The 108,789-nt window shown below is 36.1% G+C and overlaps 15 protein-coding genes, 2 long non-coding RNA genes, 1 other non-coding gene and 10 pseudogenes across 32 annotated transcripts; 11 read left to right on the forward strand and 17 right to left on the reverse strand.

The window, feature by feature from the left end:
- Positions 1 to 892: 892 nt before the first annotated feature.
- Positions 893 to 4,335, forward strand: LOC104767488 (uncharacterized; annotated as a pseudogene).
- Positions 4,336 to 4,635: 300 nt separating this feature from the next.
- Positions 4,636 to 7,155, reverse strand: LOC109125418 (uncharacterized). Its single transcript, XM_087500496.1, has 3 exons — positions 6,160 to 7,155; positions 5,180 to 6,052; positions 4,636 to 5,097 (listed from the first exon to the last, which is right to left on the reverse strand). Exons 1-3 carry the CDS (start codon positions 7,153 to 7,155, stop codon positions 4,636 to 4,638), a joined length of 2,331 nt encoding a protein of 776 aa, XP_087356622.1.
- A 1,503-nt stretch (positions 7,156 to 8,658) lies between these two features.
- LOC104765142 (large ribosomal subunit protein uL30w-like) lies at positions 8,659 to 10,809 on the forward strand. 2 transcript variants are annotated; one of them, XM_087500606.1, is made up of 7 exons: positions 8,659 to 8,769; positions 9,340 to 9,521; positions 9,607 to 9,704; positions 9,786 to 9,843; positions 9,951 to 10,030; positions 10,117 to 10,218; positions 10,386 to 10,809. In XM_087500606.1, the coding sequence occupies exons 2-6, from the start codon at positions 9,342 to 9,344 to the stop codon at positions 10,193 to 10,195; spliced, it is 495 nt and encodes a 164-aa protein (XP_087356732.1). In that variant the 5' UTR covers positions 8,659 to 8,769; positions 9,340 to 9,341; the 3' UTR covers positions 10,196 to 10,218; positions 10,386 to 10,809. The 2 variants fall into 2 exon arrangements, with proteins under 2 accessions (XP_087356732.1, XP_087356731.1); XM_087500605.1 differs by lacking the exons at positions 8,659 to 8,769; positions 9,340 to 9,521; positions 9,607 to 9,704; positions 9,786 to 9,843; positions 9,951 to 10,030.
- Positions 10,810 to 11,210: 401 nt separating this feature from the next.
- LOC104765143 (uncharacterized) lies at positions 11,211 to 12,976 on the reverse strand. The gene has a single exon (XM_019241019.2). The coding sequence runs from the start codon at positions 12,757 to 12,759 to the stop codon at positions 11,302 to 11,304; it is 1,458 nt and encodes a 485-aa protein (XP_019096564.2). The 5' UTR covers positions 12,760 to 12,976; the 3' UTR covers positions 11,211 to 11,301.
- A 10,027-nt stretch (positions 12,977 to 23,003) lies between these two features.
- On the forward strand, positions 23,004 to 26,036 carry LOC104765144 (IQ domain-containing protein IQM2-like; annotated as a pseudogene). The gene is made up of 7 exons (XR_015590940.1): positions 23,004 to 23,220; positions 23,495 to 23,939; positions 24,034 to 24,214; positions 24,317 to 24,405; positions 24,507 to 24,597; positions 24,681 to 25,025; positions 25,120 to 26,036. The product of XR_015590940.1 is annotated as an IQ domain-containing protein IQM2-like (transcript).
- Positions 26,037 to 29,572: 3,536 nt separating this feature from the next.
- LOC104765146 (feruloyl CoA ortho-hydroxylase 1-like) lies at positions 29,573 to 31,132 on the forward strand. The gene is made up of 2 exons (XM_010488819.3): positions 29,573 to 30,284; positions 30,387 to 31,132. Exons 1-2 carry the CDS (start codon positions 29,773 to 29,775, stop codon positions 30,958 to 30,960), a joined length of 1,086 nt encoding a protein of 361 aa, XP_010487121.1. The 5' UTR covers positions 29,573 to 29,772; the 3' UTR covers positions 30,961 to 31,132.
- On the reverse strand, positions 31,096 to 32,998 carry LOC147920236 (putative polyamine transporter At3g13620 pseudogene; annotated as a pseudogene). The gene is made up of 3 exons (XR_015590788.1): positions 32,970 to 32,998; positions 32,558 to 32,793; positions 31,096 to 32,383 (listed from the first exon to the last, which is right to left on the reverse strand). The product of XR_015590788.1 is annotated as a putative polyamine transporter At3g13620 pseudogene (transcript).
- Positions 32,999 to 34,168: 1,170 nt separating this feature from the next.
- Positions 34,169 to 36,069, reverse strand: LOC104767489 (uncharacterized). The gene is given in 7 exon segments (XM_087501694.1): positions 34,169 to 34,327; positions 34,419 to 34,517; positions 34,519 to 34,613; positions 34,650 to 34,824; positions 34,908 to 35,393; positions 35,395 to 35,566; positions 35,654 to 36,069. Coding segments are annotated over 7 exon segments (1,602 nt in total).
- A 4,528-nt stretch (positions 36,070 to 40,597) lies between these two features.
- LOC104765147 (ABC transporter E family member 1-like) lies at positions 40,598 to 44,036 on the reverse strand. 2 transcript variants are annotated; one of them, XM_010488820.3, is made up of 11 exons: positions 43,745 to 44,036; positions 43,340 to 43,457; positions 43,157 to 43,242; positions 42,953 to 43,050; positions 42,742 to 42,859; positions 42,550 to 42,639; positions 42,163 to 42,467; positions 41,868 to 42,063; positions 41,604 to 41,789; positions 41,017 to 41,526; positions 40,598 to 40,932 (listed from the first exon to the last, which is right to left on the reverse strand). In XM_010488820.3, the coding sequence occupies exons 2-11, from the start codon at positions 43,440 to 43,442 to the stop codon at positions 40,813 to 40,815; spliced, it is 1,812 nt and encodes a 603-aa protein (XP_010487122.1). In that variant the 5' UTR covers positions 43,443 to 43,457; positions 43,745 to 44,036; the 3' UTR covers positions 40,598 to 40,812. The 2 variants fall into 2 exon arrangements, with proteins under 2 accessions (XP_010487122.1, XP_087357821.1); XM_087501695.1 differs by having other exon boundaries at positions 43,553 to 43,773.
- Positions 44,037 to 44,111: 75 nt separating this feature from the next.
- Positions 44,112 to 44,971, reverse strand: LOC104765148 (uncharacterized). The gene is made up of 2 exons (XR_763835.3): positions 44,844 to 44,971; positions 44,112 to 44,732 (listed from the first exon to the last, which is right to left on the reverse strand). It is a non-coding gene; the product is annotated as an uncharacterized LOC104765148 (long non-coding RNA).
- A 796-nt stretch (positions 44,972 to 45,767) lies between these two features.
- Positions 45,768 to 47,201, forward strand: LOC147920237 (uncharacterized). Its single transcript, XR_015590941.1, has 2 exons — positions 45,768 to 45,910; positions 46,410 to 47,201. It is a non-coding gene; the product is annotated as an uncharacterized LOC147920237 (long non-coding RNA).
- Positions 47,202 to 52,334: 5,133 nt separating this feature from the next.
- On the forward strand, positions 52,335 to 53,252 carry LOC104765150 (dirigent protein 7). Its single transcript, XM_010488823.3, has one exon. It carries the CDS (start codon positions 52,562 to 52,564, stop codon positions 53,120 to 53,122), a length of 561 nt encoding a protein of 186 aa, XP_010487125.1. The 5' UTR covers positions 52,335 to 52,561; the 3' UTR covers positions 53,123 to 53,252.
- A 1,939-nt stretch (positions 53,253 to 55,191) lies between these two features.
- Positions 55,192 to 56,032, forward strand: LOC104765151 (dirigent protein 8 pseudogene; annotated as a pseudogene).
- Positions 56,033 to 57,176: 1,144 nt separating this feature from the next.
- On the forward strand, positions 57,177 to 61,690 carry LOC104765154 (casein kinase 1-like protein HD16). The gene is made up of 16 exons (XM_087501696.1): positions 57,177 to 57,918; positions 58,005 to 58,133; positions 58,259 to 58,332; positions 58,453 to 58,522; positions 58,625 to 58,680; positions 58,888 to 58,959; positions 59,122 to 59,216; positions 59,293 to 59,359; positions 59,448 to 59,577; positions 59,697 to 59,915; positions 60,018 to 60,160; positions 60,338 to 60,512; positions 60,602 to 60,692; positions 60,811 to 60,968; positions 61,070 to 61,258; positions 61,376 to 61,690. The coding sequence occupies exons 1-16, from the start codon at positions 57,493 to 57,495 to the stop codon at positions 61,433 to 61,435; spliced, it is 2,154 nt and encodes a 717-aa protein (XP_087357822.1). The 5' UTR covers positions 57,177 to 57,492; the 3' UTR covers positions 61,436 to 61,690.
- Positions 61,691 to 61,993: 303 nt separating this feature from the next.
- LOC104765152 (putative F-box protein At3g24580 pseudogene) lies at positions 61,994 to 62,612 on the reverse strand (annotated as a pseudogene).
- Positions 62,533 to 63,364, reverse strand: LOC109131036 (putative F-box protein At3g23420 pseudogene; annotated as a pseudogene).
- Positions 63,365 to 63,472: 108 nt separating this feature from the next.
- LOC104765155 (putative inactive E3 ubiquitin-protein ligase SINAT6) lies at positions 63,473 to 64,527 on the reverse strand. Its single transcript, XM_010488826.3, has 3 exons — positions 64,267 to 64,527; positions 63,970 to 64,194; positions 63,473 to 63,893 (listed from the first exon to the last, which is right to left on the reverse strand). The coding sequence occupies exons 1-3, from the start codon at positions 64,384 to 64,386 to the stop codon at positions 63,567 to 63,569; spliced, it is 672 nt and encodes a 223-aa protein (XP_010487128.1). The 5' UTR covers positions 64,387 to 64,527; the 3' UTR covers positions 63,473 to 63,566.
- Positions 64,528 to 64,913: 386 nt separating this feature from the next.
- On the reverse strand, positions 64,914 to 66,064 carry LOC104765158 (uncharacterized). Its single transcript, XR_015590942.1, has 3 exons — positions 65,784 to 66,064; positions 65,499 to 65,607; positions 64,914 to 65,114 (listed from the first exon to the last, which is right to left on the reverse strand). It is a non-coding gene; the product is annotated as an uncharacterized LOC104765158 (transcript).
- A 52-nt stretch (positions 66,065 to 66,116) lies between these two features.
- On the forward strand, positions 66,117 to 66,922 carry LOC104765156 (uncharacterized). The gene is made up of 3 exons (XM_010488828.3): positions 66,117 to 66,248; positions 66,362 to 66,596; positions 66,692 to 66,922. The coding sequence occupies exons 2-3, from the start codon at positions 66,420 to 66,422 to the stop codon at positions 66,746 to 66,748; spliced, it is 234 nt and encodes a 77-aa protein (XP_010487130.1). The 5' UTR covers positions 66,117 to 66,248; positions 66,362 to 66,419; the 3' UTR covers positions 66,749 to 66,922.
- Positions 66,923 to 69,248: 2,326 nt separating this feature from the next.
- On the reverse strand, positions 69,249 to 69,698 carry LOC147920238 (uncharacterized). Its single transcript, XM_087500971.1, has one exon. The coding sequence runs from the start codon at positions 69,696 to 69,698 to the stop codon at positions 69,249 to 69,251; it is 450 nt and encodes a 149-aa protein (XP_087357097.1).
- Positions 69,699 to 69,769: 71 nt separating this feature from the next.
- On the reverse strand, positions 69,770 to 73,871 carry LOC147920239 (uncharacterized). Its single transcript, XM_087500972.1, has 7 exons — positions 73,252 to 73,871; positions 72,870 to 72,924; positions 71,768 to 72,275; positions 71,551 to 71,663; positions 71,168 to 71,274; positions 70,643 to 70,963; positions 69,770 to 70,409 (listed from the first exon to the last, which is right to left on the reverse strand). Exons 1-7 carry the CDS (start codon positions 73,869 to 73,871, stop codon positions 69,770 to 69,772), a joined length of 2,364 nt encoding a protein of 787 aa, XP_087357098.1.
- An 8,001-nt stretch (positions 73,872 to 81,872) lies between these two features.
- LOC104767490 (F-box/kelch-repeat protein At3g13680 pseudogene) lies at positions 81,873 to 82,994 on the reverse strand (annotated as a pseudogene).
- A 262-nt stretch (positions 82,995 to 83,256) lies between these two features.
- Positions 83,257 to 86,089, reverse strand: LOC104767491 (lysine-specific histone demethylase 1 homolog 2-like). Of its 4 annotated transcripts, XM_087501700.1 has the most exons (4): positions 85,275 to 86,084; positions 85,123 to 85,181; positions 84,312 to 85,023; positions 83,257 to 84,235 (listed from the first exon to the last, which is right to left on the reverse strand). In XM_087501700.1, exons 1-4 carry the CDS (start codon positions 85,843 to 85,845, stop codon positions 83,562 to 83,564), a joined length of 2,016 nt encoding a protein of 671 aa, XP_087357826.1. In that variant the 5' UTR covers positions 85,846 to 86,084; the 3' UTR covers positions 83,257 to 83,561. The 4 variants fall into 4 exon arrangements, with proteins under 4 accessions (XP_087357826.1, XP_087357825.1, XP_087357824.1 ...); XM_087501699.1 differs by having other exon boundaries at positions 85,123 to 86,047; XM_087501698.1 differs by having other exon boundaries at positions 84,312 to 85,181; positions 85,275 to 86,036.
- A 205-nt stretch (positions 86,090 to 86,294) lies between these two features.
- Positions 86,295 to 87,732, reverse strand: LOC109130787 (F-box/kelch-repeat protein At3g13680-like; annotated as a pseudogene).
- Positions 87,733 to 91,405: 3,673 nt separating this feature from the next.
- Positions 91,406 to 92,308, forward strand: LOC109130788 (uncharacterized; annotated as a pseudogene).
- Positions 92,309 to 95,163: 2,855 nt separating this feature from the next.
- On the forward strand, positions 95,164 to 99,810 carry LOC147920240 (inactive protein kinase SELMODRAFT_444075-like). Of its 5 annotated transcripts, none has more exons than XM_087501701.1 (10): positions 95,164 to 95,495; positions 96,043 to 96,818; positions 96,910 to 97,076; positions 97,177 to 97,271; positions 97,382 to 98,394; positions 98,472 to 98,632; positions 98,740 to 98,816; positions 98,904 to 99,051; positions 99,122 to 99,271; positions 99,372 to 99,810. In XM_087501701.1, the coding sequence occupies exons 2-10, from the start codon at positions 96,632 to 96,634 to the stop codon at positions 99,606 to 99,608; spliced, it is 2,235 nt and encodes a 744-aa protein (XP_087357827.1). In that variant the 5' UTR covers positions 95,164 to 95,495; positions 96,043 to 96,631; the 3' UTR covers positions 99,609 to 99,810. The 5 variants fall into 5 exon arrangements, with proteins under 5 accessions (XP_087357827.1, XP_087357828.1, XP_087357831.1 ...); XM_087501702.1 differs by having other exon boundaries at positions 95,228 to 95,598; XM_087501705.1 differs by having other exon boundaries at positions 95,333 to 95,679.
- A 482-nt stretch (positions 99,811 to 100,292) lies between these two features.
- LOC104765160 (uncharacterized) lies at positions 100,293 to 102,377 on the reverse strand. 4 transcript variants are annotated; one of them, XR_015590943.1, is made up of 11 exons: positions 102,084 to 102,373; positions 101,908 to 101,970; positions 101,731 to 101,812; positions 101,581 to 101,655; positions 101,427 to 101,496; positions 101,288 to 101,330; positions 101,021 to 101,136; positions 100,825 to 100,894; positions 100,674 to 100,756; positions 100,420 to 100,554; positions 100,293 to 100,326 (listed from the first exon to the last, which is right to left on the reverse strand). XR_015590943.1 is itself a non-coding variant. In XM_010488836.3 (10 exons), exons 1-10 carry the CDS (start codon positions 102,300 to 102,302, stop codon positions 100,524 to 100,526), a joined length of 855 nt encoding a protein of 284 aa, XP_010487138.1. In that variant the 5' UTR covers positions 102,303 to 102,377; the 3' UTR covers positions 100,297 to 100,523. The 4 variants fall into 4 exon arrangements, 2 of the variants coding, with proteins under 2 accessions (XP_010487138.1, XP_010487139.1); XR_763838.3 differs by having other exon boundaries at positions 101,427 to 101,499; XM_010488836.3 differs by having other exon boundaries at positions 100,297 to 100,554; positions 101,427 to 101,499; positions 102,084 to 102,377.
- Positions 102,378 to 102,648: 271 nt separating this feature from the next.
- LOC104765161 (PRA1 family protein F3 pseudogene) lies at positions 102,649 to 103,493 on the reverse strand (annotated as a pseudogene).
- Between the last annotated feature and the right edge of the window lie 5,296 nt (positions 103,494 to 108,789).

The raw sequence follows: 108,789 nt of genomic DNA on the forward strand, positions 1-108,789 counted from the left end.
AGATTTTCGGATTCGGTGGTTGTTGATATTCGGATTCGGTGGGTGGTTGTGTTTTTTCCTTTATAGAATCGATTACTCAGTTGATTGAAATTGTATTAACCTTGATTTTGTTTTGGGTCTTGTTATTCAATAGTTTTGGTTTCCACTTCAAGCTCGTTTTTTGAAGTCTGATTTGATTTTGTCGTGGAACCAATAGCTTTGGTCGGTGGTTCTTCATAAATCCGGTATGTTTTCAGTTCTCTCCCTCCTCCCCCTGTTTCATTCATCATAGCTATTTATTCAAAACTTAGAGCGCCCATAAGAGGCGCCAATTCTTTCGGTTAAATCCGCTTAGACCCACACTGATTCTTTTCTATTGTTGGATTGAATACGGATGAGTCCATCAACCCGACTTATTTTACCTAGTAGTACTAAAATTTTGAATTGTTTGGTTTTCTAGTAATCTTGAAGTCAACAGTTCGAATAGTTTGCTTTTCGTCAAATCTATTTTCAAAAACATAACAGAGACATGATAGGCTAGGTCCAGTGAACATGATAAGTGTTTATCTTCACTGTTTAATTTCTCTATTGTATTTTTGATGATTCAGATCTTCAGTTCCAAGCACAATTTAAAGGAAACCCAGTTTAGCATTCGTCCAGCTTCTTTTAGGTTCATTTAGCTTTTTATTTGGTATGCTGTTCTTTTCTGATTGTTTTCATCGGTAATATATAATAAGAGCTCACATTGTGGATGATGCATTGTACTTTTTTGGGTCCCCTTTCGTTACTTCCTCTTATGTTTTAGCTTCTTTCATATTATATAAGTATTGTGTGTGTGTGTGTCTTTTTAAAACTGCCAACTTGTGAACGATTTAGTTTTATCCTAACTGTTTTTTTTTTTGTATGTTTAGGAATGGCATCATCAAGCAATATCATCAAATATCCTCCTCTACTTTATGAAGAAGGGAAATCGCCTCTCCAACATAGGAGCATGAACCACAATTGTTTTGTGTCCAAAATTGGAATCTTGAGAGAAGGATTAGGGGTGGACGTGTGGGATAAACTCAAGGACTCATCTCTTGGAGTGTTTATAAAGTTTGCTGAATTAGAATACACCTGGGCTGCGCAGAGAGTTCACTTTCTACTCACACATCAGCTGAGAATCAACAACATTCATGAGGTTTGGTCTTTGATCGATAATAGGCCAATTAGATTTTCTTTAAATGAGTTTGCAGAGATAACAAGGTTAAATTGTGATGCATTTGACCTTTTAGAGAACTTTGATGTTGATCACCATGATTTCTGGAAAGAAATGAAAATACCAACAACCCTTGATGGTCCTATGTGGAGTGAGTTGGTAAAGGTTATTGATTCTAGCAAAACATGGCATCTTGATAAGAGGATGATGGTTGGTAGGTTATGTTTGTTGTCAGTATGCGTACATGGAATTCATCATACATCTAGAATCCTGTTGGCAACCGCTAAGAGAGTTTTAGATCCAGTTGCTTTTGAAAAACATCCATGGGGTCGGGTTGCTTTTAGTAGTCTAGTGAATTCTGTGAAGATGGTTGACTATGACAGAGATTCATACACCATACACGGGTGTGTCATGCTTTGTTAATTTGGTTTTATGAGAGTGTTACTGGAATAGGAGAAAGTTATGGGTTTAGAAGGATAGAAACCACTAGTGTTCCACTTCTTGATTGGCGATCATCTCGAAAACGTATCAACTTCACAAACTTCATCCAAAACGAGAAGAAGTTGCATGGACAGGTTAGTAGTGGTGCTAGTTTGTTACTATCTTTAAAAAAAAAATACTTTTGACATCAACAAATAATTTGTGTGAATTTAAAGTTATTACCAGTGTTAATCACTTTATTCATGGCTTGTAGGTTCGTGTTAGGCATATGGTTCATGTTTCAGAGGAAAACATGTATCCTCTATGGTCTGACACAGATGAGCATACGGATCTACACCTAGACGAGCTACTTAAAGATCTCATTCATAACCGTTTGTCTCTAGATGCTTGGAGTTGTGTCAAAACAGTTGGTATAAGTTCAAAAAAGAAGAAAAGAAGTACTGAAGCTGATAAGGTGAATGACAACAGAGGGTGCAATCCTAAGAAAAAAAGATTGACAGATAGTGATCCTAAATGTGAACAAGGAGAAAATGTAACCAACATGGAGGTAAGGTTTTGTTTTCCTTTACCGTAATTGATTAACATTTTTTGTCTTCTCTATTATGATATTAATGAATATGTTATTGTAGGATGGTAAGGATGACAAGTCAATTTCTTTGGATATTTGGAGGGCGATTGAGAAAATGAATGAGACTATTTCTGACTTGGGCAAAACACTCAACAGTCGAATAGATGCTTTGGAGAGTAAATTTGAAACATTCGTTGAAAAAAAATGACGGTGTTCAAAGAGGAGATGGGTGAGAGGATTAAAGCATTGGAGAAAGAAAGAAAAGAGCCAAAAGACGCTGATGTACGGAATGATGCCAGTTCGCACACCATTAACGATGATGAGGGAACAAGTAAAGCACCTGTAAGTTACATTTTCCTTTACTTCTCATGTTCTGTTGTTGTCTAAAACTTCTCATGTTCTGTTTTTAAAAAACTCGATCACGTCGTTTTATTTTTTTATTTCTCATGTTCTGTTTTTTTTTTTTACTTCTCATGTTCTGTTTTTTTAAAACTTCTCATGTTCTGAATTTATAAAACTTCTCATGTTCTGTTTTTTTTAAACTTCTCATGTTCTGTTTTTTTTAAACTTCTCATGTTCTGTTTTTTTTAAACTTCTCATGTTCTGTTTGTTTTTTTCTTAAACATATCATGAATTGTTTTTCTTCTCATGTTCGATTTTCTTACCTCCTTGGAATGTTTTGTTTGGTTGCAGTCATGGATTGTTGAAATGAAGCAGACATCATAAGATGAATTTCCAGTTCAAAGGGTGGTGAGGAAGGAATCTGTGAAGGTTGGGAAGAAGGAAACTTCCAAGAAAAAGAAGATTACTGGTCTTGCTTCTGACGATGTTGAGGATATTACTACCCAAGTTCAGAAAGCTAAATTGAAAATAGCTTCCAGTTCTGAAGATACATGGTCTAACAAGGAGGATCAGTTGGTACATAAAAAACTTAAGGTGACATTAAACCGCCTTTGAGAGGCTTTGACGAAGTTGGATGGACCTGGACCTTCGAAGACTTATAGACGCGTGCCCCAGTTGGCAAAATCGCAGAAGTATCCTTACCTTGGTAACTCGACAGTCAAGCGGATCATTACAGAGGGTGATAATGTGTTAGGCGATCATCTTAAGCCTGTAGATGATGAGAAACATCAGAGACTTCTGGATTTTCTCAGCCTTGATAAGTATACATCAACAACTCTGAATAGTTTATAAAAGTTATTATCATTATCTATATATGTACTAACTCTTTCTTATATTCACAGGGAAGAGCCACTTAGCACCAGCAACGCAGCTGTGAGATTCTATTGGAAAATTATGACTCCAAGGAAACATTGGCCAAGCTATGACTATGGATGGTTGACAGAACATGTAAGTTTATTTTTGATAATTTAGTATAGGCGTTTATTCAATACTATATTTTCGCTTATTCTAGTTTTTATTTTTTTGAATGTAGCACATGGGTTGTGCAATGGCTATGTTCCGGCGAAGATATATGCGTGAGCCTTGTCTGTATCCTAAAGAGCGCATAGCTTTCTTAGACCAAGATCTGATGACTACATTGAAGAATGACTACATGCAGTTTGATATGGGGCCTAAGAATTTTGTGTTTCGGGATTCCTATGTGAAACACGTTTTTGGTGAATATCCTGAGGAGTCAGCTACGAACAAGAAGTGGTGGATTGATGTGGATAACTTATACGCTTGTCTTTTTGTCAATGGGAACCATTGGGTGGCTTTGGATATTGACTTGCGAGGTAAGAAGATTCACATCTATGATAGCATACCAACCTTGGTGAATGACGAACAAATGACCATTGCATGTTTGCCTTTAAGGCGAATGATTCCAGCGATTTTAAGTGACATGATTCCTGAGACAAACCGTAAAAAGAGCAGAGCAATGTTGGAATTGAGAAGGGTGAAGAAAAATGTTCCTCGGAATGAAAATCCAGGTGATTGTGTTGTGTATGCTCTTAAGTACATTGAATGTTTAGCTCTTCGGAAAACATTTGATGGGCTTTGCGATGAGAACATGTTGGCTCTTCGGATTAAGCTTGCAACGGAATTATACGACGAAGTCAGAGAATTAGCCATACCAGCTAATATGACTGATTCACCTCCTCGAGCTAAAGCTATTATCATCCCTTCCCTAGTTGATGAGTCCTTGTAGACTATTTTGTTTCATTGCCTTACGTTTTCTAATAACATTATAATTGTAGAATATTCTTCTTTTGCATGTGAATTTGAACGTGAATGATGATAATATAACTTGAAGACTATTCTTCTTTTGCATGTGAATTTGAACGTGAATGATGATAATATACTCATTTTAAATTTTAAATTGTTAGTAACAAAAGAAGTGGAGAATATAAAAGAACTTTGAACTAAAAAGAGTTCTATGTCAATGAAAGCATCGTCATTTTCAACAAAAAAATAAAGAGAACTTGGGAAGATAACAAAAATTAGGAAATTATAGAGTACATGTCTTGCGATTATGTCCTACTTGGTTGCAATTACCACATGTGTATTGTTTTCTTGGCTTCTTCTTTTCCATTGCAATTTCCAATGCTGATTTGATTCTTGAATTCTTTGGTCTACCTGGTTGTTGTTTTGGAATCGATGGTCTACATACCTTCGTTATCACATGTCCAGGAACAGATTTATCAAGCTCCCTTGGCATGATGGCATTCTCGTAGGAAGTGTAAACGTAGTGTTTCCGATAATAAGGATGACTCATTGAAATGCGAAAAATGTTTCTGAATTCACCGGCCGCAATTGCATGTACACAAGGGAGTTTCTCCAAGTCAAACCTGCGACACGTACACTTTTTATCTTTCAAATTGACAACATGCAGAGATGTTCCACTTGTTACTTGTACTTGGTGTGCATCGATATCTTGGACAGTAAGTAACTTAGCATGTTCCACACTGCCCTATAAAATAATAGCGACATTATATTAGAAACTTAGTTGTATAACATACACACTTGCTAAGAAAGGATGAAAACGAACAGACCTGGAGAATTTTCTCTACACCACGAGTCAAGTCTGTTGTCATCTTCAATGCATCAGTCCTTCTATCTGAAAACCACCTAGTCATCATGGACCTTATTTCTTCCAATAGTTGTACAATAGGAAAGCTCCTAGCATGTGACATGACCTTATTCATTGATTCTGCAATGTTGCTTGTAAGCAAGTTGTACCTATCACCTGGGAAATGTACACGAGTCCACATACGCACATCAGCCCTTACGAGGTACTCATGTAGTGCTGGATTCATGGCTTCTATCTGATCAAATGTGGTTTGAAAGCCGATAAGTCTAAAAGCATTTGCCGCCTTTTTAACCAAAGCAAATTCTGCTCGACCTTTAAACCGAACCAAAATATTCTTGTACATATGGTATGTGCATATTCCCCTACTAGACTTCGGATAAACCTTTTTAATAGCTTTCCCAATTGATTTGTGCCTATCAGAAATAATGGAAAGGCTTTCATCATCAGGTATCACACAGCTGAGTTGCTTGAGAAACCATTCCCATGATTCATCATTCTCTGTATCAACCACGGCGAAAGCAATTGGAAAAATCTGAAAATTGCCATCTTGAGCTGTTGCTGTCAGTAGTGTCCCTAAGTATTTTCCCTGTAAAAAAGTACCATCCACAACAACCACTTTCCTCAAAAACGGAAATCCCTGTATGCTTGCACCAAATGCTAGAAAACAGTACTTAAATCTTTGAGCTTCATCAACATCAAGCTGTGTAAAAGTTCCAGGATTTGCCCTTTTTATCATATACAAATATGTAGGAAGCTGCTCATAACCACTCTCTGGACTACCCTTGACCAACTCGCAAGCATGCCTTAACGTTCGATATGCTTTCCAATAATCCATCTATCATCAACAAATATTTTTTTTTCACTGTTGTGAAAAAAAAACGGAATAATGCTAAAGCTAAACAAAATAATCAAAATAATGCTAAATAAATGGAAAAATTATACCTTGATTTGAAAGCGTTTATTTAACGCTTCAGCAACATGCATTGGCAGTACCTTGGGACCAACTCCACCAACAAAATCTTTGTACAACTCTCCTAGAATATGATGATCTGCTTGTCGGGCACGTGTAGAGCGCTCTATTACAGAACATGTATGTGCTGAAATAAACACTCGGACCTCAAACTTTGGAAAGTGATTTATTGTTGCAGCTCTTACCCTCCACTTGCATCCTTTAACCCAACACTTGACAATCAATAGTGTTGGTCTCGATTTGTAAACAAAATAATCAAACCTTTGTACCAAGGTTAGTATCTTCAACCGTGTTTCTAGGTGCTCCTTTGTATCATACATTTGCCCAACAACCAAATTCACAGAAGACAAGTCTACCTTTGAGACATCAACAGGTTCCTTATTTTCTTCAATATAAAAAGATGAACTCCTGTTCTTCATTGGCAATTTATGATCCTCTTCTTCTGGTGGAATTCCATACATGGTAAAATTCTCATCATCAGAATCTGTTCCGTCAGAATCATCACAATAATCAAATCTACTATCATCTTCATCGATCTCTTCTTCATTTGTGTCGATGGCCATATCAAGATACTCTTCTCCAACCTGATCATTTTCATCTCTTCCTCGTTTCTTACCTTTGTGATTCAAATCAGTCTGTATTTTCTTCTTCACTTCAACACAAGGTCGACCTGTAACCCTTTCCAATTGTCCCAGAAAAGTGTGCAACTGACGAGAATTATCGATAATAACTGGTCGTGTATCACTGGGTAAATCCTGCAATAACCTCTTCGAGATCTTGTAACTCAAGACAACATCAAATACCTTGTTATCCAGCCTGTAATCCTCATATACCATTTCAATGCAATCATCAAATCTGCTTTGATCGTTACATTGTAGAATTCGTGAGCCCCTTTCATTATCAACAACAAACAACCATTTGTTATTGTCAAAGATCCAATTACCACAAACGAGAATCACATGCTTCATATTCTCTTGGTTGTGTAACAATCACTCTAAAACGTGAAGGAATGGATTAAAAAAAAACCACCTTAAAAGGAAAATAATAGAGAAGTCGATTATGAACCCCAAAAGGAAAGAAAGCATGATTAAATCCACATTGGAGAGGAGGAAGAAGGAATTTATGGAAAAAATAAGATGAACCCAAAAGAGAAAAAAAATTTCAGTCGATATAGGGGGAGGGGAGGCACGATACAAAAGAGAAAAAATAAGGTAAATCCTAGATTCTCGCCATATATGGCAACTGCTACAAAAGTCTGTCGCTTAACTTTAAAAAAATCTGTCACAAAAGGCACTTATAAATCTGTCATTACCCTGAAAAAAATTTGTTGTCACTATATCAACATAAAACAAATCTGTTATCATTGTATTCATATATAATAAATTTGTTATCAAGCAGCAAATTTTTTAGTAGGAAAAAACAACTGTCATAACATAAGAAAATCTGCCATAACGTATATTGTGCATGTGGGTCAATATAGCAATTTTAAAAAGACTTTCGAAAATTTTTTATCAAACAACAGATTTTTCCTTCAATCCAAAAATCAGTCATAACTTACAAAAAATCTGTCACCACTATATGTCAAACTAGCAATTAATTTTACGTTTATAAATCTGTCGCAATGTGACAGATTTTTTAAGTGAAAAATAAAACTGTTACAACAATCATAAAAAATCTGCCACAAAATTCCTAGAAATTTGACTAAAACAATGAAAATCTGTCATGACTTTATAAATAAGTCTGTCGCGTTAAGAAAATCTGTTGTTCACAAAAAAACTGTCGTTACACACTTCAAATAAATCTGCCATAGAAAACAAATCTGCCGTCAAACTCTGCAAATTAATATGCCATCTAAAATAAGTCTACCAAAGAAAAACTGCCATGGACAATAAATCTGCTACTTACAAATTAATCTGTCATTACTTGTATGGCAGACTTTTATAAAAAAAAAAAAAAAACGAAATTGCAGGAATTTTTAATCAAGGGTAATATTGATTTTTTTTTCCTAATAAAGCAAAAAAAGATATTTTCGGTATGAAACTAACCAAACTGACCCTCAAATTTTAGGAGCTAATCTAGCAATTAACTGCTCAGTTTGGATCAAACTAGTGATTTTCTCTTTTTTTTTCTTCTTTCTCAACTTTTGCCTCTAAATTCTTCCAAAAAGTTAGTTTTCCGCTTATACTTTCTCTATATTACATGTAGACCCAAAATTTCTCGTCAAATCGACTTATTATCATTAAATGACATCTTTGAATTTTTTTGACATATAATAATGAAATTTAAGAAGAAAAAAAAAATTGACATTTGACACTAATATAAGCTTTTTTAAATATATATTTATAGAAGAGGGTAGAAATATAATTTAGGGTCTGTTTTGAGAAACCAAATCATCTAAGTCAAAAAACAATAGATATCGTGATTCTAAAGGGTTAAAAGCGCAAATCTTAAGAAAAAAATAAAAACATAAACAAAGCCCCTACTATACTATAAAAAAAGAATTTATTTTTCCTCTTTCTCACTCCCGTAACGGCCCCCGCCTCCACTCTGTGTTCAACCGCCGACGACGTTCGTGATCGCCGGTTAGTCTTTCTTCTTTCTCTTCTCCGTCTCAAACTCATTGGAGAATTCAATCGTGTTTCCAGCTATGTTTGAATTGTTCATTGTTAGGAATTTAAGGAAAGCTATTTGTGTTTAATTTTGGTAGTGTTGCGGCTTTATTTGGCCTAAACAGATCTTAGCTATTCCGAATGTGGAGTCCTTATTAAGCTCCCTAAAAAAACCCCTGTGATCTTGCCTATTGGATTGGTTTTGAAATTTAAGAGTCTTGAAGCTCATAACCACTGTGGTAGAATGTAATTGGCTTATAGACCCATTTCTTAGGCTTGTATGACAATAGAGATGGATGAGGATGATGCTAGTAACGAGGTGAAACCACTTATGTAACGCATTTCCAGTTAATTCTTTATTATGCTAAAAATTACACTTATTAGGTTTCTCTTTAGTTATTTAAAAGGGCTGTAGCGTTTGGTTTTGTTTATGTTTTTCAGTTTCCCTCTCCAGGACAAGTGTAGCCAAACCAACACGAATTGGTTATACCACTAAGACGATTATGTAATACAAGTTTGTTCTTTGGCTATGTCATTTTACAGAAATGACTGAGGCAGAATCCAAGACTGTTGTTCCTGAATCAGAGTTGAAGAAGAGAAAGAGGGAGGAAGAATGGGCACTCGCCAAGAAACAGGAGCTTGAGGCTGCCAAAAAGCATAATGCTGACAAGAGGAAACTCATTTTTAACCGGGCCAAGCAGTACTCCAAGGAGTACCAGGAAAAAGTATATTTTTTCTTTTTCTAATTCAAGTTTAATTTGCAATTTTGTCTAATGTGCGAAATGCAAATTCATGGAGAGTTTTCTACAGGAAATGGAGTTAATCCAGCTGAAGCGTGAGGCAAAGTTGAAAGGAGGCTTTTATGTTGACCCGGAAGCAAAATTGCTTTTCATTATCCGTATCCGGGGGTAATGTGATCTTCAATCTCCCAAATGTGAGGGATGTTTCACTTCTAGAACTGTTTTCTCATTTTGTTTTTCATTCATCAGTATCAATGCCATTGACCCAAAGACAAAGAAGATTTTGCAGCTTTTGCGTCTAAGACAGGTAACCATCTTATGATGAGAGATTTGTACATTTAAACCAAATTTAAAAAGAAAAAAAAAAAAGAAAAAAAAAGGGATCGTATCTGACACTATGATACTTTATTGCAGATTTTCAATGGTGTATTCTTGAAGGTCAACAAGGCAACTATTAACATGCTTCGCCGTGTTGAACCCTATGTGACCTATGGGTACATCTATTCTCACTTACAACATTTTAAAACTTTTCCATTTAAGTCTGTTAGTCTTACCCATGGGAAACTCTTGTTTTCCTCAGGTACCCAAACTTAAAAAGTGTGAAGGAATTGGTTACAAACGAGGTTTTGGAAAGCTTAACCACCAGAGGATTGCCTTGACAGACAACTCCATTGTAGACCAGGTGAATACCTTCGTCATGTCTGGTTCTATTCATATTAGGATGCCTTTTCTCCCACCCTTTAATATTGATGCTTTATCAACAGTGTTGGATCAAATTGGTCTCAAAGATTTGGATTGATGTTAATCATCAAAAGTCTATATTTATATTCTCCTATGTCGTTGAATCAGGGGCTAGGGAAGCATGGCATAATCTGTGTGGAAGATCTGATCCATGAGATCATGACGGTTGGGCCACATTTCAAGGAGGCCAACAACTTTTTGTGGCCATTCCAGTTGAAGGCGCCATTGGGAGGGATGAAGAAGAAGAGGAACCATTATGTGGAAGGTGGAGACGCTGGAAACCGCGAGAACTTCATCAGTGAGCTCATTAGGAGAATGAACTGAATGGTAAGAGTTTCTGCTCTAAAACTACCTAGGAAAAGTTTTGCTATAAAGTTGAAATTATGATTGCTTGTGTTGCCATTGAGACGGAGACTTCAAATTTTCCATGTTTTAAATTGTAGACTAATTTCATAATTGTCCCATATAAATTTGTACTTTACACCACATCATGAAGAAAGTGTACAGGGTGAAGCCTGGTGTTGATCTCATCCATTTCGTTTTTCTTGTTAGTTTTTGGACACTTGAAACTTTTTTATATAGACTGATATGTATGCACATATTATATTTGCTTAGATTAGAGAAAACCCTTCAACACAAATTTTGGAATGAAGGTATCTTTAGCTTTTCCGTTGCTTTGCTTGTGACAAACCAGCAAAGTAATTCACCACCATGAATACTTATCTTGTATTGATTGGTGGAACATTATTATCTCTGTTCGGATGGAAAGTTTTATTACTAAAAACTGATGCTGCCGTGCAGGTAGAGTAACCAATTCTACTCTGCTACAAAGTTTCTGTTAGACCCCAAAGATTCCAAATTAAACGTTTTGCCTTGAAATTAAAACTCCTAGGAAACATTAGCGTAACGGCGGAAACTTAAATTTTGATATTCTTTAAGTTTGAAATGGTAAGGACTCGTCATTTATTTCCGTTCACGACATGATGACTACATCGACAGACTTGCATTGCATATAGTACATGACTCATTTGATACAATTGATAGAACAGAAACATACATTATCTTTTGCGTTGAAAACTTGTTTGTATTGGCAAATACGGTGACATGTATGACAAATCGGCCGAGAAACACCATTGTTTGAAGCACCTTCGACCTCCAAACCACTCACTTTGATCGTATGGCCAGATTTAAAATAAGGATATTTCCCTAAGATGCAGTCGACATGTACAGTGGTGCAGCAATCAAGGCAGGAGTAGCAAAAATTCGCTATGTCTATGTTTTCTTCACAAATCTCACACCACCACTTAAGCTGCTCCTCCGATCTTTTCGAGTAATAGTTCTTACCGTATAGAGTGAGTGAATGAGTGTCACACTTGTATTTTACCAATTGTGGTAAATTCAAGCATTTGAACTCCAAGGGGTACCAGCAATTTTCGTAACATTGTGCTGCAAACCATGAAGATTGAGTGCAACCTGCACAGCTATAAATAAATTCATCAAAATATACTGCGAGATAAAGAGGATGTTTGTGCGTACAATGGTGGAATGGTTCCGCAAAAGAAGCACACTTGACATCTATTTTAAATCCACAATCTTCTTCGCTACACTTGTACATGAATCCGCAAGAGCGTTGGTTACATACAGTGCAAGTGAAGAACCCATTTTCGTAGTTCATCGTGTCAACATGTATGGTTAGCGGATGAATATGTATCGCATGTTCCATCTTCCGAGGAAGACTCGCACACACGTCGTGGAGAGCAAAGTCGCATTGCTTGCAACCTAAGTAACTACCAAATTCAATTGGAAGGCTACATGCTTGACATACTTGTTCACTTTCCTCGTTGTCGTCCATATCGAGTCTCAGTAGGTCATGTTCATGGCTAAAATGGCGTTTTGATTTTGCATCTATTTCCACCAACGCCGCAAAATCAACTTCAGAGTCAATCTCTTCTGGTTCAGGTTCTTCTTCAAGATCTTTTCCATCCCACACACTGAAAGTAATTATACATGTTGAATGGACAACATAATTGCATGTTTTATCAATACAAGAATATCCTCCATATCTAGCTTCAACATATTCCCGACAAACTCCACAAATGTTATCGCCATGATCATTGATACGAAGATTGTGAGAGAGACGATGTGAATGACGTGTGATCTTTATAACCTTTGGTAAGTATATACAGTGTCTATGTACAAAGAAATCGCATTGCAAACATCCGTAATATATACCTTTATCTTCCCTCCCACAAACCTCACAAGGAACAAAAATCTCTCTACGAATGAAAGTTAGAGTATGCTCATAAATCTTTGGATAAGTTATTGTGAGACAATCCTTGTGAAAATGGGATCTACATCCACGGCAATAATATACTAAAGATTCAAAAGAAACCTTACTTTTACACAAATTGCAGATTGCTTCTCTAGATTCGCATGGAGATTCTTCAAATATGTGTCTAGGGTGGTTAGATTTGTAATACATTAGGACGATGTGATTTTGTAAGAGATGGGATTTCTAACTTGATGTATTTATTATAGACTATAATCGAGTCATGTCGTGTATATAGATAAACTGTTACTCTCCTTCTATATAGGGTACGTACAACAAAGAAGAGGATATCGATGGATGCTTGGGGAACAAGCTAAGTCCATAACAATACTTTGTACATGGACTTACGCCATTGCAATTTTTTTTTTTTGGTCGAATGTGCTCTATTACATTCTAGACAATTCGTTCGAGATATGTCTGTTAGGTCTTGTCGTCTTGATTCGGTTAGTAAAGAACAATAATGTTACTTTATTATAGTCGTATCTGATTACTTTCTTTGTTTGTAAAACTTGCAAGGTCTGAAGTCGGAACCAGATGCTAATCTAAAAAATTAGGGTTCCAAATTGTCGTAGGCCCATTTTGCGCCAAGGTTTTCATTGGGCCAAAATTAAAAAAGATAGTCCATGATCAGTTCCTTGTTCGTCTGCTTGACCGGTCTCTCCCCTGTTGGATTCCCTTGAAATTAGTAAAAACTGCTGATATCGAACAGGTAGATTATATCCAAACACATTTACTAAATGTTCGTTTCTAGATTCGAAGACCAAACAAAGCTAGTCATTGTCTCAGAAGATCACTGACATATAGAGTCATCATGTTTCTAGTGCATAACAGATTCATGCACGCGAGAATGGTTATTGAAACTGAATCGTTAAAGAGATTATTGTGTCAAAAAGGAGTAGTGTTAATAAACTTATAATCCAGCTAATATTCTGCCTAGTTAAGCCATATCATACAAACTTTGTCTCCAAAACTAATCACAATGCCCATGTGGCTTCAATAGTGGCTCTCATTTATTAACTAAAAATAATTCCCCAGATCTTATTTTCCGTAGTACCTTGTTGCTGCATAAGTGCATTTTAGTCTCCGAACCTGTTCACATTTATGACATTCATCTTTTTTAATGACCTTTAGTCCAAGTACAGCTAGTTGTACTTGTCTCTGGTACATTCACGATAAGGAGGAATCAGAAAAAAGAGATGTTATTATATTCAAAAGTTCAGTTTACTATTTTACTTCCTTGATTTATTTGGTTGAGTTGTAATCATGAAGATATATTCATCTCCAAAGCGCAGAGTAATCTTGATTTTTTAGGTTCTAAATCAAGAATTTAAGATATATAGTATGGTAGGTGAGGATGAGATATCAATGCATCTGCCTTGCTTGATTTCGTTTGGGTGACAGGTAAGTGTTGACGATGACAGCTGAGCTATGCAATACCAGAAATGGCTTGTGATTTTCGAAACTTGTTCGAACATCCCATGAACCAATGAAAACTCTTCTCATAGAGACTCATCAAACACACGAATCACATATAATAAAGGAAAAATGAATAATAAAGATCATAAAGGAAAGAGACAGAGGATCAGATTTTTTGTCAATGGAAGGTATTCATTGCATTGAATCTATACATGGCTCTCTTTGTTTATATCTTGAGGGGGTTGTTGTTGTGCAAGCCAGCTTTGTATCATTATGATATATGTGTCTCTTAATTGTTGTTTTTATAAGGGATTATACTTAACACTGTTCGTTTCATGCCATTTTTGAAATTTCTATATGGTGAAATTACAAATACAGCACATGGTCTGGATTTAGCATGCTAATCAATTCTCATGAATATGATTGCCTTCCTTCTCCTTTGTATATGGATACTTATTGGCCACAAATGATAATTTATGTAATTAGCGAGATAATGACGGCATGCTAATACGATCAGATATGTCTATATTTGCATCTATTTTGTTTATTGTGAAACGCATTTTACAGTTCACCTTACGAAGGAAAATGTGACTTCTCTATAATGTTAAAACATGTGCATGATACTAATATATTGGTGTTTAGTAACCAAATGTGATAGAGAGTGCTTACAAATAACAAAATCGTGAGCCCCTAGTTCGCCCTAATTTTTCTCTCTCACACACTATTACCGAGGCGCCGCTACCAACTCTTCTCCCCGACGTCGGTAGGGTTCCAGCTCGCCGGCGTCGGATTCTATCAGTTCTGTCAAGCTCTACATTCCTCTACTGCATCCTTTGTTCCTTTGTTCCTTTGTTTCATGGTCTCTTGATTTTCCCGGAGTCCCCTGAGGTTTTGGATCTCAACTCCGAGCATGCTTCAGCTTCTTTCTCCCCTTCCCTTGCCTCAGTTTCTAGTGAATCGTCTCGATGTGCATTCTCCTTCGTGGTCCCAGCCACGAGATGTTTCCCTCTGAGTCCCCTGAACGCCCCAATTGCCTTGGTTTCCGCCGGTCTTACCGTCTCTTCAAACTGTCAACCGCAACAACTCTCCGCTCCTTGGAATATTTTCCCTCACCAAGTGGTTTGCTTGGCTGCAGCTGGACGGGAGCTCTGTTTTGACACTGGAGCCGACAAAGACTTTGACGGTGAAACCTACATCCTTGGCGCTCCCTAGCACACCATTGATACCGCTCTGGTCTAGGTTCGATTTTCACTCTTTACCAAAATTCCTGACTTTTAGGATATATTGGTCAATTGCGTTGCCCCTGAACTGGAAGATGCTTAGATTTGCTAAAGCTGTTTTGAACCCAACCTGTTTAGACCTCTGTGTCACCTGGTTGTTTGGTTGTACTCGACAAGAAGTTTCTGAGTGTAGAGTCTGCATCCTATCGGGTTTCTCTACTTGGTCAAGTCGGGTTCCCCTCGGTAGTAGAGTCTCGGTTTCTTCTGATAGGCTTGACATCTATTTGTGTCGAGGAAAGTTGATTACTTTGGTATGGAGAACTGCATTGCAGAGATATATTCTTAACCCTGACCCGCCTCTCTGGCGATTTATGCTGCTTGCATCCGTTGATCATATTTGCCGCATATCACCAAACCCTCAACTCCTTCAGCCTCAACGTATAACCAGGTTTAAACTCGACATTATGATTCCACCTCTGCAGAGGGGGGATTACAGATGTTTAGCTAGTTTGTTTTCTTCATTACTTCCTTGTTCCAAGCTCTCCAAAATGCATATCATCTACTTGTTGAAATTCCCTCATTTAGGCTTGAAGAATAGGGGCAGTATGATCACCATTCCAAGGAGTAGTGGTTACCCCAACCTTTTCAAGCTTCCCCTTTTCAACCTTAAAACCGCAACCACCCTTGCAGTGATCGGTAATCAGAGAATTCTCAACCCTGCTCACACCTTTGGCAAAGCACTACTTCATGTAGACCTTCTCATTTCGATGAGATCCTCAGCTTTGACTGTTTCATTGCCACCCAGTCTTCGAATCAAGACAGTGGCCACCTTCCTTTCCAATGACTTGCTCATGGAAGCTGCATTGATATGTCTTGATCTCACAGGCTCCAGTTTGCTATTCAGCACTTGGTCCATAGCTCTCAAGATCCTTATATCTTTTGCTACTATCTATCCCAGTACTCTTGTTGTCTTTGATTTTGGGGTATGTCCTTTTCTTTTGTTTAAGCTATTCTACATGTTATGTATGTTACTTTCTAGTTAACGGAATGGAAGCATATGTTTGTTCCAAAAAAAAAAAAGTAACCAAATGTGATATATTTGCCCAAAAGAAAAGAAAAGGAAAAATTCATGGACCCATGTAATTATATGCCCAAAAGGCTAAAACCTGACCAAAATTTGAATATTAAATTGACACAACTACTGAACATGTTTTACATAATCTGCATGATTAATATCGGTTAGCTGTAGTACATGTTTATTTGTGTGGTCTTTAAACAAATCAAGTCTCTTAATTGATTTTTGGATGTATATGATTTTCTTCTAGATCTGATCACCTTGTGGTTTTTGAATTGCAAGGCATGGATTGTGCATGGTCGTCATACCTATCCTAACTAAGATGTTTCATATTAATTTATAATCATGATTATCTAATAATTACGTGATTATGTGTACAATTTGGATTTTAATAGTATAAATAGCTAAACACGTGGTTGGTCTGGACCGTCTGGTGATCATCACCATATTTTCGTTAGTTGAAAAAGAAAAAATGATTTGACCATGTAAAAAGGTAAAGATTACAAAATTTAGCTTTTTACTTTGAAATTTCGTTTTCCCGTTTCCAAAACCATCTTTATAGTTGACTTGACCGTAATTTTCGTGGGAAACACTCGAATGTTTTGACTTCATCTACTAGGCTTAGTTTATGAGTATTTTTCGTAGACCAACTTGCCGTACAAGTTCTATAAATACTGTGATCAAGATATTGACCTCATCAAAATGTTAAAAGTCTTTGATTTTGACATTTTTGGGCCAAGAGAGAGACATGAAAATCCCATGATTTTGAGAACAATTAAGGAATTATCTTAGCTTCATGTAGAATAACTTGTATTTGAGTAATAACTTGTATTTTGAGTAATAGATCTGTATAATTCTCTTTTGCCCAAAAAAAAAAAAAAAGGTCTGTATGATCAGATAATTGACTAGGTAAATTATGTATTAGGTGGCTAGACCAAGCTTTCAAACAAATATTGCAAAGGAAAACTAGCCTTCTAAAGCTGGGGCCTCCAGATGATATAAATTCACATTTTAAAACCATATATATATATATATATATATATATATATGTGTGTGGCAAAAAAAAACTATAATATGAGATATATATTCCAAAGTAGATGAACTAGCTATTAATAGCTTAAAATACTATTTGACCTAATGGAAACATCTCATTAATTTAAAATATAACCATAAGTTTTGTCCCCATGTTGAAATGGACGGCCATGATGTGTAACTGATGATGGCGATAGATGATGACAATTGTTTTTATATTGTTTTATTATGTGTTACCTCAACACAATAATAGATAGTTTGAAACTTCCATTTAACTCAACTTTTAGGTTCAGTCACATATTAATTTCCTTAAGAACAAAGATTTGAACCAGTAAATGAATAATATCGTGTAATTTGGTTGAGATGTATGAACTGAATCTTTCAAACTAGCTGACCAACTTTTTATCTGTACTTAGACCTTAGCTTTTAAAATTTTATGTTTTGAGAAAATAACAAGATTGACATTTACGCCATCGGTAATTACTAGCTACTGAGATAGTATTTTTGTATGGACAATATGAATAAATAAGTCAACAAGCAAACAAAAAACTATGATATCCTTTGGAAATGCTAGAGACGTTAGAATATCAATATACCAAGTCAATCGTTGCAAGTAAAACCGTGTGATAAAAGGTCAACGGGAATTATTTTTTTTTATATGGGAATTAATATTTACAAACTATTTATCGATCAATTCGTATCGTTAACACATAAGATATAACTAGTTGAAAGAAAAGAAAAGAAAAAAAAAAGACTTGAAAGGTAAGCCATTTCAAAATTAGAATAAAATTGTCGAGTGAAATTTCGAATGCATAATATGTTTCTAAAATTATTATACATGTGCTCAACATTTTGTTAAGTTGCATGTCTTTACAATAAGACAACTAACGAATTGATTTATGTCTATTATGTCTATTGTGTAATAATATGAGATTTTAATTAACACGTTCTTATGAAATTATGAGATTTTAATCTACTATATGATCAGAGACATCATTTGAATCAAAATCCAGACTCCAATACACATGTTAAATATCGTGGATTTTCATTTCATAATCAATCGGCGATTAATAAAATGACACATGTCTTGTACATTACTTTTGATTTGTGATAGCTTCTGCTATAAAATCTTAACACATTTATATGTCATAAATATATTTTTCCTATTAATAAGAACATAAATCATGAACATAAAACATTGTCACGTGTAAAATAATTAAAATAGTGAAACCATAGATATCTGTGATTAATATATGTAAGAGGTAGATGGATCATGAGTAATGAAGTATTAAATGAGATCCATAGTCTACAACTAATTCCCTTTTTGGGTTTACTACTTGTCCTTGGTCTTTTCTTCTACCGTCCAATAAATGAAGCAAAGGGAACAAGTTTTACTTTTTGCCTTTTGGACTCAAAAGATTAGTACTACTAGTAGTTGTTATATCCATTCCACACGTTGAGACAGAAGAGCGGCAGAGACTAGTACTGTAGATGAGTTTTGAACGAGAGAGAGCCAGTCAACAAGAGACTAAAAATCCAGCAAAGGTCAACAAAGCAAAAGTGGCCGTACTCTCTTGGGAAAAGATAAAACAACAAACAATAATAGAGTAGTAGTGTACGAGACGGTGCACCGCACACACAGGTGGTTCGCTTCACTCCTACTTGTCGTCGCGTCGGTGCACTTTTTTCTCTTTCTCTCTCTTTTTACTGAACCAACCCCGCGTCTTCTCCTTTTGGAATCTTGCGGCTTCGTTCTTTTGGTCTCTCTCATGCACATTTTTATTTAATACTAGTATTTGTAATCTCAAATGGTCTCTTCATTGGACGATTCTATCCTTATCAAAAATCCTCTCTGGCTTTATTTAATTCGTCCTTGTGCTTCTTAGCTGGCTTTAGGCTGTTGTTATGCTATCACTCTCTCATCCATTGACTTTTATCTTTCGCTACCTACGCAAAACATTTACTACTAACTTAGTACATCTTATTCATCTTTAAATATATCTTTTGATCATTAACGGTAATTACCTTTTAAAATTTAGGCCGTGTTACTCAAAGTAGAGTTCCAAAAGTTTTACTTAGGCAATAGATTCAATAAGAGAAACTCTATCTAACCAACTTGTCCATATTCTTATTTTTCGTATTCAAGTTGGGTATTATAATTACTACTACTACTAAAATAATCATTGAATCAGGGACCAATGAACTTTACAGAAGCCATTACTAATAGTTAATTATAATTAGATCAGATCAATCATACTTAAGCGGGTATATATATATAGTAGGACTAGGAGTATTAGTATGTATGATTGTTGATGTCAAATTAATACTTCTTCTGTCCCACAAAAATTGATATTTTGAAATATTTTTTTGTTCTAAAAAAATTGATGTTTTGTAAACTTCTGATTTCAGAAGTAATCATTGAAAATATTTAAAATTTTAAATTATTATTGGTTTAAAATTAAATAATATCTCTTTAATCAAAAAAAATATATTTAAACTTAGTAATTATTGTTTTTTTAAAATGTGTATAAACTTCAAAACATTTATCCATGTGAGACAAAAGGAGTATATATGGTTGGTCGGTCGTAATTTTTTTTTACAAAAGTGCCTCTGATTACCATTCCACAGATCAATGTTTCTCGAGGACACAAAAAAGTGTCATAAATTCGAGTGCCGCCAAAAAAGATACGGTTGTCTCCACGTTAGGTACGGTGTGGTACTTGAAGCGACATAAGCCTCGTGGAACGATATGAACTCTACACGTGGCGAGCTTACCGATGTCTTCTGTACGGTCCGAAGTTTGTTTACGTCAAACTATGCCATTTTTCTAATAGGGAGTATTGCGTATATTATTCAATTAATTTAAAATCGTTTCATTATATGCTAAGAACAAAATCTAAGATGCTTGGTTTTTAATTCTTTGGTGAACAATTATGGTCTAAATAAAGAGAACGAAATCCAAGTTCACGATTTTGTGATTTGGAAACCATGTTTTAGTGAAATTGTATTATTTCTTGAACGTTTTTCAAACGATTTTCATATGGATAATGGATCATATTTATAAATATAGTATAAACACAATAATTAGTTACTTACGGTTTTGTACAGGTACTATTGTTTCTTTTAGTGTATGGAACCTGTCGTCTCCCGTTATTAAATCTATCACAAGTTCGAAACTTTTTCTCAAATTGCAATCACACAAGATAAATAAAATTATGAATGATAATGAAGCAATGCAGTTAGCCAATTACTTTGACATTGTGAATGAAATTGTGCATTTAATGATCCGTACATACCGAGCCAAAGTACTTATTAGTTACTCCGCATTCACTCAGCATTCACTCATTGAGATCTGAGCTGACAGTTGTATTCACTCATTAGTATAATTTGAAAATAATAGTGAATGTTAGTGTTCGACGAAGGGAATAAAATCGATGAGATCTAAGCTTAGTCTAACTATTTGATTTTATGATTCTTGTTATTCGGACACATATATCAAATCTTTTTGGTTCATTGTTTTCTAGGATTCTATAAACTACTACTACCAGTTTACACCATCTTTTTTTTCGTTAAATTATAATACTAGAGAACCTTCATTTCTTTCTACGTAGACGTCGATGTTAAAGATCGATTCACTTGTTTTTATACTACTACTTAGTTACGAGCATTTATATCTAGCTGGTATAAGACATGACTACACTACATTATAAATGTTCTTATATAGACAACAAATTGACCACTTAATTACAGTACATATAAAGATGTGTTTGGTTGAATTAGGACCAGTTCGTTTGGTACTGTACTATCACAAGCTTCAAACTCTAATGTCTAATCCTCTTAATTCGCATCAAATTGTGCTACCAACCAGACTTGGAATGCATGAAACTAGTAAGTACATTAGGGAATTGCAAGAGTATAGAAATACCTTTTGAAATCATTTAGTTAGCCTTTCCAATACGCGGGCATGTGCACGGTGGCTTTATCCTATGTCTCGACCGATGGTTAATTAGCATTAAGTATTAATTTCTTGCGGGGGTGGTGAGTTTATTGGTATTCTTAGTATTACGCGTACGTAGCAACTTTAAATTAATTTAATAATAATAAACTAAATACGCATGTACTTATATAACTTTATCCATGTATATACTATATAGTATATACTTACGTATCTCAGTACGTACGTATGATGTGTAAAGTTACGCGTATATGACCTCTTGTTCAAACTCACTTTTCTTCATCGTATTATTTTTTTGTAGTACATGTCAAAACTTAAAATACGTACATAAGGATACGCAAAATTTTCGTATAGCCTGTAAAAAAATGCAAGTATGTAACCGTGTTCTTTTTGATACATATCGGTTTATTAATAATAGTAGTACAGATTGTAGTTTGGGTTTAATATTAAATACTAAATGACGTACGAAAGAAATTTATTTTGTCTATAAATGTTGCTGAATAAAGGTGCATTTTGATTATAGGGTTTTTGATATGTTTAGAGTTTGTTGAAGGGACATATACGGAAACAAGTCGCTATCGACCTAATTTTTTAAGAGAAAGTGTGTATATGCATGTATTATGTTATGTGGCACTTACCTTTTAAATACTATTAACATTTTTTCGGTTGATATTTACAAAAGAAATACAAACTGTAGCAATTGGAATGATATACTGCGTACTTACATTAACGCAGTTACCGTGTTAGTGTCGATCTTTGTTAATTACTGTTATTGATACAACCAAGTAACAGAGTAAACCGTAGCAATTGCAATGATATATGCTAATACGTATACCATATCGATACGACAAAATTTTGAAATAAACTATTTAGAAGAACATATGTATATGATTATAAATGATGCAATAAAGTGTCGCTATATGCAAAGCTTGAATGTTCCATTGCCTCGTTACATTCTGAATTAAAAAAACGTAAACCGAAACACTCTAATTGTATATATATATATATATATATGCTTATTTAATTCCATAATTTTTGTTGTTATTAACCAACCAAAACACTTTTGATTGAATAGATTAGTAATCTGTGGGTCGCCACGAAAGGAAGAAGGAAATTTCATTAAATCTTAGTATATGACTGAAAAAAATTTAATATTGAATTGTGTTTTTGTTCTTTAAGAGATATGGATAAAATGCAAAACTTTCAACGAAACTAGTATTCACCTAATTAAAATTCCACGTATGCAACTACGTCACACTATTATACTGGCTTTAAATTTCTACTAACGAATTCCCTAGAAAATGGAATGAGTCAAATCTTTTTTATATAACTTGTAAGTCACGCGTTACAGTAAATAATCATAACAAAGTTAACTCAATGAACTTTCAAAAAAAAAGAGAGAGAGACTAGTATATGTCAAACTGTGTATATTATCAAGTACGAATTATAAACTTTTATTATTACTTTGAGTAAATATATTAGTAATTTAATGTTGATGTACACTGTAGTATTAAAATTTTAGTATAATAATAGGGTAAAGTGAAAATTTTGAATATGGAACTTTTGGCCTCGTATGAATATTCCGCAGCTACAAACACGTGGTTTGAAATATCGACGCTTCTCTCTCTCTCTTCTCTTGTCGCTCTGGAGTTGAACGAACGGTAGTATTATATATATAAACTCCATTGCTGAAGAGTTTGTAAAATATAACTTGCGATTTCTGAGCTTCCTTCTCTCCCTAACTCAAACCAAAAAAAAAAAAAAAAACAAAGAAACCTTTTAGAATCTTTGTTTTCAAGAACCGAAGAAAATATCAAAAAGAAGATTCAAGAGAACAACTAATAGAAAGAAAGATTCCTTAAAAAGAGCTTCTCTTCTTGTGGAAATAACTCAATAAAAAAAAAAGTATATTCGAGGTACGCATTTCATCTTCTTCATCCTCCTCTGTTTTTCATTCTTCTCTGCTTTCTAAAGATTTGTCTCTGTTTCCACCAAAATGGGGTTTATCAAATCTTTCTGATATTAACTATTATATCATTAGTAAAGCTTAAAAAAAGCACTATTTAGTTCTCCGTATAAAATGTGTTTCGGTTACGAATTAGTTCTCGGCTCTGTTACAAATCCCGAAGAATGCTCTGTTTTTTTTTTGTTCAGATCCGAAAAGTTCTGATTTTTATTTTTTTACTTCAGGTAAGAATTGGGGGATCTGTTGAATGGGGGTATCATTCTCCTGTTCGTTCGCAGAGCAAGACGAAGTGGAGGCTGCTGCTCTTGACTCAGTCACGGTAAAGTCCATAAGCTTTGGTGATGACGACGAGTGTAGAACTCCAAAGAGATCTGTCAATTTCAATGACGGGACTCTAGAGCCTAGGATTTTGAAATCTCTGGGATCTGGTAAAATGGTTGTTGAGAAATCTGTTAGCTTCAAAGGGATGCACCTCGAGAGGATGATCTCGCTTAACAGGTCTGTCTTCAAAGAAGATTACAACAATAAAGAAGAGATTGCTAAAGAGTTCTCAGTTCTTGATCCGAGTAATCCCAAACACGAAGCTGCTATTAAGCTCCAGAAGGTTTACAAGAGCTTCCGTACTAGACGAAAGCTCGCTGATTGCGCTGTGCTCGTCGAGCAAAGCTGGTTAGTTTTTTTTCTAACTCAATACTCTCAAAACGTTCCATTTGAAGACACTTGTTGTTGCTGTGATCTAATAATGTTTGTTTTCTATTCACAGGTGGAAACTTTTGGATTTTGCTGAGTTAAAGAGAAGTTCTATATCTTTCTTTGATATTGAGAAACACGAAACCGCGATTTCAAGGTGGTCTAGGGCGAGGACTAGAGCAGCTAAGGTTGGTAAAGGTTTGTCAAAGAATGGAAAAGCTCAAAAGCTTGCTTTACAACATTGGCTTGAAGCGGTAAGTTAGAGATTCATCTCTGTCTTTTTTTTTTTAGTTGTTTTGCTTTTTCGGTTGAACGTAATCTGATCTTGTTTTTATGCATTTTGGTTTTATTAACAGATTGACCCGAGACATCGGTATGGACACAACTTGCACTTTTACTACAACAAATGGCTCCACTGTCAGAGTAGAGAACCTTTCTTCTACTGGTAATTACTTTTCACCTACTCATTATCCCATTCCTGCTTAACATTTATTGTCCTAGATCAAGAAACTAAACTTAGATATGGGTTTGATTTAAATGTTACAGGCTTGATATCGGCGAGGGGAAAGAAGTAAATCTTGTGGAGAAATGTCCGAGGTTGAAACTTCAACAACAGTGCATCAAGTACCTTGGTCCGGTAAATATCTCTGCTTAACAAGTAATAACACTAAAAAAATTAGAACTTGTTTCTTATTGTTGTCATGTATATGTTTTGTGTAGATGGAAAGAAAAGCTTATGAGGTGGTTGTGGAAGACGGCAGATTCTTCTACAAGCATAGCGGAGAGATTCTTCAAACTTCTGATATGGAAGATAGTGAATCCAAATGGATTTTTGTGCTCAGCACATCTAAAGTGTTATATGTTGGGAAGAAGAAGAAGGGTACGTTTCAACATTCAAGCTTCTTAGCTGGAGGAGCTACTGTCGCTGCAGGAAGATTAGTTGTTGAGAATGGTGTTCTCAAGGCTGTTTGGCCACACAGTGGACATTATCAACCTACAGCTGAGAATTTCATGGACTTTCTCTCTTTTCTAGGAGAGAACAATGTCGATATCACTGATGTTAAGGTAAGAGAAAGAGATTTAATTAATTGAATGACTCGTTCATTGTTTTAGCTGTTGAGGGTTATGTTCTTATAAGTGGTTTATTGCTGTGTTTCAGATGAGTCCTACAGATGAAGATGAGTTCTCTTTATACAAACAGAGAAGCACTCATATGAGAAACCATTCTTTGGAAGAGGATTTGGAGGCTGAGAAGACCATTGTCTTTCAAGATAAGGCTGATCCAATTGGAGAAGAACAAACTCTTGTAAGAATTGAGTCCATGTCAAGAAAACAAAGTGATCTCGAGACACCGGAAAAGATGGAATCTTTTAGCACATTAGGCGATGAAGTCCAATCCGCGGGATCGAAGTCAACAAAAGTATCAGAAGACTACGATTCGGGTGACGATGAAGAGGAAGAGGAAGAGATGTTTGACTTAGAACAAGAGTCAGTGCCTTCAGAGCAGAGCTCACCCAGAGGAGAGGAGGTAGACACCAAGGAGAGTGAAGTAGTGAAGGTCACAGAAGAATCAATCCTAAAAAGGATCAATTCAAAAAAGGAAACCAGATCTTTCCAACTCGGGAAACAACTATCATGCAAATGGACAACAGGTGCAGGACCAAGGATCGGTTGTGTAAGAGATTATCCATCAGAGCTTCAGTTTCAAGCACTAGAACAAGTGAACTTATCTCCGAGAAGTGCTTCTGTTTCAAGGCTATGTTTCTCATCGTCATCACAAATGCAAACGCCCCAAATGTCACCGTTATGGCGAGGAATGTCACTACCGGCAGATTTATTACACTCACAAATTCTTAACTGATGCACATTCATAAGTTTTTTTCTTCTCGATCTGATCTATTCTTTTTGTGTGAATAGAGAAGATGATGTGACTTAAATTCTTTTGTATTCTTTTTTCCCTTTTGTACTGTAACAGAGTAGCATTTCATTTGTTTATTTGGTTTCTTGTTTAACAAGAAATTACAAAAGAAAAAAAAAAGGTATTAAGATTCTTTAGGCCTTTTGGTTTTGACTAAAGCCCACACAGTCGCACACTACAGCTTAATAATATTCTTCTAAATTCTAGACTGTTTGTGGTGGCACGTTAGTTATTTTGTTAATGGCCTAATGCAAACGAAATATTTGGGCTTTTAAAAGGCCCATATTAAGTAGGTGAAGAGAAAAAGCCCTTTATAGTGCTGGCCGCAACAAAAACCATGCCTAGTCCCACACGCACCTCCACCTACCACAAAGATAACCAAATTGCTTATATTCATTATGCAAGTATCTTCTGTCATGCTATTATATAAGTCACGATAAAAAATGAAAAAGAGATGGCTAGCTACACGAAGTATCATATCAGAAAATACATGGTCACACATGCCAAATATACTATTGTATACTCAACTATACGAAGTATATGTATTAGATGACCACATGCATAAACTACATGATGTTATGCGGTCAACATCATAGACATATAATCCAGTACACCGGTCAACTGACTCCAGCGAGGACGACGTTGACTCCGGCGTTGACCAACACTAAAAAAAAATATTCTAAATTAAAATAATAAAAAAATAATAAATTATTATACTAAATCATTTATGAGTTTTCATAATTAAAAGACATATTCTATTCAATATCGAAATATTTTTTATATATCTCTAATATATTCATTCTTATAATTAGTTACTTTTTATTTTTCAAGCTAAAGTAAATAGTTTAATAAAAATCATTTATAATTATTTTCAAGATAGAAAAATTCATTTATAATTATCTTCAAGATATAAAATCATTTAGATATTGAATAGTTAAAAGATATTAGATATTACAATATTGAATAGATATTAGATATGAAAAACAAATTTAATTCAATATCTAAATATTTTTTATTTATTTCCTAAATATATCCTAAATGTAAAATAGAGAACCCAAACCTTTAAAAAAAATTCTAAAAATTAATTTAACATATTGTAATTGTGTAAAAGAGAGTAAAAATGAAAATGCTTATATGTTAAAAGTAAATATTGTGAATATTTTTTTGTTGTTTTTATATGTTATTTGAGTATGTAAATTTTAAAGTAAAGAGTAGAAAATTTTGATAACATTTACCATGCAAAATTTAGAGTAAAGAGTCATATACTCAATATTTTGCATATGATTTTCTAATGAAAGTAGTTGAATTTGACTTTATTGATTTTGTAGTATTTAAATAATCTGATTATGAGATATATATATATATATATATATATATTGAAAATGGTTTATAATTATAAATGGTTTATCTTGAAAACTAATTATATATATATATATCTTGAAAATGAGATATATATATATATATATATAAGTAAATTCATTTATAATTATAAATGGTTTTTATATCTTGAAAATAATTATAAATGTTTTATATCTTGAAAATAATTATAAATGAATTTTTATATCTTGAAAATAATTATAAATGATTTTTATTAAACTATTTACTTTAGCTTGAAAAATAAAAAGTAACTAATTATAAGAATGAATATATTAGAGATATATAAAAAATATTTTCATATTGAATAGAATATTTCTTTTAATCTTGAAAACCTATAAATGATTTAGTATAATAATTTACTATTTTTTAATTTTAATTTAGAATATATATTTTTTTGTTAGTGTTGGTCAACACCGGAATCAACGTCGGTCTTCGCCGGAGTCAGTTAACCGGTGTATTGGCATATATGTCTATGATGTTGACCGCATAACATCATATAATTTATGCATGTGGTCATGTAATACATATACTTCATGTAGTTGAGTATACAATATTATATTTGGCATGTGTGACCATGTATTCATCAATACTTCGTATAGCTAGCCATCTTTTTTCTAGTCTCGGTGTAATTAACGTAGTCGTACACATTACAATTGTAGGCAAAAGATCAATTATTATTATTATTTTTTTTTTGTACTCTGTTGTCAAAAAAAATAAAAATAAAATAATTGATCTTTTGCCTACGATTGTAATGTGTACGACTACGTTAATTACACAGAGACTAGTACTTTTTTTTTGAAGTAAAAGAAAAATATACTTATTTAAGGGATAGCCATTGAAGTCCTTACACATAATCATATACTCCTTCCGTTTCATAATATAGGATGTTTTAAAGGTTTTTCTTTGTTTTATAATATAAAATATTTTCAACTTTTTAAGTAACTTTTAGATTAGTTTTATATTTTCTTATTATTTATTTTATATAGTTTTGTTTATGATTGGTTAAAGTGGTTATTTTTTAATCTACGTGCTTTCACTCAAAACATATTATATTTTGAAACGGAGGGAGTAATAGTTACTTTCTTTTTGTTGACAATCATCATAAAATACTTAGTTATGACGTCGAAATATGACAAAATTTGATTCTGCAATTATCATTGCTAAATAACAATAAGTTCATACTAACTACTTTTTTTTTTGACAAAAAGTCAATATATACGTGATGTATGATGACTATTGGATTTCTAAAGTACTTGATTCATGATACTCTAATTAGTATATACAAAAAAAAATAAAAAATAATAATAATTAGAAAGGCTAACAAGTAGTATTGTTATATGAACTCACCAACCTAACCAATCCAAAAATAACCTAACATATCAATCGACGACCGTTGGTATTTCACTCCTTTCGAGTCATGACTCATGAATACTACTATTATATTGCATAGTTAGAATCAATTATCGCAATACTATGCTTTTTTAATCAATTTAATTAGTGTTCACTTGCTTAAATTACCAAATATTAATGTTTGGTTGTTGAATGCATTAAAGTATCTGCACATGCACATTTTGGCCAATGATTTAATACAAATGGCACTTACAAAAATATTGGAATCACTAAAACACATAGTGTATATGTGTTCACTGAGTAGACATACAGTATGCAATACTAATATACATACTCAAATCGAGTTAATTATTGTCAAAGTAGAAATTTAGTAATAGTTAGCTTTTTCAACTTTATATTTGTAGTTTTATTTCCTTTTCCAAATTGTTTTTGATTGGATCGAGTTACTCATCCAAAAACAAGTAATTGAAACTAAAACAATTAGCATCCCTAGATGTCTTTTGAATTTCATTTCTAAGATCATCTCTAATTTGAATATACCAGTCACGACGAGCTAATGTACTTTTTATGCAATAATTGGAAACACAATTTCACCAACAAATAATGTTAATTATACCACATATACAACACACATGTTTATCGTGTCATCACGTCAAACTGATTTACCTCTATTATATTGAAATTTTCTGGTAGGTTTTGCATTCATTTATTTGTATAAGTTGCACTCTAAAAGATACATTAAAAATACAGTTGATCAGCCAATAAGCTTGGAGCCTTGGCTAATAACGAGAAATTAGTCATTTGTTGTTGTTGTTGTATACGTTAACAACATGTACTATTTTTAAATGTATTTAACATAGTTTAGTAATAATCCTACAATAATAACCCAAATCAAATATTCCAAAGCCAAAGTATTAATTAATACAAATAGGTATATTTAAATAGAGGAATAAACGCGGGAAGAAAAGTAAAAATAAAAATAAACGGCAGAAGCATGGTGAGAGCCATAGAGGTTGTTCGGTCATCAGCTGATTGCATTCTCTTCTTTCAATCTTTTCTTTTAAATACCCTCTCCTCTCTCTGGTAACTTAATCTTCACAACACAAACAAAATCCGACAAGTCTCAGTCTTTTAAAGCAAAACAAAACCAAAAAAAAAAGCTCTAATATGGCTCCAACACTTTCCACATCCCAATTCTCTAACCCGGCTGAAGTGACCGACTTCGTAGTCCACAAAGGAAATGGTGTAAAGGGTTTATCAGAAACAGGAATCAAAGCTCTTCCAGACCAATACATTCAGCCACTTGAAGAACGACTCATCAACAAATTCGTCAACGAGACAGACGAAGCCATCCCCGTGATCGACATGTCCAACCCTGATGAGAGCAAAGTCGCTGAAGCTGTCTGTGATGCTGCTGAGAACTGGGGTTTCTTTCAGGTGGTCAACCATGGAGTTCCTTTGGAAGTTCTTGATGAAGTCAAGGCTGCGACTCACAGGTTCTTTAATCTCCCTGTCGAGGAGAAGAGCAAGTTCACAAAGGAGAATTCTTTGTCGTCGACTGTTAGGTTTGGGACGAGTTTTAGTCCTCTTGCAGAGAAAGCTCTCGAGTGGAAAGACTATCTTAGTCTCTTCTACGTCTCTGAAGCTGAAGCTGAACAGTTCTGGCCTGATGTTTGCAGGTGAGTTTCACAATTTTTCAATCTTTTCTTAGGTTTGTAATCAATCATTGATTTGATTTCTATATATATATATAATTCTTGATTTGTTGTTTTTGTTTGCAGGAATGAAACTTTGGAGTACATGAACAAGTCAAAGAAGATGGTGAGGAAGCTTTTAGAGTATTTGGGTAAGAATCTCAATGTTAAAGAGCTAGACGAGACGAAAGAGTCACTCTTCATGGGTTCCGTTCGGATCAACCTCAACTACTATCCCATCTGCCCTAACCCTGACCTAACCGTAGGTGTTGGTCGCCACTCAGACGTCTCTTCTCTCACCATTCTTTTACAAGACCAGATCGGTGGTCTACACGTTCGTTCTCTGGCTTCAGGGAACTGGGTTCACGTGCCACCGGTTCCTAATTCTTTTGTGATCAACATCGGAGATGCGATGCAGATCTTGAGCAATGGTCGGTACAAGAGCGTGGAGCATCGTGTCTTAGCCAATGGTAACAATAACAGAATCTCTGTTCCTATCTTTGTGAATCCAAAACCAGAGTCCGTGATTGGTCCTCTACCTGAGGTGATTGCAAACGGAGAGGAACCGATCTACAGAGACGTCGTCTACTCTGATTACGTCAAGTACTTCTTCAGAAAGGCACACGACGGGAAGAAAACCGTCGATTACGCCAAGATCTGATCATAGTCAAACTTTCTTGTTATGTTTTGTTTACTGTTTGTGTTTTTGTGTGTGAGTGAATAAAGAACAAAGCAAGAGGGACATATCTGATGTCTTCTTGAGCCTCTGTTCAGTAGTGTCTTGTATAACTATAACTGATCAAAATACAATTTCTCTTTTATCAAACTAAAAATGTTACAAAAGCAAGAACTTACATTTAATTGAAAAACCCATCTCAAGTTGATATATAAGATCCTCTGTTTTAACTCTTATCATGATTCGTGATCATCTACTTTGGGATGTTCTTCTCCGTTGACATTGTAGTCAAGATCATCATTAACTTCGTTGAATTCGAAGATCTTCTTCTTCCTGAAGTAATTGATCAAAAAGTACCAACCGATTGCTCCTACGGTCATTAAACCGCAAATAAGGTAGACGATCTTAGTAGCAAACACTATGATCAGTACTAGAAACCCTGAAGGTATCAAGCACATAATCACTAGCCCTGGTATTTTCAGCGGAACTCGGTAAGGTCTCTTTAGCTCAGGTAGTTTTTTTCTTAACCAAATGAAAGATGCAAACTCTAGAAACATCCCTAAAGTGTACAAGAAATTTGCTGCGGATATGATATCGGTGAAGTCCAAGTAGGATAACCCGAGAGACATGAGAGCTGAGAGTAGAATCCCGAGCCAAGGAGTGTTGAACCATTTCGATCGTACACCAAAGAATTTAGGCAAGAACCCTAGTTCTGCCATACCCTCCAGCTGATAAGCACTACTGCTTAACTGAGCTTCAAAAAGTCCTATACTTGATAAGACAGCGCCAATCTCAATCCATATTTTAAGCCATTTTCCTGCAATCATCTCAGCTGCTTCAGCGTGGAACCCTGTCTCCCATCTGCTCTGGTCTACTGAGACCGCACCCGTGACAGCGAAAAGAGGAATCAAGTAAGCTATACAAGTGAAGATCACAGCGATAAGAAGCGCCAACGGGAATGTCTTTTGAGGCTTATCCACTTCCCCTGCAAGAGTACTAACATTGTCCCAAAAATTCAAGTTCCAAAAGAGTGTGTTGAAGTAGAGATTCCAATCCTTTTTCTTGTCTCCTAAGCTACCCCAACGGTGAGGTTTGATCTTAGGGATTGCCATAGCTGACATGACAAGGAAAGGCGAGAGAGACACTAAACCAAGAACAACAGCTGTGTAACCCACAATGGCTAAACCAGTATAGTTAAGGAAAGATAAGACCACCGTTGAAGCGAATATGCAAACGTTCCGAGGCCATCCGGATTCAAGAACAGGGAATAGCTTATCCAAGTAAGTGACACAGAGGACTGGAAACGAAGCAACGTTGATCACACCACTCAGGAACTTCAACGAACCCATCATAGAGCCAACGAAAGAGCCAAAAGCCCGATGTGCCCATATCACAAACCCTCCGTTGCCTGAATACAAAGTTTCAAACTTTAGATCCCAATTACAAATTTTACAACCCTAGTTCTTGAATAAAGTGTTAACCTTTAAACTCAGATTGGATAAGAGTAGTGTTCTTAGAGATAAAAAAAAAAAAAAAAAAAAGTGAAGATCTTTGTAGGGTTTGGGATTAGATTTGTGAATACCTGGGAAGGCAGTGGAGAGTTCAGCGGTGATAAGAGCCTCAGGGACACTCCAAATGAAAGGGAAGATGAGGAAACCGAGAATAGCTAGAAGTGGTCCAGCCGCTTGAACAGCCGGTTCTTCACCAAAAGGACCACCAGCGACCTCAAAGTAAATAAGGAAAATCAAAGGGACCAAAGTAAGTTTCTTAGCAGCAGTGGTTGCTTTGTTGCTGCTTGAATCATAAATATATGATTCCCTTTCATTTTTATTAAATTATCTTGAATTATTCTATAATATATTTAATTAATAAAAGGGGGATTTTCAAAGGGTTTTGTGCAAAAAAACCCTCTAACTAATTTTTTTTTGCAATAAAACCCTCCATGTCAAGAAAATGCAAGTCAATACCTCCAACTCAAAAGTCACCCGCAATACAGCCCTCCCCCGTATTGATGACGTGGCATCCGTCTATACCGTTTTTAAACGTAATAGAAGTCAAAACGACACCGTTTTTTTACCTGATGTAAACGACACAAAGTTTAACAACTTTGTCTTTGTCGTTTTAAAGTCTCAAAAACCAGATCGTGAAACATAATTTCGATTTGGGGATTAGGGTTCATCATTGGGTTACATTTGGGGAAAAGAGAGATTTCTGTTATAGATTTCAGTTAGGGTTGAGGATTCTATTATATTTAGGAGTTTAAAGTTCAGTCTTTTGTTTTCCCCTTGATTTCTTCTTGTTCACAATGTCTGATTCATACTCTTTACCCAACACAAGTCAAGTTGAATATGATGAACCTGAGTATGGGATTCCAACTATTTGTTATTGTGGTGGAAGGCCAAAGCTTAAACCTTCTTTTACAAGGACAAACCCATGAAGGCTCTTCTATACATGTCAAAATAGAGATGTAAGTTTTTCTATAATTTGGTTATATTTTGTGACTATGGTTGAATTATTGTGATATTGATGTTGAATTGCTGGTAAATATTATTTGAATTATGGTTTAAATAAAAATATGTATGTATAGGATGGAGAATGTCATATTTGGAAATGGTGGGATGAAGCTATGATGGAAGAACTAAGGTCATTGAAGCAAGAAACTCATAGCTATCCTAGTTTGAATCAAATGCGTGAAATGCTTCAAGTCCAAAGAGACAAGATTGCTCACCTCTATGATCTCCAATCGGAAAATCAGATAGATTTGGATAGCCTTAAGGTGTTGATTGCAAATAAAAGTGATGGAATAGCTAAAGAGTTGAAGAATGTGTTTGTTGCGGCTTTTGTTTTGCTTGCAATGATAATCTATGTGTTTTAGTAGAATAATAAGTAATTGCGGATGGAGGTCTTTCATTTTTGATTGTTTTTGAAAGACTCTTCAACTAGTTTAAGTGTATGGTTTTGTATTTTGATTGTTGGTGTAGACAAATATGTTAGTTTTTGAAATTTGGTCTAGAAATCTATTTTGTTCGTTGACAATGACAAACACAATGTTTTACGAGACAACTTAAACAACAAACACAATGCATTAATAAGAAATAAACTCTAGTTTAAAACACACAATGCTTAAAACACACAAAAATAAGGTTTGTCAAACACAACTCGACTGAAATTTCAAAACACATGATGCTTTAACTCATTTTTTCTTTCCACGTGAAATCTCCATTTTCTTGCGTTCTCTAGCTTGATACAGACTGTTTGGTAATATAGTGTTGTCTCGTGCATCAGTCACAGACCTCCCTACCTGAATATAGTCGTCACCAGTTACAGGACTGGTGAATAGACCATAACCTTCCTGCACAATCACAACACAACATCAGTTTTTCCAAAGAAAATAGACCAACATTAATAAGAATCAGCAAACAAAAAGGCTTGGAAGGTCTCACTATTGGTAGATACATGGGCCCTGTGTCATACATAGGAAGTCTCTTAGGAGTTGGTTGTCAAGATGATGCATCATCATGCTGACTTTTTCGAGGTCTTCCTGGACGTTTTTTTTTGGAGAGCAGATGAAAGGCTTGGAAGGTCTTCTTGGGCTGGTCTTTCTAAGCCAAGTTTTGTAGTTGAAGCCGATTCAAATGGTGTGTTAGTAGGTGGTTGTGATGATGATGTACCATAAGGCTGACTTTTCCGAGATCTTCTTGGACGCTCAGAAGTAGAGGTTGATGCAAATGGTGTTTTTGCAGTAGATGTCTTTCTTGGTCTACCTGGTGCTTTCTTTGGCAGCTTAGGCATTGGTCCATTCTTGCATTTCAACTTGTTGTGGCCTTCTTGTCCACACAAGCTACAATGCTGCACATAAAATGGGAACGATAAGGTCATAAATCATAAATGCAAATACAAAAAAAAAACCTTAGACAATAAGAGAGTCTTACAATTTTGGTTCCTTTTTTAGAAAGCTTGGTCCCTTCCCTTGGTTCACCCTTCTCCCTCTTTCTCTTCTTCTCTGGAGGTCTTCCACCAGGCATCTTGTAAGGAGGTGGCAAGACCCTGACTGTTGTAGTCACCTCCCATAGATTCATTCCATTCACACCACAAAGTCCATCAGCATAACAAGTCTTCAACTTCTGAGCGGTGAACCATGGAGAAATCATCTTCTTAGGATCTTGGTCAGTATTCTTCTCATGTCTAAGACAAGAAACAATGTGGCTACATGGGATCCCACTGACCATATACATTCTATAGCTGCATTTGATCTCACCTTGCATATGCACCACAAAACCTTCAATTCGCATATTAGTTTTGTAGTTAAAATAGCCAACCTCATAATTCCCCAATCCACAGCTCAAAGGTCTACAATTCTTTGTCAAATCAATCTGCTGGTCTAGTAAAGCTATTGCTTTAGGAGTGTACTCTCCTTTTTGTTTTCTCAGCCTCGGCTCTTTTCTTTTCATTGCTCACCATAACCCTTTTTCTTATTTCTTCCAGCATCTCAACAACCGGTTTAGTTCTTGCTATATGGATTGCTGCATTGAATGACTCTCCAAGATTATTTTCTACAGCAGCGCACTTTGAGAACTCTGTAAAATAAGCCCTACAAGAGACACACCAAGTTAGCAATCAAATAAAACAAAGTCATATCAGAAAAAAAAAAAAAAACAGAACAAGTAAGAGAGAATACCTTGACCATGGAAAAAAAAGAGAAATCTTCAAGTCTTTAAAGGCAGCAGGATCATACTCTTTCAGCTCTTGCATCTTTCTATCAAATTGTTGTGGATAGTAAGAGTCTGCAGCAGGCCAGAACATGTCCTCGTATTCTGCTCCACCATATTTCTCTTTCCAGTTGGCATAAACATGTCTTGCACACATCCTGTGTTCAGCATAAGGCAATACTACCTTCACTGCTGCAATCAATCCTTTCTGCTGGTCACTACCTAGTATTAATCCATTTTCTCACTCTAAACTCAAGTCATCAACCAAATGTTCAAGGAACCACAACCAATTTGGCGTATTCTCACAATCCACAATCGTCCAAGCTATAGGAAACATCTGATCATTGGGATCTCTTCCACATGTAACTAATAACATTCCTGTCATTCTCCACTTCAGAAATGTTCCATCTAGATGGAGAATTTTTCGACATGCTCTCTTCCACCCATTTTTTAAAGCAGCAAAGCACACATAAAATCTATGAAACCTACTTTCTCTTACCTCACATTCAACTGTGGATCCAATATTGCTTCTCTTCAACTCAACAACATAATCGAATAACCTAGCAAAAGACTCTTCTTGCTCTTCATCAAATGTCTTAAGACATTTCAGTCATGTCCTCTCACAAATTGTCCAAGGCACATTGATATTGCGTCTAAGAAGCTTCTGTTGTAGTTAATTTGCTGAGAACTCTGGATTTAGTCTGAATTCTTCTATGTAGAGATCAGCAATCCGAGAGTTAGTCAGCAAGGACACGACCCCTTGCCAAGTGCAATTATGCTCCTCATTGAACGATCTGATTACTACTCTATTAGAACTGCTGTTGATGGTTGCTGAAAGCCTCCACGGGCATTTCTTTCCAGAGCAAATAGCAACTACACGTTTGCCATCTGACTTCTCATATTTGATGTCCCTCCTCTTCTTCACAGCATATCTAGTAACAGCTCTTTTAAAGGAATCGATTGTATTGTACTCATCACCAATACTAAACTTTCGATACTTGCTCTCATCTACCTCAACATGTGGACTGTCATCATCACTATCGCTGTAAACAATGTCTTCAAACTGAACTTCATCATCTGACTCAGAACCACTACCACCACTAACTTCACTATCAACCAATGTTTCATCGTATGACAAGTACCTCAACGCATTAGTATCATTGTGCCTACCTATATAAGGATCATCTACCCGAACAATAAATAAGGTTAATGCACCAGATCCGACTGCATAATGAACCGCTTTCTACAAGGCTTCATCATTATCAATATCTTCTTTCTTACCAGGCGTTTCAAGTGGAAACCAAGACACTTTCTTCATGTTGTCTTCATACCCAAGGAATTCCGAAAGAAGCACCAGTATCGAATGTAAGCTGAATGATTCAGCTGATACCAGACCCGTTGTATGTCTCTCTCCTCCAAGATATTGGTCCTTAGCTGACCAATATCCTCCAGCATGCATAAACAAATCGAAACTGAACCATAAAAAAATATTAGAAATCTCAGAAATTATTGGATAAAACAACTCATAATCTCAAGATCATCAATTCTCACCTCATCGTTGCCCTCCGTAGCGGTATGTAAAGAATCCAAGTTTATCCTAACCAATTCCAAGAAATAAGAATGTGGAGTCCAATTGAAAGACAAAAATACAATAGCTGCTCGCTTATATTCACAGTATATTCACCAAAATGAGAACCAGATGTGGTACCATGCCTAACAATATTGCTGTTAACCGAATTTGCACAGTGTGGAGGCAAATAATTAAACTTGCTAGCAGATTTATAGGTTCTAGTTTAATCCTAACATGAACAATGCTACCTAAAAAAACAGTGCTACCGTAAAAGAGCTAGTAGATTACATGTAAACCCAATTGCATATAACATTAAATATTTAGAATGAAAAGATAAAAAGATGAACAAAAAAAAAACAAATAAAGAGACGAAGAACAGCTCACCTCAACGTTGCCCTCTTTTGATTCCCCAACACTCGAATTTTCTCCCTGAATTGTTTCACTTAAACTCAAACCCAACCCGATTAATTGCCCTTCACCTCATCGCTCTAACAGATCCCTAATCGCAATAAAACAAAACCCTAATCGAACCCAACAATGAACCCAACGATGAACCGTAATCAAAATCGAACAGATTCCTAATTATGTAAAAGATCTCAAGAAACCATCTCTCTCTTTTCCCCAAATCGAGCCCAACGATGAACCCTAATCGAAATCGAACATTTCTCAAATTCTACAAGAGATCTCGTGAAACCTAACTCTCTATCTCTTCTACCCAAATCAAATCCAAGGATGAACCCTAATCCCCAAACTGAACCTTCTTTCACGATATCGAGTTTTGTTAAAAAGGTGACTAAATGTTTTGTGTCGTTTTTGAGACTTTAAAACGACAAAGTTTATTAAACTTTGTGTCGTTTACATCAGGTAAAAAAACGGTGTCGTTTTGACTTCTGTTACGTTTAAAAACGATATAGACAGATGCCACATCATCAATACGGGGGAGGGCTGTATTGCGGATGACTTTTGAGTTGGAGGTATTGACTTACATTTTCTTGACATGGAGGATTTTATCGCAAAAAAAAAATTAGTTGGAGGGTTTTTTTGTACAAAACCCATTTTCAAAAATACCTCTTTTCCTATGTCACTTTTTAAAAATACCCTTTCATGTTGGTCATTTTCAAATACCCATTTTCTATGAATAAAATCACTAAATTCTAAACCCTAAACTCCAAATACTAAACCCTAACCCCTCAAAACTATATCCTAAATGTAAAATAAGAACCCAAACCTAAAAAAAATTCTAAAGATTAATTTAACACATTGAAATTATGTAAAAGAGAGTAAAAATGAAAATGTTCAAAAAAGAGGATATTTTTGAAAAGGGGTATCCCAAAAAGGGTATTTTTAACAAATTCTCTTAATAAAAATTGTGATTTTTTCTTCCATATGATGTAATACAAAAAAAAAAAAACAGACATACAGTATATTACTCAATAGATGAATAAAAAAATACAAGTACAATATACCACATCGCCTAAAAAATTGGACAATGGTTCACAATCATGGTCTGAAAGAGACCAAAATGATTCATAATACAAATGAATAGAAAGTTTGATTTATCAGATATTCAAACTTAAAAAAAAATTATTTGGTTTATTCCGATTTTTTATTTCAAAGATTTTTAAAAATTTAAATATTAAAAATTTAAAACCTTTAGAAAATTAAATATTATAAATATATATATATTTAGAAAGTTAAACTTTATAAAATGTTAAAAATATTAAAAATATTTAAACATTTATGAAGTTTCAAATATTATAAATATTTAAACTTTATAAGAAGTTTAAATATTATAAATATTTTTAACTTTTAAAAAGTTAGAAGACCTTTAAAATATTAATAATATATTGAAACTTTTACAAAACTTCAAATATAAGAAATACTCAACCGTTTTTGTGACAAAAAAAAAGAGAAATACTCAATCGTTTTAAGAATTCTAAGTATTATAAATATTTAAACTTTATAAAATGCGTCAATCTTATAAAATATAAATGGTTACAATCTTAATAAATAATATATCAACTCAATCTAATATTTATAATACAAAACAATAAATATTAAAAATTAAGATGATATAGTGAAGTTAAAATATCTCGGGACAGAGTTATATATCGTGACGGGTTTTATTAATATTTATGTAAATTTAAAATATCATTAATTTGATGTTATACGGGTAAAACATCATTTCATTATTTTATTAATACTATCGGTATCAGAGAATAGATATATATAATTAAATTAATTAAATAAATATTATGTAAAAAATAAATTATATTGCGGTATTATATGGTTTAAACTTTAAACCATAAAATTAACAATTATTATGTAATTATAATATATTTAACCAATAAATATAACTTATAATTTAAATGTTATAGTTATAATTTGGCACGCGGTGTATGGCGGGTGCTAGTAGTCACCTAATCTACCAACCCAATAAAATGCTGAAGTCATCAATCAAACATGTTCAAACTTCACAAGCTTTTTTAAAAGAGAAGTCCAAAATTCTTATACAGTATTATATATATTTTTCTTTTATTTGGGTCGTATTGGACTTTCTGTAGTATACACTAAGAGAACCCATCAAGCCAATTCGGTACGGTTTATTGGTTAAGTGAGTCAGAATCTGATTTGTAAAGCTTTCCCTTGTGTTTATGACTTTATGTACTTCACATGTGTATTTTTACTATCCTTTTTGTTCAACTGGTCCACAAGTCAGTAAAAAAAGAAAAATCAGTCAGGCCCTGCAAGTTCGTCGTTGGCTGGTTTCATAAAACCAGATCCAAAGGAAGAAGACGATTGATTCTCTCCTCCACGTGCGTTTTAAGTTTTATTTTTTTAATGTTTTTCTTTTGGGCTTAATTATATTTGGTCATCCTGGCCCAATTGCATTATGTTTTTTTTTTTTTTCTTTTTCTTCCACGTTAGTCCAAATACTGATTGTTTTGTGTTTTTCCATAAAAGATACAATTCTTTTAAACAACTAAATTTCATACTACATACACTTGATTCCGAATACAAAATATAAAATTTTAACTTATTCTTTTTTAAGTCATAAGACTTTTTTTCTTATCATAATTGTGAACATGTTCTCACTTCTACACATTTTGGCAATGAAACAGCTATCCTCTTTTGTGTGGAGGAAACCCGAAATCCTCACCCTTTCTCAACCCATTTTTACACCATTCTCAGCATTTTCTCTCTCTCTCTCACACATCAGCATAAAGAGGGGTGTTTTGTTCTATGCATAGCAAATCATCAATACAGAGAAAACAGAGCTCCCTTTCACGAGTTGACTAAAACAAAAGAAAATTAGAACCATACGGCAAAGATATCACTTGAATAAGACAATCGCAATCAAATCTATTTTAAGTATTTAACGCTTAAAGTCAACTTCAGACGGCAGACAAGGAGTCTCGAAACTAACAGTAACAGAATAGTCAAAGGGGCTGTTTCAGTCTTGAACTTCTAGTAGTCTACTTCCCGAAGAAGGGTAAATTTAAGTATTCATGCATATGCATAAGCTACATCTCTCTCTCTCTCTCTCACCGGATCAAATCAATCGTCTAAGTAGTAGTATGAGCCCGCAGCCTTTTGCTCCTTGTCCTTGGTAGACTCTAATTTGTTGATCCTTGGCCTGAAGTTTGTTGGATCTCGTCTGAATGTGATGTTCAGGTGCTGCAAAGGACAACAAGTTAATTCGCTTTTTATAAAGAGACTGATTCATAACAACACAATAATTCTTGAAGAGTGTTAGATTACCGATAAGAAGAGGTTCATTCCGCTGAGCAGCGACTGTGGCGAATGAGCGACACACCTGACGGCTGGCTGTCCTTCGTACACAATGACTCTGTCCGCCAGATAGGTCGCCATAATAAAGTCATGCTCTACGATAAACGCTGTTTTCTTTGCATGCAGGATAAACCGTTTTATCACCTTTGAAGCTGTGATCCGCTGCTCTGAGTCCAAATGCGCACTTGGCTCATCAATCAGATAGATATCAGCGGGCTTCCCAAGGCATAGAGTAATGGCAACCCTCTGCTTCTCTCCACCCGACAGAGTTTTTACCACTTGATCCAACAACGGCTCAATCTGAAGCGGTCTTATTACATCTGACACAAACTGAGGATGCGTATATGCATCACGGATCTTATCATGTAGCAACTGTCTTACTGTACACTCGCGCTTCGAATCATTGCCTTGCGGTTTGTACGACACATTAAACTCCGGCATCCCCGAGTCAACACCCTCTTCACGTGGGAATGCGCCTGCCTGCATTAGGATACAAATATCATTTCCTTTAACGTCTAACCACAACGAGCAGAGAAAGCAAAGGAGAGGAATTTTACCAGCATGCGGATGAAGGTCGTTTTCCCTGTACCATTCTCTCCGAGCATTACAATAATCTGAGAGTCTGTGAACTCCCCTTCCATAACTTGCAGCTTGAAACCCCCAAGTTGCTTACTCATGTTTGGGTATTTGTATCTTGCATAGGACTTCACTTCCCCATCAGTCTCTTGTGGAGTATCAGAAACCTTGGAAAGAGAAGCAAAAAAACTATATCAGTCAAAAATGACAACCACTTCTCTTGGAGGTTATTGGAAAAGCTTTACCCTGAAGGTCAGAGATTCATCCCTGAAACGCAAGTTTTCTGTGGGGATAAACCCGGCCAAGAACACATTGATTCCTTCTCTGACAGAAAAGGGGAGAGTCACGACACCATATGCTCCTGGTTTCCCATACAAACAGCAAACGAAATCGGAGAGATAGTCAAGGACGCTTAGGTCGTGCTCCACAACAATTACGTAGCTACAACAACGAAATGGCGAAGCCGATGTAAGCAAAATTTATCCTATTCAGGAAGATAAACTCAAACTAAAGGAGTTTCAGAAGATGAGAAAATCAAACCTGTCATGTCTGAGGAGTGAGCGTATAACTTGAGCAGCTTTGAGTCTCTGCCTCACATCGAGGTAACTAGATGGTTCATCAAACATGTATATATCAGCCTTCTTTACGAAAACTGCGGCAATCGCAAACCGCTGCAGCTCCCCGCCAGATACTTGTCTTGCTTCACGCTCCAGGATCTGGTTCAACTCCATATCAGCACAAATCTCTTCCACCATTCCTCTCTCGTCCAGCTTCTCAAGCACCTTGCCAAGATTATCTCGAACAACTTCTTTGATGTGGTCGACATGTTGTGGCTTTATAGCAGTCTGTCATACATAGAAGGGGCATCAGAGTCGCTTAGTGAGCATCTTCCTTAAGAATAAATATCAAGAATAGTTTCCACCCTACCTTTAGATTCTCTTCTACAACTCGGATGAAGTAGCTTTGAAGTTCTGACCCGCGAAAGCGAGTTAAAATCTCTTCCCAGTCAGGAGGATTCTGCCCAAAAGGTAGGAGAATAAATCAATCATACATAAATTACAGAGTACACACACTCTATGCGTAAGGGGTAGAGAAACTTGCGAGAGAGCCAATAGTTACATTAAATTTGCCAAGATTTGGTTTGAGTTTTCCAGCCAAAATTTTGAGAGCTGTAGATTTTCCAATACCGTTTGTTCCAACCAAACCAAGGACTTGCCCCGGCCTTGGAACTGGAAGCCTGCAAGACGAGATATATACCTCAGATTTCTAAAGACAGATAATCAAACAGATTCCACAAAGCAAAAAAAAAAACAAAAGTTGATTAGCTAACCTGTGCAGTTTAAAACCATTAGCATTATAACGATGGGTTGTATCTTTCTCCAAGTCCTTAGGAAGATTGATAATCTGAATAGCTTCAAACGGGCATTTCTGCAAAATGGTGCACCAACAAAATCTCACTCAATGTCCAACATTAAACTACAGGGAGACACAATCATTCAATGTAGAAAAAAGATATAGCCTTTGGCATAAGTACCTTAACACAGATACCACATCCTATACACAGCTCCTCGGATAAGAAAGCAGTCTTGGAAGTAGGAGCAACCTCGATACAAAGTTTCCCTAGAGAAAACATAAAACAAGGCCTATTAAAAAAACCGTTCTTTTATGTGATTCAAGTTCCATGCTCTAAGCCGAGGATAAAATTGAGGAAAAGTACCAGTCTTGACAACAGGACAACTCTTCTTACACTCCTGGCGACATTTCTTTGGCTTACACCTGTCTTCACTTATGATAGCGATTCGAGTCAATCGGTCTGCCATCTCTCAACAAGGATCCTACATTCACAAGATACAAAGAGAATCTACGTTTACGTGTCTGACGAGGTAATCAAAAAAAAAAAAAAAAAGGGAAGCCTTTATTGGATGCATACAATAACAGATCTAAATCGACAAAGTAAAACCAGGATATGCAATTAAGGGTACCAACAGGAACAGCTCATAAACTAAAACCGAACAATCTCGGAAAGAGTATAGCAGTATCAAGCAAAACAAAAAAAAAAAATACTAGTAATCGATCTCAAAAGAAGAAGAAGGGATAAGAAGAAGAAGAAAAGATCTCGTACAAGGTGGCGATGAAAGCGCGAAGCTGGGCAAGGGCACACTTTAGCAGGTTAGGGCTAGATTTGTAACCCTTTTACAATGGATTGGTTTTTTTTTTTTTTTTAATAGTATAGGATTCTCAAAACTGATTAAATTAATATTATATGAATCTGTGAACCTGTTGGTTATATAATTAATAATTAAAGAAAGAAAAAAAAGAACATTTAAAATTTGTGGACTCCAAAAAAAAACATAGTTAAAAGGAAACCTTTTGGATTTTCTGACTTATTTATAGACTTTTCAGCCAATGAGAATAGAGAATAATATCCCACATCGCAATTCGTGCTATAAGAGGGACCATTCCTTGATATTATAAACATACAATTATCCTTTTCTTTTAGTTACCACAAATTTAACTTTATTTATGGGGGGTACTTTATGTTGATTTTAGTTTTCCTTCCACTTTTCTTTATGAAGTCGGAAATACAAAGTTAAAACAACATATCAACATATCAAAGAAGATGCAAGAAGCTACGTTAATCATCGCTTTCTATCCTTGTGCCTGGTTGGTTGATCTGGAGTTGCACCAAGCTTGGAACATATGATGAGCACACAAGTGGGCGACAATATATACGTGGAGTATATCCAAATTCGTCTGGCTTCCCGAGATTCCGAGCCTCTCCGATATTCACAGATTTGAAGTAAAAGTTTTCTCCAATCATGTAGGCAGTTTGGTCGCGACATGTCTTGGTTCCTTTATCTTCGTCTAGATCGAAGACCACAGCAACTTTAATCTCCTCGTCAATGAAGAAACTCCCAGCCTTAGGATTATATGCCACACCACACATAAAAGAAAAAAAAATTAAAGAACCATAAGTCATGAACCAAAATTTTTAACTACATAATATAATAAATAAAAATCATAGCAAAGTGATTATAGATTATGGCGTTCAGTTCAGCATCCAGTTTGGGTGTATTCTTTCCATCTGCAGAATTTAGAAAATTCTGGATCTATAGCACAAGAGCAAGGAGAAGGAAAAAAAGAAGAAGCAATTAGCATATTAATTTTCAAGAGAAAATTCTAATAAAAAAATAACAAAAAAGAAAAAAAAAAATTATGACCTCTTCATGCCTAGCAGCTGCAGCCATTTTTCTTTCTTGCAAGTGTTGTATTACAGAACGAACACCACCAACTATCGTTTTATACTACTACAGGTTTTACCTAGGTTACAGAAAAAAGTAAAAAAAAGAGTTACTACTTACCATGGTAGGTAACACGTGATAACTAATATTGAGAGCTTTAGTACGTAGTTGTAACCACTTTGAATGCTCAAATTAGAAAGTTTCAGTTTTGGACATATATGTTGAGCTCTAACATGCATTTCAGGAAAACAAAAGTGGTCCAAAAAGATTCTTTGATGCATCCATTTTTCTTGAACTTAAAAGTTTTAAAAGAAATCGATAGAATATTCTAGACTCTCGCTGAATTTTTTTTCTTTGTGTGTAGAGTGGGGAAAATGCAGACTAAAATTATGCACGTAGAAAAGAAAAAAAGAGTGGAAAAAAAAAAGAAAAGAAGAAGAAGGAAAAAACAAATAAAAAAATGCAATTATGCACGTAGTACGAAAAGCTGATGATATATATGTAAGAGCAACAATCTCATAACGGAGCCATGCACAAATCGTAATTATTGTTTAGTCGCTCTTTTTAATACGATCGAGGAGAACATACATAGTTCTATAACTAGATTTAATTAATGTGTTTTCTTGGTCGTTGATGAAGACTTTGTATTAGATAATTACCGAGTAGTGTATAACAAGAGAGATAGAGAGAGTATGATGAGTGTTTGTTCGGTAAGAGCATCAGGAGATTCTCTGTGGGTTACTTTTGTAATTGGGCCCCAGTTACAGAATAAAAAACCCATTAATGATCCAAATAAGAGAGAATCGTTGCTGTGGGAAGCATTTGAAGCAACCCTTAAGAACGCTACGTGGCGTTTTATCATTGGGTGGATGGTAAATATAAAAGCGATTTTTTTTCTTCGCCATTTTCTTCTTCTTTCTTCCCGACGACGTTCTCTCTCTCTTCTCTGTCGAATGAAGCGGCGATTGTTCTGAAATCGGAAAAAATCAATGGATTCACGTCGAATCCTTTGATTTTTTCGAATTAAATCTTATGGGTTACACAAGGCAAGTAAAGTATCTCTTCTCCTTTCCCGATTCAGTTTTCTCCTTCTGGGTCATTTTAAGATTCTCTGAAAATTAAGCCAAAGTTCGTATCTTTCTTGGTCTCTCCTCGATGAGCGATTTAAATATAGCTATCTTCATTTCTGAAATTCCTCAGTCTGTTGTCGAATCAAAAATCGAAATTACTGTTTCTGTTGTATTTTGAATTATTCGTTTTTGTTTTCACCCTATTCGATTTGTTTGGATGCTGACACAATTAGGGGAAAGCTATGAATTTTATTGCTTCTTAGATGTTCTTCGGTTGATGGTAAATCCAGATGGGTCATATATTGTTAGCAATTGGGGAATCAAATTTGCAAAGTTTGAATCTTTTTGACTTTCAACGGTGTGTCTATAAGCTGTTCGACTAAATGACTCAATGAGAATAATTGCCAGTAAATAACTCAAGGTTTTTGTTGTTTAGACAGATATTAAGTTTGATTCGTCCCCTTTCTTGCTTCAGGTGAAACCATGCTGAGGAAAACGTTTCTTTCTACACATCTTGTTTCAAGGGTGTTGTTTCTCATCAGTTACTTTAAAGACACTACTTAAAGTGGGAGATGCTTTAGGATAAACAAGAGTATTCTCAAGTGAAGATGTTAAAGCATATGGTTGAGAATCTGCACGTAAATCCAGATTTGAGAATCATCTTGTCCACAGGATGCTTGTTTCTTCCATGTAAGCTATTCTAAACCCACTGGAATACAAAGAAAGGCTAAGCCATCCTTCAGGGCTTAAGAAGTCGAACAAACAGCAAAGGAACACAGAGATGGTTGCTAGAATCGTGCCTTACTTAACATATGGCGAGCCTGCAGCTATGGAAGCACTCATAGAGCATTTTAGCCCTTACCTGCAAAACTGGTCTGAACTTGATCAGCTTCAGCAACGTCGTGAGGAGAACCCCAAGGACGACAGCATTGCTCAGCAAGCGGCGAAGCAGAGGTTTACTGTGGAGAATTTTGTAAGAGTGTCAGAATCTCTCAAGACAAGTTCATGTGGAGAGAGGTTAAAAGACATAGTTTTGGAGAATGGTATCATAGCTGTTGCTGCCAAACACATGAAGGAAATGATCTGATTCTTTGCAAATAGCTTGAAATGATCTGTTTTCTTTTGTTTTACAGTCTTCCTCTACAAATAGCTTGTTGTTGTGCAATGAGAGAATGTTTGAGAGTTAAATGGAAAATGGTTTTGGTTTGTTTGATTGTTGCTTGTAAAACAAGTTCACTGATTTTTTAAAATAAATTTGGCTTAGAAACTTGGTTAGATATTTCATATTTGCCATTAGATAATTGATCGGAAACTCTTCTTTACTCTTTTGTTAGAATTATGGCCATCAAGCTATCGCTACAATCAACAAAATAAATTGAAGTTACAATTCAACTTCTCTATTATGAATGTTCTTGATTGTGTTCTGTTAATCCATCCATCATGCAATGCAATGTTTGTTTTAAATTTTTATTTAAGAAACTTAAAACATAGATAAATGAATCCAAACATAAAATTAATACATGTTATACAGTATTTCTAATCTTATATGAAACTTAATCTGAATTTTGTAAAATATATTTAATATTCCGAATTTTGTAAAATATGTTTAATATTTCAAAGTTTGTAAAATATGTTTAATATTCCAAAGTTTTATGTAATATAAAAAATTTAAATAATTGTTTTGTTATTTTAGATAATTAAAGTTTGATAATTAATTATTATTTAAATGCTTGAGCAATCTTCTTTGGGATTCTCTAATAATGGAGTGATTTTGCTTAATTTCTCTTAGAGTTGCTTTAATTAATTTAGTGTTAATTATATAATTAATTAATATAAGAGTAACTTAAGAGGGTTGTTCCACTAATGATGGTCTAAGAAACCTCCAAAAACTTTAGATTTTTAACTTATTTGTGGACTTCTCAGCCAATGAGAATACATGATAACATTAATATTCCACACTGCAATTCGTGCTATAAGAGGGGCCATTCCTTGATGTAAACAGTTATCCCTTTTCTTTCAATTATTACAGCTGGTGTTTTCCATCAAACAAATGTATCTAAAGAAAAATTGTAAAACTGTCTAATTCTCTATATTTATTTCCCTTACATTGATAACTAACTAAATCAGTACTTAAGCAAAATGAATCATTTTGTTGCATAGACAATATAAACTATTAACGTAGAAAATAAAATGAAATGTACTTTCCAGCTTTTACAAATATGAAAGTGTGGTGTGGTACTAAACATAAACCTTATATAGGATAATCTAGCTTTTCAAAATTTGATGTCAAATTTAGCTTCTGCATAAAATTAAACTTGAACATTTTAGCGCATAAACAAATACAAATATAATTTAATATCAAAATAAATTAGTGATTTGTGTAGTAATATTATCTCAAAATTCAATGTATTGTAGTGGGCAAGGCCCAAGAGATGAATGAGAATGTAGTCCAAAAGATGGTGGGAGTGTTGATGCCAATGAACTTCCCTGTTTGTCCGGACGAGGTGGGGAAGCACGGTCACGATTGTTGGTCCGGACTCCGGACGAGGTGGTCGAAGGAAGGTGGCGTTTGAATTCGCTAGATGTTATGCGTAGGCTCGGACCATGTGGATTTGATTTCATGAGCTTACAAGCCACCGTTGAATAAATTATAACTATTTATGGATTATATTACTAATGTTTCATTCATCTATGATGATTATATGTTCTGTTCTTTTTTTTTTTTTTTGTTTTTTTTTAAATCTAATTTTCACGTTTTCAAATTGTTGTCTAATTTGAATATGCCTTTTATCTGGCTATAGTTTTCCAAAGGTTATAGAGTTGTATATATATTTTCGAATAAGATGAGTTCTTCTACGTCAGACTAAGTAAAAACCTAAGAAAATCATTGGAGCTAATTGACGTATTCCACATGAAATTACATTAACCACCTAGTATGATCCAAACAAAGTAATTAACAGCTGAAAAATAAAATTATTTGTTCATGCAGTTATTAAACGAAGAAGAATTGTTGGTATATATATATATACACCTATATTTTGCTACTGCACCAAGTTGACGTGAACAGTTGAAACGAAGCTAAAACATGTATATGAAAAAACTGAATTCTTATATAATCTACATGATAAACTGCAAACACACAAATAAAAAATTCATTATTTATATTATACATTTAATTATTTGTTTAGCAAAAAAAAAAAAAACACTTCATTATCATTTGTCTTAGTTCATAAGGGCATGAAAATCAGAGAATCAAACGAAGATGCAAGAAACAAATTACAAAGTGTTAAAAATGGAACTAACTTAATCATCATACCTATTATATACTACATGTTTTAAAAATCTCCGCCTACCACCGATTACGCTCCGTAAAATCGCTAGGCTCATCCTCTCCACATCGATTAATGACTAATCCCCGCCTAGCATCGATTATCCGATTATACCATCTAATCCGATTAATTTTGTATATGTCGATTATTTTTGGAGCCAAATATAAATCAAATATATATATATATATATATATTTTTGTTATTTAAACATTTAAATTAAGAGTTTATGATGTTTTACAATAACCAATATACAAACTTTTAATTAAAATCATAATTTTTTTTCTTAAAATTACGTTTTTATGTGTTTACCGTAGTTTTAAAGACAATACTATAGTTTTATATTTTATTTGAGATTTTTATTTTCACATAAACAGAAAATTATACATATATTTAATACTATATATTTTTAATTTATTATTAATTTAATAAAATAAACTTAAAACTAGTTCCCGATTAATCCCCGTCTAATCTTCGATTTTCTCGCTAGGCGCTAGGCCCACCTCGACCGCCCGACTAGCGCCTAGCGATTTCTAAAACAGATTCTAACCTATGGAAATTGTTTCTCGGTTGGATCCACCTAGTCTGCCCCAAATAGGGATTCCATACCAAAAGCCTTGAGTTGTCCTTGAGAACGCATAGCAGTAAGCCGTCAGAGTGAAAGACTTTAGATACCTCGGTTTGGTCAAGTAGACCTACTTGCTTTATAGATGGATCAACAAACTCTCCGTCGTTTCATATTCCTTGAAGATCGAACCTCATCGAGCAAACCTTATAATTCATCATAATGAATCCCAAAAACTGCTTCCTTACTGCTGCTGCTTTACCAACAATCCGATTCTTGGATAATGAGTTCCACTTTTTGCAAGTGAATCGCACTGCGCTCCGAGATGTCAGTGGAACCCTAGGGAGTATCTCCTCTACCACATCCTCAGGAAGTTCAGACATCGTCGTCATTCTTCCAAACAAAAAAAAACAGCTGCTGTGAAAAAATATAAAATTAGGAGTGAGTGAATAACTTGAGAGAGATTATGAGTAGTGAGAGAAACTAAAAGGAAGATTCATTCAGAAGATGACAGAATCAAACCTTTCAGGCCTTGGGATCGACGGAGACGGACGACGTTGGCAACGACAATTAAAATAAAAAACAGCTTAGGGCTAGATTTTTGATGTTATAGATAGGGATTGTTTTTTTTTTTCCAAGATGATAGTAAGATTACTCCAAAATAAAATAATTAATATGATAAGATTTGTGGACCTGCTAGAAAAAGGAAAAAAAAATGATTGAAATTTTGTGGACTCCAAACAAAATTAGTGAAAAGGAAACTTCTGAGCCATTGCGATTATTGCTATAAGATGGACAATTCCTTGATAGAAACAAATATCATCTCTTTTATTTCATTATCACAAATTTACAACTGGTGTTTCCCATTAACAACATTTATATGGAGAATTTTTTTGCAAAATGTCTGATCAAAATCAGTAACTAAAATATTGTTATTCATTTTAGCCCAAATAAATAAAATGAATCATATTGTTGCATAGAATAAAATAAACTTAATAGGATAACATCGAAGGTAGGCGTTTGGATTCGCTATATGTTATTTTTTATGTTTCGGCTCGGACCATGTGGATTGATTTCCTGATCTTAAACGCCGCCGTTGGATGCATGTTTTTTTTTTTGGTAAAATACTAAAATGTTAAGCTTTCATTCAACTAACGGTACAAAGAGTTTTGTGTTACAACAAAAATCCCAATCCCAACAGGAACACAACAGACAAATTAACCAATTCTCACCGATAACGGGTGAGTAACAAAAGAAAAATAGAGTAAGAGTAAAGAAGAAGAAGATGGCCTCCGTCCAGGAAAGGAAAGGAGACGGTCCCTCATTGTGCGGTCGACGGAGATCCGGAGAGCGTGAAGAGTTGAGGCGCGAGAGGTGAAAATCCTGGAGTTTCGCTCCTTCCAAATCTGGTAGACTGTTGTCTGAAGCAACAATTTTAGCAAGACTGAAATTTGGCTTGACTGTTGGTGTTGAAGAATCCAGTTTGTTGCTGCAGGAAGAGTATCGGGGGGGGGGGGGGGGGGGGGGGAGTTTGTCGAGATCTTTCCTGCAAAGTAGGTCCAAATGCTGTTGATGAACGGGCACTGAAAAAACAGGTGGTCATGAGATTCCACTCCACCCGAGCAGAGGACGCAAACATGTGGAACAGTCATTCCCCATCTTAGAAGACGGTCCATAGTAGGCAACCTTTCGAGTATGGCCGTCCAGAGAGCAAAGGAGAAGCGTGGTACATGTTCTTTAAACCATGCTGTTGGATGCATGTTGTAACTGTTATGGATCACATTACTAATGATTTATCTATGATTATATGTTTCGTTTTTCTTTTTCAATATGATTGTCATGTTTACGAAATTGTTGTCTAGTTTAATGCCATTTATCTATCTGACTGACTATATATCTAGTATTCTAAAATTCTGTGATAAAAAAAAAACAACAACTCATATCTTTGAGCGATTGAACGATGATATCTTATGACTTATGAGCCTAATTACATCCTCATAAACTCGTTACTTCTAAGAAAATTTTACTAGAATCAATTTGTTTTGGGGGTGATATTTACTAATTACTAGAGTCACTTTAGATTAAGAAAATAAATATATTTTAGTTACGTAACTAGAAATGGTACTGTACTAATGTTTGACTTCCGTAAAAGAAAGACTTGGAACTTTGATAAATGACCACTAGACCAATACATTTATACATGTTACATGTAACATCATATCTTATTAATTAGGGTTTAATATTATACTTGTCCATAATGACGGGTTGATTAAAAAAAAAAGACTTGGAACTTTGGATGTATGAACTTGACCCGTTGACCGTGCAAAAAAAGAGACGTCGAGACAATCCTGTCAATAAAAAATATATTGAGCCACCATTTACGCACTGCCACGTTGATTGCCACGTTGATAGTTGGTGAACAAGAGTCAGTTAAATTTCGTAAATAGCTCAAAATAATAACAAGTTGGCATATAAATAAATTAAGCGACCGACAGAAGACTTTTGATATATTGATATAAAATCATGAGTAATAATAATATATACGACTGATGGCTCATGTAAAACTGAAAATAATTGAGTCACTAAAATATTAATACCTCCAATGTTTTAGTGGCAATCATATTTAGTATACATATATATACACCATCTTGTTCTTCTATACTTCTACAGTTCTACATATACACACCATTAGGGAGAAAGATAAAAAATACTTAACCATTAACACATTCCACAAACATGGCAAAGCTCATCCTCATCATCGTCTCCCAGATCCTTCTTTTCGTATCCCTTGTCTCCGCTGGAAACGGCGAAAACTTTGCAAAAACCATTGACAAAAAGCTCCACGGCCTCCGTAAGGAGAAACTGACTCATTTCCGTGTCTACTGGCACGACATTCTGAGCGGCTCAAACCCTAGCGCGGTGGTGATCAACCCTCCTATCTCCAACTCTTCCTTCTTCGGATCGGTCACTATGATCGATAACCGATTGACGACGGAGGTCGCGGTGAATTCGACTCTAGTGGGTCAGGCGCAAGGGATCTACGCTGCCACTGGTCAACGTGATGCGTCTGCGCTTATGGTGATGAACTTTGCTTTCAAGACAGGCAAGTATAACGGAAGTACGATCTCGATTCTTGGTAGGAACGCTGTATTAACCAAGGTTAGGGAGATGCCGGTGATTGGAGGAAGTGGACTCTTCCGGTTCGCTAGAGGTTATGTAGAGGCTCGGACCATGTGGTTTGATCAAAAGTCAGGAGATGCTACGGTTGAGTACAGCTGTTATGTCTTGCATTATTGATGAATATGTCTCTTTTTGTATGTTTAGTTAAAGTTTTTTTATGTCGGCTTTTGCCTGCTTAAAGTGATGGATGATTGTTGAGTGATATTTATGTCTTTTAATAAATTTTGATACCTTTCTTGTTTTGTTTTTTGACGTGATTCTGCAAAGACGTTAGGTACGGTTAAAGCTCATTAATGATGTCTTTTAAACAGATGATTGTTAGTCCAAAGCTCAACAAAATATAGAGCAGAAGACTGAATTTTTAGTTCTTGGGAATCAATTTTATTAAAAAAGGATATTGCTTTTCTTCATAAGTAAGCAGAAGACTGAATGATCTATCCAACCAAAGCAAAGCTAAAATAGCGTATTCAAAATCTTGAGTGTTATAATTGTGTTGGGCTTAAATAATAACATCATCGGCCCATACTGTTTTTTCTTTTAATAGAGGATGTATGTAACCAATGTGAATTTTTATTTTGTTATACAACTCTCCTTTTTTATGTGTGAAATCACTTTTAGAAATAGAGATGTGTGTGAATGGTTATATAGATGCAATCATGAATAACAACTAACAAAATGGATATAGGTGTGAATGATTTGTAGATTACATGTTGTATATATAAGTCAATTGATTAATAAACCGTCCAGTTACATCCTGCCACGTTGTTAGTAGGTCAACTTAAACTCAGTTAAATATTTGGTTTTGAGTATCTATCTTATAACGCTTTATAATTTCCAATAGCTTCCTAAAGCGTTTGAATTCAAACACTCAACAGAAAAGAAAAGAAAAAAGAGAGGAGAAGTCTCATCATAAATAAAAAAAAAAGAAATTCAAAAGTTGAATAACATCTAAAAATATCACCAACCAAAAAAAGAAGAAATGACTAAAATAAAATATTGATTTTTTCACTCTATAATTAATACATAGTCAATCATGTAAGTTCTTCATCTTGTTTTTTGTACGGCAAGCTTACACGCCAAACATTATTGAACTCTATAGTGTGATGCATTCTTCTCCTTTAGAACAATGTACGTAAGGTCATATGTCCACACCGCTCACTTTTCCTCAGCCTTTCCAAGGAAACGAGGACTGTTTCCAATTTCCAAAAGCTATTTTAACACGTACGTGATGTTTGTTTACAATCAAGAACCCATAAAAGTACATGAAGTTGGCTACAAAATCCCATCCCAAACCAAATACATAAACTAAAACATTTCATACAACTATTACACCTTATACGATACAATCCCACCTAAATAAAAAAAAAATGTTGCAAATATTAAAGCAAATGGCTCCGTCAGCTTTTATCTTATAAATACATTTGATTGATAATTTCTTCTTTTTTTTTTTTTAAATCCCATATAAATACTTTTATTGATGGGTAACGTAAAAGTTTCACGGCCTCTGCTTATGCTCCACACTAACATCTGTATACTTTTTACCGTGCCTCTACTGAGCTATACACGTGAAGTAAGTCGCTCCATGTACGATGATGCCCTCGCATGCATGAGAGAAAATTGAACTAGAACTCGTCTTAAATGTGTTTTTGGTTATCACTTGCGAACTTGCTGATAAAATTGCAAAAAGAGATTTACTCAAGCAAAGTGTGAGTAAACATGAAGAGATATGGTCTAGTGTCTCACAATCTTCTCTGAGTGACACAATGATAAAGTAGATAGTAAACTGTAGTGTGTTACGTTCAACCACAATACTAGTGTAGGCAGATATAACCAAGTGTAGTTTCATTTGCATACCTTTAAATTTACTAAACTTTTAAATGAAATGTAACGCGCTATAAAGACAAAAAAAAAGGATTAAACTATAAAAATTGTGGAGAACAATAAAATAAAGTTACTTTCAAAAACGTACTTAAATCCACTATCAACTATGCAGAGTACGAATTATGATATACATCGATGGTTGGTCTTGTCACTTTTTTAAAAACAGTTCAATAAATCCCATGATTGTGTTTTTTTAACTGATCACACATCACAAGTTCACAAGGGTATCCGATGGAGCAAACCATGTTTGTTGGAGAAATCTCAAAATAGAAAACGTGCCTTATTCTTCTCTATATATACACACACACAAACACTCGTTTATATATAGCACAAATCTTCATCTAGAGACACAAAAACCACGAACAACACACATATAACCACAACATGACTAAGCCTATACTTATCCTCGCCGCACAAATCCTCATCCTCAAGACCGCCGTTGCTTCTGCTGGAGACTTCGCGAGAACCATGGACGGGAAACACGTTGGCCTTTACAAAAAGGAGAAACTCACTCATCTCCGAGTCTATTGGCACGACTCCACAACCGGTAGAAACCCTAGCTCCATCATAATATAACAACCGGTCTTCAACTCTTCGGTATTCGGATTGATCACCATGATGGACGATGCACTGACATTGGACGTGTCGAGGAATTCGACTGTGGCGGGCCAAGCCCAAGGGATGTACGTAGGAGCGGCCCAAAGAGAGGTTAGTTTCTTGATGGTGATGAACTTTGCTTTCACTACAGGGAAGTACAACAGAAGTACGATCACGATACTTGGCCGGAACACGGTGACCTCGAAGGTTAGGGAAATGCCGGTGATTGGTGGCAGTGGAATGTTTCGGTTTGCTAGAGGTCATGTGGAGGCTCGCACGAAGTTTTTCGATATCAAATCCGGTGATGCCAGTGTCGAGTATAATTGTTATGTCTTGCATTACTGAAATAGTATCAAGTTTGGAAATGCTCATCTGATTTCTTTACGAAAGTAACAATATATGGATATTTTGCTTCGTTATGTCTTGTTTGTGAGCTGTAGTGTAATATTTGTCTTTTCCGCTCCCAACTTAAATAACGTGTTTTCTTTTGTAATGGTTGTTTGATTTCATCTATAAAATAAATAAGAAAAGTAGTTGGTTTCGGTCAAATTAAGTGGCAACACAAGATGATTCTAAACTTATTAGGGCTGGCCATTTGGGTGTTCGGGTCGAGTTCAGGTTCGGATAATTCGGATTCGGGTTTTTCGGGTTTACTAATATAGGATCCGAACAGGTGTTTATATAATTTCGGGTCGGGTTCAGGTTCGGTTCCTATCGGGTTCGGGTTATTTGGGTATTGTCTTTAAGAAACCTGTAATGTATCCAAAATATATTCGGTTATGGATAGTACCTACTCGAACATATCCAAAGTACCCACAGAAACCTGAAATGTACCTACAAAACCTTAAATATAATTGTACAAACAGTTGTATAATCTAACAAATTAAACAAGAAACAATGACCTAAATCTTAAACAAATGAAATTGAGCATACCATGAAATCTTAAACAAATGAAACTGAGCATACCATGAAATCTTAAACGAATGAAACTGAGCATACCATGTCTCGCAAAACAATTCACAGGGATTCGAACAGGGAGATTAAGGCAAACGGTTTTATGAAATTAAATCATATGTGATAGTGTGATATCGTGTATAATTATTCTCGGGTATAAACATATATCTTCGGTTCCTCGGGTTTGGTTCGGGTAATACCCGATACCTGTGGTTATTTAAAAACGAAAACCTATTGGTTATTTAGACAAAATTGGTTTGGGTCAGGTTCGAGTATTTTTGGGTCGGGTTCAGGTTAGTTCCTCGGATTCGATTTATTTGCCCAGGTCTAAAACTTATCATCAACTGATTAGTATAGTATATTATTTTCGAGCTGTGATATAAAAATAAAATCATAATGATTAGCCCAATCAATAGCTAATCAAAACCTATTTATTGTCTAAGAAGAGTTTTGATAAACAGAAAAGAAGAAAAAAAGGTAATGGAGAGAAATCAAATAATACATATAGCTAAGCCTACTTTTTATGAGAAAAGTGATTAAAAATAGTAAGAAAAAAAGAAAATCACATTTTTATATCTTAACAAAAACGTGAAACGTTTGTTTACCAAACATAATCAATGGCAAAGTCACGGACCATTATTGTGACACAAAAAGGTCCATTCACATTATAATTTAGGACTTAATTAGTCCCATAAGCAAAATTAATTAAATTTTCTAATTTTTGGTTATTACAATATCTGACGTGGCATAAACACGGCCTTTTTGACATCGCCTCTTCTCTCTCTCTCCATTTTGGGAATTTTCATCCATAAAAAGATTATTATATTTTTATAATAATAATAATAATTATTTTTTGGTCTCTCATCATCGAGAAAACTCGAACGAACCGTCGTAACCCTAAAAATCGCCCCAAAAAAAAAATCGAATCTGCTCTTTTTGATTATATAAATTCAAATCGCTTACCAAATCCGACATGAGCAAGACCTTCGTTTCGAGAGGACTATAATGATCGGACTCTTCTCCCTGTCCCGTCTCGATTGCATGGGGTTTGAGCTATGCCGGAGCTTCGCCGTGGAGTCCGCCGTGGCCGTGTTACTGACGCTGTAGCTCCCAATCAGCTTCCGCTTAAACAACCTACGGAGGTGAAGAAACAGAGGAAGACTAGTAACGTTAAATCCCGGAAACCCGTTGCCGCCGCCGCCGCCGCCGAGAGGCCCAGGACTAGATTAGCTGCCAGGAAATTGAAGGAGGAAGATAAAGAGGAGGAGCTTCCCCCGCAGGAGGAGATTCCCGTTGTTGTTCCGTCTAAGGATACCACCGATATCGATAAAAACAAAGGTAAAGAGGTTGTAGTTGTTGAAGAAGAAGAAGAAGAAGAAGAAGAGAAGAAGAAAGATATGGCGATTGGTAACGATAGTGGTGGCTCTAACAAAGCTGCTGCTCAGGAAGAAGAAGGAAACACTGCTCCTTTCCCTGAGAGGGTATCATCAATTTTTAATCTTGATTCATAGATTTACTTATCCTCTTTTGTGTGGTAATAATGACTAATGATTCTGTCTCTGTTCAGGTCCAAGTTGGAGGATCTCCACTATATAAGGTTGAGAGAAAGCTGGGGAAGGGTGGTTTTGGACAAGTGTTTGTGGGACGTCGTATTAGTGGTGGTAATGAGCGTAGTGCAGGAGCTAGCATCTTGGAGGTAATCTAATTCACTCAGTCTGTGTTTTACTACTCTTGGCTGATTGTCACAACATCTTTAGTCTGTGTTTGATTAGCTTAGTTATGTTTTTAAGCTTTTCTCACATTTCTAAGTTTCTTTTATAGGTTGCTCTAAAGTTTGAGCATCGAAGCAGCAAGGGTTGCAACTATGGTCCTCCACATGAGTGGCAGGTGTACAAGTGGGTGTTTCGATTCTTCTATCTTTGTTTCAATGTTTTTTAAATTTCTTTACCTGGATTTGTAGGTGCTTCCTTGACTTGAGATGTGAAATTAACATTTTACTTTTATTGTGTGAACAGCACCTTGGGTGGTAGCCATGGAGTCCCTAGAGTACATTTCAAAGGGAGGCAAGGAGACTATTATGTTATGGTGCGGGATTCCCCCTATCCCCTCTCTCCTTTCTGCTTTTCTCCTTTTTGTACTCTGTTTTACTGATGTTAGATCCTCCTTTTTTGTTTGTTTTGGCCTCAGGTTATGGACATGCTCGGGCCGAGCTTATGGGATTTATGGAATACTTCAGGGCAAGCGTGAGTCTCAATTGCACATCCTTAGGGAGCTCATGACTCTTGTTTTTTCAATTAGCGTAGTTTTCCATACATGATGCTAAATTTATTTGATCTTTTTGGAAATGTGACTTGAAATTTGTTGCTCTTACTACATAAATCCATACTGAGTACCTGTTAATGATTGAAAGATGTATGCTCTAACAATTCTTCTCCCCCTTTGCTTTGCAGAATGTCCTCGGAAATGGTAGCTTGCATTGCAGTTGAATCACTGTCCATCCTTGAAAAGATGCATGCAAAAGGGTTTGTAATTGATTTTTTTCCTTGGTTTTTGTATTTAACTTGATTGCCAGAGGTTTCTCCTGATAACTGTTTTGATTCTCGGCACCTCGGCACCTCGGCTCTAAGTTCTTATGTTTTCTCTCTATTAACTAGCCTAACGGGTCATGTTTTCTTCGGTTTCAGTTATGTGCATGGAGATGTTAAGCCGGAAAATTTCTTACTCGGCCAGCCTTCTACGTCTCAAGAGAAAAAGCTGTTTCTTGTTGATTTGGGACTAGGTAGGTTGATTTCATTCGCTTTGTTACTCTTGCTAGGTTCATCTGTACCTTTCTCATTTTTTAACCAACTTTTCAGCAACAAAGTGGAGAGAAGGTGGTAGTGGACAACATGTGGAATATGATCAACGTCCTGATATGTTTAGGTAATATATTTTCTACCGTTAACGAATTCAAATTCTTATGTTCACTCTTACTCTTTATTGAATATCTTTATCTTCTTCATTTCTGTAGGGGGACAGTTAGATACGCAAGTGCACATGCTCACTTGGGGAGAACTGCAAGCAGAAGGGATGATCTTGAATCATTGGCATATACACTGATCTTCCTTCACCGAGGTAGATTGCCATGGCAAGGATATCAGGTACTGCAGACCTAGCTATTTTGTTTTGTAGAATGATGTTGTTAGCATGAACCTTTTTTTGCTAATCCTTTCTCTTCCTCACGTTTTTTTGATAATCTTTTCTCTTCCTCAATTTTCAGGGAGATAACAAGTCATTCCTTGTTTGCAAAAAGAAGATGGCAACATCACCGGATATGCTTTGTTGTTTCTGTCCCCCTCCTTTCAAGCAATTTCTTGAGATTGTGGTAAATATGAAATTTGACGAAGAACCCAACTATGGCAAGTTAGTATCTCTATTTCAAGACCTCTTGGGAGAAAATCCTGCAATTAGGCCTATAAACACAGAGGGCGCTCAAAAGGTGACGTTTTCAGACTGTACATCTTTCCCTTTCTTTCTTTATTAGTTAGTACATCGTGGAGCTGTTGTTTAACGCCTTGTTTTTGGTTTTTGTTTGTACTAGATCATTTTCCAAGTTGGCCAGAAGCGAGGCAGGTTGAGCATTGGGGAAGAAGAAGATGATGCCCCTGGGAAAAAAGTCCGTCTAGGAGTCCCTGCAACACAATGGATATCGATTTACAATGCCAGGCAACCAATGAAGCAGAGGTAAAAAAGTTCATGGTTAATTATACCAGTCAGTTTAACTGTTAATTCATATTATTTGACCAGGACTGCGTTTGTATCTTGAGTTTTTGTCTTGATTACGTTATAATCTTAGATTCTTGACTTCAATGTGTCTACGGTGAAAATGTTTTGGGACTGACGATCTACTTGTTCAACCAGGTATCATTATAATGTGGCTGATATAAGACTGGCACAGCATATTGAGAGAGGTATTGCAGATGGTTTGTTGATAAGCTGTGTATCATCATGTTCGAATCTCTGGGCATTGATAATGGATGCTGGAACTGGCTTCACTAACCAAGTCTATGAACTCTCTCCTGTATTCTTGCACAAGGTGATCCGATGTTTCTCTGTTAATTATTCTTATGTTTTTTGGTCTGTCAAGATGATCTTACCTGAGAGTGAACTCTTTTTCGTGATCAGGAATGGATAATGGAACAGTGGGAGAAGAACTACTACATTAGTTCTATTGCTGGTGCAAACAATGGAAGCTCCTTAGTTGTCATGTCAAAAGGTATCTACACTTTTCCTGCTTTCATTAAACCTTTTATATACTTTCTTCATGAAGGTATTTTACTACTAGTCTCTGAATTTGTGGCTTATTCTATGTTTGGTTTCAATGTATTGTGAAGGTACGCAGTATACACAGCAGTCCTACAAAGTAAGCGATTCATTCCCGTTCAAGTGGATAAACAAGAAATGGAGAGAAGGCTTCCATGTGACCTCAATGGCCACAGCCGGAAGCCGGTGGGGTGTTGTTATGTCCCGTAATTCTGGCTACAGTGAACAGGTTAGACTTCACTGACTTCAATGGTTCTTCATTTCATCCTCCTCTTCCTTCAGTTTTTGTGTTGATTTATGATCGAGTAAATCACAATTGTCGGTCTACAGGTTGTTGAATTGGATTTTCTGTATCCGAGTGAAGGCATCCATAGGCGTTGGGATGGTGGTTTCAGAATCACATCAACAGCAGCAACAACCGATCAAGCTGCTCTCATCCTAAGCATCCCACGCCGTAGATTGGTCGATGAGACACAAGAGACATTGCGTACCTCTCAATTCCCCAGCACACATGTTAAGGTGAGATATAGTAACTCAAAAGTATTACTAATCTTTACATCTCTCGTGTATAGCTCAAAAAAATTTACGTATCTGATACCTAATATATTGTGCATTGTTTTACTTCCGTTTGTGCAGGAAAAGTGGGGAAAGAATCTCTACCTCGCATCATTAAGCTATGGCCGAACTGTATCTTGAGATTTAGTAAAAATGTTGAAGGACGAGAGATAGATGTTTCTAAGTCTCTGCTCCTATTCCATATCCAACCCTTTGGCCTCTCAGGCTCTGTTGTGCGTTTTTTTTCAGTTGAATTGTGAAGCAAAGAAGTGGTGATTGTGTTGTTTCTTCTCGACTTCGATTGTGAAGGAGATTGAGGCATAATCACCAGTTTAGCTACACATTTCCCTCTAAATTGCTATCTAATTTTTATATCAAGAAAAGATATTTTTGTCATATATTAACCTCAGTTGTCCAATTCAAAACAAAATAGGCTTCTGTGATGTTAGATGATTTTGAAGGTAACCTTTTCTATAAAGCAGTCTGGATAATGGAATTTAAAATGTATGTGTCATCACAGAGACCGTAGCTGAAAACTTAACTCGAGCAAGTCATGGTCGTCGAAGAAGCATTTAGTACGATCCCATACAGATCTAAGGATACCTACTTGCAAATTTTAAAGCTAAACGCAGCCTACTCTGTTCTTGCATAAATCACAACAGCAGAGCTGCCAATTTGCAAGAACAGAAACATAACAAATGAAAGAAAAGATACAGAAATTTTTGCAATATGAGTCTACTACAACAGAAGAAGGGACTTGAGCAGCACAAGGAAGCCAAATATGGCAAACAAAAAGAAGGATGAGAGACAGAAGTGAATTATGATAGGTATCGTGAAATAATGAACTATTCAAGTAGCACAGAACTTGGAACATAAGAGCACGCAATTGGTTCAAGATAAGTGTTTGGAGATTCTCCAAGATCCAATTCCACTTCTTTCAAGGAGGATCCATCCTCTCCAATAATGTAAGCTGCATTGCTGGTGCTCATCCTGTCTTTGCTTTTATCGAAAACCACAGCGACTTTCTTCTCCTCATCAATGAAGAAACTACAACCAGTATGCGTAAACATAAACTCATGGCCGTTGAGTGCTCTCATATGCGAAAACATAAACTCATGGCCGATGAGTGCTCTCATATCCGCTGATAAGAAGAACTTGCTGCCCCACGACACGGTGTTGGGCTCAATCTTAGTTGTAACCCAGATCTCCATCTGTAATGTATCCACACGCTGAAATAACAGGACAAGCTGCTCATCTCTAACAATAGATAGATTGGGATTATCTTCATACCACCACTCAAAGGCAGAGGCAAACGCGGGCCAAATGCCTCTCTTATGAAATCAAAACAGAGTAAGAAATCACGGTCTCCTCCTTGGCTAGGGGTTTCTAGATTCCAGCAAACCAATATGTATTCCCCTTGAGAGAGACACCACGGTTAGAAACTATGTTCCAGTCTCGAGTGAAATTAAGAACCCTCCATGACGAATCAAAAGAGTTCAAGTCGTAGATTCTGAACTCAGCTAATGGGGGTGTGACATAATTAAACATAACAACACTCAAGATTTTGTAGGATTTGGTAATGCTGTTGTATCCGAGAGCATACGAATATAAGTTTCTGAAGGAATTATCTGCGGCAAGGATCCACCGGGGTTTCCCACAATAGGGGTTAAAAACCAAGACCCTAGGGTCGTATTTCAGGACGCATAACAATAAACCGTCGCAGTGAGAGACATGACGTACATAGATTTGATCAGAACCTGCGGGAGAAGTAAGTGTACCTTGACGTTTCATGCATAATAATTCACCCTCCTCGTTATTGTTGTGAAGATTTACGCTCATCAAATAAACCTTAAAATCTATCACCATGGCCATCATAAACTCTCTTTTCTTTGTTGCTAGTTTGGCTTGAACACCGAGGTGTTTCTTTTTAAAGCTCCTACTTCTGGACAATGTGTTCCACTTTTTGCAAGTAGACCGGACTCTTCTCATAGATGTCACCGGAACCTTAGAGAGCACATCCTCCGCCAAATCCCTTGGAAGATCCGACAAATCTTTTGGGAGATTGGACATTGATGAGGATCGATGTAACCTGCCTTGAGATGCACACAATTCATGGGCTGCAACTTCAATTTGTATTCGGATAACCCTAAAATATAACTATTCGGTTTGGTTTTCCGGTTTTTGAAAAATCTAACCGATATAACCGTACTATTATTTGTTATATATAAACTTCAGTTGTCCAATTCAAAACAAAAACAGGATGTAGTATTGGTCACTGTTCTCTCCATACACGACCTGAAACCTTCAACTTCAGTTCTTTGTTACTGTTGTTGTCTGACGAAAATAACAAAGCTAATTTGCGAGTGATGATTAAGCCATCTTGACTATCACGAACCGTCTTGTGACTGTCACGAATGCTTCTCGGCACGCCTTGCCACGTCAGCTTTCTGCCATTACCTCCGACCTCCAAACTATAGCTGAAGCACATTGCTTCTTCTTCATCTCCCATAAACTGTACGAAGGCTATGTACATTGGTGTTTTCCTCAGGTGGAATGCTTCAAAGTATAAGCAGAATTGTCGACCAAAGCAATCCAGAAGCTGCATCGTTTTGTGTGTGTGGGTTAAAAATTTACAAAGTTTCAGAAGCAGAGCAATAGAGAGAACTATAACTTACGGTCAACATCCTAGTAGCATGATGAAGATGTTTAGGATTATGATGAACATATCTGTGACTAAAACTACGCCCATCATGCATTTCAACATTGTGATCATTCCTTAGATGCAAAAGCAGCCATGGAATATCTCCTGTGCCATCACACTTAGATCCAGAGTGTGGACAATTGTACGGTTTCTTTTTAGTGTTCTCATTGTTGAGCTCTTGGGTGTGCTCGTTGGGGCACTGTAATAAGATTTCTGTTACCTATCCTGTTCTTATTGTATTAGAATCAATATCATATGATGATATACATACCTGGTAGTGGTAGATTGCAGAGGACATCTGGTTTGTACAAACCGGTAAATCGAGCAACTCATGAACCCGAGATTGAATCTGAAGGTCAGTGATTCGAGGTTCCACTTCGCCGGAAATCATGAAATGACAAGGCAATTGATGAAGTGAAAGAGGAGGAGAAAGGTTTTTTGTATGTGTACAATATGTATAATTGTATATAGTATACAATCACCATACAGATACGTTTGTTTACGTTGTTTCAAGTTTCAACGTCCAATTATTGGAGGCAACGTGGAGTAGATAGATGGTTAATGTAATAGTTGGATCCGGAGATTGCGTACGTCAAAGAGCTTAATTGTAGGGGAGAAAATAATACAAACAAAAACCATATATGACTTGAAATCGAAATTACACATTAGTCAAGGTTATTGGTTACACGACACTCATGAGTTGGAGTTGTCATAGCAAGTATCCAATTGGATCTTGCAAGTTGTAACCATCTTTTTCAAGATACCAAGTGGACAAATGAGTCTTAACCAAATCAAATCATTGTATTCCAGTATAACTTATTAAGACCTAAAGGCTGCTGATTGATCTCTTAATGAGTCATGTGGTTCAGCAGCTAAACACATTGCATAGGAAAAGAAAAAATCCAAAGATGAAAGATCTTGCCTGCAACATTACATTGATTACTCAAAACCGCAAGAATCTAAGCAGAGAGTTAGAGTTAACCGAATCAAAATACAGGACTTATGGATCTGAAAAAGCTTAAAAGAACGATACAACCCGAGCTTTCGTTTATGCCTCTATCCTCCTGGAAACTTGTTGTACGCTGAGAAAAGAAATCTGTCATAAAGGCATCGAAAGACCTGCAATTTCAGAGAAAGGGTTCATGTCAATGTATTGAACAACAATAAAAGGAAACTTAGAAGTAATGTGTGATTCATTGGCTCAGATCCATACACACACATGAAAGGGTTCAACTTCACTCAGATTCACAAATAACAATGCTATAAGATGATCTTAAGTTGTCCTTATCTGAGGACTTAACCGTTGGTTTCAATTCCAATCACAACGCATCATAACAGTTATCCAATATAAACAGTGTAGATCAGATTCAGATGCAACACATAGAAACAACGGAATGTATTGTGCAATGATACACATAGGTAAAGTAAAACCCACATGGCAATTCCAATGCTTTGAATCTTAGGCCAGTAGAAAGATGATATCAATCAAAACAAAAAACTAACCTTGAGGAACAAACCCCAGATTTTGGATTCAATGGACAAACTTGAGACCAGCCTGGACGATGCTATAGCACTGTGTAGAGGTATCATCGAACTCAACTCCACTGGTAATCTGAAAAGAGAAAACAACAAAAAACCATCAAAATTGCAATTTTTCTTGGAAAGATTTTGACTTTATTGATTCAGATTTCAAATTTATCCCTCAAATTCCAAAAACCCATTGATAGTGAACCAAAAAAGGAAGACTTTTTCTTTCTTTCTCTATCGATAGTGAAGTGATACACAGACCTTGAAGATCGACTGAGACGACAAGTAGCTGAGGAAGGTGAAGCAGATTTGATTGGAGAGGGGAGTGATGAAACATTAGCATTCTTGTTGCTGAGGTTTTGGCAAAGAGGCTTTAACCGAGACGAGAATCTTCCTAACACTCTTGAACACGCCATTGCCAGTAAAACGAGGAAGAAGCAAAATCAGTTTTGTGATCGGAGGAGGAGGAGAGATTTAGGGCTTAAGGGTTCTTCTTTGTAAGTTATGAGCTAAATCCCGGGTCGGGTTACGGGTCGGGTTTACGAGTCGGGTAAGATAAAATTAAATAAAACAAGAATTTTTTTTTGATAAGGAGAGACCGGAATCGAATTTAGGGTTCGAAGACGACAACATCACTCGGTTACTTATTTTTCGCAACTTCGTTTTGAGTGATTCGAAATTGTGACAAAATCGGCAGTTTCGAGCTCTGAATTCGTAACCCTTGATGTAAAAACTCAAACTTTCTCCCCCCCCTCTCTCTGGTTCTGTTCTGTTCTGTTTCGATCAAATACAAAGTTCTTATATTTTTGTAGTACTGATTCTCTGTCTTTTTTGTGAAGTTGAGGAATCAGTTTCGAAAAGCAAAGAAAGATCTAAAGAGTATTAAGAGCTACAGAGATGGGAAGCAGAGGTAGTAATCGTGTGGGAGATAGATGGAATGAGATGGGTTGCGATGAGAAATCGAGCGTGATTCAGGAAGAGATCAAAAGGGTTAGTAAGCTCCCTTCCAGTAGTGTTTATGCAGTTCATCGTCTCAAGGTTCTCAACAAAATCAACGAGCTTTTATCTATTCAAGTAAGTCTATCATCCATCATCATCTTCACATAACTACCACCAAACCTTTGAAACTCTGCTTTAGACTTAATTTATGTTTCTCTGTTGTGTGACAGAGAACGTTATCTCAAGAGAGGGAGTTAGAGTTGCTCTTCACACAGCTCTCTCTGTAAAATATCCAAGATTTTGATGTACAAGGTTGTGCTGCTGTGCCTCCGTTTCATATTTCTTTTAAGAAAATGTGGTATGTTAGATTGGATTATACGTCTATCTATTTTACTTATGTAATTTTAACATTTTACTAAAGATTGCTGGTTGATCAATGATACGGTGTTCCTTGGTTCTAAGTTTATGTTTTACTTTAGTTCCTTAAGGACATGTCTATATGTGTGGCACTTTTGTAATTAACCATTTTATCAGATTTAGTCTTTAGATGAAAACGATTCGGTTGGTTAACCTTAACAATCGACTTCTTTGTGACTGGAGTCCCATATCATAATGTTGTTTTTACCAAGGCAGCACATAAAAAGCAAGTTTGAAGTAAATAAGTAATCAAGTCTATGTACTGTACTTTTGGCCTAGAGGGTTCAGGTACTGAACTATAGCAAACGTTTCTGCAGTGGTGTGTATGGCAACTCAAAGAGTTTACTGTATCAGTAGGTAATTAATTTGTATAGCAAATTTACATTTGTTTCTTCCCAACCTAACGGAAAAAAAAGCAATTAAAATTCTGAGTTACAAAAGGCAGTCTCTATATGAAACTATGCCCATTATTAGAGACAGAGAGAGAGAGATACATGGCCAGGAGTAAAGAAGAACAAAGCTCCCATGTTCTCATAAGATATATCTGCATTCTGAACGCTCTTGGATGAAAACGTAGATCTGTCTTGAGAAACCTAAGTATTTAGTTCTAAGCCTCAATCATGTTGTTAAGTTAGCAATTTCTTGTTAAGCTTTGTTTGAATATGCCTGTTCTCTGTGATTGATTTGTTTGAATATTTTGCTTTCTATCTGTTTAATGGGTCTCAAAATGTTGGATCGATGTATGTTAATTATGACAAAATGAATATAGTCTCACTACAATTCTCTCTAAGCAAACGTACGTCTTCATTTGTCCACTCTTTGCTTTTGTTTCGTTTGTGTGCTACAAACATAATGTGTTGCTTTTTTTTAATTTGTATGACACTCACTCACTACTTTCTTCTTTGGCCAAGTGCTCAAGTAATTTTCTTGGATACTTTGCTTGCGTCTCATATATTTTCGTACTTGATGCTCTTTAATTTGTTCAAAGAGGAAAAGCTCGTCTGAGTTCACATTCTTTCAAGTTTAGAGCAATTTTTCCTGTCAAAATTACTTCATAAGTAATGGTATCATATCATTATCCGTTAGTCCGTAAAAACTCCACTGATCGGTTTATGTTAACTTCTCCTTCTTTTTTTTTGCCATATATATAACAAGTGACATGAACAATTGAAAAGAGGATGAAACATACAAAACCCGACTCCTTTACTAGATGATAAATAGCAAAACACAGGTTAATAATTGTTCAAAAGAACATGATGAATGCCAATTAAATGAAACAAAGGAAGATTAGTGATTATCATTATTTGAGTTTGTGATATAAAATACATACTATAAGATATGATTAGCCCAATGGCTAGCTTTATATCAAACCTTATCACGTAAATTTTTCGGTTGTCTAGCTAAGATGGAGACGCACCAAAAAAGGCCTACTTTTTTTTTTTTTTTTTTTTATAAACAGAAAATGATTCAGAATAGTAAACATATGTAACGACATTTAATTCCTTAACAAAAAAAAGTAACATATGTTTCCATTAAATAGCAAGTTGTGACTCAAAAAGTTCAAATTCACATGAGTTGGATGGTTGTTCAACTTCTTTGTTCCTGCTAAGCTATTTCCACGTCATTTCACTTATGAAGAGAAGTGAAGCTCTTCAGGATATATGATGTTCTCTGTTTGTCAGATAGTCTCTTAGTCATTGCTATCATGGTGGCAGCGAGATTGGACAATGTGAGTGCCGTCGAAGAAATCTGCCACATCCATGCTCGAATAAACAAAGGCATCACTGTTCTGCTCACCAACGACACCACCGTTCCTGTCAACAGCACCGTCATTTCATTCCAACTCATTACTGCTGCTGATTTCGTAGGCCACGAAAAAAGACCGTAGTTTGAACCTTACATGCTACTAGTATGCAAAACAAACCTTAAGCAAGAAAAAACAAAATAGATTACTTACATATCTAAAGTTTTGGTATTCAATTGACTTTTTCATCTAAAAACATTTCGATTAAAAAAAAAACCTTAATGTACAAAATAAGCTCTAGAAAAATAGGATTAGGTAAAAATGCGCAAAGAGGTTATTAGAAATGATTAGGGACTACTCATTTTATTTTTCCTTCAAATGACTAGAATCGTGCATAATGGTATAAATAATTATATTTTCCAAATAAAATGAAATTAATTTATTATTTCTTATGATTTTTTTTTTGATAACGGTTAATTATATTACCAAAAGGAACTTGAGGTTTACAAAAGTTAGAATCCGTAGTTGCAACCCAAAAAAAAAAAAGGGGTAAAAAGCTGCAGGAACAAAGAGAAGCTACATCCGAATAGGAAAAGTAAGGATCATCTAGAGTAGATATAGATACATTAATAATGGGGAAGCCATTTAATTAGAAGACCTTTCCCCTGCTTGGAATATTGATGAGCGAGGAGGATGTCTCTAATTGATCTGTCTAGTACACGAAAGAGAGCTTCCGGAGGGGAGTGTGTACCGCGGTGGTAGCGAAAGTTGCGTTCTTGCCAGATATGGTAGACTGTTGCCTGGGAGGCTAGCTTATTTAGGGTAGATGGGAGTGACTGGGAGCGTCCTATAAGCCAGCTGATTAGTGTCTCCCATGATAAGAAGGTGAGGTCAGGGAGTCGGAGTCTTGCCAGGACCAAACCCCACAGATTTCGAGCATAACTGCAGTGGAGGAACAAATGCTCTCTGCTCTCAGAACCTTCGGAACAAAGAAGGCAGTCAGTGTCAGAGACTATTCCCCAGTTGAACAAGCGTGTCTTCAGAGGGAGTCTGTTGAGATTTGTGACCCATAACATGAAAGAATGTTTTGGGATTCCTTTCTTGAACCAGACAGCCTTGTGCCAACTTTTGACCTCCGCCCTTGGTCTTATCTCATCCCAGGTGAGTTTTGTGCTGAAGAAGTCCTTATGTTGCCTTCTGGACCCCAAGCGTACGAGTATTGCTCCATTGATGATGAGGGAGGAATCACGTTGATCAAAGCTTCTCTTATGGACCGAAGATGTGGATTTCTGGTCCTGAGGGAAGGAAGTCGCCAACCAAAAGGACCAGTACCTTGAGCAACCGTTGCTTCCTTAGGAATGCCCATGAGTTTATGTCCCTCATTGCCTACCACGTCAATCAGAGGACCTAAGCTGCTCCAGCTATCAAACCAGTAGCTCGCTGACGCACCATTTCGTAGATGACATCCCATAAGAACTTTTATCGAAGGTTTTACGGCCAACAGTGATTTCCACATCCAAGAACCACCCTGACCCGCCTCGACAATCCAGTAGCTTTGATTTTTGAGCATGTGTTCCTTCATCCAGGCCACCCAGAGGGATCCACTGTTAGTGAAGAGCATCCAAACCAGTTTCATATTCAGAGTTTTATTCCAAATACTGAAGTTCCGAAGACTGAGTCCACCCTCTTGCTTAGGGAGACAAACATCCTTCCAAGAAACTTTTGCGGTGGCTTTCTTGCCTATATCCCCTGCCCAGAGAAACGCATTGCAAAGGGATTCAATGGTTCTGAGGCAACCTTTCGGTAGGGCAAAAGCTGAAGACCAAAAGTTTACTGAACTATAGATTACAGCCGAGATGAGTTGAAGTCGTCCCGCAAAAGAGAGAACCTTTGTGGTTCAAGAAGAGAATCTAGCTTTGATGTTGTCTACCAGTGGTGAGTAGTCCGTTTTTTCAATTTGCGGTGAAGCAGGGGGAGTCCAAGATAACGAACTGGGAAGGATCCAAATTGAAACCCTTACAGGGATAACTGATTGGTAGCTTCTTCAGAGACTCCAGCAACGAACAGGGTGGATTTGTCGATATTCATGCTCAAACCTGACAGGATCTTGAAACTCTCCAAGACGGAAACAATCTCTCGCAGGGAGTCTGGCTCTCCATCAAAAAATATCATAAGGTCATCTGCAAAAGCAAGGTGGGAGATGATGGGGTTCCTACCAAGAGGATGATAACCAATGTGACATGTCTCGAATCTGCGGGTAAGCATGTTAGAGAGAGCTTCCATGACTATCACGAAGAGAGCAAGGGAGAGAGGGTCTCCCTGCCTCATCCCTTTTCCCCCTCTAAAAAATCCACAAAGCTCGCCATTGATATATTTATCAAGAAGGAGGTGGTGGTGATACACTGCTTTACCCATTTGATGAATTTGGGAGGGAAATGGGCAGTGTCTAAACTCCTTAGCACAAAGTCCCATTTGACACAGTCGAAAGCCTTCCTGAGATCAACTTTTAAGAGTCCTCTAGGGGAGACATTGTTTCTTCCAAAACCTTGAACCATCTCCGAAGCAAGAAGGACATTCTCCACCAAGAGACGCCCTTTGACAAATGCCGATTGGGTATTCGAAATCATCAGAGGAAGAATATTCTCCAGCCTCCTAGAGATGATTTTAGAGATAACCTTGTAAATGACATTACAACAGGAAATGGGCCTGAAGTTAGTGATCATATCCGCTCCTATCACCTTAGGAATCAGAGATAAGGCCGTTGCATTGATTTGCTTGAGAAGGTTTCCTGTGCGAAAGAATTCCCTGACCGCAACAGTAACATCATGACCAATAATATCCCAAGAAGCTCTGAAGAACTCTCCAGTGTATCCATCCGGTCATGGAGTTTTATTGGCTGGCATTAGAGAATATTTCCTTTTTAATTACCTCATCTGAAACATCAGTCTCCAAAGCTACGAACTGATGAGTATTGAGCCTGAAGGGAGTGAATTCTGCTAGCTGCTCCAACTCTGAAAGTGTGAGAGACGAGGAGGGTCCACCTATCAGATCCTCGTAGAAAGACACGCAATGGCTCGATGAAAAAAGGAGGTATTGAGATCTCCACATTCGAACCATTTGATTCTAGCTCGTTGGTAGATGTAACGTTCCTCTGCAGTAGCTAGAGTCATCCATTCTTGATAAGCCTTTTTCTCCTGGACCGCAGCAGCAGGAGAGGGATTGTTTAAAAGCAATGCTTGACAGAGAAGAAGGTCTTCCTGAGCTTCTCTAGTCCGAATCTCCAGGTTTGAGAATTTTTCATGGTTAAGGTCTCTGATTACCCCCTTGAGAGCATGAAGCTTCTTTACTAAGGTGAACTGAGCCATACCATGAAAGTTAGAGTGGTGCCATAAATCTAGCAGTCTCGGAATAAACTCCTCGTGATGTAGCAGGAAGTGCGAGATCATGAAGTGTCTTCTCCCCCTTTGACTCTGTCCTAGGTCAATGATCGAAGGGCAATGGTCTGAGAAATCCGGTTCGGGGAATTGAGAGAAGGATAAGGGGTATCTGATTAACCACTCATCGTTAGTTAGAACTCTGTCCAGCTTCTTAGCGATTGGGTTAAGGTTCTGCTTGTTCCACCAGGTGAAAAGATTCCCTCTAATGGAAAGATCCTGCAGAGATGCGTGAGTGAGTCAGTTTTAGTTGAATGATATTGATGTGAGTGAGTTTTAGTTTTCAAGATATACTAAAATTCATAACTAGACAAAGGAGTGAAATTAGTTACAGTTTTTTGGATGCTGGAATATGTTATGTGGGTTTAGACAAAGTAATTAGCACTAATTTTAGTTATAGACTAATCGAATGTTATGCATGCAGCTAACGACAGAACGAATCCTTAATAAGCCATAATCAAGGACTCTGGTAATCTGGTTTGGTTCGACTCAAGGAATGAATACAAACAAAGACACTAAATGATCTCTTATTAAACTCATCTCTCTACTTCCACATGAACTCCTTCATTAATCACATTTAACAACTAGTACGATTCATTTAAGTTAATAGCCAAGTTATATATAACAAGTGACATACTGACATGAACAATTGAAAAGAGGCTGATCAGACATACAAACCGTGACTTCTTTACTATTTGATAACCAAAACACAAGTTACTAATTGTTGAAAAGAACATGAAAGCCAATGAAATGAAACAAAAGAAAGATGATGCAAGAGGAAACAATTAAACTAACTAGTGTTTATTTGTCTACCGCTGCATCACCCTCGGAGTTAAATGGCAGAGGCAACGACACCGTCCAAATCTCGCTGTTGTGAAATCAAAACATGAGTAAAATAAGCCAAGTTAGGAGCCGATTTTGATTATAGCACGAGTGACATGAAAAAATCATAAAGAGGCTAAAACATTCAAAAGCCATAGTTATTTTGTTAGACGATAAGTAGCAAAACACAAACTAATAATTAATTGTCAAAAGAAGATGATGATGAAAGAAACAAATTACCCATGGAAGTAACTAAAGATGAATTTCTTTATCTTTGCCCGGATGGTTGATTTGGAATTGCACTAAGCTTGGAACATAAGAAGAGCACACAGGTGCGACAGCTACAGGTTCGCCATAAGGTTTATTAAAATACCGAGTTTCTCTGAGATTCACAGATTTGTAGTAGCCATCTTGTCCAGTGATATAAGCTGTTTGGTGTCCCCCTTTATTTTCGTGATCTAGATCAAAAACCACAGCAACATTCTCCTCCTCGTCAATGAAAAAACTCCCACCATATAGGTCAAGAGAAAGATTATCAAGGCACTGTAACTTGCTCCACGACACCTCATAGGGATCAATCTTGTTCGTAATCCAAATCTCCCAGTCATAATATAAAACAGCGAGCTTCTCTTCTCTAACACAAGATAGAGACATAGGGTAATAATCACAAGAATAAGGCAGAAGCAGAGGCGGTCCAAATCTCTCTGTTGTAAAATCAAAAGAGACTAAGATATCCCAGGCAAATCTGCTTTCACCCAAAAAATAAGCATGTCCCTTCAAAGAAACGCTGCCTTGATAAAAGGGTATCTTACACTCCCAGTCGGGAGTGACATCAAAAACACTCCATGAACTAGAGCTAAGATCATAGATGTCGTAACCAACAACCGTTTCCTGCTCACCGAAAACTCTCAAGATTTTGTGGTTACGGTTGTTGTCATAACCGATAGCATACCTGTCAAAGACGTCGAAATTTTTTCTGGGATGGATCCACATGGTTTGATCCAAATAAGGATTCCATACCAAGAGCCTCGACCTGTCCTTGAGTACGCACAGCAATAAGCCGTCACAGTGAAGGATTTCAGTTACCTTTATCTGATCGAATACACTTACCAAATTAATTTCGGTTGAGTTTGGTTAGAGTTCTACCAATACCGAATAAACCAAACCAAACGCTCTTGGATGAAAACGTAGATCTGTCTTGAGAAACCTAAGTATTAATTTAGTTCTAAGCCTCAATCATGTTTGTTTGAATATGCTTGTTCTCTGTGATTGATTTGTTTGAATATTTTTCTTTCTATCTGTTCAATGGGTCTCAAAATGTTGGATCGATGTACGTTAATTATGACAAAATGAATATAGCATCTCACTACAATTCTCTCTAAGCAAACGTACGTCTTCATTTGTCCACTCTTTGCTTTTGTTTCGTTTGTGTGCTACAAACATAATGTGTTGCTTTTTTTTATTTGTATGACACTCACTCACTGCTTTCTTCTTTGGCCAAGTGCTCAAGTAATTTTCTTGGATACTTTGCTTGCGTCTCATATATTTTCGTACTTGATGCTCTTTAATTTGTTCAAAGAGGAAAAGCTCGTCTGAGTTCACATTCTTTCAAGTTTAGAGCATTTTTTCCTGTCAAAATTACTTCATAAGTAATGGTATCATATCGTTATCCGTTAGTCCGTCAAAACTCCACTGATCAGTTTATGTTAACTTCTCCTTTTTTTTTTTGCCATATATATAACAACTAACAAGTGACATGAACAATTGAAAAGAGGATGAAACATACAAAACCCGACTCCTTTACTAGATGATAAATAGCAAAACACAGGTTAATAAATGTTCAAAAGAACATGATGAAAAGCCAATGGAATGAAACAAAAGAAGATGATGCAATAAGAAACAAATAAAACTTTTGTGTACTTATCTTTAACGATGATGTAAGCTTTTGCGTACATGGTTGCCCCGGTCTCGGTTTTCGATCGAAATCTACGGCGACTTCCTTCTGCTTGTCATTTGTTAATGAGGATGCTCCCAGCTCTAAAAAGTCATCCGGAAAACTAACGAGCATCGAATTTGCCCATTATACCCATGTCTCATTTGTCCACTCTTTGTTTTTGTTTCTTTTGTGTGCTATAAACATAATGTGTTGCTTTAGTTTATGTCAGTGTGCTTTCTTCTTTGGCCTTCAAGTGCTTAATTAATGTCAATGTATTTTTCATGACTTGACGAACAAGTTTCTCTTTCTAAAATCCCAACGGGAAAGCTCTTGGACAATAGAAATCTTTGGGAATCTTAACAAACTAATCTGTCTCTTTTATTTTGTTAGTTAATTGTGATTTTGAAGAATCTTTTGAGTAGCGGATAATCTAAAGACCATCAAGTCAAAAACCCTTATTAGTTCATCCTCCCTAGATCTCCGAAACCCCAAAAAGGAAGAAGAAAATGAGAAACATAATGGAGAAGATGATAAGTAAGTAGAGCTGTCAAAATGGGCTGTCCACGTCCATTTTGACCCGTCCAACATTGTCTAATTTGATTTTGGACCAATAGCTGTCCGTGTCCATTAACGTCCGGTCCATTAACGACCATGCCCACTTATACCCATATTTTTATGGGTTGTCCATGGGTGTCCATTGGACAACATATAACAAATTTTGTAAAATGAGAAAAAATGATGTAATTAGCTTAAAACATAAACATAAATGATCCTTTTGTGCTGCCAATCACATAAAACATAAAAGATGAATCCAAAAGCAATAAAGCATAAACATAAATGTACCAAATCTAAAATGTTTCAAACACAATGATCAACATCCAGAATGTTTCATCTAGAATGATCAACATCCAAACACAATGATCAACATCCAAAAGCAATAAAGCAAACATGAACATCTAGAATGTTTCAAACACAATGACACACATATTTCAAACTCCTTCTCCTTCTCCTTCTTTGCCTTCTTCGAATGAATCGAAAGAGAAGAAGAGAAGGAAGGAAGAAACCTAAATCTCAAATGGGTCTCTCGCAAAATCGAAAGAGAAGAAGAGAAGCAGATGGGTCTCTCAAAGACTACAAAGTTCTTAGTTTCGTACCTGAATTCGACGGAGATAGAAGGGAAGAAGATGGCATCGTCGGAGAAATCGCCAGAGAATATCGCCGATAAAGTTAGAAGAAAATGATAAATGTGTTTTACGATTTCCCCCAAATCAATTTTGATCTAGAATTGTCTGACCAATGGGCCGCCCAATGTCCAGGTTGTCCACGCCCGTTTTGTCCGTGGGCTTTGTTGTCCACGCCCACTTAAGGCCGTTTCAATTATGGGCTTGTCCATGACCGGTCCATAATGTATTGGACATGGTCCGCCCATGGAAAGCCCGCCCATTTTGACAGCTCTATAAGTAAGAGAGATGTGATTGTATGCAGAGGAATATGGTATGTTGTGACTCTACTCTCGCTATTTGGCCTCTACATATCCCTAAATCTTTTCTGGCCACCTGGAGACTCGTCATCGTTGTCTCGGTTCCTCAGGGACGGTGCGGTCAGTGTCACAACGTGACGCTACTCAGATATCTCTTCTTCACCGATCCTCCCTCCACTTGGTACAAGGAGTTTACTACACCTAGAGAGAGGATTCCTCAGGTTGTCATCTCGGAGCTGTCCATGTACCTACTCTTCTCATCGCCGATAAATTATGCCCTGTTGACGAAGAATAAGCCGTTTTCCTTGTACGTGTCGTTATTCATCGTATCGTTGTTCACCAGAGGAATAGGGCTTATTCAGCTATCGGATAAGTTTAGGATGGAGATGATACATGCTTTGCTCACGCTCTTCTTTGGTTGGCATCTTGGGAACTATAGACGTCTATAACGGATTGGCGTTTGTGCTTTCCGGATTTTACACTACTTTTTCCGTTTGGATCCTTTGCTATAATTTCCCCTAGGAGGACTAGGACTTGGATACTTGATGCTCTTTAATTTGTTCAAAGAGGAAATCGTTCCTGTCAAATTACTATCTAAATAAATGGTATTGTTTGGTCCACAAAACCTCCACTGATGATCAGTTATGACATAATTACACTTATGTATTACCCTTAATTATTCTGGAATCTGGACTAATCGGATGCTAGCTAGATGCATGCGGGTAAGGAAAGAATGAATCCTTAATTAATTAGCCATAACCAAAAGAGCCCTGGTTTCTGGTTTCGACTCAAGGAATGTATACAAACAAAGACACTAAATGATTCTTCTTAGCACCTCTCATCTCTCTACTTCCACATGAACTCATTCATAAATCACATTTAACAACTAGTACGAGTCATTTAAGTTAATAGCCGCCAGGTTATATATATACTAGAAAATTACCCACGTGATGCGGGTTATAAAATCAAATATTTTGTATGTAAAATAAAATTTCATTAAATTATATATGAAATGTTCATGATATTATTTATATATGCCTTGAAAATAATTTAAATACATATATTTATAAGTTTATAATTATGAAGTGTGTTAAAAGAAGGACAATTTTCACATATTGCATAAAAATAAGTTTTGGTTTTAAATTTAGCAAATCATTTCTAAATTCTAAAAATACTAAAATAGCATATTGCTTTTAATCTTCTACTCTAAATACTAAATCATATCTCTTAAAAATTATACCCTAAATATAAAATATAAAATTCAAACTTAAAAAATATAGATAACCATTGGAAATGGTGTAAGCTTTTTACGGCATAATGACAGATGGAGTAAGGGTTACCGGAAAATAGACTTGAGGTATGATTGACAACTCAAACAATACCAATGCGATATAAAAGTAGTTTTGCTTTTGTACAGGTTAATCTACTATAATTTATACCACTTTTAATGATTGACATATGTCTATGACGAAAGTATTGAGGTTACAATTAAATATTTTACAATAGGTATATAATGTTTTTCCGTGTAATGCAAAAGGATGTTGTAAAGTTTGGGAAGTGATTCGAAAGAGGTAATAAAGAAATACGTGATCTTTTGATCATGTATATATGCATTACACGGTAAAATTAGGCTCAATCTTTTTATCAATATGCAAAGTAAATTTTTTTTTTGTAATAGGGATAAAGAACTTTTAAAAATGAAAAACAAAGCAAATTTACAAAACATAAACTTAAAAATATATTGTAGTTGTAGATCAGAGGACTTAAGAGGAGAAATGTAAGGGACTTACAACTATAATATTATGAGTGAATGTTCAAAGCCAAAGAGATTGTGCTTTAGGACTCAAGCATTAGGCTCATCTTCATCACTTAAGACTTCCATTTATAGTTTTAAAGTTAAAAAAATCACATTACAAAACAATGCAAAAACTTTAAATCATGACTATCATAAAACATAATCCTTGAAAGAGGCTAATAAATATTGACAAGACTCTGATACCAAAAAAAAAAACATTGACATGGCTTTGTAAACGATTTCTTCAAATAGTCCGAGAGAAATTAATATGTTAATCATCATACTGCAAGACATCATGTTTTTTTAAAAAAACTTCATAAGAAAAAATATTTTTAAAAAATACCATGGGATATGATGGGAAAAGAAAGACATATAGTGAGTGATTGTTTTCTTCATTATTAGTCATGTGATCATTGGATCTTACATAATACACTAAACATTGTTTGAACTTTGTAAGGAATTCCATTGACACATTATTCTGAGTAATCACATTCATGGTAATAAATACAGTTATAAAGCATATTAATTGTAATTAATTTGGTCATATGCATTATTGCAACATGAACAGTTTGAACAAAAGAAAACGTCCACCCATAATGTCATAAATGTAATTGATTGAGAAAATTAATGTAATCTAAAGAAACTGAACAAATTAAATGTCCCAAATTAAGAAAATTTGTGTAGACAATTTAGTTTTAGATTAGCAATAATGTGTCTTTTTATTTCATTAAAATTGAAAAAATGACACATGTTTAAAAAAATAGAGGGGTGCCAATTGCCAAATGACAATTTCTCTCAACTCTACTTTATTATAGTTTAATATATAGTAAATATTGACATGTGAAACCGATAAAAATAGTTAAGTAATAAAGTTTCAGTTGCGATAAAAAAATAAGTGACAAATTTATATATCGTAAAAACAAAATAGAATAAATATATTTTTGTAAAAACTATAGAGATTTTTGCTATGAAATAATACTAAATTAAAAAACCAAAAATAATTAAAGATTTGGTAGATGAAGAGTAAAGAAATTTAAAGGAACATTAGTGAGGAATTTACAAATCGTATAAATTAAATTAGACGAAATATATTCTTGTAAAACGATTTTTTTTTACCAAAGTAAACTATATAGATTCTTGCTATGAAATAATATTAATTAATACAAACCAAAAATAATTAAAGATTTGGTAGAGGAAGATAAATCTGAGTACTTATATAATAAAAGTAAACTATAGAGATTTTGTAAAATAGATTAGATTTTCTTTAACAAAAGTAAACTATAGAGATTTTTGCTATAAAATAATACTAAATTAAAAAGCCAAAAATAATTAAATATTTGGTAGACGAAGAGTAAAAAAATTTAAAAGAACATTAGTGAGGAATTTGCAAATCGTATAAATTAAATTAGACAAAATATATTCTTGTAAAACGATTTTTTTTTGTTTTTACCAAAGTAAAATATATAGATTCTTGTTATGAAATAATATTAATTAATACCAACCAAAAATAATTAAAGATTTGATAGAGGAAGATAAATATGAGTACTTATATAATAAATAATGTGATTTTTAACCAATTAGGTCATCAAAGAGGAATAAAGCAGGTGATAGAATTGATGATGATGTGAGAAATGAGAGACAACCAACCATAAGTAAAACATTATTACCTTCTCAGATTATGTAGTTGATGCTACAAAATGATGTCAAGTTCGTAGAGGCTGAAACGACCTGACCCGTTTTTTTATATTAATAAATAATAAATATATAAATATAATATAATAATAAACACCTAAGCTAGTGGTCCCATACCCACTAGCCACCTAACCACGATCACACCAAAAGCGGAAATAATAAAACCAATAAATAACCAATAAACCAATAACCAATATCAAATAAACCGTAATAATTCCAACACCCTAAACTAAAGATCCAATCAACATAAACCAGAAAACCAGCAATCCTAAAAACATTCTAAGACTTAACTCTAGCAATCAAACAAAAGCCAGACAACCAAGCGAACCATTAGAACATCCTCCTCTTCATTGCCTTGATTCCACGATCACACTTTGCCTTTACCTGCATCACAAACACAAATTGCAATGCATGAGTATTTTATAAAGACTCAGTAAGGCAATCCTCTCATCTACAGGGCTATACATACAAGCAATAGAGATACTCTAACCATCAAGCAACAATCAACAAACAAACCAGGCTCTGCATCGACCGACACAAGGCTTGCATCGACCGACACCAACAGGGACAAGCATCGACCGACACAAGGTATGCATCGGTCGACACAAGGTTCACTTGCATCAACCGATGCTTCCACTTGCATCGATCGACGCATGCTCGACAATACGAGGAAACCCTAGTTGCATCGACCGACGCCTCCACATGGCATCGACCGATGCTCCTAGGTCAAGCCGCGCCGTCCTCGCACTGCATCGACGGATGCACATGTCGAGCATCGTTTTTCCCCGAAGCTTCTCGCCGGATCTCCGTTCCTGCAACCACAAGAAACGATCCCAAGCCACAAGAAAGCTTCCTAACGCCTCATACAACATTCTAACAAGCCTAACAACACATAAACAAACAGATCAAAGAATCTCCAGCTTAGATAAGCCATGGTCATGCACTTACCTTTGCCAAGAAGTTTCTGAACCTTAAACAATCAAGAACACGCTCCTAGGAAGCTCCTACAACGATCCCAGTTACAGATCTCTACAGGAAACGCCTCCAAACACCAGAAATCACCAAGAACGCTCAAGAACACTCAAGAACACTTTTTCTCCCTTCTTTTCTCTCAAAAACGGCTGAACTCGTCGAATGAGACAAAAACACGACTTAAAGGTTTTCCCTAACCCAAAACGTAGCGTTTAACTTAAACTCGTCTGCAGAAAACAACCTTGCATCGACCGATACACATAGTGCATCGACCGATGTAATCCCTAAACCGGGATTTTGGTTCGCGGATGTTACAGAGGCAGAGAGGCGTGGACAAAAAAAGAAAATATATTTAACTTTTTAATTAGTCATGTTGGTTAGGGAACGGGCCTATTTTTTTGGTTTCTTTGCTCCATAGTTTTGAAATAAAGTTGAAATGAGTTTATGTTTTGTTGGCTAGAGAATTGAGATGGATCTATTTAAGTTTCTTTAACCCATAGTTTTGAATTAAATTGAGAATAAGCACATGTGTCAGCTATATAAGAAGTCATATGTCATGTTATTAGAAGAAGTTGAGAAAAACCTTCTCATATTATATAAGAATGAGGATATGTGTCAGCTATATAAGAAGCGAGATGTCATATTATTAGAAGAAGTTGAGAAAAACCTTCTCATATTATATAAGATAACAAAGTGACATGAACAATTGAGAAGAGGTTGAAAACATACAAACCCTGACTTCTTTACTAGATGATAAACAAAACACAAGTTACTAACTGTTGAAAAGAACATGAAAGCCAATGAAATGAAACAAAAGAAAGATAGATGCAAGAAGAAACAAATCAAACTAACTAATATTTATTTGTCTACTGCTGCATCACCCTCCCGAATTAAATGGGAGAGGCAACGACACCGTCCAAATCTCTCTGTTGTGAAACCAAAACATGTGTAAATTAAGACAAGTTAAGAGCCGATTTTGATTATAGCACGATTGACATGAACAAAATTATTAAGTGGCTAAAACATTCTAAAAGCCAAGTTATTTTATTAGCAAAACACAAACTAGTAATTGTTCAAAAGAAGATGATGATGAAAATAACAAATTGTACCTGTAGGTAACTATAGATGAGTTTCTTTCTCTTTGCCCGGCTGGTTGATTTGGAGTTGCACTAAGCTTGGAACATAAGAAGAGCAGACAGGTGAAACAGCTACACGTTCGCCACAAGGTTTATTAAAATACCGAGTTTCTCTGAGATTCACAGATTTGTAGTAGTCATCCTTTACAAGGATGTGAGCTTGTTGGTGTGCCCCTTTATATAGGTGATCTAGATCAAAAACCACAGCAACATTCTCCTCCTCGTCAATGAGAAAACTCCCACTATATAGTTCAATTGAAAAATGATTAAGGCAGTGTAATTTGCTCCACGACACCTCATAGGGATCAATCTTGTTCGTAATCCAAATCTCCCAGTGAAGATCGTCAAGATATAACACAGCGAGCTGCTCTTCTCTAACACAAGATAGAGACATAGGGAAATAATCACAAGAAGGCAGAAGCAGAGGCGGTCCAAATCTCTCTGTTGTAAAATCAAAAGAGACTAAGATATCCCAGGCAAATCTGCTTTCACCCAAAAAATAAGCATGTCCCTTCAAAGAAACGCTGCCTTGATAAAAGGGTATCTTACACTCCCAGTCGGGAGTGACATCAAAAACACTCCATGAACTAGAGCTAAGATCATAGATGTCGTAACCAACAACCGTTTCCTGCTCACCGAAAACTCTCAAGATTTTGTGGTTACGGTTGTTGTCATAACCGATAGCATACCTGTCGGAGACGTAGAAATTTTCTCTGGGTTGGATCCACCTGGTTTGACCCAAATAAGGATTCCATACCAAGAGCCTGTCCTCGAGGACGCACAACAATAAGCCATCGCAGTGAAGGATTTCAGTTACCTTTATCTGATCGAATACACTTACTTGCTTCACAGATGGACTAACAGAATTGTAGTCGTCGTCGTCGTCGTCGTGGATTCCTTGGAGATCAAATTTCATTGAAAAAACGCTATAGTCCATCGTCAGGAACCCCATCAACTGATTCTTCCTTGCTGCTTTTTTTCCGATAATCTGTTTTTTCGATAAACCGTTCCAATATTTGCAAGTTGATCGTATTGCTTTGAGAGATGTAAACGGAACTCTAGAGAGTATCTCCTCCTCTACCAAGTCCCTTGGAAGATCGTTCATTCTATAATCTCTTTCGTCCTTCTTTCCAGCTTCTTCGCTTTTAGGGCTGTAATATATAATTTACTTTCCTTTTCCCCTTTCTCATATAATTAAGTTTTTTACCTTGTCCTTTTCAGTAATTTTAACGTGACAAAGAAGCTAACGACTCTGTGTACCTTTAATCCTTTTTACTATATATCAAACTGTAACTATTTATAGTAGTAATTAACGTGGACTCAAAAGAAGACGTGAATAACAAGTGTATCAAAGGTTCAACCACGAGTTAAAGAACATAGTCAAACAAAGATTATATATCTGAAGAGAGAGAGAGAGATAGAGATGTTTTTTTGCCAGGAAACGCTGATTCTCTATATTTCATTGTTTTGTATACATGGCGCAGTTTCAGAAACATAAAAGAATGCCCCCAAAAATGAAAAGGAAATAAGGCAAAGCCGAAACTATGTGACGGGGTTAGTAAAGAATATGAACTTAGCTTGACAACTTCAGGTTTCTCTGGGAAAATGAGTCACAAACTACTGACAAAGAAAGAAACCTGCATCAACACGGGGCCTGCTAAGGAAGAACGCATTACCCTGCAAAAACACGGGGCCTGCTTCGGCCTTTGCGTGCATTAGTTATGACACTGATCAACGCACCACCTGTGTCTAGTACTGAGTTGGCACCCATTAGCTTTAATCCAAGAGCACTGATCAGATAGGACAGTTTGCTTCCATTACTATTTTCGTCCAATTCTTGAAGCTTATTAGCTTGCTCCCGGGAAAGAATAGTGTAAAGCTGAAGTCGATTGGTTGGGTCGTCTTCAAAGTTTCCAAAACAAACTCTGACTAATCCTGTTGATTTCGGATCGTCGGTTAATGGGTTGAAGACAAATGACAAATTTCCAGTTGCAATGTCGGGTCTTCTGAACAGATCTTCAAGAACATCGATGTTAACTCCACTGTATCTTTGAACAGGTTTCTTTGGATAACTGCGGAAAAATTTCGCAACGTGTAGAATCCGCGAGGCTTCTCTTAAACCGCTCAAGTAGGCACCGTGCATTGTGGCTGGATGTTGCCTTGTAGTGGCCTCACCAGCAAAGAATAGTCGGTTTCTTACACTTTCAGCTAGAATGTCGTAGTCCGCTCCAGATGAACCAACCCTTATATGAGAATATGACCCATATGAAAAAGGATCACTTCCCCATCTTGTGCAAATTGTCTGTATTGGGTCAGGCACAACAACACCTTTAGGACCATATATGCCTGCAAATATTTCAAAAACATTGTTATAACGAAAACTTGGGAGCAGCAAAAGGTTGATGACGTTATAAAACATTACCTCTGAGTTTTTTTAAAACACGATGAAGTAAAGCAGATGGTTCTGTTAACTCAAATCTCTGAGCAGCTTCTCCAGCAACTAAGGCAACCAAGGCAGGGCCACCAGAGACTGTATGGTAGGCATAGAACAGAAAGAACTCTCCTCGGTCGATGCTACTCTCGTTGAGGCATCCAAAGGTGTCTAACTCTTCACCCCAAAAGACAGACGGGAAAAGCATGGCAACTTTGTTCAGAAGCCCAAACCCCAACCTGTCAATGGCTGCTTGTTTTCTTCTAGGTAACTCTGGCTCAAACTTGATAGATCTTTTTTTCAAGACACCGAGCGGCACAGTGCAAAGAATCATGTCAGCTTGAAATATCTGGCTGCCAGAAATGACTTCAACTCCTCCATCTCCATACTTGATAGTATCAACGCTTTTCCCGTACATTATGGGTAACCCTTCAGCTAATGCATTTATCAGTCTCCAGTTTCCACCAGCAAGAAAACAATGATCCCCACCCATTTCATATGGATCATCCTGATCCCAATAAGCAGCTGAAAGATTCGAAAGACACCCAGCGTTAGCATATTCCAAGTTAGCAAGATGCCAGTCAAAAAGTTTCTTTTCCTCAGGATCTTTAGCTACACCGTACAATACCCTGAGAGTCTCCAAGACTTCACCCAAAGAAATCTTCTTAGCTGCCCCGTCCATCATCTCCCTCACTTCAGTGACCTTGTCAAGCAGTTTATTGAAACCAAACTCAACATTGGAGTCAGCTACCTTATCGACAATTGCTCCTTCTGAAGTATACAAAGGACAGTTGTCTCTAACCTTGTGAAGAGGAATAGAAAGCTGTCTCGCAAGAACTCCAAGTGGGTTCGCATGTAAACCTGTGATAACACTGCCACCAAGTTCAACGGCTGCAAATCTATCCTTATCTCCCAGCTTATGAGTATAAACTCGTCCACCAGGACGACTCCTACCTTCTAAAACAAGAACCTTGAACCCAAATGACAAGAGCTGCCTTGCAGCAGCCAAACCAGCAAGTCCAGCACCAACAACAATGACTGATCCCTCGGTTCCCTCATCAGGAATGTAAGGCGCAAACAATGGAGAAACCCCAAAATTAATGTAACCATTAAACAAGAGAAAATCATAAGCAGCTGAAATCAAATGCTCACAGTCACTACTCACAGTTTCTCTAATCTCATCTTTGAGTAGCCACATCCTAACGTTATCCCTCCACCTAGCTACTATATGATTCCGAACAACAATGTAATCGTTTTGCTCTTTCCCGCCCAATTCTCTTACGACACCAGCCCGAATCTCTTCTTCAAGCAATTCGTCGATTGGGAAACCCACGGATAAGGCTATCAGAGCCTCCGTCTCGGTTTCTTTCTCCAAATCTTGCTTCGTCCTGAACTTTTTCTTCAGATTTCCACCTATTTGCTTCTCAATCAATTCATCCATAGCATTCTCATCGTAGTTCTTCCTACTTACTTTTCTCCTCAACGTCCTCCTCGTCGCCGTTCCATCCGACGCCGGAGTATCCATTTCCGTTTCAATCCTTAAAAACCCAAATCACACAATCGCTTCGCTAAAACCTAGAAACACATTAACCCTAATCCCATCGTCGTTTTAAACAAGCAAGCAATCGATTCCCATCTACCTCCGAGATCAATTCCCGAAATTTCTACAAAATTGATCGGAGAAATCCGTCCCCCCGTCGGCAAATCTTGCTTGCTTTTTCCGATCTTATTCTTTCAGTTACGATTTTTTTTTAAACCTGCGTCGGCCTATACGTGGGCCTAAATGTATATAAAAGATATAAGCCCAGTGGGTCAGTTTAGTGATGCATTACACTTTAGTCTATCACAATTGTGGTATGATAAGTGTGTAGTAAAATAAGATGTTTTTATTCACTTGTTCGATTGTATTTTCTTCTTCTAAAGTTTAATCATCTCTTCGTTGTATGTAATCTCTGTTTCAATTTGCCAATGGAATGAAACGAAAGAAGATGTTGCAATTATAAACAAATTAAAAAAAAAAAAAAAAAAAAAAAAAGAGTATTGTACATGGAACTAATTAATAGCCACCATCGTCTTTTTTGACAGGTTTGTTGATTTGTAGTTGAACTAAGCTTGGAACATAGGAAGAAGAGCACACAAGGGGAACACAGTATGCGGTAGGATTCCATCCAGGGTAAGGTTTAGCGAGGTTTGGGGCAACTCCGATATTCACAGATTTGAAGTATTCATCTTGTCCAATAATGTAAACTGTTTGGTAGCAACAGGTCTCAGTCCCCATCATATCTAGATCGAAAACCACAGCAACTTTCATCTCCTCGTCAATGAAAAAGCTCCCAGAAAAAGTGTCGACATAAAAACCAGTGGAAGTTGTCAAAAACTTGCGCCACAAAACCGCATTGGGATCAATCTTATCCGTAACGAAAAACTCGATTGTCTCAGGCGTCTCCCAGCGTTGATATAACATAGCGAGCTTCTCTTCTTCCCTAACACAAGATAGAGACACAAAAACCTCTGCGTTGTAAGAGTTAAACGGCAGAGACAGAGGCGGTCCAAACCTCTCGTTTGTAAAATCAAAACAGAGTAGAACATCTTCTATATTTGTTGTCTTTACTCCTCCCACTACTTTTTTCTTTTGTGCTTGAAAATAAGTGTTCCCTTTGAAAGACACGCCGCGTTGATGAGACTGTATATCCCACTCGAGTTTGACATCAAGAATCCTCCATGAATTTGAGCTAAAGTCGTAGACTTCGTACCAAAAAACGCGGTTTCTGCTTGGATACAAATCGAAAATCCTCAAGATTTTGTGGTTACGGTTCTTGTCATATCCCAGAGCATACCTGTCTAGTCTGTTGTAACTTTCTCTGGGTTGAATCCACCTAGTTTGCCCTAAATAAGGGTTCCAGACAAACAGCCCTGTGTTGTCTTTTAACGACGCATAGAATTGAACCGTCGCAGTGAAAGACTTGGGATACCTCGATTTGATCGAGTCTACCACTTACTTGTTTAATAATAATAGATGGATCAATCACCAAGTTGTCGTCTTTTCGGATCCCTTGAAGATCGAATTCCATTGAGCAAACCCTTGCATCCATCATCATAAACCCCATATACTGCTTCCTTGCTGCTGTTGCTTTATTATATCCAAAGATCCGATTTTTCGATAAAAAGTTCCACTTTTTGCAAGTAGATCGTATTGCCCTCAGAGATGTCATCGGAACCTTTGAGAGTATCTCCTCTACCAAATCCTCTGGAAGATCTCCCATTGCCGTCATTCCTTTCTTGCTTCACCAATGAGTTTTCACCCTAATTCCATCTAGTACCAACGAAGAAACCTAATGTTCCTTGAGAGACTCGATCCCGATGAGTCCCAAAGTCCAAATCCAACCCCCTCTGTTCCTGAATGAATCTTCTGTTACGAATTTTGTACCTGCGACGGCCTATACCTGGGCCTAAATGAACAAAAAAATATAGTAATAAAAACCCATTGGGCCAGTTTGGTGTTTACTAATTTAGTTAATTACAACTTGTAATTTACAAGTGTAGTAGAATGATGATAATAAAGAGAAATGGAGACGATGATAAAGAATTAAAGATACATTACATGTCAATTTGTCAATCTGTTACATTACATGTCAATTTGTTTTATTAATTAGTTCCCAGTATTATTAGTGTTATTAATCTAGTCTATCACAATTGTGGATGGATGGAGTGTGTGTTTACGTAATAAAGTTAGTTATTTAGAGATTTGGGATGAAGATAGTTACATGTCATTGTTGACGTAACCAATGAGACCCATACAAGTTAGTGATGTATGCTTATGTTGAAGATAAAGAGAACATGCAATTTATTAGTGTAGGGTCATTGTCTCTTCTCTTCATCACATTATGGAAAAAAAAAAGAAAAAAAAAATTGACATTTCGACCCAATGCAGATGATGATACTATCTCACATGGCCTTTCCATATCTTACCATTCACATGTCATTTATTTTTGTGATCCAAACTTGAGAGACAAAATCACTCAGACACGTAAAAAGATCTCAAACCCTAAATCTTATCTCCAAAAGGTAATAAAAATTGAATTTTAAGAAATAAATTAGCATAAAGATTTTTTTCTTCATGAGCATATATATGTAAACATAGATTAGATCATCTCCGATGTATATCTTTATTTTTTTCTTTAAAATAGAGTAACTCAAAAATAGAACATTGTTTTTCTCCAATGTATTATTACTCTATTTTCAACTCTAAAATATAAGCGAGAATAGAGTTGCTCTATATATAGAGCATTCTTATCATTTTTTTTATTTTAGAGTAAAATATAGAGTAGGGTTTAAGCAAATATTGGTGTATAATAGAGATTTGATTCTAAAATAAAGTGGGGTTTGACAATATGTGCAGGTACCACACCTGTATAAAGGTGTTATGATTGATGTGCGGACGTTGAGAGTATAATTGTAATGATGGTTGGATAAAATACTACTACCTTTTTTCATGCTAATAGTTGTACACTTTGGACCTGCATGGGGGTAAATATGAAAAACGTAGTTGCAGTAACGAGAAGCTCGAAAATGGCATGTAGTGGACCAGGTCATTTTTCATTGTTTCTAGTTCTACAGTAGCTTTGCATGATTTATCTATACATATGGTCTCACATGTATATATATATATATACCGTGACGTGGATCAAAACATATCACATTGTGTTCAAATTTTCTTGTTTACAGTTGTATAAGTTTTGAGTTCTTCTACAAATTGATTATACAAGTACCTGGTACAGTAATTAATTACACTTACATTTGGTTATTTATTTAGTTTTATTCAAAATGATAATAAATGTATGTTACCGTTCTGGACAGATTTTTAATGTAATATTCCTCGAAATTGTAAAACGCATTAACTAAATTAGTACGCAACAATTAGAGCTGATTCTTTTGTTGAAAAAAAAATGATCATTTCTGTATTAAAAAAAATTAATACGCAACCTCGGAAAGAAAAAACACAGTAGGAGTATTAAAGAGGGAAGCGACAATTCATTGTATCCGTATTTCATTAATATAAAACACAAATAACAATCTTTTCAAAAATAAATTCAACTTGGTAGCTTTTATTAGCTCTTTTCTTGTAAACTCTGGCTTTTTAGAGTAGATATTTTCACTGTATTTATAGATGCAAATGGGATTAGTATTAACAAAAAATAGTCAATGTTATAATTCCTTCTGTCTAATTTTTCATTCAAATAAAACAATTAAAGTTATGTTTTATCATTTATTGATACATTTAATAGTTTTTTAATTGGTCAACACACTAATACAGTAGGGATAAAACTAAAATATTTATAAAAACAATCTGCATTGCAAATCAAGAATTACACTTATTATGAAAGAAAATTGAATCATAAAACAACACTTAAACGAAAATTGATAGTGTATATTTGAAAATGATTGGTAGAACTAAATAGTTGACTGATTATTATTTTTCTATGTTTCCCAAAAAAAGGCATAAACCATATTCATGTGTTCTTTGTGGCAAATGTTTTCAAATGGACAAAAAAAACACACTAAAAGAAAAAGATAAAACAAAATACAAGCGTTTAAAAAACCTCAAACGGTAAATCTACAATTCAGAAGCCTTATGTATCACGCAAAGCATGGTGCAACTGCGATTTTCATGTTAGTTTTTGCTTGTTTGTTTAATGGTATCTTAAGCAGGGTCTGGTAATATCACACGAATCCATATATTTGTGTTTTACTCTCTACTATAGTATGAATTATGGTTAATAGTTCAGTGTCCAAGTACAAGTACAACTAATGGTCGCTAGCAATCTACTAGTAGAACGTAGGTTACTAGCTAAGCGATTTAATTAAGGGTCTTGTCTGATTGTCTCTAAACTATTGATGTAGGACCGATTAGTTAAAGTATGCACATCATTTATCCTATAAAGCACAAGTCACATGTCTAATAATATCAAGCCACATCAAAAAAAAAATTATTTTGTTTTTAAAAATCAAATTTTTTTCAAATGATCCTGTAGAGAAGAGAAAAGGAAAAAAAGAAAAAAATCTTACTGATGTGTGAAATAGGTTTTATCGGTAAATTAAACTGCTCAATCCACGACTTCCACTTCCTTCTCATCATATATATCTATGTTCAAAATTATGAATTGACATGTGGATTTATAGGTTCAGATTAAAAAATCAAATCTCCAGTTATGCCACTTGAGATTTTACACAGCTTTCCTTCAAAATAAGTCTGGAAGCATAACCATGTAAAATCAGCGTTGGATTGTCCTTACAATTCTAATTTTTTTTTCTATCGGTATGTCTCTCTGTTTTCTTTGTATTTTATTTCATCCAAAACATTTCATCAATTTTACCGAAAAAAAAAAACATTTCGTCAACTTCTCTTTCTCCTACAAGAAAGAAGCTTCTAACGTGAGACAAATATTTTTCTCTATAGTTAGTATCAGATTGTGTGAAAATGATGTTTAAGTGAACTGACCATTTCTCAATTTTGTATTAGTTTAGGAGATGTCGAATGAAGAAAAGAGAATAGACCCAAAAAAAAAAAAAAATCAAGGCTAAGAACGTAAGTTTCAATCTTTAGTTACTCTCTCTCTTTGTTTTTTTTCTGTTTTGTTTATTATGTTAATTTTTCATAAAGGATTCAATCCTTTTTTTCTTGCAGATTGCGATATCTATTGCAGCAAAGGCGAATACATATCAGATGGTTAAGCCATATCGGGACTTCCATATACAAAGACTAGAAAAGAAGCAGAGCGCGCGAGTTGCAGGCTTGATTGGAGAAAGAGCTTGATAGAACTAAAAGGTCTGTTTAATTCTGGACAAGTTCTGATTTTCTGTTGGCAGTCATTTGAGTTGAAAATATGTTTATTTACTATTAACAGTTTGTATATATGAATGGTAAGGGAATCGCTATTAAACTCAAGGATCAAAATTAAGATAGATGATTTTTTTTTGCTGAATGGTAACTTCTTTCTTATGTTCGTTGTGGTTTTTGATATTTGTTTGTTGTTGCAGAGATCAAAACACATTCAAAACTTCTTTTGTTGTTGTTGGTTCAAAGATATACGGTTTGGATGGTGTTTACAGTTTTGGTGATCGAGACGGTGTTAGTGTGCCGTTAACGGGTGCTGACTAGGACGACACGTAAGCGATAGACGACGTCGTTGTGTCCACAGAAACTCGATCAAACACTGAAACAAAACGACGCCGTTTCGTCTATTGGAGATTTTTATTCGATTTAGGGTTCTTCTTCCCTCTAAATCGAATGTTTGATAGTCAGAGTCATAGAAGAATAGAAATTGAGTTATTGCAGAAGAGAGAATTTAAGGTATGTCTCTAAATTCTTACCTTTTAATTCTTGATTATAGATGATTCAGAGAATTTGAGGTATGTATGTTTGGTTTTGAGAGTAATTTGTAGCTCAAATGGGTGAGAGAGGAAGAGGAATTCCGAAGAAATGTAGATGTTGAGAGAATGCACGTTTGAGGACATCAAAAACTGTGAAAAACCCAGGGAGACTTTTTAATGCATGTCCATATGGAGATGAGGTAGTGATTTTTAAGCTAGAAATTGTGAAATTGTGTAGTTAAGCAACATACATAAATTATTCTTTATATATGTGGCAGAATACTCGTGGTCACTTGTTCAAGTGGACTGATGAATCAATGGTTGAAGAAATAGAAGATATGATTCCTAGAATTGATGATCTTAAAGGAATGTCACTGACCTTAGAAAAAGGTTTACAAGTATCTGAATCAGAGATGGAAACTCTTGCAATGGAGACTCGCACTTGTGAAGCTGTGGTATGCGGCTTTGAGAAAGAGCTACGGGATTTTGAAAAAGAGATTCAAAGCTGCAAGATGGAATTGCGTGGGCTGAAGAACATTGTTGTGTGTGTTGTGTTGATGGTGCTTGTTTATGTGTTTGTAATGTACTATGTATTTGAAACAATATTTAAGAAATGAGATGAGAAGAGTTGACAAATATTTAGCAAAACAAATAATGTTCTTACAAAAGATTACAAAAGACCAATATTGCAGACCAATAAGGTTCTTAAAGGTTCGCATGTCTTGCTACAAAAGACCAATATTGCTTAAAGGTCCAAACATCCAAAACAATCTTAATAACCTGCGAGCTCAGTCAATAACTTGCCTTTGAGTTGGTTGACTTGATCTGATGCACATCTCCTCTGTTCCAGCCACTTTAGTCTTTTTAACTGCAGGTTCACTTTGCTGGCAGCTCCTTGTGTTATGCCCAGCAACACCACATCTTCTACAATGCATTCTCTTTTCTCTAGTAACTTTGAGCTCATTTCCCTTGCTTTTCTTCTTTTGTGGTGACTCATTTCTCTCCTTGATTCTTTTAGAGACTTTCTTTCTACTTTGTGGGTATTTGCCGGATTATCATAGTTCGTGCAAAGAATTCAAATTTTAATATAATCCATGGGGACGTAGGCACAAAAGAAAGTTTTATGGATGGAGTCGATAAAGTAACATTGTTTGGGGGGAATTGGCCGTTTTCCCTTAATAATAATATGGGTCGAGGACTCGAAAACATGAGACAATGGACCGCTTTGAAAAATGGGATAATTAGCATACTTTGTTCCGTATCAAAATTCAAATATTTGTTGCATATAGAATATGAATATGAACTATTTATAAAGCTTTGATTCAAACGAAAACTAGAAAATATATGTATTTTATTCGTCCTCAATTTAAGTACTTTTCACGAATTGATTAGAGAGATAGATGGTTAATACTTCTTCTATTTTTAACGTCAGTTTAATTACTACGAAGTTTTGAGTAAACTCCTCCCACTAATTAATTAAGTTCTTTGTCTTTGCGTACATCATACATGCTCATGCCGGCACCTACCCTATAAAAAAACGCCAGTAAACGTTGTCGTTATTATAATATTTTTAATTATTATTTTGAAGAACTCATAATATTTCACCAACGATCAACTAAATAATACACTATAGTTTAGACTTTAGACCTATACATAGTGTTACGATTACGTGTATAGTTGTTTGGACTTGTTGATAGTCTGAAAAACAAAAAAAAAGAAGAAGTGTATATAGTTAATGTGTGTGGCTGCTAGTGTGACAGGAGGAGACTGATTGCAGCTGGGACGGCATTGGCCGCCGTTGATGTTGTGTCCCGTGACGGCGACAGAGCTTACGTGGAAGGACCGTTCTGGGACCCATAATAATTAACCCGTAACTAGATTAATTGTCTCAACTCTCCAACACTAACCAGATTCAAACAACAAACTAACTATTACTATCGAACTATCTTTGCAAAAAGATGAAAAACCAAAATTGTAAATCGAATTAGATTTTATTTTGTGTTCAGAGATATACTATCGTGGGATCATGCGTCGTGTGGAAATTTGCATAGAGGACCACATGATTTGAATATTTTAGTATTTAAAATTTGTAATAATGAGAAAACAAATTTTTTAAAAGAGTGGAATTAGAAAGATAATGATTAGGGGGGATAGGGTGTATGGGTTGGACGGACCTACGGAGGTTTACTACATGACACCGAACCTGAACTACCTGTGATTGTGCTCTGTTCTATACTTACACATTTTGGACCATCTCCTCTCTCTCTCTTTTTTTTGTCTCTTGCATACTAGAATACTTGTAATTAACTTTCACATTGTCTAATATAATCCGATCCGATGAATTCCACTTTATTTGAATTCATGCATAGCCAATCACAGGTTTCTTTATAAAGAATTCGATTTATTTTTATTATATTAAGAAGTAAGTAAGGTTTGCCTCGTTTATTTTAGTTTTGAATGGTTGTTAGCAATTATTTATTGTAATTACATGACCATAGTTATATAATTTTGAATAATCCAACTTGCAAAATTTGATCAAATGTGTCGGCTGTGTGACTACGTACTTGTTTTTGTCAGCTTTGAAAATTGGTATTTATAAAAAGAGTATGTACGTTTTCTTCTTTAAAAAATCACGTTTAGAGATGGAGACTCCGTTTGATTCAAAAATTTGATTCAAAATGTTCCATTTCCCGAGGTAACAAAACGTTGGTTTATGTCACATTTGATAATTTTGGATTTTGGTGATCGAGAGGGTATTTAGGAGAAACTAAAGTATATGGTCAGAAAGCTACAAAAAAGAAGAAGTTTAAATTCAAACTAAAGAGTTCTTTATAAGCTATTCTATACTATAATACTAAGTACTAACAAAGTAACAACTACTGGTAAAGGAGAAAAGTATAAAGACCAACATTGGCTATCTTTCAGTTCAAGCAATTTTGGAGCTAAGCAAAATTCAAATACGTGTAATTAGCAACGAACATTAAATACAACAAATCTGGCTATCTTTCATATCATTATGTATATATGGGATATGTGAAAAAAGCAATTTCATTGTGATCATTTTACATTCACTTGTTTACATAAATCTGGGTAAAAATAACTAAAATACAAGTAACACAAAAAAAAATTTAGAGAGATTTGAGTTTATGATTGTGATCATTTTTCGTGCTAATCACTTGTTTATGATCATTTTTGTGGTTATATAATTCACAAAATTTGAGTTTTCACTTTTCAGATTTAGTCCCATAGTCAAACTGGGACCTATAAAGGTATAGTGGTTTCCCAAAGCCTAATCTTTAATATTTAGTTAAAAAGTCAATACATACTTAGATAATAATAATAACCCAAAAGCTTTTTAGTTGAAATCATTCAAAGTTTAAATTAAGATAATTATAATAAGTTTATTTATTCAAAAAGGCTAAAACATAACATAATCTATACTTATATTTCATTAAAACATGAAAAAAGGAGTAGCATTGGAAAAGACACAAGAGATACTATTAATTATAAAGAGAAGAGTAGTTACAAAACAGAGCAACACATAAGAAGAGAAGAGAGATTAGACTAAAAAATAGGACTAGAGGGTGAAGAAAAAAAAACCTAAACATATTTTCGCGGTTATCTCCTAGTTTCTACCTCTCAGCAGCAGCAGCAAAATTAGTACTATCTCTCTCTCTCTTTCTCTCTGAAGTCGTGCTTTTTGATGTGAAAGGAGAAGAAGAAGAAGCCCTTACTTGAATTGAAGACAGACAAAAAAAAAAAACAATTAAATTATTGAAAAAATCCAATGCTTCTGCTCTGCTGGTAAGATCACTTTCCCTAAAATTTTGTTCCTGTTCTCTTCTTCTTCTTCTCGTCTGGTCTCACTCCATCGTCTCCTATCTATTTTCATGGCGGTGAAATTCATGTGAGAGCTTCGCTGGTGAATTTTTTTTTGTAGCTGTGGTTCTGCGTAATAGTAAAATTATTATTTAGTATCTCTCTGGCAGTAAGTGATTAATAACAATTGAATATGTCTTAAAATCATCTATACATCTCTCTCTCTCTCTCTGTATCTATCATCCCTTCGTATTGGTTTATTGCGAAAAAATTTCCTTTTTTTTCTTTTTGGTTCAGTCAAATCGTTTTTGTTCTCTTCTTCTTCTAGTTTCTGTGTGTTTTTTCATTATTAAGGATTTCGATTTCGAGGTTTTTCATCTTCTTCCTCCATTGCGATTTTTTGTTTCTTTTGTATATTGCAGATGATGAAATTTTGAGGTTGAGAATAGCTTTTTTTAAGTGATTCTTTTGTGGTCTTTGTCTTGATAAAGGTAGAGAATTCCTAAACAGTGTCTATTTTGTTTTGTGTCAGATCCAAAATCAAAGAGGCTGTTTATAGCTTTGACTTGAAGAAATGAGTGATTTGACAACAGAGAAGGAAGAAGATTCAATAAAGTTATTCAATTGATTTGGGGATTAATTGAGAGGATAAGGAATCTATTTGAGGCATCTTTCTTTGGGATCTTGGAGCTGAATCCGTTGGGGTGTGTGGACAGAAGAAAAGAAAGGATCTTTCTTGGTACTGTGTTCTTTTTTCAGTTTCATGTGATTCATTGGAGAAAGTGGTAAAAAAAAAAAAAAAAAAAGAAGAAGTAGAGAGCAGAGGTATTGTCAAAGTCTGTGAGTTTTTTTGTATTCATCTGCAATCAAAAGGTGAGAGAGTCTTTGGTTCTTGTCTTGATTTCCAACTTGGTGGGGGCATTCTCAAAATAATGCAAAGCTAGAAACTTGGTATCTTCCAGAATCTATTCAGCCCTTTTTTTTATCTATCTCTCCAACAAAGTACAGTTTTCTCTGAGGATTGTGTTCTTCTTCTAAAGAGAAAACACAACAGGGTCAAGAAAATCTCTTTGCATTCTCCTCTCTTCTCTTCTTTCTTTCTGGGGTATTGTAATCTTCAAATGAGTCGACTTCAGAAGCGAGGGAAGCAGGAAAAGCCTCTTGTATCTGATGGAGCTCAAAAGGTTATTGTGGCTGTTAAAGCCTCTAGGGAGATTCCAAAGACAGCCTTGATTTGGGCTTTGACTCATGTCGTTCAGCCGGGGGATTGCATTACCCTCATTGTTGTTGTCCCTTCTCACAACTCTGGTTTGTACTTTTTCTTGTCGCTGTTTTGTTATCATTTTTGTTCTGGTCTTGATTGATCCTTTTTCTCATTTGCTTTCTGATGAATGTGTAGGACGAAAGCTTTGGGGTTTCACTAGGAGTTTCCCTATGTTTGCTGGGGATTGTGCAAGTGGCCATCGGAAATCACATTCTGAAGCACTACCTGAGATAAAGAGTGATCTCACTGACACTTGTTCCCAAATGATTCTCCAGCTTCACGATGTATATGATCCCAATAAGGTTGGTTTCTCTAGGCAGGCTTGTTTTACCTATGATGATCCTGTGAAACCATCACATGTTGTTTCTCATGCTATTTTGTTGTTTGTGTTTTGCTTTGAAGATAAATGTCAAGATTAAGATTGTTTCTGGATCACCCTACGGAGCAGTTGCTTCTGAGTCAAAGAAAGCCCAAGCAAACTGGGTAGTACTGGACAAGTAATAATCTACTCTCATACTAAGACCGTTATATGGGAAGATCTCTTAATGATGGGTTAAACAATTATAATTTACTTTCACTAATATGTGCTGTGTGGTTTGTCTTGCAGACACCTCAAACAGGAAGAGAAACGGTGTATGGATGAATTACAGTGTAACATTGTGGTAATGAAGCGTTCTCAGGCAAAAGTTTTACGCTTAAACTTGGTTGGATCGCCTAAGAAGGATGCTGACAAAGAGTCTCCTTTACCAACTGGACCAGAAGCAGCGTCTGAAAAACAAGCCAAGAACTCAAAAGGACTACCTGTAACTCCTACTAGCAGCCCTGAGCTGGGGACACCATTCACAAGTACAGAAGCGGGGACTTCATCAGTGTCGAGCTCTGATCCGGGAACTTCACCTTTTTTCACACTGGGAATGAACGGATACATGAAGAAGGATGGATCATTGGTTATCAAGGAAAATGATGATGATTCTGGCGCTGAAACGGAGAGTGAAAATCAGTCATTAGCGTCGACGAGTATGAGATTTCAGCCATGGATATCAGAATATATTAGCAACCATCGCCAGTCATCGCAGGAGGCTGAAGATAGCCTATGGAAAAATGATGATAGGGCACAAATTTCCACTACAAAAGCCTTGCTTGAAAAGTTCTCTAAACTTGATGTAGAAGCTGGCTTGTCGTCTAGTCGAAGGATTGATATGGAATTTAGTGGAAGCCTAAGAGATGCAATATCACTCTCTCGAAGTGCTCCCCCTGGTCCTCCTCCTCTCTGTTCTATCTGCCAGCACAAGGCACCAGTATTTGGGAAACCTCCAAGGCTGTTTTCATACGCAGAGTTAGAGCTTGCAACAGGTGGGTTTTCACAGGCTAACTTTTTGGCTGAAGGTGGTTATGGATCTGTTCATCGTGGTGTGCTACCGGAAGGTCAGGTAGTTGCAGTGAAGCAACACAAACTGGCCAGTTCTCAGGGAGATGTAGAGTTTTGCTCCGAAGTGGAAGTTCTCAGCTGTGCTCAGCATAGAAATGTCGTTATGCTAATTGGTTTCTGCATTGAAGACAGCAGACGGCTCCTGGTCTACGAATACATATGCAACGGTTCACTTGATTCCCATCTATATGGTAATGTTCCCTAGAATTTCCCATTTGAACTCTTTGTGGTAGAAAATGTGTTTGCTTAGTGTCAAGCTCTTATCTAGGTCGCCAAAAGGAAACTCTGGAATGGTCAGCACGGCAAAAGATTGCCGTTGGAGCTGCTAGAGGTCTTCGGTATCTTCACGAAGAATGCAGAGTTGGCTGTATTGTCCACCGAGACATGCGTCCGAACAACATCCTCATCACTCATGATAATGAGCCACTGGTATGTATATAAATATTGCTTTGCTCATTCATTGTAACAGCACATGCTTTAAACTGTGTGTCTGTTTACATATGCTTCGTCCTGAGTTTCCTTCATAATGTTATCAGGTTGGAGATTTTGGCCTAGCGAGATGGCAGCCTGATGGAGAACTGGGTGTAGATACACGAGTGATAGGAACGTTCGGGTGAGACATCAACTAAATTTATAGTTTTCTTCCTTCTACTTGAACAATTTTTCTATTGCTAAAGGAAAGTACTTTGTTGGTGTGTAGCTACTTAGCCCCAGAATATGCTCAAAGTGGGCAAATCACAGAAAAAGCCGATGTCTACTCGTTTGGGGTTGTTCTAGTTGAGCTAGTAACTGGCCGCAAAGCCATTGATATCTCCAGGCCGAAAGGCCAGCAATGCCTCACTGAATGGGTAAAAAATTCATATCTTAATTTTTCAGCAAAGTAATAAGTGATAGAACTGATGATTGTTGTTATCTCAGGCACGTCCGCTACTAGAAGAATATGCGGTAGATGAACTTACCGATCCGAGGCTTGGCAACCATTTTGTAGAAAGTGAGGTCATTTGTATGCTTCATGCAGCTTCATTGTGCATACGGAGAGATCCACTTTTGAGGCCACGCATGTCTCAGGTAATCAAAAGAACCCCTTGAAATCATTTTTTCAGTCTCATTCGGATCATTCAATTTAATTTTTCTGATGATACTAAAAGACATCTGGTCAATAATGAAGGTGTTGCGTATACTGGAAGGAGATATGATAATGGATGGAAACTATGCATCAACACCAGGTTCAGATGCAGGCAACAGAAGCGGGCGGTTCTGGGCGGATCATTACAGTGGTCACGTAACAAATGATGGTTCGGACATGTTCAGTGAAAGGCTTTCTATTGAAACGCCAAGACTAGCTTTGAGGGAGAGAGAAAGAAGTCAGAGGTTTGAACTAAACCACAACAACAAGCAATACTAAAGATCAAGACAGCTGAGTTACTGTTTTTTATGAAAAGTTTAGTTAATAGGGTATTTTAGTAAGGTCCCCTGTTTTGAGTAATGTTGGTCCAAAGCTGGCAACACAGCAATTTTTTGTTTGTATAGCGGGGTAAGATGCAAAAACAGTTGCTAAATGCCTAAATATGTTTATCAAGGAATTTGAAATTGTTAAAAGCACAAAACAACAAGAGGCCTTTTCTTCTTTCGAATTTGAATTATTGGTTTTGAAGAGTCAACAGAATTGTCCTGCAGAGGAGAGAGAGGAACATGAGAAAACAAAACAATGAGAAGGCTTTTTTCCTTACTCCCACGGTATCGACATTGGAATTTGGAAGTCTCCAAAATGTAATAATGATACATGAGAGGGAGAGGGAGAGAGAGAGAAAGAAGTTAGGTCTGAATCTGAATCTGACTTTGCCTGTTACAACAGTGATGCATACTTGCATAGGGTCCAGGGTATCTTTTCTACTTATCCGCATCACCAATTAACAATTTTCTCAAATTTAAAACACACAAGAAACGCCCAAAAATGTCTTGGACTGGTGGGGCAGTGATTAAATGACGTTCCATGGATGTTTACTCACTGGATTATGACAATGGCTGATTGTCTGTCTCCATCCCCATTTAAAATCTTCTGTGTGCTTATTATACATCTTTAGAGGTCTTAATAGAAATTTTTTGGAGTTTTGAATAAATATCTGTACACATATATCTCGAAGTAAGATTCAGCGTAGAAGTAGATCCAAATTCATGAGAACAAATAGTCAGGGGAAATTTCAAATAAGACATACAGCTCTCAATTGCTTATGATCTCTATCTCGTTTTCAGAAGAGAATACTATTGGCATGTGGTACATTACGAGAAGTGAGACTCTACTCTAGGGTTGCGAAAATCTTTACTGTTTCCTCATCTTCGATCTTGCATATCTAGAAGAATTAATAAACAGAGTGTGAACTTTGGTTAGCTCTAATAGCCATGAGTGTAATAATCAGGCAGACTGTCAAATTTAAACTAATCAATATAATGTAAGAAAAACTACTCTTACTCTATATGCATGCCGCCTCGGTCTGAAGAGGATAAGAGGTACCCTTGAAGTTCATTCATGACATCAGTAGCTTGCTCGATTTCCTGTTATTGCTGAGAGTAAGAATACAGACTGCAAGACAAAATTATAAGAATGCATAAACAACTTATACCTCAAAATCAGCAAAAGCAACTGGCATTCCACCTCTTGCTCTGATTTTCATGATATTGAAACCAGGATATCTGTAAGGAAACGAATTCAGTTCAATCTTCTTTTTTTTTTTGAAAGGCAAAATACAATGAGTTTTGAAGAAATCTGCAAATCTTGATGCTATAGGTTTTAACTTTTAAGCAATTGCACAAGTTTACCTAGATAGAAGTTGTTTAAGTTCCTCTTCTGTACAATTAGGCCCTAGATTAGCTATAAACAAGGTTGAACATGGTCGAGCACCAAAACTTCCTTCACATGCTTTTTCCAAATGCCCCTGTAGAAATGCGTCAATAAGCTACTGAAATAAACAAGTTTATATGGAAGTACCTTATAGTAATAAATAACATTTCTTAAATCTTCAACAAATTAGAGAAAGAGAGATAGCAACAGGTTGAAAGATTAGATTTGGCTTGTACAGTACTTACATTAGCAGATGGTGCCTTACTATCTTGATCAGATTCCGCTTCACTGTAAATTAACAACGAAATCAGTTGGTTGGCATTAGTCAACTGCTTTTGACATAGAAGACTACAAAACCAGCCTACTAAATAATCATTTTTCAACCTTTTGGAATTATCGTTTTCCTTTGGAGAACCGCTACTACCAGGTTCCTGCGCCTCATCAGGATCGCTATCTACTAAATGTATTCAAAGATCATTCAGAAACAAAAAGCATACATAAAGAAAATTCGGAATCGACAAGGTAACCAGAACATTACCTTCATCACTCTGGTCATCCTGAGACTTAGACGGTTTCTTGTTTCTGTTATCAATCACAACATAAGGCCCACTTCCTATCCACACAGACGGTTCATTATGTCTCTACCACACTACCTCAATAGCAAGAAGAGAGTAAAGTCTAAAAATACCTGGTCTTTCTTTTCTTCTAGAGTTTGATCTAGCTAGTTCTATATGTAGAGTGGATCCTGTTTGAGGATCAAACTTCACACCCTAAACACAGTACACAATGTACACAAGACCTTTTCAGAATATAATGTAACAACCATCACCAAAAGAGTCAACACATCGATCGAAGTGAAGCTTACATTTAGTTCACTCAATGCAGCCATAGCGAACCCATGACTCGTGAATGTTGCAAACGCCACAACCTGACATAACCAGTAAAAGAGCTGATTTCAGAAAGCTCAACATTGATAGATAGAATCATAAATTCCTAAAAATGGAAATCAAAAACAGAAATTGGAGGAGTAAATTAGAGAACCTGATCACCGCGTCCAGTGTACTTGAGCTGACAAGACTCGAATCCGTGACGGCGGCGGAAGAGATTGTGGATCTCACGAGCCTTAACATCGTTAGGCAAGCCAGAGACAAAGAGCGTGTTAATCGCCCCGGGTTCGTCGGGGAACTGTGGCGGAAGAGGATGTGGATGAGAATGAGGTAGATAGACGTGGTAAGGATCGAACGGTTGGTGATACGCCATTAATCTCTGGCCGGCGGCGAGGTTGACGATTGTAATAATCGCCGGCGAAGGAAGCTGACGTGTAGATGTATGACACACACACTGTTAAATTGGCATCCCTTCAAAACGAGCTCTTACTATTGGGCCTAACGAAAAGCCCATTAATATTCAAACTTTAACAACTGGTATGTTTTTGGCTCCAAATTGTTTAAGCTACAACTTGTCAACTTCTATTTGAAGCTAAAACTTTTTTGTATTGAATATTGATAGAGATTTTTCATGGCCTCATCGATTCCTATTTTTTATTTACGAGATTCTTTTTCATGAGTCTTTCGATTATACTAACGAAGTTGTCAAAGTTTAGAACTGTGCAAATCAAACTCTTATCCACCCAATTAAAGAAACTCAAAAGTCGAAACCGAGAAAGAGAGTCTCAAACCAAACTCACACCAATAAAAATTCAAATAAGATGATCCAAAACAATATAATATACATAAAGTTCGAGATTAGCAAATAGATTTAAGACGAAGGGTATGACGTAAACCCTGAAGTCTAAGTCGTCGTCGCGGCCTCTTCATCCAAGAAAAGATCCTCCGTCCTCCTAACCGCCGCATGGATCAGAACCAACACAGCTCCGGCCATTAACGCCGCAACAATATTAAACGTCGCGTCGGTGAACAACATAAGACAAGCGACGGTTATCACGGACAGAACAATCAGGACGACCCGATCGTCGATCTGAAATCGGAACAACTTGAGAGGCTCGTCACGGAAGAAATAAAGAAAGATCCAGAGGAGAAGCAAGCCCCCGAAGAGGAAGAGCGAGGTCGGATGCCAGATCAGGCTGAAGAATATGACGTTCAAGACGACGATTGCGTAGTTACTACGGAAGTAAGCGAGATTCGTCTTGATTCTTGAGAAAGCATCGGAGACGCCGTGAGGTAGCCCCATGGAGTGGAAATCGAACATTACTTTCCATGGACGGCGCGTGGCGAGCCCGTCTTTGATACGTTGCTTGGTGTGTGAGATGGAGTCTAGATCCACTAACGGAAGTCCATGAGACGACGTCGGAACTGCGCCGTCGTTCGTCAAATCTTTTTTTAATATGAAGTTCGACATTATTGAATAAGAGGACTAAATGGAAATAACTTAAAAGACTGTTCTAGTTTATAGTTTGGACTTTGGACTATATATATGTATACATATACGGAAGGTCTCTTGAATTGATGATATTGGTACACATTTGCTTATAGAATATAACAGACAATTTAATTATTTTTTTTTTGTCAAAACATTTTTTTTTGTCAAACAGACAAATTAATTAGATCATGCTAATGATAAAAAAAACATTAGATCGAGATATTTTTTGACAGAGATTTGTGATAAAATTATTACAATAATGTAGCGTGAGGAATTAATTCAATTTGGTCAATGTCTGAAATACGTGTTCTTGGAATATGAAGTTGGAGGAATTACAAAACTTGATCGCCACGTCTTCTAGTGTTTGAGTTGAGTTGACAATATTATGGAGGATGAGAATGACTGAATGAAGGTTGATAGATGTTGTAAAGATCGTACTGTTTGAAGATGCAACATTTGAACAAGAGGATGAACTACTTCAGAAGGACTCAACACTAGTACAAGAACAGAGTATCGAGCTATTTATGTCGGCAATTATAAAGCTGGAAGATTTACACAGGATTAGAAGACCCAAGAAGCTTCTAGAAGATTAAAGAGCTTCATGTTTACGATAGGAATGTAAACATGAAAAAAGTGGGAAATTTCTTAATTGTTAAAGAAAAAAGGAAATTGTCCAATTCCTATTATGATTAGAATAGGTAGTTTGCCATTGTGTGGCATAGACCTAGTTCTATAAATAGGGTGCAAAGGCTGATTGTAAGCCTTAGCACAAACAAGAGAAAGTTACATAGCTACTAAGTTTTAGTCTTTAAAATAGAAGAGCTAAGAACTTAGAAAGAGCTTGAGGTTTCTTTAAGAGAGTTTTGAGATATTAGAAAATTGTTTAGAACAAACTTGTAAATAGATTTTCTATCAATCAAAAGAGAGTTTAAAGAAATCATTGTTTCATTGTTCAGATCATAAGTTCTCACACTTTCAATTGGTATCAGAGCGACACTTGTTCGGATTACTACATGTGAGATTTTGCGGACAAGATGGAAAGCTACGGAGATCTGATCAACAATAACAAAGTTGTCTTGGATGATGGAAACTATGGGTTTTGGAAATCAAGGATCAAATCTATCATAGGAGGTATTGATCGTCTTGCTTTGAAGACTGTTCTGGAAAAGTGGGAGGAACCGACGATCAAGGACGAGTCAGGCAAGTGAACTCCCAAACCCGAAGCCGATTGGACTGATGAAGAACAAAAGAAATCCAAGTACAATTCAAGAGCATTGAGTGCTATTCATTGCAGTGTAGGAAGGAAGCAGTTTGATCTAATTCAGGGGTGTGAAACTGCTAAAGAAGCTTGGGATATTTTACAAATCCAATATGAAGGAACCACAAAAGTGCAAAGCTCAAGAAAAGACATGCTGGCTTCACGGTTCGAAAATCTAAGGATGGAAGAACACGAATCAATATCAAAATTTAGTTCAAAGTTAAGTGCATTAGCTCAGGAAGCATTAACTCTTGGAAAGACTTATAAGGATCAGAAGCTGGTCAAGAAATTTCTAAGGTGTCTTCCTTCAAGGTTCACGGGATACAAGACTGCACTAACTGTTTCTCATGATCTAGACAGTCTCAGTTATGGTGAAGTGGTTGGAATGCTGCAAGCTCAAGAGATGGAGCTTAATGGAATTAAGAAACCAAAAGGTATAGCTTTAACGGTTAACAGAGACACATCAGATCAAGGAGAAGAAGATGTTGTGAGTTTATTAGTAAGAAGATTTGATCATGCTTTAAGAAGAATAGAACAAGGTAATTCACAAAAAAAAGACTGGAGTATTCAAAAAGACCAGTGAAGATAAGAAGGCTGATATGCAATGTGATGAGTGCAAAGGGTTTGGACATTTCATTCGTGAGTGTCCAACGATTAAGCTTCAAGATGCAAAGTGCACTATTTGCAGAGGTACATGACATACACAGGAGGGATGTGTGAGTAACCTTAAACACAAGAAAGAGAAGTCTATGATAAGTATTGAAGATGATTCAGATGATGGTAGCAGTAGCGAAGAAGAACTCATGAATCTAGTAGCAATGGTGGGGATTACTGAATTTGAGAATCGAGTAGAGGTAACAGATTCTGAATCAGAAGATGAGGAAGTTCTTGATATTGTTCAAAGTTACAAGGAAGTCCGAGGAACACTCATTACCTTAGGGAAGGAAAATCAAGACTTAATCAAAGAAAAACTTCATCTTGAAGCTGTGATCAAATCACTATACAATAATTTGGTGGACGAAAAGAAGATTGCTAAGGAATCTGTGGATTTAATGAAAGAAAAGTTGGTGTTATCCGCAAAAGCAGACAAGCTTGAGGAAGAATTAATTAAAGAGAAGAAGAAATCCACAGAACTTCAATCTGAACTCGATCAGCAATACAGAAAAATTCACATGTTTGCAGGAACGAAGCAACTTGATAAGATTTTAAGCTATGGAAGAACTGAGAAAACTCATAGAAGGTTGGGTTTTATTGAGAACCAAGGAGACAAGAAAACAACAATGAAATTTGTTACTGCTGGAGTGCATCACTCTGATTTGAAAGCTTCAACATCCGCATCTGAGAAGTCTTCAGGCTGCTATTTTTGTGGAAAATTTGGACACTATAAACATTATTGCTCTAAATTCTGGGAAAGAGTCTATAGTTTAAAGCGACAAGGGAGATTTTTCTGGAATGGATTTAAGAGACAGGTTTGGATGAAGAAGAATAATCTGTATCAAACAGAAGCAATATCATCAGGATTTAGGTGCAACATGGTTATGATTACTGAGGAACAAGAAGACTCTGAGCCTTGGTTCTTTGATAGTGGGTGTTCAAGGCATATAACAGGAACTAAGAGTAATTTGTAAAATATTAAGAAACTGAAAGGAGGCACAATAACCTTTGGAGATGGAAGTAATGGTTACATTCAAGGTAAAGGTACAACACGTGATACAGAACTTCCACAACTAGTAAATGTCTACCTGGTACAAGGACTGCGAGCGAATTTGATAAGTATCAGTCAGTTATGTGATGAAGGCTTGACAGTTATGTTTACAAAAATAGACTGCAAAGCGGTTGATGAATCAGGCAATGTCAAGCTTTATGGTGTAAGGTCAGGGAACAATTGCTACATGTGGCAGAGAAATTCGTTCAAATGTTTTAGTGCTCAAGGCAGTATAGATCTCTGGCATCAACGACTAGGTCATATGAATATAAGGAACTTAATCACTCTTGTCAATAAAGAATTTATTCGAGGAGTACCTAAACTTAAAGGAGAGGAGAATATGGTATGTGGACCTTGTAATCAAGGAAAACAAGTCAAAATTCAGCATAAGAAGGTTCCGGAAGTACAGTCAAAATCAGTTCTAGATCTGGTTCATATGGATTTGATGGGACCAATGCAAGTTGACAGTTTGGCTGGGAAGAAATATGTATTTGTGCTAGTAGATGATTTTTCCAGATATACTTGGGTTCGTTTTATTCGAGAGAAGTCAAATACAGTTGATAGCTTTAATATTTTGGCTTTACAGTTGCTCAATGAAAGGGGTGGAATCAAGAGAATCCGAAGTGACCATGGTGGAGAATTCCAAAACGAGTCTATGAAAGAATTTTGTGAACATCATGGGATTTCACATCAGTTTTCAGCTCCAAGAACTCCTCAACAGAATGGTGTGGTAGAAAGAAAGAATAGAACTCTTCAAGAAATGGCAAGAGCAATGATCCATGGAAATCAGGTTCCTAAGAAGTTTTGGGCTGAAGCATTGAACACATCATGCTACATAGTTAACAGAGTCTATGTAAGAAGAGATACAACAAAGACTCCTTACGAATTGTGGAAAGGAAAAACACCAAATTTGAGCTACTTTCATGTTTTTGGGTGCAAATGCTATATTTTGAATGACAAGGATTATCTTGGGAAATTTGATTCAAGAAGTGATGAAGGGATATTTCTTGGCTATGCTGAGAGTAGTACAACATTTAGGGTATTTAACAAACGCACAGGGATTATTATGGAATCAGTGAATGTGGTGTTTGATGATCGGTATGTTGCTTTAAGAGATAATGTTGATTCAGACAGTGATGCAGAACAAGTAAGTATTACTGAAGGGCAAAATGAAGATTCTGGACTAGACATCTCTGATCGTGTTCCAAAATCTGAAGAAACAAAACAAGTACACAAGAATCATTCTGCATTAGATGTTATTGGAAACATAAATGAAGGAATGAAGACTAGAGGAGTTCAGATTGATTTTAAAAAGATGACTAGTTATTATGCAACACTAGAAACTGTCTACTTTGAGTGTTTTGTGTCAATGATTGAACCAAAGAATCACATAGAAGTTGTTCAAGATGATTTCTGGATAATTGCCTTGGAGTAAGAACTAGAACAGTTTGAGCGTAATGATGTTTGGGAGCTGGTTCGTAGACCAGTAGATGTGAATATCATTGGGACTAAATGGATTTTCAAAAACAATATTGATGAGAGTGGAGTTGTGGTTCGAAATAAAGCAAGGTTGGTTGTACAAGGGTATACTCAGATCGAAGGAGTGGACTTTGAAGAGACATTTGCTCCAGTAGCAAGACTTGAATCAATTAGATTGTTTTTGGGTACGGCTTATATCCTGAATTTCAAGGTATACCAGATAGATGTCAAAAGTGCTTTTTTAAATGGGATCTTACAAGAAGAAATATATGTTGATCAACCTAAGGGTTTTGAAGATTCAGTTAAGCCTAAATATGTGTACAAGTTAAAAAAAGCTTTTTATGGATTGAAGCAGGCTCCAAGAGCTTGGTATGAAAGGCTGACTAGTTTTCTTATGGAACAAAACTATAACAGAGGAAGTGTGGACAAGACTCTGTTTATTTTGGAACAAGGTGATGATATCATGATGGTTCAAATTTATGTGGATGACATTATCTTTGGAAGTACTTCAAAGGAGTTGGTAGATAGGTTTGTGAGTTGTATGACACAAGAATTTGAGATGAGTCTGGTTGGAAAATTAAAGTATTTACTTGGGTTGCAGATTACACAATCAGAACAAGGTATTTTTATTTCACAAAGTACCTATGCTAGACAACTTCTAAAAAGTTCCAGATGGATAAGTGCAAAGAAGCTGTGATACCTATGAGTACTACTTTGAAACTATCAAGAGATGTTGATGGCAAGGATGTAGATGTCAAGCAATATAGAGGGATGATTGATATCTTACCGCTAGTAGGCCAGACTTGAGTTACAGTGTGGGTATATGTGCAAGGTATCAGTCAAAACCTAAACAGTCTCATCTTGAAGCAGTCAAGCGAATTATCAAGTACGTTAAAGGAACTGTTGATCTTGGAATTTGGTATTCT

This window comes from Camelina sativa, chromosome 19 (assembly GCF_030686135.1).
Source record: "Camelina sativa cultivar CO46 ecotype springtype chromosome 19, ASM3068613v1".
Taxonomy (NCBI): domain Eukaryota; kingdom Viridiplantae; phylum Streptophyta; class Magnoliopsida; order Brassicales; family Brassicaceae; genus Camelina; species Camelina sativa.

Excerpts from the sequence above, each read along its gene's own strand:
- LOC147920239 (XM_087500972.1), bottom strand. The coding sequence starts at position 73,871 with ATGTGGATCCATCCCAGAAAAAATTTCGACGTCTTTGACAGGTATGCT. Across the intron at positions 72,276-72,869 it reads ACTCCGAGGGTGATGCAGCG|GATCTTTCCATTAGAGGGAA; the intron begins GTAGACAAATAA and ends GCATCTCTGCAG. Across the intron at positions 71,275-71,550 it reads AGACTGATGTTTCAGATGAG|GAGGCTGGAGAATATTCTTC; the intron begins GTAATTAAAAAG and ends AATCATCTCTAG.
- LOC104765156 (XM_010488828.3), top strand. The coding sequence starts at position 66,420 with ATGGGAAGCAGAGGTAGTAATCGTGTGGGAGATAGATGGAATGAGATG. Across the intron at positions 66,597-66,691 it reads ACGAGCTTTTATCTATTCAA|AGAACGTTATCTCAAGAGAG; the intron begins GTAAGTCTATCA and ends GTTGTGTGACAG.
- LOC109125418 (XM_087500496.1), bottom strand. The coding sequence starts at position 7,155 with ATGAAGCATGTGATTCTCGTTTGTGGTAATTGGATCTTTGACAATAAC. Across the intron at positions 6,053-6,159 it reads ATAAACGCTTTCAAATCAAG|ATGGATTATTGGAAAGCATA; the intron begins GTATAATTTTTC and ends TGTTGATGATAG. Across the intron at positions 5,098-5,179 it reads GTGTAGAGAAAATTCTCCAG|GGCAGTGTGGAACATGCTAA; the intron begins GTCTGTTCGTTT and ends ATTATTTTATAG.
- LOC104765143 (XM_019241019.2), bottom strand. The coding sequence starts at position 12,759 with ATGTATTACAAATCTAACCACCCTAGACACATATTTGAAGAATCTCCA.
- LOC104765147 (XM_010488820.3), bottom strand. The coding sequence starts at position 43,442 with ATGGCAGACCGATTGACTCGAATCGCTATCATAAGTGAAGACAGGTGT. Across the intron at positions 43,051-43,156 it reads GATGTGGTATCTGTGTTAAG|AAATGCCCGTTTGAAGCTAT; the intron begins GTACTTATGCCA and ends ACCATTTTGCAG. Across the intron at positions 41,527-41,603 it reads CGACCTTCATCCGCATGCTG|GCAGGCGCATTCCCACGTGA; the intron begins GTAAAATTCCTC and ends ATCCTAATGCAG.
- LOC104765142 (XM_087500606.1), top strand. The coding sequence starts at position 9,342 with ATGACTGAGGCAGAATCCAAGACTGTTGTTCCTGAATCAGAGTTGAAG. Across the intron at positions 9,705-9,785 it reads TTCATTATCCGTATCCGGGG|TATCAATGCCATTGACCCAA; the intron begins GTAATGTGATCT and ends TTCATTCATCAG. Across the intron at positions 9,844-9,950 it reads AGCTTTTGCGTCTAAGACAG|ATTTTCAATGGTGTATTCTT; the intron begins GTAACCATCTTA and ends ACTTTATTGCAG.
- LOC147920238 (XM_087500971.1), bottom strand. The coding sequence starts at position 69,698 with ATGTTATGGGTCACAAATCTCAACAGACTCCCTCTGAAGACACGCTTG.
- LOC104765160 (XM_010488836.3), bottom strand. The coding sequence starts at position 102,302 with ATGGCGTATCACCAACCGTTCGATCCTTACCACGTCTATCTACCTCAT. Across the intron at positions 101,971-102,083 it reads ACACTGGACGCGGTGATCAG|GTTGTGGCGTTTGCAACATT; the intron begins GTTCTCTAATTT and ends TGGTTATGTCAG. Across the intron at positions 101,656-101,730 it reads TAGAAGAAAAGAAAGACCAG|GAAGTGGGCCTTATGTTGTG; the intron begins GTATTTTTAGAC and ends CTGTGTGGATAG.
- LOC147920240 (XM_087501701.1), top strand. The coding sequence starts at position 96,632 with ATGAGTCGACTTCAGAAGCGAGGGAAGCAGGAAAAGCCTCTTGTATCT. Across the intron at positions 97,272-97,381 it reads AACTGGGTAGTACTGGACAA|ACACCTCAAACAGGAAGAGA; the intron begins GTAATAATCTAC and ends TTTGTCTTGCAG. Across the intron at positions 98,395-98,471 it reads ACTTGATTCCCATCTATATG|GTCGCCAAAAGGAAACTCTG; the intron begins GTAATGTTCCCT and ends GCTCTTATCTAG.
- LOC104765154 (XM_087501696.1), top strand. The coding sequence starts at position 57,493 with ATGCCGGAGCTTCGCCGTGGAGTCCGCCGTGGCCGTGTTACTGACGCT. Across the intron at positions 58,523-58,624 it reads AAGGAGACTATTATGTTATG|GTTATGGACATGCTCGGGCC; the intron begins GTGCGGGATTCC and ends TTTTGGCCTCAG. Across the intron at positions 61,259-61,375 it reads TCCCCAGCACACATGTTAAG|GAAAAGTGGGGAAAGAATCT; the intron begins GTGAGATATAGT and ends CCGTTTGTGCAG.
- LOC104767491 (XM_087501697.1), bottom strand. The coding sequence starts at position 85,845 with ATGGATACTCCGGCGTCGGATGGAACGGCGACGAGGAGGACGTTGAGG. Across the intron at positions 84,236-84,311 it reads TGTTTTAAAAAAACTCAGAG|GCATATATGGTCCTAAAGGT; the intron begins GTAATGTTTTAT and ends AAATATTTGCAG.
- LOC104765155 (XM_010488826.3), bottom strand. The coding sequence starts at position 64,386 with ATGATTTCCGGCGAAGTGGAACCTCGAATCACTGACCTTCAGATTCAA. Across the intron at positions 64,195-64,266 it reads CTGCAATCTACCACTACCAG|TGCCCCAACGAGCACACCCA; the intron begins GTATGTATATCA and ends ATCTTATTACAG. Across the intron at positions 63,894-63,969 it reads ATGCTACTAGGATGTTGACC|CTTCTGGATTGCTTTGGTCG; the intron begins GTAAGTTATAGT and ends AAAACGATGCAG.
- LOC104765150 (XM_010488823.3), top strand. The coding sequence starts at position 52,562 with ATGGCAAAGCTCATCCTCATCATCGTCTCCCAGATCCTTCTTTTCGTA.
- LOC104765146 (XM_010488819.3), top strand. The coding sequence starts at position 29,773 with ATGGCTCCAACACTTTCCACATCCCAATTCTCTAACCCGGCTGAAGTG. Across the intron at positions 30,285-30,386 it reads TTCTGGCCTGATGTTTGCAG|GAATGAAACTTTGGAGTACA; the intron begins GTGAGTTTCACA and ends TTTTGTTTGCAG.